The sequence below is a fragment of the Melanaphis sacchari genome, unplaced genomic scaffold, assembly GCF_002803265.2.
Source record: "Melanaphis sacchari strain LSU unplaced genomic scaffold, SCAv2.0 Contig28_pilon_pilon, whole genome shotgun sequence".
In the NCBI taxonomy this organism is placed as follows: domain Eukaryota; kingdom Metazoa; phylum Arthropoda; class Insecta; order Hemiptera; family Aphididae; genus Melanaphis; species Melanaphis sacchari.
In genome coordinates, this window is record NW_020271162.1 from 1,357,209 (window position 1) to 1,501,387 (window position 144,179).

At 24.5% G+C, this 144,179-nt stretch overlaps 6 protein-coding genes across 14 annotated transcripts; 5 read left to right on the forward strand and 1 right to left on the reverse strand.

The window, feature by feature from the left end:
• Positions 1–33,763: 33,763 nt before the first annotated feature.
• On the forward strand, positions 33,764–38,785 carry LOC112595624 (transforming growth factor beta regulator 1). Its single transcript, XM_025340900.1, has 7 exons — positions 33,764–34,033; positions 35,144–35,255; positions 36,913–36,981; positions 37,476–37,582; positions 37,751–37,896; positions 37,982–38,213; positions 38,608–38,785. The coding sequence occupies exons 1-7, from the start codon at positions 33,917–33,919 to the stop codon at positions 38,704–38,706; spliced, it is 882 nt and encodes a 293-aa protein (XP_025196685.1). The 5' UTR covers positions 33,764–33,916; the 3' UTR covers positions 38,707–38,785.
• A 4,057-nt stretch (positions 38,786–42,842) lies between these two features.
• On the forward strand, positions 42,843–46,379 carry LOC112595672 (interaptin-like). The gene is made up of 10 exons (XM_025340961.1): positions 42,843–42,930; positions 44,105–44,255; positions 44,339–44,477; positions 44,570–44,744; positions 45,041–45,146; positions 45,237–45,324; positions 45,399–45,581; positions 45,652–45,876; positions 45,934–46,082; positions 46,237–46,379. Exons 1-10 carry the CDS (start codon positions 42,867–42,869, stop codon positions 46,352–46,354), a joined length of 1,398 nt encoding a protein of 465 aa, XP_025196746.1. The 5' UTR covers positions 42,843–42,866; the 3' UTR covers positions 46,355–46,379.
• Positions 46,380–49,845: 3,466 nt separating this feature from the next.
• Positions 49,846–52,272, forward strand: LOC112595677 (3'-5' ssDNA/RNA exonuclease TatD). The gene is made up of 7 exons (XM_025340974.1): positions 49,846–49,935; positions 50,203–50,360; positions 50,528–50,626; positions 50,999–51,159; positions 51,351–51,534; positions 51,705–51,867; positions 51,937–52,272. The coding sequence occupies exons 2-7, from the start codon at positions 50,210–50,212 to the stop codon at positions 52,094–52,096; spliced, it is 918 nt and encodes a 305-aa protein (XP_025196759.1). The 5' UTR covers positions 49,846–49,935; positions 50,203–50,209; the 3' UTR covers positions 52,097–52,272.
• Positions 52,273–54,731: 2,459 nt separating this feature from the next.
• Positions 54,732–60,709, reverse strand: LOC112595675 (histone acetyltransferase type B catalytic subunit). Its single transcript, XM_025340970.1, has 10 exons — positions 60,577–60,709; positions 59,047–59,124; positions 58,897–58,972; positions 58,715–58,835; positions 57,791–57,926; positions 57,563–57,722; positions 57,136–57,350; positions 56,907–57,058; positions 55,069–55,185; positions 54,732–54,989 (listed from the first exon to the last, which is right to left on the reverse strand). Exons 2-10 carry the CDS (start codon positions 59,093–59,095, stop codon positions 54,825–54,827), a joined length of 1,191 nt encoding a protein of 396 aa, XP_025196755.1. The 5' UTR covers positions 59,096–59,124; positions 60,577–60,709; the 3' UTR covers positions 54,732–54,824.
• Positions 60,710–60,878: 169 nt separating this feature from the next.
• LOC112595676 (RISC-loading complex subunit tarbp2-like) lies at positions 60,879–65,978 on the forward strand. Of its 3 annotated transcripts, none has more exons than XM_025340972.1 (3): positions 60,879–61,753; positions 61,827–61,987; positions 64,857–65,978. In XM_025340972.1, exon 3 carries the CDS (start codon positions 64,872–64,874, stop codon positions 65,877–65,879), a length of 1,008 nt encoding a protein of 335 aa, XP_025196757.1. In that variant the 5' UTR covers positions 60,879–61,753; positions 61,827–61,987; positions 64,857–64,871; the 3' UTR covers positions 65,880–65,978. The 3 variants fall into 3 exon arrangements, with proteins under 3 accessions (XP_025196757.1, XP_025196758.1, XP_025196756.1); XM_025340973.1 differs by having other exon boundaries at positions 60,879–60,981; XM_025340971.1 differs by having other exon boundaries at positions 60,879–61,987.
• On the forward strand, positions 65,446–75,610 carry LOC112595673 (E3 ubiquitin-protein ligase FANCL). Of its 7 annotated transcripts, none has more exons than XM_025340965.1 (12): positions 65,446–65,535; positions 69,144–69,259; positions 69,346–69,471; positions 70,660–70,716; positions 71,267–71,542; positions 72,239–72,386; positions 72,871–73,025; positions 73,516–73,752; positions 73,824–73,892; positions 74,046–74,181; positions 75,252–75,350; positions 75,419–75,610. In XM_025340965.1, the coding sequence occupies exons 2-10, from the start codon at positions 69,173–69,175 to the stop codon at positions 74,088–74,090; spliced, it is 1,200 nt and encodes a 399-aa protein (XP_025196750.1). In that variant the 5' UTR covers positions 65,446–65,535; positions 69,144–69,172; the 3' UTR covers positions 74,091–74,181; positions 75,252–75,350; positions 75,419–75,610. The 7 variants fall into 7 exon arrangements, with proteins under 7 accessions (XP_025196750.1, XP_025196753.1, XP_025196748.1 ...); XM_025340963.1 differs by lacking the exon at positions 65,446–65,535 and adding an exon at positions 68,801–69,012; XM_025340964.1 differs by lacking the exon at positions 65,446–65,535 and adding an exon at positions 68,801–68,989.
• The last annotated feature ends 68,569 nt before the right edge of the window (positions 75,611–144,179 follow it).

The following is a 144,179-nucleotide window of genomic DNA, read 5'->3' on the forward strand; positions in this document are numbered from 1 at the left end:
ACGCGTAAAGTTTTTAAAAATTAAATCAAATCAAAACACGTTTGTATTGCGCATCGTGGGCGGACAACCCTAAGAACTTCGGTGCCGGTCGTTATAAACAATTTGCCGGTAATACTGTCGTAACTGGGGAAAATAAAACACACGAATACCGAAACCACCCTCTTTCGGCGTGATAAATCGTTACAATGAAATAACGATTTCGTTTTTAATTTCGTGACGCGCAGATTTCCATGAATGGACATGTTCATCGCCGTTGCCACCTCCCTAACGGCACACTGCTCAGGCCGTCGGTGGATGTACCTACGTACATAGTTATTATTTAGCGCGGAATACCATTGTCAGGGATGCGTTTTCAACAATGAAATGAATGATAATGATTATTATTATAAAAATAATAATAAGCAGCGTGTTTATAGTAATGATATAATATTGCATTATGTCGTTATGTGGGTCGCAGTGAGGGAGTGTATGTATGTATGTATGATAATTATATTATTTACATGTAAATGGGAAGCGTGAACTTATGACGACGACGACGACCAGACAGCGAAACGACGATGGAGAGCAGAGACCGGTATTTAAAAATTCTTTATTCCCGTGCACCGTCATTGTGTGCGGTATGCCACTGAGTATCCACAACGAACACGCACACACTATCACACTACACGCATACATGGGTGCGCACGCGTTAATATAAAATATAATATTGTTATATTGTATAGACGTCGTTCATCATCACGAGCGGTCCCATGTAAAAACCACTGCAAGCAGGGGGGGGGGGGGCGCGTTTTTTTTATGATTTAAAACTGCGCGATGACAAAACAAAACAAAAAAACGTCTTGCGCACATCGGAGGGTTGCGCGCGCCCTCGTCGAGTGAGCTGATGACGTCACGGTACGATTTGTGGTAACGATAATTATTAATGTAATGTCATTCAATTAATTATTATTACTATATTTGCAAATGTGGTTATTGTCGTGTAAAATTTGAAATATTGTAATTATTCGAATACTTGAAATCGTATGTATACTTACTAGATGTTTAATATATTAGTTCGGTATCACTTTAAGTATTTATGCATGCCGTTAAATGCTGGTTTCTCAATAGAAATTTGTAGATTGTACAGAAATTCTAATTTAACCAAATATATTTCAAAAAATAAAAGAATTCTCTTTGCAATTTAATTTTTAAATTATTGAAAAATAGTTATTTTCTTCATCTTACTTACTTTTTCAAACAACTAAAAAAAAATATATATATATATATGTAATAAGTACCCGTACATGTATCTTAAAACTGAGTAAAAATGACTTAGTTTTATCATTTAAGTTTTTAATTTTTGTGAGAATAATTAATCAAAAATAGTAAATTGTTACTAAAGTTTAGAAAAACGTATCATAGTAAAATTATAACAGACTTGGTGACTTACCGAATTTCAAAATCAAACATACTTTAAATATTGCACTTAAATCTCTATTAAGATAGTTAAATTTATATTTAAACAATACAATGTTTACTATCGTATAGGCTATATATTATTCTCACCAATATTAAAAGCTTAACAACTACTCTAACTTTGTAAAATTTAACTAAAATAAACTAAATTAAAATAATTGTTTTTAATTCTTATAAAATAAGTTTTCTTTTAAAGATTACTGTTGAAAAAAAAACACTTTTAAAAATAAACTAATAATTTATCTCGAAGATACTGAGATTTGAGGTATAAGTATTTTAGTATAATATTTACTCGTATTAGACAATTTAAATTACAATTTCTGAATATTTCAATGAGGCGCGGCGATCGGTTTCACGTGTGATTTAAACTTTATTAAATTATTTATTTATTAATACTACAAGCATATGCACTTGGATTGTATGTAGTTGTATGCTATTATACACATGATTGTTCGAGCTTTGGTTACGGTAGTTGTGGTCATTACAAGAATAATACGCATAGTACTACGGAAATAAAGACAATATTGAAATGTAAATACTTTACAAAACATTATTAATATTTTGTAGGTAATGGCCAACGGGGGTTATGAATATTTAAAAATATGTTCTAAATTTGTTATTGTCTATCTCAAACGCATGTTTGAAGGCCAAAATTACGGTGAAAACACACACAATAAAATTTGCATTGGCCGTGTCCGCTGATGGCGAGTGTTGACGAATCACAGTTTTATTTCGTTTTTGTTCTTCTGATGAGTAGTGTCATAACATTGACATTGTGTGTAATGTGTATTTCCAAGTGTCATTTATAGCGTGACGACCATTTATTTTTCCACTAGTTTTTATGAGACAAAAAAACTGAGTAGGTATGAGAATCACAACCAACCCGTACGATTTATCTGTTCCATTGGAAGTATACATAATACTTATTATTATATACAATATACATAGGACTCTAATGAAACGAATGAGTTTTAGTTCAATAAAATTATTGTTTCATTTATAGTAATACAAGTTCGTTTTATTTTGAATATTTTCATGTATAAGATACTTACTCATAATTTCAAATTATTATTGATATGTTTGACTTAAATAAATACTGATCAGTATACCTACTTAAATCAGCTAAAGCAATTACTAAACTACAACAAAATAGTATTCTATAGTATGTGGGGTGTCGTATATTTCTTATATTATTATTATATTGATACTTTTGGCTTCTATTAACACAACCAATATGTGACATTCATTTGAAAATGATTAAATTAAAAGTACGTAATAAAAAATACATATTGTGTGAAAAGTTAATTTATTCTTGATTATTTTCATATTTGTGTTGTTGAATTATTTTTTTTTATTATTTTTTTATTTTTTTGTTAACACATATTATAATACAATATTTCCAATTTTTTCTCTTCCTTTGGCGTGATGTTGTAAATGTGTAATAAGTCTTCATATGTGTACTTATGAAAATGAAAAAGTAAAATCGATTTTATTTAATATGAAAATACAACGTAAAACTGAATTTCTTAACTATACGACTTCATGAAATATTAAAATTTAAACGAAAAGTCAATTAGCTAGAAATATTTTAAGTTAAGGCATGTGAATGCTGTCTGAAAAACTTTTGAACTTCTACATTGCATTATATTTACTCTAAATAGGTACTTAAATTTATAACTAATTAACTACTCACTAATTTAATTATATTTAATACATATCGAGTTTACGAAATAGTGAGTGCTTACTATTAAGATAGATCCAATAACTTTCATGTTCACATATTTATAGGCAGGCTACTAACTAGCCTAGGCTACGTATTATTAAGCATTATTTTTTTATTCGTCAAATACATTGTACACTGATTAATGTATAATAATATAATACATAAAATTAAATTACTGAATTATTTTTCCTTATTCCTTGTTTATTTAAAAAAATTTTAACTTAATAACTTTTTAAATAATAAAATAAAATTGTTTAGATTTTATTTTGATTGACTTTTTTATATTCCTACAGTGTATAATATATAGTATCGTATAAACTAACACAAAAGCTATTAGAACAAAGGAATAACTTAATTATAAACTGGTAAACTTCTTGTAGTGTTTTAAAAAAAATATGCGTTCGTGAAATTCACATTCATATTTTGTAAAAATTACTCACTTATATCAAATAGAACGTAAACTTGAACAATTCATAATTTTAAGAAACTTGAAATATTTTTACGTCGTTTAAATGCGGTTACTTTTTTAAAATATATTTGTTAAGGACTCATATATCATAATCATGTTATTGTATCGATATTTTTTCTGTACGATGGTGTGGATAGATTAATTATATTATATATATTATATATAAAACATGATTACAATCTATACATTTGTTTGCACAATAATTAATTTTTATATTTTATTAAATAGTTGAAAAATATAGGGTGGGAAGCTAATCAATAGCACTACCCGAATATAGTATTTAAGATCTTCTTTTTTTTTACTTTGACGGACTTTTAACTCTATGCTTTAACTTGGTAAATGATTTTGATTTCAATACATTTGCCATTTGGTAACTTACTGCCCTTACAATTATTATATTTCAAATATAATTAAGAATTTTTTTATTTTACGATAATTAGGATAATCAAACTGTATATTTTATTATCTGGTAAATTAATAGATGTAGTATTATTTTTAAATCACTCTGCATACTATTTAATAATTGCATATATAAAAAACAAATCCTTTTAAAAATTATTTATACATCCTAAGTGTTTTATTTATAATTTTATAAAATAATAATTTAAACGTACAACAAAATGTACGCGTTAATATTTTTAAGAACGTAAATTACTTCAATTTTCAAATAAATTTTCATGCAAACAATGACTTCTTGTCATTATTTTTTATTTTATACGCAAATCATTGTCGTTTATCAAATTATTATCGTGAAATCTCAACTGTATCAGTGTATTATTGTAGTAAATAATGCCATTAATTTATTTTTATGTTTTAATAAAAATACCTATCTAGTTATGGTTAGATAATATTATTTGTTTTACTTTCTTCATATCTTAATATTCAATTCAAAATTTTACTTACAAATACTATTATACTTAGTGTAAAGTTGTTTAGTGAAAAAAACATATGATAATATATATATTTAATGTGCTTATTACAAAGCATTTTTTTTAGCTTCAGTCTTGAGTACTTAAAAAATAAAAAAGGCTACCTATCAAATATTCAAGTATCTATGGGTTTATAAAGAGGTCAATAAAACATGGTACATGGACGTATTATTTGTATACATAATAATTAAATAGTAATACTTATACAAAATACGCTATGATAATTTCTGTATTCATGTAAGTACATAATAATAATATAATCGTAGATTATAAATGTAAATTCCAACATTTTGACACGTAACCTGCCGATAAATAACCATCAAAATTGATGTCTGATACTAATGCACTGCACAATAGTTCTTTGTGTTTACCTATTTATTCTTTTTATCGTCAGGAATATCAAATTATTATCATCGACAATAATAATAATAACAAAAAAAAATTTTTATCAATGGTAATAAATTAATCATGTAGGTACAAATATCATATTTCACTCTCAATTTGCTATGCGAATATACGAAGTAAAAATAAAACGTATAGTTGTATACTTCTATAATACTATATAAATGAGAAAAATTTGGATTACATCATAAAATATTACATACTAACAACTAACAAGTTATATTATTATTATGCACAATGTACATTATACTTACATATGTGATAGTGTCGTAGCGAGATGCATCTCGCTCTCATTCCCGCATACCTATAATAATAATAAAAACGTGAAAATCATTACGATTAAGTGTCGAGTGTACCTCGTCTTTGAGTAAGTCGGCATAATAGATATGTTAAATTTGAATTCAATAATAAATCATTGTATGCAATGAAAAACGATTCTACGAGAAATGGAGACGGTCTGTCAGTCCATATTTCTAAAGATATCTTATGATATATTCATGTTGCTATTAGTTGTCCATTCTTCTATTAGTAATACTTACGATAGACTGAACTGATTTTTACTAAAAAAAAAATCGCATATCTTATATATTAATTATTAGAATATTACTAGATGTTATAAATTTGTTAATCATTAGGAATACACTGGTATAATGGTGTTGATAGATTCATAGTATAAATAGCTTAAAATTAAACTAAATATTTTTAAAATTGTAATAAAATATACAGAGATAAAAAGGTTCACAAGACTTCGCATAATATTTATTGAATTGCATCAAAATAAATTAAATCTATTTTTTTGTTTAAATATCCAATTTGGTCATAATTAGAACTTAAAATTACCATAAACACATTTTTTAATAGAAAATAAACTTATGGAGAATCTTGTAAAAATTATCAAAAGTGTATAAATTGTAAATAAATCAAAAAACCATAAAATCTAAATTTTTATATAACTATAAATTTATTTTTGTTTTTATGAAAAATGTAAACAATCTGAAAAATATATACATTACAAAAGCATAATTGACGAATGGGAGTAATAGTGACCAACAGGTTTAATAAAAAAATCCATTCTGTGATGGAGCTTCACGGTGGGAAATTGTTCTTAATAACAATAATCGGCTGCATACGAATTGCGTCCCGTGGCAACAATTCCTTCCGAATTGCGTCCCAAGTTTTTTTGGGGGTAATACTAATTGCGTCCCGGTTATTTTTTGTGGTCATACTAGTTGCGTCCCGATTTTTTTTAAGTGAGTGCTACGTTGTTTTATATAAATATCAGTTTGTAACCTCTTCAGAGTATTTATAAATTGAAAAATATTTGGATGGGCATTATAAAACATCGCGTTGAGTTTCGAATGAAAAGCTTCACAACTATTAGTATTAGAAATACTAAAATAATTTATAATAATCAATAATTTTGCCTTTTAGATATCACAGGTACTGGGGACGCAACTCAACCGTGCTCGAGAAAAACCCGGGACGCAATTAGTATTATACCTTTTTATATCTTTTTATACGGGACGCAATTCGTACGCACCGCAATAATCGGAGTTGGTAAATTGCGTCCCGCAAAAAAGGTCATAGTTATATACTGTGTAAATTGCGGCCCGGAATATTCCGATTTCCGGTCGGCTGGTTATATTATCTTTAATATTAATTGATAAGGATATCACTTGATGCTCACTTATATAATATTACTAGCCGCCAGTGTGCATTTAATCGAAATATTTTGCACGAGTTTTTACATTGGTCTACAGTATTTACAGTATTTTTTTTTAATTTTATAACAATCCTTAATGTAATTTACATAACAATGACAAATTATTAAGTAGGCAAATATATTAAAATATAACGGGGCCGCAATTTACGTATGTATAAAATATACCCAGGCCGCAATTTACATAAAAAATTTTAAACGAGACGCAATTTACAGCGACCCACAATAATAACTCAGGTCTCTCAACACAATTTCTGTTTTAAACGTTTTCTTTATCATTTGGTATGTCGAATACGGATAAGTTTGAGACAAGAAGATTGCAGTGGTTATAGATAGACTAGAGTGGAAGCGTTTATGTATAATTTTGACTTTGTTTAACTGTTGAAGAGGAAAGATCATTATAGAGTATATTTATTAAGACATAAAGTAAAGCTTTTGTTATTTTTTGGAGGCATTTAGATTGGAGAGTTTGGATTTTATTTATATTCAATGGCTTAACTGTACGCCAGATTTGTATAGGAATCAAAGACTACAGTGGGCAAAACATAAATTGCGAAGCCAAAATCAACTAATACCCGTAATTATGGATGATAGTTCAGTAAGTAATAACTAATAAGCCACTTGGGAGACTCTATTTAAGGTGGGAAGTTGTAATTTAAAAAGACATAGAAACTCTGAATGGAGGACAAGACTGGAAAACACGAGCAGCTGAAAGTTGAAGGATCGAATGTGTGACGGAATGATTTAAATGGCTGATAAACTCTAAGAAGAAGAAGAAGAAGAAGAAAAGAGTTTAGTCGATTATGTATGCACCTGCAGAGCGTGTTTAAACAACCTTTACGAGTACGGAACGAATATAAACCGCTGAAGTACAATGGCTGTACTTGCCAACTACCTACAGTAACGCAATTGACCGGCGTATTATTACGGTGCGACGGACGCACACACAATTATGTGTGAATAGTAGTTACATTAATGTGTATAAACAATCATAAATAATACTCACCTATACATAGATACACCGTTGTACACGCGCATAATACTGTTGTACACACATCATAATAATATTATCATATTGTTTAACATAATATAAGAACGTCGAAGTCCCATTATCGACGAACAAAACGTTATAATGCAAAGTGTCGGCCGTTTGTCGAAACCGGGAAAATAAATATAATAAAAACGCCGGCGACAAAAAGCCTTCTTCTTCGCATCGTACCCCTCGACGGACCCACCCATCAACGATATAATATTGTATACAAACGGCGGCCGTGCACGTGCCGGTCGTGCGTCGCCGCTTGTGTTTTCTTCCTCTCCACATTATACAGCTCTCTCGCGCACGGCCTTTCCTTAGCATCGCTCTCGCCCATCCATCCGCGCATATTAATATTGTACGCGACGCACACCGCGCAAAAACGGTGTTTAAAAAATGAAAATAAAAAAAAAAAAAATAAAAGGGAAAAATGCTAATTGCATTAATGCGCCACCCCCTCGGCGGCGGCGACGACGAGAAAAATCCCAAATCTCAAATTAAAACCTCCTAGCGCAAACGGGCGCCTAATGCGCCGTAGTTCCGTTTCACATAATGACCTAGCTAGTTCGCGGCGGGACGTGCGTGCGCGGCAGCGACTCCTCCGCCGCCGCCGCCGCCGGTTCCAAACGTTTGGCTCTTCCGAACTTCCGGTGGCGGCGCTTTCATGCACACGAGCGATTTTCACTGAATCTTTCTCGCGCACACGTCCCCGGACTCTAAATAGGTCGTGTCGTCCGCGGCGCATGTTTAATGTACATATTGTATATATATCATATAATATTATACTGAAAAACGCTGCTGTGTACATTATTGATATTGATATCCGCCTGCGCGCGAACGATGCGATGGTATAATAATGTTTGACCGTATAATATAATAATAATAATTATACGATACATTATTACTGTTAAAGGCGTCCGGTTCCTATGAATAATGGGCGTTTTTTTTTTTTGAGAAAGAAAAAATGTATTAAGCCGTTTAAACTTCATAAAGCAGCTGTTGTAGCCGTATCGATTGAAATTTTTTACATAAAATTATAAAAACGTCGTATTATTTTCTATCAATAGCGCCTAGTTTAATCGATCTGTAATAAATGGGTTATAACCAATATTAGGCAAAGACGAGTTAATAAGTTAAAGTTAAGATAATTTTGACTTTTTAACATAATTAGTTTTTATTAAATACAATTTATTATTACTGGTTACTTTCAAATAAATCCCTGTTACATTGATTGGTTATAAGTTATAAATTATAACCAATTAAATAACAAATATTATAAAACTGTTGATACGAAAATAAAAATATAATTTTTACACGTATTTCTCGTTCTTGGTATTAGTCAGGATTGTTTAATGAAAATTATTTATTCTTTATGTCATACAACAATTTATGGGATAATATTTTTTATTTCTGTTATTTTAAACTATCTATATTCTATAGGCAATTCGCATATTTAAAACAAAATTAGTTGACTATTAACTTTCAACTATTTAAATGTTAAATAGTTTTAAATAAATTGAATAAGTCAATTGATCTAATATAATTTTGCCTTAGTTAATTGTAAGTTTAATTCTTTTCAAAATGTTTAATATTTTTTTCTTCGTGATAATTGTATGAAGATTGTAAGTATTGACATTTATTTTTAATATACATATACATTATACTTACATGTTTTTAAATTTTGCACGATGAATAAATCGTTCACGTAAATTTTAAAATGTTATTTATAACGTTATATGAAATTATGAATTTTCCAGTTTCAAGTAAAACTATTGAAAGTATAACAAATAACTCGAGAAACTCTGTGTACGAGTTTCATAACAATGATCAAACAAAGCATTATACTACTTATATTACAATTATTATACAGACTATAATTAAAATGATGCATACAGCAAATGAAAATTATCTTTTCAATTCGCATATATTTATTATTATTATTTAAGTTGCTTATGAGGTACACAGTGTAGGTAGTAAACATAAGATGTATAACTTTGTAATTATGCGATAGCCCAAATTGTTAACTTATGTTAGACGAACTAACATTTAAAATAATATCATTCAATCAAAAATTTACATTTTACAATATTACTGATTATTTTATAATGAAGTAGAAACAACAATTTTAATGGAATATATATCAACAATTTAATAGTATAATATTTAAAATGCACACAAGCATGCTTTCTTTTGAATAGTACGTTTTTATAGTTTCAATTCATACATCACTAAATAGTTATCCCAAAAAATAAAATATTTAATGTGTATTATAATAATATATACATTTCCATGAATTTCGAGTATTATTATTTGATTTATTAATTATTATATTGACTTTATATTTTATTCTCAATGAATATTATTTTCTGAACTATATAATGTGTTTCAGTAATTTTATTTTATCAATTCATTCAATAATTTGATTATTTTTTAAACAGCACGATTACAATATTATTGTTTAAAATATATTTAAGAACCAATGTTCTTTTTATTCCTATTTTAATTGAAACGTTTAAAAGTAATTTCACGATGACTAAACTATTTAAGTTATATTAATCATGTTTATTATAATATTTCTACGTATGTTAAGTGTTAACATTTAAAAGTTACAACAAAAATTAATTCATAAAAGAAAAACTCTAATAGATATCATATAATAATCTTGTATTATTTTAATTTATACCGTAAAAAGCTATTATCTGCAAGTGTATTAAATTTTTGATAATTTTATTGACTATAGTCGAATATTTGGTACAATTATAAACATTTTAACATTTAGTTTTTTTTATAAATATTAGCTTAATATTAATTTATATGACGATAAATGTATACGGTAAGTATAACACATAAGAATTGTTTAGATAAAATTATTATGCATCTCACTAAAATAACCTATCTATTGTATAATATATATTCTATAACTAATTGATAAAGCCATAAAAGATCATAATCTATTATAAAACTAAAACCACACACACATAAATACATAACTTAAATTAGTAAAACGCCCACTTGGATTTTTTAATTTATAACTAAAAATGTAGGTAGGTTAAGCTAGGTTTTACGATGGTTATTAAAATTTACAATACTTAATATTGTCATAAAATATCTGATTATATTTGATATTTAATATACTGTCTCCGTTTATGAACAATGATATTAAATCACAACATTTAAAATAAAAACATTATGTTTTCCATTACTACTATTTTAAATATAAAATTAAGTTTTGTTAAACTATTTGCATTTAAATAAATTTTAAAATACATGTATTTACTTTAAAAATTCGAAATAGTTCTTAGTAAGGTTAGGTTTAAGTGTTTATAACATACACACACACACTTATATGTATGCAACAAATAAATAAGAGTTTTCAGCAGAGCGATTGTTCCATTATTGACACTTTTAATACTTATCATTCGAAGAAGAGTACCCTATATAGGGGGATGTTTTTTGTTGAAGTGCAGCATGTGGTTTAATCGGACGTGAAGTAATAATCAAATAAACGCTGAATGCAGTTTTTGTTTGCCATAATGATTCGAATGGAAACAAATTACGTATTTTATCATATTGTTTTGAAAGTTTCTGTGCTAAGGATGGAAGTATATTAAAACTACGTTTTGTATGGTGGATATTGTGCTTGATGAAAGGTTATTATGTGTATGTACCGCTTTTTTTTTCTGAACATTTTAATTTATTAGTTACGTAAGCTAGACACGTGCACATTCTTTACGGGGGTAGAATGTAGTGAAAGAAAAATAGACGTTGTCTTTATAACATGCAGTATTAAACAAAGACTATGGAAAAATTTATCTTCCTCTCCGTATTTACATGATAATGCATTGAACATTACTGTGATCAAATGTCAAAACACACATTGTCGTGTATTTAGTTAAATTACCAGGTAAGGTATATTATGTAACAATTATTACGTAGTTATAGTTATGAATTGTAATTAATAATTATATACACATTTAAATAACACTTGTCACTTATAACGATGCATCTTCAATGTTTTACTATTGTATTAAGCTATATTATAATATAATTTATATTTTTATGTATAGTACAATCATATATAAAAAATATGGGATCCATTAAAAATTAATTAAACGTTTATGTACCTTAACATCATCATTATTGTCATAAATCATAATCAATAACCATTATATTTTGACGTTTTTTTTTTTTTAGGCTAATTTTCTTTTCAAACAGTGGTCATTTTAATATGCAGACTTTAGAGGTTCGACTTTAATGAGATTAACCGTTAAAAAATTATTCAGTTATCTAAAATAAATTTCCAATTAAATATGCATGCACACCATAAAGTTAATACGAGTACAAAATATACAAGCTCTTTTACTTAAAGAGCTTTTAAAACCCTACACCGTTTTAGCAGTGTCGAGTTTGAAATTTTTCAATAACGTCATCCAAAATCTAAAATGTACTTAGAAAATATAAAATATTAATAGCGAAGATAATATTAGTAATAATTAAATCGTTGTTCTTAACAAACAAAATGTATAGATGTCTGTGCACGTTAAATGAATGAATATTAAGTATTATTTATATGCATATATTTTTCCTCGGCGTCCAAATACTGTTTAATTTCATATAGTTATAATAATATTAATAATAACTATATATACCATAATATTATACCGCTTATAATCATGTATATAAGTATATTTGTGTCATACAAATAGATACACTTATATACACCACAACATTAGGTAGTATATAGGTACGAACACAATGTGATCTCGTGTAATGGATAAATGTATTGTATAGGAAGTATTATTTTAAATGTCTCAATGCTCCATGTTCGGTTCTGAACAAATAATAAAATGTTTTTCTACTAAACAGTTGTAATATCTAAAGCAAACAATATCGTGAGAAAATCTTGTCCTGTCCTTCACATCATATAGGTACCTGGTGGGTGTATCAAATATTCAAATAGAAAGGATATAAATTCCAAGCGATACTAATCTAAACATATCGTTACCACTTCACACCCCTTTGATATTACAGATGTATCGTTTTATTTGTGTGTAAATCGATTTGCATAATTCATTTCTATGAAATTTTCTTTACGTTTGTATCTTTGACATTCATTCATACATTTTGAATAACATATTAATTTTCGTTTCTCTAAAGTACATTGTTTTGCATTGAGGTTGCAATAAGTATTACTCGTTTTGAAGTATTATGTAATCACTTATTATATCAGTCATCTTGATATTTATTTTAAATTAAAAGAATATTATCACATACACAAGTTAAAATATTCAATTAAAACCATATAATTCTTTAAATATTATATTATATTAACTACATGATAAACGATTTTTGACAGTTATTAATAATAATGCTTTTATAATCGTTTTAACACCCGAACAAAAAAATAATCAGTAGCCAACATTATATTATGCTTTTATTAAATATTTTTTAATGAAATATCTGGTATTAAAATTTATAATACAAAATACAATATATACAATATACATAATAGCTTTATTTAATAATACGCCGACAATATTTTGTTATTCTATATATTTCTAAAAAATATTGTTTTCATTCAAATAAAATAATTATTTTTTCAAGAGAAATTGCTGACGAATATCTTATTTATTGTTGTTTATTACCAACCGTATAGTAATAAACTATATACCAAGTATAAGTATATATTTTTATGTAATGTACATTTTTCAAGCTGATTAAAAGAAAACACTTTTTTTTGAAAGCTATAATGTGCTTAAAAATTATTATTATTTTTTTAGATAATTTAAAGTCATTATAAAACAATATTATTTAAAATTTTCATTTTAATGAAAAACAATAGACATTATTAATTTAATATACCAAATCAAAATATTTTCACGAGATTTTTTATGCATAAAAATCAAATTTCTAACGAGTAGTTAATTAGTCATAAGCAAATACCTATGTAAAATTTAAATAGATGGCCCAGGAGTATTCTTACACATGTGTAGTAGTTAAAAAAAAATTTTAATATAAGAGTCATTTACAAAACAATAATTCTAAAACCAATAGGAAATCATTTCAATTATATTAAAATCGAAATTTAATATTTTAATATGTATCTAATAATAATATAGCTTCTTGATATGCGATAAAATATTAAAAATTAAAAATTCTCATATCTAGCTTAAAAATTAAAATATCAAAAAAATTCCCAATGCTCTTTTTTTGATAATGTTCTAAATTTTAGCTTTGATAATATGCCAATTCACTCTAATATTATATATTTAACTGACAACATATAACAGATTCTACTGAATAGAAATTTGTTGTGTTGTATGTTTATAAAACTAAGACAACACATACCGGTGTGACTTCCTCTACGTGTTAAACATTAATAAATTATTTTTTAAAAATGCTGAATAATTTTCAATTTTCAAAACAATAAAATTTCTTTCTTCAATGTAAATATTGAAAAAGAATATAATTTATATTTTATAGTTAATGAAAATAATCCACAATTCATTAATATTTATTTGATTTGGAAAAAATGATAGCTATATAAAAATAATAAAACTGTATATTAAAGCTATTATTGGATAATATCATTTGGTATTATTAAATCGTTCACACAAACTTTTATGGAGGGCCGTACTAACAATATAATGCTGTTTGAATGACAACATTTTCTTTCCAATTTGAACCAACTTAGGATTATCAGTATTGAATTACTTTAAAAAAAAAAAAAAGTTTATTCAATTCCCGATACTTGAATTTATCAATAATAACACATAATTTTCAATATTATCAATTTTATATCCATATTTTAAAATTAAATTAAAATAACTAGAATCGACTTTAACAAAGTGCGTTAACTACTACATATTATTATACAGCAACTATTGCTAAGTATTATCATATTAAAGTACTAAACATATCAATAAAAAAATAATAATGTAGTTTCAATTGGATACTTACATAATTTATTAAACTCACCTTAATTGTCTATTTTATACGAGTATATAATACATGAAAATTGCCTAAACGGTGTAAAAATGGTTAAGAATCGCCCAAACTATTAATTCCTATTTTAATGCAACATCGCTGATCTCTATGAAGTTACCAATGCTTCCTCCTCCCCATATTGTTAATATTATAAGAACAATCACATTGTTTCTACTAACCTTACTTCTAATATAGGTTATACCCTTTTTTAAATTTCAATATTTTACACACTTATATAACTCTGTAAAAAAACTTAATTAATAAAAACTACCATAGGTCAAACATAGTTAATAATATTAAGTTAAATCATTTCACTACAACATTTATTAAAGGTAACAACTAACAATACCCATGATTATAGTGGCATAAATATAATATAAAATATCTCATTTAACAGTTTTTGTTAGATATTTTTGAAAAGGTCCCATCATTTATTGGAACTTGGCTTATTTTATACAACTTTTTGAAAAAGCATCGCTATTCCCTGAGGCGTGAAGTTGACATTACAATATTAGCAGAACTTTTCAAAACGTATCAAACAGTGTTTAAATATATTTTTTGTACATTGTTGGAATTTGTTGGTGTCCCCTTATTTACCTTATTCCACTATAAACTTTGTACTGCCAACTTCACACCTAGCATTACAATGTTATTAATTCTTTTCGATATTATTCAAATATATTTGTTGGAAATTAGTGAGCAATGTTAGAAATTAAAATTAACATTAATTTGAAGTTAACGGTAGATTTTGATAGATATATCAAATAAATAAATAGTACCACCGTTAGGAATTGCGTTCCCTCATTCTCTTTAATATGCATGGACGCATCTTCTCGTTTTTTAATTTTCTTTCTATCTCAGTACTAAATTGTTGTTCTTCGCAAAAACCGACACCTTATAGAATAAAAAAAATTAAATAATAATTTTTAAGAAAAATATCAACAATTTTTTCAGTTGTTTTTAAATAACCTATCGAATTTAAATTTTAAAAAAACTTTTGGAATTTTTAGTTGCAATGTTTTATATCTAATAAAAAGAATCTAATATGATAATTATGTTAATAATATTATATTATAATTTCTGTTATTTTTCTAGATAAAATAATATTATACATTATATTATGTGTATAGATAGACATAAAATACTCTTAATTTGATACACACACTATAATTTAAAAAATAGCCATTAATTCTTAACTCAACGAACTTATGTTCACTTAACTAACTCAACTTGAATCAATTATTTTCATTAACCCACCTTTGATTTTTGAATGTGTTTCTGTTCGTTCTGCTATAGGGTGAGCGATGAAGGCGAACGACGAGTTAGGTGTCAATAGGATAGAGGAGAAATTTAAAAAACGAATGGATGCATGCATACACATTCGAGACAATGAGGAAACATAATTCCCAGCGGTGGTATAAGTGTGTGCAGTTTGGACGTATTATATCCGTCCAGCGTGCAATATTGTATACATTATCATATTATATATATATACGTGTGTGTGTATGTAAAGATATACGCACACAGTCGCTTGCACGTGCACAACAGATATTATGTTAAATGACGTGTGACAATCCCCTTCGTGCACTGCACTGTGTTTCCAAGGGTATGGGTAGGCAGAAGACTAGTAGATCTCTTTTTATTATTATTACTATTATTATTATTATAATACTGCTGCTCCTCATCGGCAAAGGTTAAACGCGGATTATGGCTTGGATCGGTATATACGTTGGCGGCGACGTCTCGGATAGGACGCGGAAAAAATAAAGAATAGGGAAAAAAATACTTGACAACTGCCAACAAAGGCTTACCAAAGTGTGTGACGTTCAAAAATAATAAATGCGTAGTTTTTTTTTTTCGCACTTTCAAAAGAATTTAAATTAAGTGATATTTTATTATTTTATTTTCGGGATGAGTGACGCGACCCCCGAGAGAGACGACAACGACGATGGTGGTAAACTATACGCATCTATATCAATATCAGTATTGTCGCCCGCGCCGCGTTATAATGGTCGATACAAAATATCGTAATAAATTTATATCATTATAATATTGTGTGCATAAAACGATGCGTTTATTATTATACACCTCATTCTTTATGGTTCAATAACAAAATAATACACTAAACATATATATATATTGCAGTAGTAATTATAACAGTATGAGTAAATTTAAAAAGAAAGAGGATCTAATATTATATACCTACTCGAAAACTTAAATTTGTATAATAATCTTCGATGTTAAAATTTAAAAATTAAAAATAATTCAAATGATTCTAAGCTAGCTCTATATTTTTAACCGAAATTCGCCACTGAACATTGATAATATATATAATTAGTGAAAAAGTGTATTTTATATCAAGTAAATATTACAATAAATAGGTATACGATATACCTATTTTGTTTAAACATAACTCGAAATATTTCAGTTAGATTGCTATTGATTAAAATGAGGAATTTTGAGGAATATGTAAAGAATATTTAAATACAGTACTATAAATATTTCCAAATTTTAATTATTTCAAGCGACTTTGATGAATAAATTTTTTACTATTTCAAAAATAGACTGACTTGTAGGAATTTGTCTATTATCTTAAATTTAAAAAAAAAACTATTGTTAGAAATTAATATTATTGACATAAATACATAATAAATTATTACAGAATAACGTATATTTTAATATGCTTTACTCTCATCGAAAATTCTCATTTTAATCTAAATTCATTTGTCCGAAATATGGCGAAATTATGAATAAATTAAAACAATTGTTTAACTGATTGACTGTGCAAATTAAACACAGTAGATACATCATAATAGATATTTTATGTTCGAGTATCGAGTTTACTCTTAAAAATAATTAAATATGCGTACAAAATATTAATAAATTTATATAATTACTTAAATACCTACATGTTTCAAAATAATTTAATGTAATAATTTACAAATCCCTTAAAATTACTTCCTTTTTTTAAAACTGTAATTATAAAACCACAAAATGTATAAACTGAATTATAAATTACTTTGATATGTGTTTGTGTAGGAATTAAAAATAATATCCTACCCACTTAGAATAAATTAGTAAAAAAAATTATTTTAACTTTTCTATTTTAATAATAAATACATAGAATTGTTATTTTCATGTCCACAGAATTGGAAAATAATTATGGGAAAAATATTACCCGAATGTTGAAGTAAATTAGTAATAATGTTTTATAGACTACTTTTTAAGTGATTTTATTAAAATACTACAAAGAAGTTATTAACATAAATTTAGTTAAATAATATATTATACTAATATGTAATATAAACATTTATCATAGAAAAACAAAATATTTAATTGACAGTAGACATAATAAATGTGCAGTTATTTGCACAAAAATACGGATAATCGTATTGTAAAAACTTCAAAATTATAAGGTATTCAATAAATGATTTATACATTAAAATTCAATCAACCAAATCCATAAACATATGATATTAATTAAACACAATGTAATATATCTTCTTAAATACTTCTCACCAAAATTTGCTATTAAGTTCCAACGCATCGTTAAATTTATTGTTAAGTAAATCGAATTGACTACCTATCATCTTATTGAAATAAAAAAAAAAATAAAATAAACTAATATTAACTATAATTGTACTTGATGATATTTTGAAGTTATTTCATAAATATATAGTAGATATACTGCAGTTTGCAAAAACCATAGCTACAGATCGGTGATTCATAATTTAAAAATCACTAAAATATTTTAGCCAAGTCTAAAATATCTATTTCAGCTAATATATTATTATACCGGATACAAATATACAATATATTATATTATATATTCAGGTATGTTATTCTGATACACGTTAAAAAATATATTATAGGTATAGCCAGCCAGATAGCTGAGGCATACACATTAACATTTATTAACATTCTATTTTTATTCTACGATAATAATTTTATACCAACATTAAAGTGTTTAGTTCTATATGATTTACTTGTAGTCTTTCACACACACACACACACATTGCATAGTATTACAGCATGCTCTTAATGATATTTCAATAAAACCAAATTCAAATAAATGATTAATGTTATATCCATTGGCCTTTTAAACGTATATATTTATAAAAACTTCTGATAAAACACCACCAGAATATAATAGAAAAGGTTGTTTTGTTACGTATACTCATTGAAAATTACTAATTAATGGGAATAAAGAAATAAACTATAGGGTAAAATTACAACAAAAACATCCATTGAACATCATTATAGCCTTATGGGGATTCTATGTACAAGGAGGGTTCAACCCATTACTTAATGTTCTGTTGAAGAAAAATTATTTATGGGACTGTTATCGAGGGAAAACGGAAACGGAGTAGAATAGCGCACAATAATAGGATAGTTATATTGATAACATAAGAAAGTAGCGGAACTATATCAACAAAAAAAAAAAAAAAAAAAACAGAGCTTGATTTATTAGTGTATGGCTCTTGGTAATAGAACACACTTGATTTTTTTTTCTCTTCCTTGACCAATTGAAAGGAAGCCTTGACTCACAGTATAGAATAACAGCCTGTCTGTCCCTCGTTTGTTCATATCCTTTCAGATAGTTGTAAAGCTTATATTTTGTGCCTTTTATAACATGAATGAGTGTATCAGTTAGTCAGTTAAGAAAAGTTTTTCCCCGAAAATAAATAAAACAATCTTTATTGCGAGACATTGTGCTTTCAATAGATTGTAAAATAAAGATACAACTAGTAATGTATTTCTATAAATCTTTTAAACTTTATAAACTATAAAACCGTGTTCAAATAAAAATAATAATAATAAAAAGCAATATGAATAGCCTGGTGAAACTGAAGTTAATTTAAATCAAATTCATATTGTAAATTATGAAGTGAAATTAAATAACTGAAGCACGTATCTAGCTACTAATCACAACTTGATGTTTTTCAGTAATTAAAATATTTATCGTTATAATACGTATAATATTATATTAAATGCCCCTAAACGCGTTTATTCGTATAAAAAAAGCTCTATACTAGCTCAACCTCTATAAAAATTACAACTCCAAAATCGTCTGTGACACTTGAAAATATTTTTTCATATTGTGTGATAGCAACACCAAAAATAAACTAACAACTCTCTCCGCTCTTCTTTCAAACATTAAAATCTGTGCTATCAAATGACTAGACGTATAACATATATATTTATTTTTTAGTGATTATAATGCTTAAAATAAAAATGAAACAGTTAAAAAGTTATTATTTAAGATTATATAATTACTCAACATTTACTTATACTATGTGCTTAAATCGATAAGATATATAGTTAATTGTTAATAATAAACTGTGATACAAGAAACTTATATACTTAACTGTAGCTAGCTAAGTCTAAGTAAATTTCACAAATACCATTTAAATAATTATTTTCAAAAAGTATAAACACCTAATTTGGATTAAAAATTGTAAATTAATCTTATATTCTATAAATTATTTTTAAAAACACGACTTTATACAGTATTATGATTTAATGTTTATCTATATCCTACATTTTGAATCGATATTTATACAATTATACGTACACAAATAAGTTTTTCCTATGCCTATTAAGAATAAGTTTACACAATTTTCATTACATCATATGTAATTAGCTATTCACATCTGTTAACTAATTGTTTTCAAAAAACAGTTAAGTTTCTAAAATATTATATCACGATTATTAATATACAGATATATTGTTACGGTGCAACAACAAGAAAAAGGTAAACTAATTATTTTATCATAATATACTTCAATGCAGCAAAATATCTCGTAGGTACTTTTATTCAAATACACTTTTCTTTTGTTTTAAGTTTAATATTATGAGCATCAGTATAACAGCATTATAACGAAGGTATGAATTTCACTGCACCGCATAAAATTAAACACTATATACACTCTATGGAAATTACGTGCAAATTGTTAAAGCTGTTTTTGGGGCGTGAAATTCAATTTTAGCGAAGAGTTGCGAGTGCAATAGGTCGGCACGTTGTATAATATTAATAAACAATAATCATAATAATATTATTACTATGATTTTTACTTTTTATGTTTTATTCTCGGTTTGTGTTGAGAAATCGTACAAGTTCAAAAGGGATTCGCGGAGGAGGCAAGGTGGTTGCAATTACAACAAAAGGTCCGGAAGAAACAAAAGCCGAAGGGGTTATATTTAATTCAAATTCCGTGTTTTGAATCTGGGCCACTGAACACAGCAGCGACACCCTCCACTGGCCCTTATTTTTAAACGTCATATCCTACTGAATAAAAGTTACATTATTATTTAACAAATTGCGTCCTCGACACGGATTCCTAAAAAACAATAAATGTCCGAAACCCCTTTTTCTTTTTAGGCTCCGACAAGAACAAAGCTGCACTATGCATTTCGAATAACATTGTTCGCTTTTCTGTACTTTAAAACCTTTATTATTTTTGCCGAATAACGACCGTGTCTACGACACCCCTAAATAAGGGTACTATTTGACTTTCTATTTGCGAATTCGTGCAGCCTGCAGGCTCGGGACCGCACACTGTCCCTTTTTAAGAACAAATCCTTTTTCACGCAAAAATGATTGTAAATGGTGGATATTATAACCCATTGAATACAATATTTTAATTAAATTATAACCGAATAACCATTTCGCAATTTGTATTTCAATGGCAATAGTAATAATTAATTATACCACACAATGCTAAGAGACTATTTTTTTAGAGTGTATCCACATAAAATAAACGTACATGGAAAATTACTTTTTGTTTGTTAAGGGTAAAATTCCGTATTTTAACTGAAAAGACAACATGGTAGCTATATAATACTGTTGATTTATGTAAACATAAGTATTATTTATTTTAACTCATCATTTATTCCATTTGTACAATTCTAGTCTCTAATGAGGAACCAAATGAATCGTGTAAAGTATTGTAAAAAGTATTAAATTCACAATTGAATGAAATATTATAAAAATAATTTTAGATAATTATATTAAATTTATTCATTGGCATACTTTCTAAGTTGATCCCCGAGAAAAAAAAATAAAATTATTGGAACCTCTTTTTTTTTATCAATTGTAACCCTTAGAAAATCATATTATGTACAATAATATTTTTGATTGTTTAATAATTAACAACAGACAAAATCCAAATATACTTACATAGCAACATATATATGCACTATTTACATAAATAAATATATTATATTTTTTTATAAATATAAAATATAAGACAACGTTTTGTACTATCACATCACTTTTATAACGTAATAAAAATATAATCATGAGTAGTATTGCTTTCATATAATACTAGGCGAGTTTAGGTTTTTGGGTTTACTATACGCTATGCGGTAGGAATTACTAATTCATATTTTTGAAGGACTACTTTAGAACTCAGTAAGGTTTTAAGGGTAATCGAAATGTTATAAAAACGATATTTATTAAAAAAGTATCTGAAGGCAAAATTAAGAATTAAAATGGAAAACTCATTTAATTTATCTTCAAAAATAATAATTTAATAAATAAATTGCTCACAGACTGGGTGGGCTTGAAAGTTCGTCAACGAATCGTAAATGACCGAAAATAATTTATACATAGGTAGATGTTTTATGCTTATTTTTTTACAAAAAACAAATATAATTCACGATATACATACATATGGAATAGTAATAAGAAAAATATCAGCGATTACTTTATATGTGTACTAAACAATAATTTTGTGTGTGTACATTTTCAGCGTACCACAATACCGTCACATAGTCAGTGGCGGCGGGATATAGGATTATTTGAAGCAATTGCTTCATGTTTGAAAGCTCTTTGGCCACTGCTACTTATTAAGGGTGGTGGTAAAAATATTTAAAATATACAATATGCTTCAAAGCCTCCACAATTTCGCGCCGCCACTGCACATAGTTATTACGGTAATAATAATTAGTACCTACATAACGCCGCGAACCGGTCATCGGCGTTGACGAGTAGGAGGAGGTGAGATATATAATAATTTGCGCGTTTTTCCCCTTTGTCAAACTTTTCATTGTTGTCCATACGTCCGACGTCAATCCACGAACAATTATAATTATTATACTACTCCGCGGTTGCCCATTCAAAGCAAATAATAAGAATAACGCAACAACAATAAAAATAATAATAATAATAATAACCTAGTTGGTAAAAGAACAATTTCTCTAAATAATAAATACGTCTATTCATTGTGTCGGTGGTAGTGGTGGTGGTGGTGGTGGTGATGCACTTTCGAAAAGAAACATATTATAAACAGGTACACATGCACACACACACACACACATATATACACGTGACGGTGGTGGCGGCTGTCAAGTGCGAGTTTGGATTAAATATAAAGATAATGGATTATAAAAGAACACCTAAATCACGGCTATTGTTCGCCCCGGAGTGACGGAAGCCACAGATTATCGACTAGGTAGGTAGGAACGGGCATTGCAGTCCACGTGACCTGTAATTTACATATGTCAGAAATTATTTTTGTTTGCTTTTATAGGACTCGGGGTCCGCTAACAATACGTGAAATAATAGCAATAATAATAATAACGTGACCAACGCATCGACGTCGCTGTGTGTCATAACTACGTGCATACGTGTCTTAAACGAAAAAAAAATCATTATATTTAATATATATATAAATATATACGCATAAGTTTAATATACCGCACGTATATGTACGTATGTATAATATGTATGTGGAAAAGCAAAGTTCTGTAATAACCAAACGTCTAATATGCGCCAATCGACGAGCCCACAGGCTGTAGACATAAAAACCAAAAACGAATGCCATATTCGACGACAAACGACTTTCACGTTGTAATATCGTAAAATATAATATATATATTTATATGCAAAAATTTTAGTCGGATCACAATCCGAGACTCAACGTAAGAGAATAAGCTCTGAATTACCCGCTAATCATATATATTTTATATTATAATAGAAAGGTAAGGAGGAAACTACTAACTAGTTAAGCATTTTTATAATTAATAAGTTGAAAAACTATTTTTTTTTTTTTTCATTTTAAACTTGACTGGTTAGTTAATTTTCTGATTTTGTTAAGAATTTTACTAGTTTAATTGACTATTAAAATAACTTAACTTGTTTTAGTTGATTCAAGAATAATCCATATTAATTTGAAATTTCTAATTTTATTCGTTGAATACGATATGGTTTTAAATAAAAATTATCTAATACTATGATATCATTGTTCATTAATACCTAATAGTTATGTAATAGGTACTATAATTTTTTTTATGACACTTGAGAAAAGGGACCTGGACGTTTTTACGTGGCCACTTTGGCGTATGGCTTTTTTTGCCTAAGACTATTTTGACATAGGTGATATAAAATGCTTGTATACTAAAACATCAGACTGATATGCCTATATTGTCATTAAGTATAATATTTAATAATCAGTTTTAATCGATAATGCGCGTGATTTTATAAAACAAAAATATTTTAGAGATGTCTATACAAAAATGATTGTTCACATCACATTCATAAATCTATTAAAACACCTGAGATGAAAATTATAATTACTATTCAATAATATTTGAATAATGAAATTATTTTAATTTTTTATTAATTGATGTCTCCCTAGTCTACATTATCTTTATTTTATATTTATAATTTCAAATATTTTTAAATATACGCTAGAACTTAACACCAAAATAGCTATACACTAAAATGGTTTACGCCAAAGTGGCCACGCCAAGATTTCCTAAACTGTTGAGAAAATAATGTAAAACATAAGTAGTTACAAGATAGGTACCATTTATGTGATCCAATAAGCCCTAATTAAAAAATGAATTAAATTTTTTTAAATCATAGATTAAATTGATATAATATATTGTTAATGAATACAATTCGATATAAATTATACTATTGTAGAAGTACACTAGTGCCTTATACAAGATATACTTATACTTAATAAATAATAACATATTAAAGGGGATAGAAAAAAAGGAAATATAAATCTAAAATCTAGCACGAAAAAAAAATTGATACATTTTGGTTTTTGAGTTCTTCAGAACATTGAATTTGTATATTTACATCGAATTTATTACAAAATGTAATTTAGTTATCAAGAATTCAAATTTTAGTGCATGTATTTAATCATATCAATCATATCACTAATAAATACAGTAATATATTTTGTCATAAATTTTTTTAAACTCTATAATCGACGTAAAAACATAGATAATATGCGACATACTGCTTTGATTGAACTATATTAGATTATATATTCACTTTTATAAATACAAAAAAAAAATATTAAACGTAAACAAATTTTAAGTGGCCTAGATGGCTCAATACCACAAGCTCTAAGTTCAAGATTTAAATTAATGAAATAAAAAAGTGTACTTACTTATAATGATGATTTTTTTTTTTTGTATTCATTTCTTGTTTCATATTTTAAAACAATTTTTTAAATATTATTTAATAAACATTTATCTAATAACTTGTTTTATATGATATAATTTTGTAGTTATTTTATTTTTCACTCATATTATCTATTGTAATCTTAAAAAAAAATTACTAATTTATAACGATCTTAACATAACCTAACATAACGATAAGACTTTATCTTATCTATTACGATTACACAACATTTAAGATATCCACTAACCAAAATAAAGAAAAAAGGGTTGTCCTTATCAAACTGTAGGAATTAAGGTTATAACGGAGCTTCTAAAATTTCTGAAATATATAACAAAGTAAAAAAAAAAAGAAATAATATGCATTTAATAAAATTCAATTTATGTTTATTGTGCTGCTAATAATTTAAATTTAGTCGTAAACAATTCAGCTAAACAAGTAATAGAAATGATCTATTTTTTGATATAGAACAAACAGTATATGGTTTTTTTTTTTTTTTGACAGAGTATTAACCATTGAAATATATTTTTTAATTTTATTTTATTAACAGAAAAAAAGGCCTGAATATATGTAGAAAAACTTAATCCAACAGATGGGCTAGACATTTTATACGATTTCGTTTGTATATTATCAACACAAAGTTTTTGGAACTATTAATAAAATATCCAAAGCATTTGAATTAAAAGACATAGATCTAGACCAAGGTATCAAAAAATAAACTTTGATGAATTAATTTATCCGTTAGCACAAATAATTAGAATACCAAGAATAATAATTAACTCAATCTATTTCAAGTATTTTATTTTTGTAAATTTTGGTTTAATTTTTCCCTAACGTTTACCGCTGTTAAACGACTTAATAATTATTATTATTGTACTTTTCTATGAATATGTTTATGTTTCTTGACACATTTTAATACTTATATGTGACCTTACATATTACAATCAAACGTTTATTTTTTAGAGTTTAAAAAGGTAAAGAGTTATCTATTATTAGTTTTATAAAAATTGTGGCCCCATGAGGTTTTATACCACGGGGCACGGGCCCTTTTAGTCCTAGTTACGCTACTGACAAGAGATACTGATAAAACTAAACACCCGTCATTACGATCAGTGATAACGTATGACAATATGCACCTATACAATACGTCGATGTATGTATAGCATCAATAATACTATAATGTCTCTTGTATTCTATTTCATATTATAAAAACAACAATAACAATATACATTTGATCGGATGGGGAGCTGATGGCGGCGGCGGTGTACACTGGTGATAAACAAAACGAGACTTTAAAAAAAATATATACAATAATATAATAATAACAATCTTTGCGATCGGCGGCAGCGGCGACGGAATGTGCGCGCGTGAGCTTCTGCGTTTGACAACGCGGCAGATAGCGAGCGGCAGCGATTCGTCGTCCCGCTCGGCATCACTCTCTCCGTCTCGTTCACTATATCTCTCTCTCTCTCTCTCTCTCTCTCAGACACACACACACACACACATTGGAGGTCCATCCCCCTTACCACCCTCACCACCGACTTCATCGTCCCTTTAGCCATTATCATACTTAAATATATATATATATATATAGGAAGACAGGAAGTGTATATATAAGTATATAATATATATATATACACATATTATATATATATATATCATATACACCTACTCGGACTGCTATTGAAAATGAACCGTTATTGTTCGGGCTCTAAAAGATTCTCATCTTAGTAATTAAACTCGTATTCAACGTCCATTGTTCGCGTTGTATCGGTTTACTCGGGGCGGCGAACATACGGCCATCCCCCTCGCCGTCTGTATCTCTTTTTCGCCCACACCCCCACCAACGCTCGTTCATCCCCGAACAATGTCGGCAGCGACGTCTCTCCGCTTCCCACTCACCCGCAACCGACACGACGCCGCGATACCACCCGATGGTCCCGACTACCGTTATTACACTATTACACTGCTGCACATATTTTAAACACTATATTATATAATATAATATTATATTATAATATGCACGATGTATAATGTGAGCACAAACACACTAATATAATAAACTGTATACTTAAACCCAATTAGTAATTTTTAAATACGTCCACTATATTAATACATTATAAACTCGATGGTTTTGTCTATACCACTTTCACTATACTTTATTAATATAGTATATGTCACTTAATAAGTGTTTCAGGAGGTACCCATTACATAGCCACTACTCTGGTTCGTATATATAGTTACAGCCGTGTAAATTGTGTACACATTTGTGTATGTACTACTGCACATGTCGATACTATTATACCTCTGCTTCCTGTTTCTTATCAATGTACCTTTTATTTTTAAAAAGCATACACAATGCATGTGGCATGTGGTACACATGCGAGTAGGCGTTGACAGATTGACGCATTCGATTTTTCTATTTTTTTCTTTTTTTTTATTATGAGAGTGATATCATATGAGATTTCTATGTATTATCAGTTTATTAGTTAAATACACATTTATTTAATACTGTTAAGGAATCTATTCAAATTTAATAATAAACTTTAACTACGTAACCTAAACCAACATTTTAATTGATTTTTTAGCTTTTTTAGTACTTATCTAATACAGTGTTTCTCGACCGAGGTTAGGGGATACGCAAAAAAAAAAATATAATGACCGAAAAAATTTAATTTGGTGTATTTAAAATTTAAATTGGTTTGTTATTTAAGAAATATTTAATAATTCAATAACCATTGACACAAAAATGACTTTTTCATAATACATATATAATAAGTAGGTACATAATATATTATAACATTATATTCTTACTTCCCTCTACTACAACTCTATATAGTTATTATAGTTACTTAGGAAATTTAGATTATTCCCTATACCTTATGTACCTACGCTTACTTCTATTATTTTTTTTTTTTTTCATGAACCCTTCAAAATTAAAAAGGACACTCTTATACCTATAAATACATGGATTAGAAGCGTATAATATTAATATGCGAGTCCAGTTACATAATACTTCGTCGAGCATGACTATCCAGTCGGACCTGATAAGTTTTTGTGTGTAGAAATAATATCTAAATAGCTACTCAAAGTAAGTGGATGGTTTATATGTGTTGATGTTTAATTATAAACTATGAAACAATAGTAATGACTAATAAGAGTTTCTGCCTTCTGGTAATAAAATGTTGCTGCATTGTTCAAAAACGCATTAATCACACACACAAAGTAAAATATTTGAGGAAATTATATATTATTTTACATTAATTTTGCTACTTTTGTGTTAATGAAAAATGTGTTTATACTTTTGGTTTTCAGGTACTTGTTGCATCGTTGTTGGGTTTCCAAATACTTCTCTAAAGCTTTTGTATTTGTTTGTGTTTCACATTCCATAGTAGTATAGTAATAGTATAATATGTTTTATGGTCAACTAGTTGCCGCATAGTTTGCTGGTTGAACGGTCATCTTCGATTATATGCGTATAGGTGTGTGTAGGTATACAATAAAAAACAGTAAATGATTTATACATTTAAAAGAATTAAATATTTGAAAATTTGTTTAAAATATTTTTTGGGACTTTGCAGGGGATATGTCCTATATCCCTGGACTCCCGTGAAACCACTACCTCGCTATGAGAATATTATTGTCCTCTAGTCTGCACATCATTAGCTATCACTTACTGTACATACGAGTATTGTCTGCAATCTATCTACTAGTGTATAGTATAATACTGTACATAGTAGCCTAGGTACTACATATAAGTAATATACCAAAAATTATTCAATAAAGAATGAATAAAATATCAACAGAATTAAACGATAATTGTATATTAACATCAGAGAAACCGTGTTAATCGAACATTTGTTTATTGTTAACAGTATACAAAACAAAATACGTATAAATAACATCTCAATGTAATATACTTGGAATTTTCTTGAGTATAAACTATAATTATTTATTATGTGTAGCCCTAACCAGTAATTGTTTAGTGATTATATTAAATTATTAAATATGATGACTTGTAATAATTATTATTCCAGGCACGTCAACTTTGTACAATATTCGTACCTACTTGCCTATATGAAATGTACAATTAAATACAAGCAAGAGATAATTTACGAGTTTAACTATAATACTATATACAATACAATAGCTAAACGATATTCATATTATTCTTATGTACCACGGGTAATGAAAAATTAAATAATAATAAGCAGTATTTACCAGTTACTAAGACTGGGCGTTAACAATTTAAAATCAATCATTATGAAATATTATACTGATATGTTATATACATAATATGCTTATATATTTATTTATAAGCTAAAAAAGAGGAAAAGTAGGTAATCGCTCTCCTTGTACAATAGGTATGTCGAGTATTAGATTTTTTTTGATTTTTTAATAATAATAATAATAATACAATCAGTTGAATTAATGCAAAATACTTTGCATTTGAAAATTTCATGGTGTGGATAAAACATATTAATATAGGCACGTTAAAAAAAGTTTCAAGTTCTTACGAATAATATTTTTGAGTTACCAAAAAGTTATAAAAATCGTTATTCTTCGTTTAATTTTCTAATTCCATCCAAATTTAAATTTCAAAGGGCTTATGCCTTATTTATTTTTAAATATTTTTATTTTAATATATATGAATTAAACTCACGGAGAAATGGGGAACTTTGTACTAAATTTTCAAGCCTTAGGCATAACAATTGAATATTTTATAAATTTTTAATTACTAAATAGTTTGTTCGTCTTCGTGATTTTGACAATTTTCAATTTTGACTAGATTTAAAAGGTAACACACTGTTACTTCAAAAATTAATTAGTTGTTTCATTTAATATCTCGTTGATGAAATATTTTAGATATATTTATTTCATAAAATTCAATTAATTATAAATACTTATAATATTAAATGCATTAAATGTTAATTAAATTAATAAATGAAATCAGTTTTAAGTAAAAAATTTTAGAATATTTCTTGTTTTAGGTACTTGCTAATCCATTATTTTTAATATTGCCACTTCAGAAATGTATAGGAAAACTTAATGCCCATGATCCCTAGCATAAAATAACATTATGTCCTTACTAATACAGTGTTGATGTTCAATTTTTATCTTGCCTATTGGCTCAATCAAAATAGAAAATGCGTTAATATAGAATTGAAAATACCCATTGCCTATAGGTAAGTACATATTAAATGTATCCATCCTAAAAAAGATAAAACACGCTACCTATGGTTCTTCTCCTTAATCAAAAATAAAACAATCCATAAAATTATATGAATAATACTATTGTTATGCAAAATTAACATTTGTTTTAATCAAACATGAAAAGTTGCTTAACGTAATTGTTAACAAATAATATTTTGAACTCGAAAACTGAAGGTAATAATATGCTTGTCAACAATTAGAATATAATTCACTAGCGCTATCTACTAGCAAAAGTAGGACCATAAAATTGATTGACGCCGCACTATACCCGCACGAGTTGTCACTGCTTTAGACGTTTTAGTAGACATAACAGTTTTAGTAAGTACATAACAGCAAATTTAGTAAATTTATCCTCAGCAGATCACGTTTAGCTCGGTTTGTTTAAAAATTAGAATGAATCGACCTATTATGAAACTTGATAATAAGAACATTACCCATGTTCGTATATTGGTTTTTAACGATTAATCAGTTTTGAAGTGAGTTATGAGCATTTTTAATTTACGCTTCATTATATACGCATAATTTTCAAACAAATTGAACAATCCTAAAAACCAACATACGAACACAGATCGTATAATATGTCCTTACCTTCGTGTTTCATTATAGGTCGGTTCACTCCAGTTTTTAAACTAACAGAGCTAAACGTAATCCGTTGAGTGTAAATTTGTCATGTTATGGTACTTGTAAAACGAAGACAACACATGCGTGTATGGTGTCCTCTTGTGATAGGTACTACAATTTTTTTTAAGATTTACGATGTTAGAGAAAAGACTGAATAATTTATTAATTGCAAACAACAAAATAAAAATAAAAAGATATAATTAATCAAAAATATATAGGTAGGTACTTAAAGTATGTTTTTGAAAATGTCTTAAATGAATAATAGATAACTTAAATAATGACTTAATACTTTTTAAATTTTACCAGTATTTAATATTCTTACAAAAAATGATAGGTACCTATATACAATGAAGTTTTCAACATTTTAATTATATTTAAACTATTTACACCACAAACCTATTCATACCGTTCTACTGTACGTTAATGTATACTTAATATCAGCTATCTAGTACCTAAGTAGTAATATTATGTGAAATAATATTATAATATAATACCTAGGTATGTATTGTAGTTTATTTTAATCAAAAATTAATTCAACCTATATTCCTAAAAGCAATAAAAATGTATTAAAAATATCTATAAAAGAATAGACTGACTATCTTCACTCAAAATTGTTTATTATAAGCAATGTTTTATCATTTAATTCCAATTGAACACATCCATTACAGACTAAAGTGAATTACTCAATAACGAATACACTTGACACCAACTATATAACAGAGCAACTGCCAACTTCTTTATTTTAACATTTTTTTATGTATTTATATTATTACTAAAACTAAATTTTTAAAAATAAATAAATGTTGACAGTTGAAAAATAATCTCTTTTTTATACATATATCATGTAATAGTTACAAACTATTCTCTTTCATGGTGTAAAAATATGAATCAATCTACAAAATAATTGTGTTACTGATTAAATTTTTTTAAAAAAATATGTGTAATTGATAACATCAATTTGCTTATTTTTATCTTAAACTGTGCGCCCCAACCATGGTTTTTTAATTTTTAATATTCAATCAAAACTGGCAAGTGCATGACTAATTATGCTGCAGGATGGTTCTGGAAAAATAAGTTTCTTACAAAATAATATAAAAATAATTTTTAAAATATTTTCATTAGTTCTTTAAAATACAAAATATAAATATGCAGGGTATCTATAAAAATAATTTGTTATTTACATTATTAAACAATATACTTTTTTTAAATACAATAAATAACATAGTAAATAGCTTGGAATCTACCAATATTAACCTTTATCAGACAGAAATGTAGATATGAAAATCAAATTAATGATTTAGTGCTTAGATAATATCAATGAAATAATGGTTGAGAATGTTTGAAGATTTTAACTAAATTTAAATAAATTGTAAAATAAAATTGATACTGACAAATTGATTAAGATTACTTTAAATTTATTGACTATTAAAACTGACTTGTGCACAACATTTAGTATGTCTAATTTAGTAAAATTAACCAGTTAGATGTCATCTAATTCCTAATATTCCATGCCAAATATGTTTATGTAAGTTAGAAACAATCGGTCAGAGACTATATTATAATCATTTTATAATGCAAAACTCAACAACAGTTGTGGTTTCCGCGCCCAGAACACGATATATACATAAAAACATAAAAATCACATCTTAAATCTGTTCTTTTCTTCTACATTTTGTAAGCGATAGACAAAACTGTTCCTTTAAATTTAAGCTATGGCAACTGTAAACAAAAAAAATTTTGAGTACAATTTTTTATGATTATCTCAACACATAACAAATTATGTTAATAATCAAATTATAGTTACCTAGGTACTTAAAATGTATGACAGTGTAATTCTGTTTGATAAATAGACTAAATATACAATTTTAATTTTGGCAATAGCTACCTACATAAAAGACCAAAATGTCATTCTTATTCAGCCTCTCTCAATAGAATAGAGTATACTACAACGTTTACCAAACATATGGTATACAACTATACCTACTATCATTGTTTCTAAAATTAAATATAAATTTCTAATATGTTTAAAACAAATGTCTGCCATCCATATGGTATTGACTGATAATCATATGTCAACTGATGTAGTCAAAATTATAATCGTCCGCAAACTTAAACATAAACAAAAAACATTCATTGAAACGCTTGATACAATTTAAACTGAAGTTATAAACTTGAACATAGTTGTAAGTTTAATAATTATTATGTGAAGTCAAAAATATGATAATCGTAAATTATGAAAAATAAATAAATAACATACAAAATAATTTATTACAATTTATAGATACCTATAGAATATTGTGGCATTTGTTGATAACTAATAAGTATCATGAGTCATGACAAATCATCATTCTAAGTATCACTTTTGATTTGTGGTGATGATTAATAAACTGTTTTCATTTTTCAAATCAGTGATCAACTATGAATGGACAAAAATTAATAAAATTGTCTTTCAGAGTTACAGACAAATAGAAACACAATGTAGACAAAAACATAATATATTATGCACGCAGACTAGAATCACGACTACATAATATACTAGACAACTACAAATAGAGTACTCAATAGTCAATACTATAATAATAATAATAATAATAAATTATAAAAATGAATATTAGAATAATATTATGTTTTTGAATGATAATCTATTATTTACACACTATTATCTATGACCATAGTATCAACCACTTTGGTATCAATAAAATATTGTTTACATATATTATCTATTGTAATTCCTATAATCTATTATCACGACTTAAGAGTTATGATATTTGTTTTTATTCTAACTTTCTAGTTTCTAATGTTTACGTATTAATATTATGAGATTTGTTGTTCTTAATTATCCAATTTAAACAATTTTAACTTACAAACTTAATATTGTTATATCGATTATTGAATACTGTGAATATCTATTTGAAATTTACAAATTAACTTTATATTTTAATAATGCGTCCTGTAGTAGATAGCCGAAATGTTTGGATTAATAATTATGTTAATAATCCTAATATTCGATACGATTTTAAACGTAGAAAATTGAAGAGGGTTATTAAAGATTTGATATATGTAAGTACAATAAATCTTATTATTAACTTATTATTTGTCATCATACAGCAGAAACAACCACAGATCATTTATTTCCTATATTAAACATATATTTTTACAGTTAGATATTTTAGACTTATTATATCCTTTATCAGGTCATTTTACTAAATCAAATATATTAAAGTATTTTTTTTCAAAGTATTGTGGTCTTATCAACCAATAATATACAAAATCATATTATGTACCATATACATAAAATACTAATCTCATTTACAAGACTTGACTATTCAAATATTCAATAATCATTTAATAATTTTTTCCATCAAGTGTTGTAAATATTGATTTTTAATAAAATTTATTATTGTATACAAAATAAAATAATTTTTGTTTTATATTTATGTTGCACCATTGCAGTTGAAAATTTCAATATATAATTGCTATTGAATATATTCCAAAATAATTAACGGTGAATTAAAACCTTAATTAGTTCTAAATTAGTTATATTGAGCTTGAATTAAATGGAATATTGGAATATGTAAATAACAAATTAACTAGAATGTTTTCAAATAATTTATTTCCTACTTTACTTGGGAAAAATATGGAAATACTTTGTTTTAAATTTCTGAAAAATTTGTACTGAATCAAATAAACACAAATATTCAAAGGTTGGATAACATAATATATTTTATTATAATAAATTTATTCTCTTGAAGCTTAAAAATGTAAAAATGTAAGCGATTTAATATAAGAATAGAACTTTATATAATTTATAGATGTATTTACATGTTATATTATTATATTCTATAATACAACCTTAGATATAGTGTAGTACGTGTTTAAAATTAAAAAATAAACATAAAAAAAAAATTAATTAAATTACTATAAAAAAATTGAAAATAGATAATTTTATAAATTAAAAATAAATATTTTCTAGTGTTATCCACTAAAAGTATTGTATACAATATTAAGGTACTATAATACTCATATAAAGTATCATTTCATCCTTCGCTTGTAATGTACTACCATACTAGTATAGGTAAATAAGATAAATTCTCATGAGTATTTATTGAAATAGTATACTTTTTGTACAACTTTTTATTTAATTATATTTACTTTACAAATTAATTTAAGGAAAATGCTGCCATTTGTGATGAAATATCGCAAAATCAAGAAAAATTATTAATTTTGCGAGAAGAATGCAAGTTTTTAACTAAAAAGTTAAAAATATTTGAACCACAATTAGGTAATTAAATATTAATTTTATTATCATTGTATAGATATATTAGTTATGTATGATTAAAATTATAGAATTTAGTCGTAGACTCGGTTGTAGATTTACACTTAGGCACAACAATTTTATGAATCAATATTTAATTAAATTTATTTGGATCCTTTTTAAAAATGTTTGGTATAGCTGTATTTGTATTGTGACTAGAGACAACTAACTCTTGATTCAAAGTCTGTCTGATTAAATTTATAATTTAAAGACTTAAATTACTTATATTAACTCTAATTATTGTTTGTTAAATTAAATTAAAACATTTGAAAAAAATAAGGATATTACTTATTAGTGTTTGCTCTGTTGTCAATAATGTAATTGCTATGGTAAAATAATAAGGTATGATGGAAATTTAATGATAGATATGCATACTCATTACTTTGTTAACTATCGGTATCCAGTTTATATTTTTTTTAATTGGTTGTATCATGATAAATATATGTTACCGTAAATGCCCGATCACTAGGTAAACCTAGGTTTTATTAGTTAATGTTAGGTAGTTAGGTTTTACTGTTTGTACTCAGTAAATGCTAAAATTCTTAATTTTATTCGGGCTTTTACTAAACACGTTGTGTACATCCTAGGATATACAAATTGAGTTAGTAAAAGCTGATCAATACATGACACATAACATTTAAGCTACGTAAAAATTATAATTATATATTATTAAAACAAATTACTGACAGTTATTTAAATTCATTTTTATTTTGAATAAAGAATTTAAATAACTGTCAGTAGTTTGTTTTAATAATATATAATTATAATTTTACCTTTACGCAGTTTAAATGTTATGTGTCGCGTATTGATCAACTTTTACTAAGTAAATTTGTATATCCTAGGATGTACACAACGTGTTTAATAAAAGCCTGAATAAAATTAAGAATTTCAGCATTTACTGAGTACAAACAGTAAAACTTAACATTAACTAATAAAACCTAGATTTACCTAGTGATCGGGCATTTACGGTAATATACGGTAATATATAATGTACTATGAGGTTAACTGAATTAAATGATGTGTTCAAAACCTGACAAACTTCAATTTGTTATCATCATACCTTATTTTCTTGTAGTAAAAGCTATTAATTATAAGTATAAAATATAAAAATTAACCATTATAAATCATAACATAGATTTCTATACAAGAAGTCATTGTTGTCATGTAATCTGATGGTTCATTCAAATGATATCTATTAGAATTTATGTTCACATCTGTTGAACCAAACTTTTAGACTAGACATTAACGTGTTAATAAATTATAGTTAACAATTTTAATACATTTATTTTCATTTTTAATCTTACTATTAACTTTTAAATTTTTAATAAGTTTAACAAATACAATTTTATGCATGTTTAACAATATATTTTTATTAATAAAATTTGTATATATTACATGAAATTAAGTTAATTTTGTATGTTATAATTTAAGCTAACTCATTTAACTAATTAACTTGAAATTTATCTGTACTATTTACTAAGTAAAATCATGTGCTATTACATAAAAACGTGTATTTAATTTTTATTGTCTTTAATTTTAAATCTAACAGTTAACAAGTTATATAAATTATCAAGTAACTATCTTATTATTTTAAAAGTCATATAACAATGATATTTATTTTCAGATGTTCCAACCAATGTAAAAACACCTCAAGCAAAAAAGGCAACTCCAAGAAAAAAACCAACTACTAATGGTATGTACTTTTTTATTATTTTTAATATTTAAGAAAATACAAATGTCTATAAAATTAAAAATTAAAGTAAATTGTGTACTATTTACTTTATTCAGGAATGGTTAGCTTATATCATAGGAATGCACATGAGTAGAGCTGATTAGGCTTTAGTCCCACCTGAGCTTTTTTTATACATGAGTAGGTGCTTGGTACAATGGTACCTAAGAAAGTAGTAAGGTGTTATTTCGGCGAAAATTGATAGTGAAATACATCACAATCATAGATATTTACACTATTAAAGATAATATACTGGTTATCCATAGACATAATTTTTTCTTGTGTGGCCATGATGGAAGGATGGGAGGGTGGATGGTCTGATTAAATTTAGCCATACCTGACTCAAGTTTGCGCATACCTATGGTTTATATTTATAAATTATTTGATTATAATTAATTAGCCTTGTATCAATCCAAAAATTAAAATTTTCTCCAAAGATTACACATTTTTATTTACAGGTGTAACACCTAAGCCAAGACGTCCTGCTGTTAAACATAAGAAAAATATTATTGAAGTCCAAGAACCAATAACTAGTGGAAATGTTACCATTTACAGCTTTGGAGAAGTGAGTTTAATAATAATTTTTATGGGATAAATGTATCTTAACTTTCCAGTCATAACTATATTTTCAAACACTAAAATATATTTTTATTATTTTGATATTAAATGTTTTTCATAATTATATATGTTTGTATTTAATATTTATCAAAAAAAATTGTACTAATTATTTCAGATTGTTTATGATACACCATTTTATTACACAGACTGTGCAATTTATCCAGCTGGATATTATGCATCAAGAACTTATGCTCATTTCAGAAATATATTCGCCAAATGTGTTTATCATTGCAAAGTTATAAAGGCTGGTTCATCTCCAAGGTTCATAAAAAATTTTCATATCCTTATGGATAATGGATATGGATTATGAAATTAAATTATGGATATATTTATTTTTTTAATTTAGATTTGAGATCATGGATCATGAAAAACATTTCAAAGTCACTGGCTTAAGCACTGATGAATGCCATAGTCATCTTATTTCATTAATTAATAAATTGCTAGGTGCTGAAGATTTAATACCTGCAAATAGAAATGGTGATAGATTTTTTGGATTGACCCTACCTCCGGTTCGTATGAAACTACAAGAATCACCAGCATCTAAATTTTGCACTGGATACATTCCATTAGAATTGCAGGTATTATTTTACACACATTTTATTTTTAAGAAAGAAAATCATATGTTTTGTTATCTTTCAGTAATTCACTGTATGATAATCATTTAATTTATTTTGCACACACATTTATTTTTAAATAACTACAGTATAAACTCAATAATATAATATACATGATTAAAGAATAAAATTATCTCTAGTGCTTAATAAACTTGTTATTTCATAAAAAAACATTTGTACCTAGTACAAAAATATTCAACTAAAGTTATGATATGTTAAAAGCAATGCTTTGCTCTGAAAGAAAACTAATAATTTATGGTGTCCTTATTTTATTATTATAAAAATATATTGATTTTAATCAACCATACAGTTTAAATTATTTAACTTTTATGTATAAAACTACATTAATATTTTTTAGTCAGACAATCATGAATCTGAATTAAAGGCTGAAAGTGATCCTGCTGTGAGTTTCGAGGGTCTACATAATACATTGAACAGATTTCGATCTAGACATTAAGGAGTGTTATTAATTATTATAATACTAGTTTTTTACTTAAGTGTATATTAATGTGATAAGCAATTAATGTAATTTTATGAAACAAGTGTATACTATTTTATTAATTTTATTATTAAACATAAAAAAAAATTAATTCCAAATGAATTTATATTATATTCAGTATTTCCAAAAATATATTTTAACTATCAATCATTTAATACTAATAAATAATAATTGTAGTAGGATCAATGCTATTAACACTGTCTTATGGTGGTATTGTCAGAAAATTTGATAACAATAATAAAATAAATGCAATGTTTTTGAAAAAAATGAAATTAATACCGTAATATTACAAGTAAAATAAATAAATTTAGTATGAATATTAAAAAAACATATAATATAAGCTGATTCGTTTGTCTCTAATTAATATTATTTTTTGTAAATAACAATATAATTATATTTAGCTCAAATTTTAACGCATTAATTACAATGACTTGAGTTAGGACTTTGATGACTTGCATTGCATTTTTTTTCTTTAAGAAAACTTTATATTTGCACGTGTTATCTTCGTCTTACATACATACAACATATCAAATTTTCGTTCAACAGAATCCATTTTATGTTGTTAACATTAGAGTAAATTTACCTATTATTAAACTTAAATGTAACAATTTTATCTAGGCAACAACATAAGCTTTTATTGATATTTTAATTTTAAACTCAGTTATAGCTATATAAAATATTAAAACTTTTAAATGTTCATAACTAGAGCGCGGATTTATAGGCATTAATTTATAATAAATTTATAAGCTCCTCCAAGTACATTTTTACATTTTTTTTAATGCATTATTGTGTATTTTTAGATCCTTAAAATCCTAGATCTAACAATAACCCACTCTATACCTATTTTATTACAGCTGATTTGTAAACTATTACTCATTTGTCCAGCTTTTTCTCATTAATATTTCAGATATTATATTCATAACTATAAAGTTAATAGAACTAAATTGTGGATAAATTAAAATATTATTGAAACATCACAAAAATGTAACATCTTTGCGGGCCAAACAAAATTGGTTCACAGACTAAAGGTTGCCGACTCCTGGTCTAAACAATTATATAAAGCCTAAGCAATGTTAATAGCTATGATAAAATTTACCTATTATCTCATGTCAATTATACCAACTATCCTTAAAATCGGATATAACTTGAGAAAACAAATTTTTATTGGTAGTAGGGATAGTAGAATATATATTAGAATTCAACTTTTTTTGTGTATGTATAAATTTTATTAACCTGTTATACAATTTTAAAATGTATAAAAGTTTAATTATATTGTTTATGAAAACAATAATATGTATAGGTTAGATTAGTGTGTACTGTATAATACACATAATCATAGGCGTCTCCAAGGGGAGCAAGACCCCTAGAATTTTAAATTTGTTACCTAATTATAATAATTTAATGTAACAATGACAAAAAATAATAATGTTCTATAAATAAAATGTATAAAAAATCTTCATTTATTTTTTTAATTAATTTTACCCCTCTCTCCCTAGAAAAATGTCTGGGAACGCTCATGTACATTTTTATAATAAAAACTATTAAAAGCATGAATATGAAATGTAAATTTAACAATTGGTTCTGATTTCTGTTCGTTTAAAGACAAAATGTTTTGAAATTTGTAGTATATAATTAATTTAATTTAACACCAGAGATTACCTATAGGCTATATTGTAATTGCATCATTGTATGTACCTTTTATAATATTATCTATATCTGTGTACTTGGTGTGTATTATTATGTATATTAAATTGTGTTTATTGTTTTTGTGTAATAATTATTATTAAATTATGCTTAATAAAATATTTGCATAGTTGTGTAAGACAAATGGGTTATTTTTTTTTTATCATATTTACATGTATTTATTACAATAATGTGCAAGCATACCATTAAAAATTTTAAAAAATTGACTTGTTTAAATTTTAATACTCCTTTTAAAAATCTTAAATGGTACTAATCAGTTATTCAACACTTCTTAAAATTACTGAACACCACCGTTACTGTAGTTTATAATTTGTATTAAGTGCATAATATTGTATATTAATATGTAATTACTTAAAGCAATTCATCTTTTATTGAAACTACCATAATTTTTCTTAAGGAGGAATTACATTTTTTTTAATTTCAAAACTATGTATACTAATATAACAATTTTTTTGATAATTTACGATTTTGTAAGCCCAAATTTACTTTGATTACAAAGCCTGTAAAAATGTACTAAAAATTATGCTTGATATTTATGCAGTAACAAATCCCGTATCAATTTATTTGCAAAATAAATTAATTAACTATTCACAAGCTTGAAATATAATTGAAACTTTACATAAGAAAATTGAAAAAAAAAAGAAATGAAAATAACATAAACTTTTATACAATATATAAATTCTCTGTCAACAAAAATTAATTTGTTTTTTAATGAAGAAAACCTAATAGGTATTCAAGAAGATTTCACTATTAAGCTTATACCGAAGAAAAAATTAAGACCAAGAGATCGTTGTAATTGAGTTAAAATAGTTAACTTGCCAGTAATGCAATTTTATACTAAATGTATCTAAAAGTTATTTTCATGATAATGAATTAAAATTTTTTTTAAATATACATTTCAATAAAGATGAGGATATTGAAGTTAAACCGACCCAACAAATTTAATGTAACAAATGCACTAAATGTCCAAACTGTGTATTAGTTTTGCTCCAAGAACTGTCATACCAATTTAATTAATTTTGAAATTTGTTCACATTATATAAATCTGTGTTGCTATTACCATCAACACCGACTACTGAGAGAATATTTTTGAAGCTGAAAATAATTAAAACTTAACTTTGGTCTTTAATACACCAAAAACATCTTAATCAATTGATGCTAAATGTTTATTGATTGAAACAGATAAAATAATTGATAACATTTAAAATGAATCTAGTGCACTAAAACATTATTAAGAAAATCAATCACACAATTTATATCACATTAAAAAATATTAATTTGTATATAGTTTAAGGTATTATATCTATTATTTAGATAATACTGTAGTATTATAAATAATTACTCTATGCAACAAACTTTATTGTTTATGTATTTTAATAAAGTACCTTTATAGAATTATAATATTTTGCACTACTTGTAAACACTTTTATCGTTTTAATAAAGACATTTTTGGGAGCTCTTTAAGTACCAGTTCAACAATATAGTTACAATATTATAAGAAAGAGTTAGCCAAATACCTAATGCTAAATGCTCCTATATATGATACCACTTGAGTGTAACAGCTACAAAACTGTCTTTCTCTAAAAATGTTGTCATCTTAGTTGTTAAACTTACCATTACTTTTTCATGATGTTAATGATATGATTTACCAAATTATATGCTATCTTCTTCTAACAATTTAGCGAATTTTCGCTAAGGTAACAAAAGCAAACGATTAGCTGATTATTTACCGACGCGGCATAGGAAGTTTGTTGAGTTAGTTTATCGCTAAAACAATTTTTAATAAACTCTTTGCTCTCGATACCTCTATAAAACCGCACTCAATACTGGTCCGACCAATTTGGTCACAAACTCACGTTCGTTCAGATTAATAGAAAATATTTTAAATCGCATAATATTATATTTTATACCCGGACCATGACAATATTGTCATCCGACTATCCGAACCATGACAAATGACAATATTGTCATGGACCGGACCTCTATCACAGGTTATAAGACCATTATTTATTGTTAAGTCTATGATAGTATGATACAAGGAAAATTATAGCAATAACATTTCCATTTACTGTTGCACTGACCTGCACTGGTTGGCCAATAAGCCAATCTGTATAAATTGGTGCAATATTTATGCACCGACAGTTAACCGGTGTAGTATGGTGGAAAATGCAAATGATAATATTGTTAGATAGTAGCTGTGATGATAATAATCGTCAGGATAGATAAGTATGATTATATGAAATGTTTTTAACTATCACGATTTTGTAACTGACGTTTGACAACCGTTTAATTTTTCTGCCGTTTTTAATTTACAGAAAACGTTTAAAATAATTTGATTGTTTAATACAATGTATCATAAATATAAATTATAAATTATAAAATACATTAATAAATATTAAAAACAAAAATTTAATATGGCAAATAAAATTCAAGGATTGGATTTCAGGAATAAAAATATTATTTTACATATAAACTCAGGTAAGAACATTATGTTTTGGACATTTAATCTCTGAAGAATTTTGGGTACCATAGAATAATTACTACCTACTTTGGATTAGCGATTTTTTTCAAATAATCTGGTGTATGGTAATTAATAATAATTGCATTTGTAATTTTACCAATTATCAAGTATGTATAATAAAACATGTATTTATCTCAAAAACTATTAGAGTTAATTAATTGTTGTTATATATAATTAATTATCCACAAAAAAATGTATGTTTAAAAAGACTAGTATGGAAACTAATATATTGTGAATAAAATGCACAATGAAAATTGACAACTAAAAATAATTTTATGGATCTTGATTAAATTGAAATATATTAAGCTTAAGTACAATTAAATTTAATTATTAACTATAAAGCTTTATCAAGGATTTTTGTGTAAAAAGTTTTATATCTGCCTGGTAATATTAAAAATATTTTTATCAAAATCATCATGTAAAAAAAAAAAAATGTTATCGAACAAAAATAATGAAATGTTTTCTTTTAAAATCTTTATCAAAATTTACAATGCAAGTTAATTGAACTACTGTTTGTCAAATCTCTGGTATGTTTTGGTTATACTTTCTACACAAAATTTTATATGTAATTGTTTTTACATTTTAATTATAATTTTTGGTTCTCAGACTTTTAACATAAAAAAATAAATAAATAAAAGAAATAGAAAATTCTATGTAAAATGCTACATTAAATGAAAAAATATAAATAAATAGTTTTTTAGTTAGCTGCTAACTAATTTATATACTTAATAAGTTTAAATAAATAATTTGATTAATTTTCAAAAAATTTCAATTAAGTATTTTGATATGTTATTTTAAGACAATTTTGTAATCTACAATATATTATAATATAAAGAGGTCTGCCTAACAAAACTTAACATATTACCAAAATGACATCAATTGAAGTTGTTACATCATGCATAAATACCTATTATTTATGTTTCCTAGAAATATGTTTTCATTAATTGATAGAAAAATAGTTAAAATAGAGTTTTTCATTTTTAATAAAAATTTGGTTTATCCATAATGATTATAATTATTACATTTAATATTCTTAACATACCTATATTAAAATTAGTAATGTAAATATAAATTATTTGTGTCTATTATCAAATATGTAATAATAGTATGTATATAATTATACTTTTTTAGCCTATGGATTTGGTTTAGTTAAAGGATCTATTATAATTTACGCAACATTGATGGACCAAAAATATCAAACAGCTATATTTCCAGTCAATCAAAATGAACTGAAATTTGCCTCAGATATTATATGGTGTATAAATAATGATACATTAAAAAAGTAAAAATTAAAAATTATATTTCTTTCTTCAAAACACTTATTTTCTTGTAATGGTTTATTTATATTGATTTATACTGTCTAAGGTTAAAAATGTCTAATGCATCTATACGAATTGAATGTTTTCGTATTCCAAATGACAAATCAAGTTTAAATGAAAAGCTTGGTTATCTTTTATTAAAAGTAAAAGGTGCTCAAACTATTAATCCAACATCCAATGATCGTGTAAGTAAACTGATATTAAGTTTCAATACATAAGCATATGCCACTTAATAATTAATTGTTGGTTAAATTCTAATTAACTTTTAAAACTTTAGATAGAAAATAACTCATACAAATTAATAGGATCAAAAAACTGTAGTTATAATCTAAATTTATCATTACGAATTGAAGATTTAAATGATAAAGCTATTGAAAAATCACCAGTAAAAACCAAAAACTCAAATTTGGTAATTAATAAGAATACAATTGTCGAAAATTGTTCGGAAAAAAGTAAAGTATTATTATAATACTTTTATAATTATGTAACTATTTACTAGATATTTCATAAACATATCATGTATAAATTAAATGACCAATAGTTGGTGTTATTTATTTTTAATGGCATAATAAAATAATTATGAAATTAAAAGCAACATTTTATCAATATTATTGCTACTATAGCCATTTAGTCTTGAAACATAATAACCAGTTTAAAAACTATCTAAATGTACAATATATATATATGAAGAATAAATATAATATCTAACCTTATGATTATCATGTACATAACAATATTTTTATTTCAGTAAAAGATGACAAACATTTTAAAGAAAACATTGAAATTGATTTATCAAAACCCAATGTAAATATGGTCGAACAAATTGATGTTTCATTAGAAAAATATGAACAGCAGTAAGTTCTAATAAAATTAATCAAGATTTTATTGTTAAAGAATATACATTTAATTATAATTTATTTAATACAAATTATATTTTTCTTTAGAGATGGATGCACTTATGATATTCAGCAAAAATTAATTGAAGAATTGGAAGATTGGAAAGACAAACAAATGATATTATTTAATGAAAAAGTTATTATTTTATTTTATATTAGGTAACCATAACCATGTTTAAATTATAATTTATTATTATATTATTTATATAGATGAAAACAAAGGAAGAACAACTATTAAAAGAATTTAACAATAAATGGTCTAGTGATAGAAAACGCATTGAAGATGAACTTACTTATGTTATGTCCAAATGTAAAACATTAGCTAAGGATTTAGACAAAATGTCTGATATGTTAAAAGAAAGAGATGCAATTGTAACAGCTAAAGAACTAGAAGTATGATAATTAATGTTATATTTTTGATTATTTTTTTTTCTGTCAATATAAAATATATTATGGTTTTTAGTTAGCTTGTCAAAAAGATAGTATGGACAAAAAGTATATTGGATTAATGCAAAATGCACATTCTTCTAATTCGCAAACAATTAATGAGCTAAATAATAAAATTTTTGAAATGGAAAAAAAATTAAATGAATCTAAAAAAATGAATATTTTACTAAGGAAAGAAAACGAAGAACTGAAGTATAAAAACAATTGTGGTTTTCATGTACAAGAATTAGAGAAAAAAATTGTATGTAATTTAAATTTAAACATATATATATAATTAATAAATAAATATCATGTTTAGTCAAATTTAGAGAGTAAACTTGAAGAAGCTAATAATTCTTGTATGCTCTTCAAAGAGCGGTGGATAGCATCTGTAAGAAAAATTAACCAAATGTACACCAAATTTCATGAAACTAAAACTGATGATCATTTGTTTAGCAATAGACAAAAGTAAATAATTATATTTTTTTTTATTTAATACTTAAAAATAAAATAAATTTGATATTTTCAAGATCAAATATATTTACATTTAGCATTAGATGCTTGGCTAATTTTAAAGTTGTCACATTTATAAAAAATAAACTTAATCTTGTATAATTTTCAGTATTCAAAATATATTAAGTAATCAACTGATAGATCGTCAACACGATGAAGAAAAACTAAGAACACTCTTAAACGATATAAGTAAATTACGGCAAGATATGGCCAACACTAATTATTAATTTAACTGATGTAAAATTTGAAATGTACAACAAATAATTATATTATAATTATAGATTTGTAAGAAACTTTAAAAATTATTGTTTAGAATAATCTGAATTTTAATAAAACTTGTTATGTTCTTATATTTCTAATTTATGCTAAGCATACTGTAGAGTATTTTATGTATAGTAATATTTCAAATTATCACCTATTATCGATAAATTTTCGATAATTTCTTTTAACTCAGTGTTTATCAATAAGTTAGATAAGATAAAATCCAAATGTAAAACATTTTAAATATTGTTAAAAATATTTTTGTTATTATTATGTTAATTTAATTTTCTTGTATCAAAAATCAAATTTTTAAAACTAAATTCTTATTATTTTTTTTTTATCAATGATAACATTATTTTAAACGTACATGGTATAAATTGATATTGATCTAACATAAATGTTTGACAATGACAAAATACTTTATTATTTTAATTTAACTTATTTATATGTTTTTTTATATACTATTAAATCGTAATAAAAAAATATACGATATATGATATTCAAAATAGTTAAAAATATTTTTTTTATTTGCCTATGAATACATTAAGTAATTTTAATTTTTTTTTTAATGTTTTGTATGGATGTTGTCAAATACATTTTTAATCATTCTAAAAGAATGTTAATTTTATTTTTAGTTTTCGTTGAATTGTGTTGAATGAATAATACTGAGTGGATTGACAAAAAATACATAAAAAATTAATTACAAAAATAATAAAAAAAAAAAATCCACTGTAATTCTTTTAACGGTGACATATTTTCATTAAATAATAAGGTTCTCTGGTAGTTTTTTAAAACTAAAAAGGATCTTTCCCCGTTAGTGTTTGAACAAGGCATAGATACAACTAAATTTAAAGCTATTTCCAGATTAGGAAATTAATCGATTAACTTTGATTTTGTTAATTTTTCTTGTAAGCTAAGCACAAATAATATTTCATCTGAAAATTGTTTTATTTTAGTTTTAAATTGAATATCATTTTCGAGGTCATGTTCTAAATCTTAACTATAGTTTATAAATACAAAATAGCAGGGAATTGACTAATTGATTTGATTTTTCGCGTAAAATGCCATTGTCAAATGTCAATCCCCACATTCACTCCATATTTATAAAAATAAAAGCTGTTTTGAAAAATTGAGCACGTTTGTTTGTCAATTTATACACTTTTTGACTTGACGTCTTGTCTAGCTACGGTTTACAATACTCGAGAAACGAAATACTCAACGATAGTATAATAAAAACAACCGCTTGCTTGTGTATCAATAAATTATTTGAAACTATTAATATAAAATGAAATAATCTGATGGTTGTAAATTGTTATACAATCATACAGTACTAAACAACAAAAATGTTTATGTGTCAGTGTGTGTACTGCTATAAAGTGTAAACATATTATTGTGTACAAATTAAAACAAAAATAATACGATAATAGAAACAAAAATAGAAATGCGTCGGTCCAAGTGCTATAATGATAATAATATTATGTACTTGTATATTATACTATTACTATTATTATTTATTAGGTATATTTTTTTAAACACGTTTTTTAATGATTAAATAATAATTCTTTCTAAAAATTAGATAGGTATAACTGTATAAGTTTATATACAGATATACTCCTCAATAGTCAGTAGATCTAATTTAAAGTCTTGGTATTTTTTTTTTATATTCTACAAAAAATTGTTCTGAATGATTTACTTGTACAGCATTTTTAATAATGCTCATTGTGATATTCAATAAAAGTTAAAATTATTTAAACATTTCGGTTTATTCATAGAAATTACAATAGATTTAATAAATAGAACCGCAATAATAAGAAAACCATTTTAAAAAAATCATTAAAGATACATATATTATATTAATTACTAGCAGTATTAAGTATTTTATATATAAAATATGTACTATAAATATGTGAATATGTTTTCCAATATAATACTTTAATATTTACTGCAGTACCTATCTAACACTACGCAAAGAAAAGATTTAGATATAATCTGTTACTTGTGACTAAGTACACTATTCGACTATTCTGTAGAATAAAATATTAAAATTCTCAATTATTCAGATATTATTTAATAGTAGTATAAATAAGATTAGTGTAGACAAAATTTAGATAAGTTAAGATGATAAGATTTGAACAATGAAAATTCATATTTCTCACAAATTTAGTTTTGAAGCCTGAAGGTCTTATCCTTATTTTAACTTGAAGAATTTTAAAATATCCACTGGGAGGTAGAACCTTATTTGAAGGATCGTATTTAAGTATTTTTATTTTTTACTATAGTGTATATAGGTACTATGTTAAATAAAAAATTAAACGTATATTTTGTCATAAATCATAATGTATTGATTCAACAATTCAACATAAATATGTAGGCTTAGAAATAATTAAATAAATATGATTATATATAATATAATTAATATGGGTATTTCAATCACATTTATAAATTACATGGATTTGATTATACAAATAAATATTTAAACTACCAGAGAACCAAAGAGTAGATCTAGATATAACAAAAAATAAGTATCTGATTCTGTAAGTACCTATCTGAACAACAAATGTATAGTAGTAGTTATAATTATATTTTTAACTTAAATGCAAATTTCTAGTATTACTTACCCACATGATCATACCTATATATTTCGTCATGTTAAATCATCTCGTGGTTTAAATGAATAAATTGCAAGGTAGGTATTGTATAAACTATAAGGTATACTATTTATTATATGTTTATAAATTAGTAAGTAGAATGTTTTTATAGGAGATATCCATGTCAAACAAAATACGGTTAAAATATGGCAAGTACCTACGCCGTTAATTTTATATACCTAGAAAGGTACTATAATCAGCTTAAATTGGAATTGCTAAAAAATTATAAACTAGGTATATGTATAAATTATAAATAGGTATTTGATATGTACTAAAAAATTTTGAGTGCCAATGATAGTGATGTAAATACCTATACAATTATTATTATTTTTTTCATACAATTTGTATTGATATTAATAAACTTTAAATATGCAGTTATTTAAATATTTTCTTATCTATTATTATTTTTATAAAAAAATTGTTTTCATTTTTCATACACTTTAATATTAGCATAAAACACATATCTAATGAAATGTTAGTTTTAAGAAATCATGGAGAATGCGAGCAGCATTTATTATTTTAAAAATCGTAACCTACCTATTTGGAAATGACTATGGGCTAGTTTATTTTTAAGGTGCATTTTAATCCTGCAAAACTTAGTAAATTGGGAAAACTGAAAGAAATCAAAATTCACCTTTTCCTCAAAATTTTTTATCCATTTCATTTGGAAGAAAATCGATATTGGATAAAATGGTATTTGGTAAAAAATTATTGGATAAACTGTATATTAGGAGATATAATTTCTGGATAAAGTAGTGCAGTCCCTCCAAAAATATCACTGCCCGTCCCGTAAAAAATAACGTGATAATATTGACAAGTGACGACTGACGATCCGCGGCTGGTTCGGTCGTTATCGTATGGAATTTTAATGCTGTTGTTTTCGATTACAAATGTCATAGGTATTTATTATATGTCAGTTCTTTATCACCAACTTTAGACAATTAGACGTTTAGACATTAGATAAGTGCTAAGTAGACCACCGCGATCGATGTACAGACGTACAGTGTCCATAATAGCTTATCGTTGACACAGTTAAAAATTAAAACTCAGAGCGTTACATTTATATATTTATATACACATACAGTCTCAACCTATTAAGCAATAATAATAAGAAAAATAATTATCCTTAAGTCTTGTTTACGTGTAATTCTGTACGCTTTTTTTAGAAGTATCATGGCTTTTCAACCTAACAGCACAGTCAAAGTTCTTGATCCAATCCGAGAGAACTATGACAATTATTTGCTCATCGATGTTGGATCGAACATGGTGAATAAAAAATTCAGCAGGGACTTGGAATCTGTGTTACAACGAGCAAAAGATTCGGGTATGGTTATGTACCTATGTTGGTTCGTTTTATCTGTTATTATATGTTTCTTCAGACATTTTTAGATTACCTGACGTTTGAGACATCATATTGTAATGATTTCCTATGACACTGCTTACTGTCAACAATTATGAATGTACTGTTACATAGTATTTATCATTTTACAGGTGTTCAAAAAATAATTGTTCCTTGTACCTCTCTAAGAACAAGTAAAGAAGCGTTACGGTTAGCAAGAATATATCCAGGAGCGTTATATTCAACTGCAGGTAAATGACATATTTATATAAATAATTTTAGTTTGTGCAATGTATATCTATTAAAATTAGTTTAGATAAACACGACTACTATAAACGTAATCGTAGATATCCAAGTTTTGTTTTTAATCATTTTTAAATAAAACTGTACTTGTACATAAAATTATAAAATATTTGATGTTAATTTTATAAATTATAGATGAGACATTAGGTAATTTAGTTTAAAATATGTGTCTAAAATAATGTTATATTAATTAACCTATTTATTAATTACTTCTATTAACTATTGTCTAATAAGCACTTTTTTTTTATTATTATTATCAAACATATTATTGTTATTTGCCTATAATACGTAAGTAATGCTTATTTTATTATATTTAATAGGTATCCATCCACACGAAGCAAAATCTTGGGAAGATAATTATTATGATGAACTGAGAGATATTGCTAAAAATCCAGAATGTGTAGCTATTGGTATATGTGGGTTGGATTATAATAAAGATTTTTCATCACCTGATATACAAAGAAAAGTTTTTGAATTACAGGTATTATTAAAACATAAAAGTATGAAATTGGTTACATTTCTTTTAAATTTTTAAATTAATGTTTATTGTATGATTATTATTTGCAAACACCAGGCAACAGGTTAGAATAAAATGTTGTATATTTTGCATGTTAGTTTAATTTTAACGTGTATATCAACGTTAATATTTATTTTTTATTTTTTTTTTTGTAGATTTCCTTGGCTAAAGAAATGAAAAAGCCCATTATGTTGCATCAAAAAGGAGCACATGAAGATTTTTTAAAGATTATAAAAACACATTTGCCTTTAATGCTTCCAGCAATTTTACATTCATTTACTGGTTCTTTTGAAGAAGCTACTGACTACATAAACTTAGGAATGTACATTGGAATAACAGGTAACATTTGCTGTTAAATTAATGTTAGCTGTTGCACAATGAAAGATAGTATTATGTTAATTATAATGGTCAATATTTAAATATAAATATATAATGAATGTAGAAGTTTTTAATTTTTTTTTGTTTAAGTACACATTTGTTAATTTTACTAAATTTTTTTTTTTTTGCAGGAGGCTTGTGTAAAGACAGTTCTGGTAGTGGAATAAAAAAACTTTTAAGCGCAGGAACATTAACATTAGATAGAATACTAGTGCAATCAGATTCTCCATTTATGTATCCAAATGCTAGAGCAGCAAATCTTACTGATGCATTAAAATCTAGTCTCACTCAAAGGTATATTTTCAAACAAAATATATATTTTGAAGAAATAATTATTAATTATTATGTATTATATTTTTACAGATCTTTGGGATTTTTACAGCGTTATTGTACATTTCATAGAAATGAACCATGTTCATTACCTGTTTTGGTGGAATTGTTAGCTGGTTTTATTGCTAAAAAACCAGATGAAGTGGCTTTAGCAACATCAATTAATGCACTTAAAATATTTGGAATGTCATAATTTTAACACTTCAAAAAGATGTATGAGTTTGTGTTGGTTTTATTTTTTTATTGAATTTATGATTTATAATTTATTATTGTTATTGTTCATCAAATTAAGGTTTTTAACTAAAAATAACTATTAGTCAACGTAAAAAAAATGAAAATATATTGTGCCATTTAACAACTTTTGTTATAACTGCTATATTGATATAACTAAATAAATCATTTTACTTTATTTTTGTAACAGTTGTTTTGTTTTCATTATTATTGATTTTTTTTTTTCAACTAAATTCTGCCAGACAAAAATGAAAGGTACTGGGTTTTGATAAAACCCATTCAGTTTAATGCATCTTCCATGAAATACAATGTTAAGTAGACGGAATACATTAAGATAATTACTGTACCGGCATAAGTTTCACAATTCAGTTTACTTCTGCTAATCTATAAATTTTTTTGTGAAATAAGAGTTTATACAATGTAGTATTTATAAGTGAATTAATTATGGAGAATTGAAATTATCTCAATAGCTTATTGTGATAATTAAATTGACTAAATCAAAATTCTGTAAAAGTATGATAAGTATTTAAAAACAATTGGTGGAAGAGAGGTATCCCTCCTCATAAGGTAGTACTTGTGGGAGTGCTAAACCTTCCTTAATAGTAGGTTTTAGTCTCAATTTTGTTTCCTTAGGTTAAAATTAGACACTACAAAAAAATAAAACATAATTTTATAGTTAAAAATTATAATATCATTTGTTCATTATTGATGAATGATGAGATAAATCTTTATCCTCTTGATAAAAAAAAAAAAATTAAAAATCATAGACAAAATAGGATAAAAATAAAATTGAAATCCTATTATACATGTATGAATATCTGTAATAATATAATATTTAGGTAGTATAAATGACAAAAAAATTATAAAAACAAAATGTTATCTAAAAAACAAGTATTTCATGTATATAAGCTGCTTAAAATTATAAACAAATTAGGAAAATAAGTAGAGACATTTGTTATAATATCAGTAATCTTAGTCCTCGCACACTGAAATTTTGTTTCAAGCTAAGGTTTTATTAGTGTTGAATACTTGAATGTTGATCTAAAATTTATAGAATAAATACTATAATTTTTGTCAATAATATGAACCTTAAACTGCAGCTATTTCTTACACTTTAGATAAAGGCGCTATATTTTTAAAAAACAGTCATAAACTTATTAGTAGAAACAGATTTGCGTTTGACTTAAAATTAATGTTCTTAATATCATTTATACCTGTGACGTAGGTAAACTAAAGATAGAATGACATTTTTAATTTGTATCCGATAAACAATCCAAATGTTTTTTTCATACATGGATATTTTTTGCATATTAATTATAATTTATACATAAAAGTTTTGTTTTGTCCATTTTAAAAGAATTAAAATAATTTTAAATATGAATACTAATAATTGTATAAAATAAAAATTATTTGGAATTAGGGCGCTGAGAAAAAATTTGAACGTCTGGTCACACTAGTAATAACATAACATTCAATGGTTATTTGGTAAATGTAAATAATTTTGTAAAAATAATGTAAAAAAAATAGACAAAACGAGCATTGCTTTGTTGTACATTAGGTACCTTTCAAGTGGTTGACTATTATGGGTGCAAAGAATTTAAATTCAATCATAATGTACAAAAAAAACGAGTTTGAGTGGTAATGGTTAGCTAATATTATGACCAAGTATATTTCTTAAGTTTTTTGATAAACGATTGAGATCATTTATTTTACTTATAATATTACAATTGGTAGACATAATTTTTACCAAAATATTGCATTTAATGTATGATTAGTATTTATTTCTTATAATATATTATATTTATAACATATTTTATTAACTAATATAACAATCAATTTAATACTTTTCTGCAAATACCTTAGATCAATGTGAATAGATTTCTAGTATTTAATAATAAAAAAAATATATATCATTGCGTATAGTTGAATTTATAAGAATGTAATAAAAGTAAGTTTTAAATTTCCATAAAAAATAATTTTAAATAAGAAAATAATTATCATCATTATTTACCATTTAAGAGGACGTAGCACCCACATGTGTTATCTCACTTGTCTCCGTCTAACACACATACAACATAATAGTTTTTCATTCACCAGTTTCAATAGCATGCTTTTACTTTTAATAGGGTGAATTGACCTATTATTACATTTTTATGTGAGAACAATATCTGTGTTCTCTTGTTGGTTTTTTAGGATATTTTGATTTTTAAGTGAATTATGAGCATTTTCAAATATTTATACTTTTCATACATCATTGTAATAATCTATACATTCATTAGAGTAAAGCGCTCAAAAGTCTAAAATCAGCAAATAATATAAAACTTAAATATTAATATATATATATTTTAATGAAGTTAATTTTATTAACTACTATAAAATCAATTGTTTTAACATCAAGTTTTATAATACAAAATAAAAACTTAGATTACACATAAAATAATTCACAAATTATTTAGAACTTAATAGTTTGTTAATTTATTTATGTAATATTAAAATTGATTATATTTAAAGTACTAAATGATTTTATTAAAATATTCAATTATTACAAAAACTTAATTAAATCAATCAAGTAATGAAAAAAAGGAACATGTATAAAAATTATTCTTAAGTTGGAATTAAAATTAATATAGAAAAATTGAAACAAAAATGTTTAACATACAAAAAATAAAAAACTGGATATTTATGACAATTTATACAGCAAGGCTAACTTCTAATCGCTTGATAACTTTATCATACGAAGGTTCTAATTCATCATACTCAACATCCAAATCTTCCAATTTTACAACTGAGTCAGCTTTTTGGATTTTTTCAGCTTCTTCGGCTGGCATTGCCATCATAAGTTTGGTAGGTTTTTTCTAAAAACAATAAAAATATTAAATATAAGATTCAACTGTTCGAAAAACAACTTTTTATCCTATACTAATATTTATATACTTGAAATGGCCAATTCAATCTTGCTTTTACAAATTTCTTATATTTTTCATATTCATCTTCATTCTGCCGATTGGTAATTTTTAGTAATATAATTTCTATTACACGACGAACTTGTTTCTAAAAATAATTTTAATTACAATTAATTTAATATACACATGAATTAAAATTAAATGAAATTAACACAACATTCATAGTTAAAATAAATAAATAAAGAATTAAATATATTTGCATATTCTATAAAATATATCAGGTTTCAGAAACAAGTCATTGTTTTGAGGATTTGAAAATTAAGTTATTGAAATATCAAATAGGCTAAATTTTTTTATCAATAACCATTTATTATTTAAAAAAAAAAAAAAAAAAAAAAATAAAAGATTTTAAAAATATTTTTTTACAAAATTGCAAGTAATGAAATTTTTTTTACACAAATAAACATTTTTTACTTTTTTTAAGTATGATAAAATACATTTTTAATTTCATATTTTTTTATGCATTTCAATATGTAAAAATCAAATTTTAAAGAGTAATTTACAAGTAGCTCTTTTATAGATCTTTTAAGTAATAAAAAATTAAGCAAAATGTCATTCACTCACTATTATTTTACTTAATAAAAATTTGTTTTGCTACATTTGATTTTGATTTTTACTATTAATAAAATCGTGTTTTTAGGACTAAATGGAGTAAATGTAGTTAAATGACGCGATATTTACTAAGGAAATTGAATATTGTATGTATTTTTTTTTCTTTTATTTTTGTGTTTATAATTAATTATAACTATTAACAGTTCTATAGAAAAAATGCAAGCAATATATTTCCAATTATTTTAATGAGTCTTGACTCAATTGCTTTATTGGCTTTAATAAACTTACTTAAAACTTTAAATACAAGAGAATATCCAATTAAAAATTTTTATAACTACAAAAATTTAAATTAAATAATTTTTTATATTTCCTCCGCCTAACTTAATTAATTTACCCTAATAATTAAATAGAGGAAATTAATTATTATTTTTTTAAATTTAATGTGTTTAATGTGAACATTTAAAGATAATACCGTGTGTAAATTTGTATTTTATACATAATAAAAACGAAAAAAACAAAACTGAACTTATATTTATAAATGACTTACAATTAGTTGTAAGGTACTGTCAAGTGAAAATTAAAACAGAATATAAAGTATTATCAGATGAAATATTTTTCACAAAATTTAAAATGTTTAATACCAATTTTGTTTTTAGTTGCATTATATTATAAACAGTGAACTGATCAATTAATAGTAATAATATAAGACATAGCAAATAATATAAACATATAAAAGTTTATAAATTAAAACAATTATATATAAATATTATATAAATAGCTAATGAATAATATTTTTATCTCACTATTTAAACTTCTTATCTTAATTTTAATCATGTTTAAATAGCTAAAACTGTACATTTGTAAATATCAATAGATGTAGATAGCCAATGCATCTTATTTTATTATAAAAAAAATTTATAAATACTCTACTTTATTCTATATGTAAATAATTGTTATTTAGACTAAGTCTTTAGTACTTATTTATTATATATCTAAGGCAGTGGTTTTCAACTGATGTACCATGAGCAGCGATAAATCTATTAATGGAATTAATTTTGTATATATATATATATGTATTATACATAAAAATATATGTTTCACGTATTATATGAATTAGAGTGCTGCAAAAATTTTGTAGAAGTGTGTTACATTGTTAAAAAGGTTGAAAACCACTAATCTAAGGCATAAGTACAGTATAAATAAATTCTACATAACTATATATTATATTGTAGATTAAATAAATTAATAATAATATACCTGGTTGATTTTGTAAAGACTTTTAAACTCTTCAACCATTTCTTGATAATGTAGTTTTTTTAATTTTACTTCATCAAATGTTTTTAGATTATGAAAATTAGTAACATCTACGAAATCTCGAACAAGTTGAAATTCATCGTTTGGACTTTCAACTAATAAGAGTAAGCAAGTAATTAAATACTTATACATATAATATATTTTGATAATTTATAAAAATATAATTTAATACCTGTAATATCAATAACATCTGATTTAGTGGCATAATGTTTGTAAACAGAATTCAAGAGCTTAGCACACAATCCTTTCCTTTGAAATGGTGGTAGAATTAACATTTGACTAATTCTTGGGCGAATTTTATCTGGGTAAGCATAATATTCATAGATGGTTGAATATCCTACTGGAGTATAACACGAATCACCATTTTCATTTTTAAAAATTTCATACCTAAAAATTAATTTGGATCACTATAATTTTAATATAATATTTTATTCAGATTTAAAACTGATTCAACACATCTGACTAACATTGATTTCATTGTTTATATTTAAAAACATTTATGAATTATAATTATTGTTCTACTAATTTTATAATTCAGTATATAACAACATTTATATTCAAATAAAAATCTATGTATTTGTAAAAAAATTATATCTCACATGATAAATATTTTCCATTTAGTATCATCAAAATCAATGGTATTTGATGAATCTATGTACCATAAAACAAATGTCTGTAGTTGATTAAAATAATCTTTAAACTCAGTGTTTTCATCTTCAATTACATAAACTTCAAATTTCTTGTTTTCTTCATTATGACCTACAACAATGGGTAGACATATAGATATAAATTTTAATCTAAATTTGAATATATTAAGTTCATCTTACTTAAAATAAATTGATCAAGTTGAGTTCCGTAAGGCTTAAACAATGGTTCATCTTCTAAACACTTTTCAAATACATCAATGTTTGTAAAGAAATTTGGAGTAATATAATCCTTAAGTTTCTCCATTATATTGTCAGGCTATACAATTAATACATAAAAATAAATAAATTTAAAAATAATTTATTGCTAAATTAAAATTAAGAATATTTGTAAATGGAATATTAACATATTAAGACTAGCATTGATATGTTGATGTTTCAAAAGTTAGCATTTATTTAATTATTTGAGTTTAAAAACTAAATTATGTCATCCAACTAATACAAAGATCCAAAATATATTTATTAAATTCAAAGATAATTTTAATTAGAAAATCTTAAATAGAAGAAACTAGCTTCAATACCGCACCAATTTGATGTTGTGTTTATCTTGTTATTTTTTTATCATGAAAAAAATATTCATAGTGCTGTTAATAAAATAATTTACACTTTAATGCTGGGCATGCTCTAAATTTAAATGGATTATAACTATAATATTCATAGTATGATAATAGTTTTCAATTTATTAATTTTTTTAATTTTATTGCTACTGTAATTTGTATTATAAGTAGAGCGCAGATTTCTATGCAATCATATTTTTTTTTTTTTTTTGTATATTTTTACAAAATTTGAAATGTATTACATATTAAATTGAACTTTTTTTATTAAATATTTAAGTAATTAATTAATATAAGTTATTTAATTTGTAAATTTTAAGTATGCAAACAATTTTCTTGCATATTTCCAAGATTTTTACAACATATTATATGGCATATTTTGATACTTTCTACATTTTAGTGTATACAAATCAGAAGTGCTATAATTATAAGCAGTACATAAAGATCAAAATAGACAACAAGAACTAGTTGAATAACAGAACATAATACTTACATTCATCCCAAATTTCTCTGAATCCACTTTCGAAGAATAATTAATGTTAATATAGAGCTTAAGAGTACAAGCAGTGTAATACATTTTTACAACAAGGTCTTTGTAACCAAATATTTTTTCCCTAAAATAAAATTAATAAAATTGAATTATTTTTATTTGTATTAAATTATTTAAATACTCACATATTTCCAAATATTTGATAAGTCATATCTGGATAAAATGCTGCTTTTGGATCATTAATGTCACTAGGTTTACGTACTAAAAGATAAAAATAAATATTAGGTATACAACAAAATGTTAACATTAATTTTTTTTATTTGTTTTATAATTACCTAGTTTAAATTCTAATGCACTATTACTGCTTACAATGTACTGTTCCATAGTGACTATCAAATTAGAAGTCAATAAATCTGAAATAAATATAATAAAATATACAAGATTAAATTCCACATACTATATTAAAATTAACAATACATACATAATAGTCATAATTTATCCGTCAAAAAAAAGGGACACTTTCTAAAAGTTTTTAACAATTACCTACATCTATTGGATAAAATTATAAAATATTTACCATTTAATTAATTATTTTCTCTATAAAATATAAGATATAAATAGTAAAATAACATTCTCTTTGAATAAAATTTATTAATTATACATAATATGTTATTATAGTAAAATTATAATAATTTATAATTGAAAAATGATAATGTTCACTATCTCAATGGTGTACATTTTATAGCTGAAATTATGGATATGTATAATAAAAATATATTTGCATAAGATTTAAAATATTGAATTTTTAGTTTAGTAAAAGTGGGACTATATGAAAAAGGAATAATCTAACGTTGTTTGAACACAGAGGTATTTTATAGGAATAGGTATTTTTAATAACATCAGATGTAACTATCATAAAGAAATTATTAAAAGAATTTAAATTATTGTTGGTCACAACATATATTACTGATTGTGGCCTGATATGGCGTGGTGGTTGGTCTCGGCTACTAATGTGTTCTGAGGTCAAGTATTGGCCGACATCGCTAGCACTCGAATGGGTAACCACCCGAGTTCTTAGTTACAAATCCATGGCGCACATACATACACCCACATGTTACAACCCTACTAACCAAACCTTACACAAAATACCTACTTTTCCTATGTACAGCTAATGGCCTTAGTTGCCGGGCTTAAATAAGATCAATAAAAAAAAAAATATATATTACTGATTAAACCTATCTATGAGAGTATACCACCTAAAGTTACCAAACTTTTTTGCTATAATTAAGGTGGGCTTCTATAAACAAAATATAGGATGATGCGCTATCAATATTTTCTAATAAAATGGCTATTAAATTTGCCATTGTTAATTATGACACCATTTGCTGATTAAATTATGTTCAAAACATTAAAGACTATTATAACTACATACTACTAAAATGATGAAATGACTAAATAAAAAGCAATAAAGAAGATAGTTAACTTGTAGTAATTTGATGATGATTATAATATTATAGTATTTTATTTTATAATGAAAAATGTATAAATATAAAAATATCAGCACACTACCAGTGGCAGTAAATTGTGTCTGGCAGCATTTTACCCAAATTACCATCAAGACATAGTGTGCAGACCTAAGAGCGATTACTTGGGATTGATTTTTTATCCCTCTCTTCTAGAAAATTCACCTATTTGAAAATTGTAAAGATAATTTAATTTTAATAAATCATTCTGTATTCAGAATGCAAGCAGGCAATGGCTTGTTACACACAAATTTTGTATATTCCAAACATAAGAAAAACATAGCTACAATATATGTTTTGCCCAAAATCGACGTACATAGGTTGATAGTTTTAAGTACTTACCTATGTGAAAAAGGTGAAAAATCTGTTGAAATCAGACTAATAATACAGACCAATAACTATAACCAGTGGTGTGAATACGGCAGTCGGCAGGTGCTGTTTGACGAATTTTAAGTCGGGTTAGAAAATATCACTTTAGAGACGCCAACGATGACAACGAAAAGTAAATGATAACTAAAAATTTGGCGGTCTGCAGACAATAGCCGATAATCGTTTCCAAACGTCACAGGTCTTATCTCCCAACGGGGCTACATCTTTTTCATCTCACACCCGGTTGTTCTACAATGTGATAAGATTAAATCATGAATTCAGAATTATGATGTACTCGATGAAGGTAAATAGGTGGAGGACGGAGGTTACGCTTGTTGTCTCATTCTCATAATCCACAGACGCCGTGAAGCCGTGAAGGTAGAAGATAAAGGTTTTAAACTATTAATCCATAAGGGTCTACTTTATTGTTTTTTGGATATCATTGTATTCTTCGTTCTATCTGGTCGTCGATCGTTTGATATGACAGCAACAGTATTTAACATAAATTTACGTACTATACTCGTCCAGCGAGAGAACGCGCTGCGTACCGACTAAAATCGATCTAGTTTCGTGCATCTCCGGAGCTACCCTATACTTATTACTTAATGCTCACACCTAGACCGCCCAATGGTGAATGGGCGACAACCACTTCAGCCTCCAATATTCCAATGTTCGACAGCACGCCTAGACGATAACGAGTTGTTTATCATACCAATAACCGAGCGTTGACATTGGATCGATTGACCGCTTATGGTACACCCTGTGAGGGGGAAACGGGATCTCGGTAATCGCTCGGTCGTCACTTGTCACTCTTGTCAGTTGTCAGTCTGCAATTTGCGTACGCGGATTCTGCGGATTCTCTCGTTGGACAGAGCATATTCGTACATATTATCATGTTTATGGACAGCAAACATTCTTAAATCTGTTTATATAGTTTTTATGGAATGAAATGAACAAATCTTAATTTTATCTATGACATATTAATGTTATATTAGTATTTAACCATTAATCATGATCCAGACGACTAGACCAACTCAGGTTAAGTTAGTTAGTCTGCGATCTTATAGTCATAGCATAGAGTAAAACGTTACTGTACTAGTCATAGTGTAATAGTGTATTAGTGACAAGTGTGTCTTAAATCTTAAGTCAAGTATGAAGAACTCGCCACATGATAATTGATTATCATTTGTAAGCAATGGTATTATTTACATTGTCATTTATAGATGCCATTGAACAAAAGTCGATATTCTAAGCCATCGTGAACTGATAATAATCATCTCCTTTTTCCAAATTTGTTTATCTTCTCATAAAGTATTAATTGTATAGACGGCATGTCAACTTACTGAAGACGCGAAATTTACGTCTGTACAAGAGTTTACATCAGGTAAATATTCTAGAGTACCTACTTAATATGTATATTATACACAATAATTTATTTACAGCGTGATATTTGATTTTAAATTATTATTTCATTTAAGATTAAATTTAAGTGGTATTAATATCGATCAATATTTTTGTTTGAATTCTTAAATAAATAAAAGTATAATATCTATAAAAGCTATGTATAACTCGTAAAATTTAGTTAAATTTAGGACATATATAGATAAAATGTAAAAACAAGCAGCATTATACTAAACAAATAAATTAAAATTGTCTAGCTGGTTGGTTTTAATCAGAACTCGTGAGTTCATACATTTTCCTATCAATCTTATTAAATTGTATTTAAGGTTAAATGATATATAAATTCATTTAAAGGTACCATGGTTAAAAATGTGAAGTTTAATTTTGCATATTTAGCATATTTTTAATCAAAATTTAATTAAAAATGCAATAATTTAATACTGTTAATTGTTACAGCTATAAAATTATTAAAAATAAAACACAATAGTCATTATTTCATTTAGTTAATCAGTATGTTACGCCCAAATTAGGCTATTAGTGGAAAAAAATGTTTTATAAAATAGTCATATCTTCTTGATACTTTTACTATGGTTTATTTTCGACTAATTCAGTCTTATTCAATCTATTTATTTTAAGTGCATAGTTTTAGATTTTTAGTTAATATAAATACATATTTATAAATTTTTTAATTCATATTTCTATGCATATTGAGGAATTTCTTAGGACATGACCGTATGAGCCCTGATTATAATTTAAACCTGATATAAACAAGAAAATGTATAATTGATTCAAAATTATTATATCAGTCCTGCATTAAAGCATAAGCAAAATTACCACAAATTTACAGATTTACCTTATCTGAGATGTTTTTTTTCTTATAAATAAATAAATTTTAATAATTTATGTATAACCATATGAAAATAATTCAATGAAACATCAGTATAAGGCCCAGTGGTTTAAGTGGAAAAAATGTTGAGGGGATTAGTCACCAAAAATTGAGGAGTGTCCCCGAGTTCTTCTTCCTAAGTCTAACCAATTTCTTTTAAGAAGCCTACTAGGTATAAACCTAATGTTAATAGTATGTAAAATCAAATTTTCTCCTAAGAAAAATGATTTTAAACATAAAATACCTTGCTAAGTAGAAAATAAATTGCAATTCATTGCCTGAAATTAAAAAAAAATGTATTTACATTTTAGTTTTAAACATTTCAATAAAAAATAATTCATAGTAAATATCACTATTCATATTCTTTTAGTTTAATAATTTATTTAAATTTTAATTATTATATCACATATCATAAATTATATTAATATTAAAAAATCATACAAGAATATATTTATTTAAATTATAAAGGTCCTCAATGACTCAATAAAATATTATAACTTATTGACTTTTAAATACATTTAAATTCAGTGATTAATTAATGTGTTTGTTTGCGTAAGCCATTTAATAAATTATTAAAAATTAACATACAACTTAAATTTACAATAAATTTTTTTTAAGCATTCCACCAAACTTAGGAGACTTAAATTAAAAGAGACGCATAATTTTACCGTAAATAAAAAGGGGTATTCCATCCCCCATCACCCCTCCACTTTAATCACTAAGTATGACAACTACAGTTTTAGGTACAAATATAAACTAATCTATTACTATCTTAAATTCTTGTACTTCACAGTTTTTGTTTTTAATGATTTGCGTGATGTAAAAAAAAAAATAATTTAATAAGAAAAGAAAATATCTTAGACAATGTATATTGTAAATTTTTTGTTCACTTTTTTGTCTACTGTAAATTTGTAGTAAGTCACAGTTCTTTATGCTGTTGGTTACTCTGCTTATAGCTCAATTCAGGACGTGTACTGTTTAATAATTTTCTATCAAATTTATTTTTATTTATATCTAATGTACCTTTATTTTATTACTTATTTATTCAAATATAATAATTTTATAATTATTATATTTTATTGACCTAAAAATATAAAAAAATTGTATAATACATTTAGGTTCAAATAAAAATTTAATATAAAAAAAAAATTATTTACAATGTGCTAAAATAAATTATGGAGACATCAAATTGCTTGTAGTTTATCGATACTTTAAGTTTTTATTCAGGTTTTATGTTTGAATCATTACAAAATGCATAGTAGAAAAATATTTGAGGTCTATTTATCAAAAATGTCTAGTCTACGGTTATTTATTTTAAAATCTTGAGAAAACAATGTTAATTTTGTGGAAAACTGATTTTGCATAATTATTTTTTATATATTTTAATTTTTCACTAAATATCATCTATACACCAAAACATTTATCACTCTGTTCAAAATCTTTAATTACTATATTAATTAATAATTGAAAATATATCCTAAAATTAGATATAAAAATAATTTGTAACATTTAAAATTCAAGCCATAATTAAATGTTATTAATATCTATAAAAATGTAAAATGTACGATATTTGTTCAATTATATACATTAAAAAAAATATATGTTATTAGTTATTTGGTATATGAGTTAAAGCATTGATTATAAATACTTGAGTATTGGTAAAGGTCAAAAATATACTGTTATAATTATGTTGTTTAAATATTATTAATTTCTTTCTATAGCTAAAATAATATATCAATATTTTAAATTTGTATAATTATTTGTATGGTGTATGCCAGAATTGTCAAGAAGTTCTCCAGTAATGATTATGAGAAAAAATATTTAACTTATTTTACCAGCAAAAATATACATACCTACTCTTCTCTTTATATAAAAATATCACAGTGAAAATAATATACATATTTTTAATTTTAAAATGTGATACATTATTATTTATTAGGTAACTAATTAATTAATTATTTTTTAGAAAATAAATAAAGCTATGGAATTAAATGTACAAGACCAGTCAGCTCATATATGTTCAATTTATAAAACTCCAGTTACCACTGTGGAAGAATATGCAGCAAAATATCGCCTTATTCCTCAATATGATCTCATACATAATGGTGTTTTATATAATAAAGCCAACTTTAAGTATAGTTTGACTCTGGGTAAATATGTTAGTGTTGGCTTAGGGCTTTCCAAAAAAGAAGCCAAGCAATCAGCAGCCCTAAATCTTCTCAAACTAATGATTGATGATAACCCCGAGTTAATAAATACAGATTTAATAAAACAATGCAATTTAGATAAGTGCATGGTCTCTCCAATTCATAACAATGTTAAAGTGAATTCAGTTGGAAAATTGGTCGAAATTTGTTCAAAATATAAATTGGAATTACCTGAATTCAATTTAATTAAAGAAGAAGGACCAGACCATGCTAAATTATTTACTTTCAGTTGTCGTGTAGCTAAACTGATTGAAATATCATCACACATAACCAAAAAACAGGCTAAACATTTGGCTGCTGTTCAGATGATGAAAAAATTAATGTCTATTGACAAGTCATTGATTTTGGAAGAGGAACGAAATGAATCAGAATCCATGAAAATCCTGGAACAAGTTGAAATCATCAAACTAGAGCAGACAAAAACATCTGCATTTATGGGTAAAAATTTAACTAATTATCATTTATTTTTCAAAAATTCTGAATTGATAAACTCAGATATATTAAATAAGGTTGTTAGTGAGTATAACAAAAATAATGAATTAGATTTACTTGAACCTTTTAAAATCTTATGCGAAATTGTCACTGAATGTAAAATGCACTTGATTTCAAAAACCATAAGTGTAGAATTACTTGATAAAAGATATAATCATGTACATATTCTTGCTATTGATAATAATGTAGACCCTTCTGTTTACGGTTTGGGTGAGGCTGACAACATTGAAAATGCTCAGCAAATTGCTGCGAAAGAGCTACTCATTGGTATTTGTATATTATTAAAATAAACATATTTAGTTTATTTTTATCCTGTTATTATTAAATAGATTAAGCACAATTAAAGCTCTAATTTTAAACTCTCATGCCCATGCCTAAATTAATTTATTTAAGAGGTAAATATTAAGTATAAATTACAATGTAAGTACATAAGTACATTATACATGATTATTGAAAACTAAAATATAATATTTAATTGACATTATACTGTGGTCAGAGTTGTGCAAAATTTTATTTAGATAATTATTCAAATAAATATGTATTTAAATAAAAAATTATTCAGATAATTTTTAATTATGGTTATTGGAATAAAATATTATTTGACTAAATTTCAAAGATAGTTATTGGAATAATTTAAGGTTTTTATTTATTTATTTACATTTTTATTATTATTATTAAAATATGATTTACAATCGTGTAAATTAAAATACAATGCTAGTTATTGTTTTTAATGTGTTTTTTTTAAATTATCAACCATTTGTATTCAAATAATTTTTTATTTGAATAATTGTAAAAAAAACCATTCAAATATAATGTTATCTATTCAATCATCTAGATAAAATTTCATTCGGATAACGGTCTGCTCTGGCTGTGGCTTATTTTAATTTTTGTGAAAACAAATTAAATACCATTAATTTACTTGTTTCTATATAATTTTATAAAAAACTTTTTAACTCTTTAATTTTTTATAATATGTGATTTAATTTTTTTTATCAAATGTATTTGTTACATGATGTTTTATATTTATAAATGTATGTATATAATTAACTTTTAATTATTTGTTATTATTCTTTTATTCTTCTTTTTTGTGCTTATTAAAAATATAAATTGTCAAGTATTCAACATTTTATTTTATAACAAGTTAAATAGTTTTGTGATAACTTTTAAATTCCATATGAGAAAAATCAAAGTATATTTAAGACTATAGCACAGGAGTCACTAATTAATATTTTTGAAGAGCCACATTATAAATTAGAAAATTTTTTGCGAGCTATCAAAATTTTAAGTACATATTTTTAATATATAATGGGTATTATTTTAAATTTGGATGTAATGAGAACATACGTTATTATTCTTTGTCTACGGGCCGGATAAAATTTGTTCGGGGGCCGCCATTTGGTGACCACTGCTATAGCATATACATATTTTTTTAAATTACATTTAGTGATTAAATTAATGTGGTTACCCATTATGGCTTTGCCCATAACATTTGTATGGGTATATAATATACAATAATCATTATGACAAACAATTGTATTATACAATTTCTTTATAAACTATATTTGATGTATTTTCATTTGGTGTCAAAATTACTTAACTCGTGGGCATACTGATTTTGAAGCATGCCACATAAAATTGTCCATGCGATAAACAGCGTAAATATGAGAGCTAGAGGCTTATGGCTTACAACCAGTGGCGCAACTAGGGGGGTATAAAAGGATCTTTAACATCTCCTAGTTCAAATTTAGTACCCCTTATTTTTTATACCTTGCTTTTATTGTTTTAGTGAAATACTAAAATATTAACAGTTTTAGCATCCCACATTTTAGAGGTCAGTTGCGCCTATGCTTACAAGCGCTTACTCATCGATGTATATAAGTATACAATTTATATGTAAAATTTTATTTTTTGCTGATTTTAACCCCTTAAAAATCATAATTTTGAAAAATCCTCTCTAAGTGCACTGTGAAATTTTAAAATTTTAAATCAATAGCTATAATAGGTTTGCCTCTGCGTTGGTTATGAATCAATCACTCAGGACAATCTCGTTTATACATATGAATATTTATGATATTACTTATAAGGAATTCCTGTACACTATATCCAAAAAATGATTTCAGGAGGGAATATGTGCCTTCTATACCTCTCTCTGACGCTTGAGTTCTATTATTGATTTTAAGTTGATCAAATAAAGTCCTTTATATCCAGGGCCTATATGTGTTAAACTGTCCAACATTATTAATTTCTATATTATAATAGTAGTGCAGTGAGCTGTAATATCTTATATATATATATAATTATAAGTTCATGTATACTTAGTAAGTAATAAGTATATTTTTAAATAATAACATTAAAGGGACCGTAAGTTTGTACAGATATTTTCAACTTAATAGATATGGATAATATAATTATAATATATATATGTTTCACATCATTCCCTATAGATGTAATTTAATGTGAATAGGAATTGTTTTTTCGTCAAAGCATGATTTCAAGTGCGATGATATTCAAAATTACCATAAAGGAATGTCCGAAAAGTTTAAAAGGACTGGTCTCCAAACTAGGGTTACTGGATTATATTTTCCCGAACCTGGGAAATTTTGATTGAAAATATATATAAATGATATTAACTTTTATCATAATGAATTATGTTTGCAAGCAATATCATACAAAATCCTATTTGATATTCTTATTATTTATAATTAATTATGGCTTACAACGTTTACATGCGTTTTCAATCAAATTTTATGGTGATCAGTAAAAAAATCAAACAAATGTAATAATAATTCATTGATCAGTCTTCGGAACTTTCAGAGTCCAAGGTTTCTCCTGTAAATGTTACTAAATATTTGACTGATCCGAGAACTTTTATGTCATTTTTCTCATGACACCATCGCATGAAATAGCACAAAACATAATCTACTAGAACAATTTACCACGAAGTTAGCCCAAAAAGACAGACAACTTTTTTGTTAGTATTGCGGTCGACTTTGTTATTCGATACGAAAATGAAAAATATAGATGTCGAAAAGAGAAAATACAATATGAGAAACCTTTCACGAACCAAGCCGATCGCGGCGCGTACGAAAAAGAAAAAGTGGAAATTATACTCTAATCTCTATATAATGTATTTATACGGTTGAGAGTCGAAACTCTAGAGCGAGCCAGCTGCCAGCCTAATGCCTATGGACCTGTGGGCCAAGGCCCAAGAGTACGCTCGAGTGCCCGGCAAAGTCGCCGTATCGCCCATACTCGTCGCGTGAGTGCGTGACATTTAGTATCGTGATGAGGGAAGTAACGACATCAGTTTACGAGTACAATGAACATTGATAAAAATCATATCTGTTCGTAATAATTGTTAACACAATCACAACAATGATATGAATCGAATGGCAACAGAGTAACGTATTACGCCAATACGCGGTACCGTAGGATAATATGCATCGGATAACTACACCAATATAATTTTACTTACTGCTTTTAACAAATGCGAATTACACAAACTTAATTTAGTAACTCAATTTTATTTATTTATTTTTATTACTGTAATACAGATGTACACCAGTAGTCAGTACAATTCAAAATGATTGATCCAGATATGTTGGAGAATTTTTCGTTATTGATTCCAAGTAAAGATTTTAAATCTTGGAAAGGACATATATTGTTAGATGTAAGTTAATTTATATACATCCTATGATTTTAATTTTCTACAAATGTTGAATATTTTAATTAAAAAACTACAATCATTTATTGCAGATGCATAGTATTTACATAGAGATATATTGCCCTGATATACCATTGCTTGACAATTTAAAAATTCAAATCCCAGAATTGGAAGCTTTCAATTTTTATCAATTTGATTTGAATGAAAAAGTAGAAATAGTGAGTTACAATAATATTGTAGTTTATTTGTAAAATACTTATGACTTACAAAATACAGTAGAAATCACTTTAATGATGAGTGGTTAAAATGAGATTCTGCTTAGAAAAAACTGAACACTAGGTCCTATGCATGATTTCATATGATTACACATTAAAATATGTTTAGTTTAAGTTAAATACTAAGCTACTATCGAGTATTTCTTATTATGAGCAAATTGTTATTTTTTATTGTATTGATGTAGACACAATAACTATTTATATTATATACATATTTATAAACACCTTTCTATGAGTTTTAATGTTTTCAAGTTTATGATTAAAAGTATGATCATTTTAGGTACAATCTTTTAGTACTAACAAAAATCAAATTTGTTTTATTATTTTATCATTTTCTATTTATAACTTGTACTTATTTTGAATATATATAAAAAGTTATTAGTCACAATTTGAAAAATCCATTTGTTTTTAAAACTATTTGAAACCGATTTCTACTGTTTATTATGTTTAGTTCTTAAAATTATATATAATTGTTTACTTATAAGTTACAATTAGGAAATGGATTTTTATGTAATAAAAATACAGAAATATGTACATAAATATGGAGGTATAATTTATAAAATATGTGGGAAAATATTTAAATAAAAAAGTAAATACATTAAATATAATTATTAAATTATCGAATGTTAAATGTTGCCTATTAGGTCTTAAAATACTTTTCAAATGGCTAAATGATTATTCCACATTAACCAATTTAATTGAAGTATATTTGAAGCGCATAATATCTGAAGGCAATAATTCCAAATTTTTAGAAGGGTGTATGCAATTAATTATATTATTGATTGTTTTAAAATCAATAAAGTTTGGAATTTTTTCTGAAATAGCATGCATTTTTTTCAACAATATACTGATAAATAACTGTTTTTATCCAATACAACATGGATTGAAAACGTATGAATGATAAAATATATTATTTAAAAATATTTACAAATTAGTAAAATATTGTAAAAATATATATAATTATACCAAAATATGTGAAAATATATCAAATAAAAGTATCATCATTTTAATTAGAATGATTTAAATTGTAAACATTTCTTATCGAATCTTAAATATCTTATTTTGATAAAAATATGCATTTACATATAAATCCGTTTACTAATTGTATTATAACATGGTTTTTGTTTCTAGATTAAACAGAAAACTCATTCATTGTCTGATTTTTTAAAGGAATTAATTTCAGTTTTGGTAATACAATTTTATTTATTAATTTATTATTTATTATGTTTACTCTATTCACGTAAAGAAGAAAAGTAATAATATTTTGACGGTGGCTCTAGGAAACACGTATTTGTCACCTTTACCCTGTTAACCAATCAACCTACCAAAAAACTACTAATATAAAACTGTACGATTGAGCATTTTTTTTTTTCATAATTCATTCGTTAATTTTATAATTTTTTATTTACAATATATATTTGACATTTTGCCTGGATATTTTTGGTTACCCTATTCTTCAAAATAAATGTTGATCTTTTATTTGCTATACTACTTATATTATTATATTTTAATAATTATTAAATTCTACCTATAAATTATAATCAATTTGAAATATTCAAAGTTTGCCAAAAACTGAACTATAATTTATCTCTTTGCAACCAGTTTTTAAATTTTATAATCCCATAAGCCAGTTAATTATTTAATAAAAATAAATCCTTATAGGCTATATCTTTAAAAAGAATATAGACTTATTGTAAATGACTTAAAAGACTTGATATTTATTATTTTTGTTATTTAGGTAAAAGTTTGGAAAGAAGATACTTCTAAAAACCTGCAGAACTTGAGCTATGTTGATGAAAAATTCTATTCTTTGATTCAAGAAGTTAATTTATATGGTCAATATGTGCATAAAATTGATGAAAATCTAAAACACATTACATTTAACGTATTAGATATGTGTAAGCACAATCATTTTATAAAAATTTTTATACCTGATGAATATCCCATGGTTAAAAAACAACCATTATGTTTTGAAACTATAATTCCATCAGTTAGTTCTAACTTATTTTTAAAGGTAAATATTTAATTTATAATAAATACATCTGTGGAACTTTGGAGATTTATTTTCTGTGATTTTCTAGTCTTAAATAAAACCCCGTCAAATAGTATTTAATTGTTATAATTTACAATACTTACTAATTCATAGTGATGAATCCAAAAATTGTGCACTTAAGATAAAATACAGAACAAATCATATACTTTTACTTGGTTAAACTATACAATTTTCAATACTTTAAGTATATCTAAAACTGCACATTTTATAATAACTTAAAACTGTTTATTATTTTTAATATATCATCTATTATTTACATATTCATTTAAATAAAAAATTATCATATCACAATAATAACATAAGAATAAACTATATTTGAATATGCACCATTATAATAAGAATTTCATCTTCTTTGTAAACAAAAGTCATTTATTTTAAATGGTATGATGAAAGAATATCACAATTTATAACAAAATATAGTGATTCTATAAAACTTTTTGGTTAACTTGGTAATAAATTTTGACATTTATCATATTTATTATTGACCTGTCGATTAAAAATAGTGTGTGACTTTTGTTTATCAACCATTTTGGATTCTAAATTATTAGTGTGTGATTTTTGGATGCAACCATTTTAAATTATCTCCCAATTTCTGTTTGTAAATGATTATTGATTATTCATAATATGTTAAATACAAAAAATTATATATTTTTTTAGATGAACACTATTATAAACTTATTTGAAACATTTAAGAAAGTTGTTTATGAATTAAATAATTTTTGGAATGTTCACAATGAAATTATAACAACCTGTAATACTATAGGATCTTATACTTTTAAAGATGTTAATTATAGAATACCTATTGGTAAGTGAAAATAATAATAATAATTTTTTTTTTTAAGTATTAGGTTATGATATGATTGATTATTATGAAGCAAGATTATAATATTTTACCAAAATGCATATTTTTTGTTAAGTTTAAAATATAACTAAGTAAGGTAAAAATATATTGTTTTTATTTTACATATTTTGGAGATTTTGAAGATCACTGCATATATTAATATTTCAAACTTGTTTAGATTTTAATATTGAGTTTATTTGTAAAATTTTCTAGTCAGTTAATTTATTTTAGGTTATATTTTTTTTTTATCTTTTAATTGTTTGTCAACAAATATATTTGATTTTATTTCATGCATAATTTTAATATTTTTTGCATTATGTCAACAAATTTTTAAGAGCATATTTTTTATATTTTTAAGCATATAAATCATAGACAAAATTAGTCTAATGTCGGTTAAACAGTTATATATTTATGTAATATTATGTCTTTAATCTAAATTTTGTTTTAGATAGTCATGTATGTGTTGAAGTTGAAGTTGACCCATTAAATCCTTTGAACTGTCCTAAATTTAATCTTCATGGTTCTCCAGCTTTTATTGAGAAATTTCAAGAAAGATTAAATGAAATCAATCCAGTTAGTACATTATTTTTTGAAGTTAATCAGGTTATTTATTTAAATCAAATTAATTTGGTTTTAATTGTTATTAACATAGATATGTTTTTGAGAAAAATATCATTTTTTCTGATCTTAATCGATTTTGAATAATGCTAACTATTAAATTCTGTTACTATAGCTGAATATCCACCATTGAAGTGGCGATTTAAGAATTAATTTAAAACCTGAGAAGACATGGTTTATTGCTTAAACACAAAAACATATCTATAATTCCTCAATTTTTCTTACAAAGGAAAAATATCTAGCATGATACTACTACTATTTATTTTTATTTGGTTTTACTTGGTAATAATTCTAATATTATTATTATTATTACTTTAATTAACTTAAATATTATAATGTTTTCTACTTAGTTCATATCTAATAAAATAAGCTAATATAATAATATGAATTTTAATTTATAATTGTCATTTTTATATATACATAACCTTATATCTTTCAATAAATCTAATGAATATACATTTGTTATTAATGCTAGAGTTTAGTTTGGAGTACTGAAAACAGTTTCAAAGAAAATATTCTAAATGTATTTCAAATTGCTTCTCTTCAATTACAATATGAAGAAGATAACTCGGAACATTATAATGTAACTGAAAATGATTTGAATTGTTGTTGTATATGTTATGATCAATTAGATACAACTATAAAAAAACAAACTAAATCATGTAATAATGATAAATGTGACGCATTGTATCATATGTCATGTATTTGTGAGGTATTGTTTAATATTATTTATTTAATTTTATTAAGTAAAAACAATGTGCATAATATTATTATTATTTTTAGTGGTTACTGAATTCTGGTAGTACACCAATGTTTGAACATTTGCAAGGAAAATGTCCTCAGTGTGAAGAAGTAAGTAAAAACAACTTAAAATTGAATTTTTATAACTAATAATTAAATTTGATCATAATTATGCTTATGATTCTTTTCTAATGTAAGAATAATTTGATTAATTTTGTAAATAATAAAAATAAAAGATTGATGTTGTTGAAATTTGTTTTTTAGGATATGCTGGTAGCTCTGGAAAATTTTGATTTAATTAAAACTTGAATATATACTATATTATATTTGGAAATATTTCGGTAAAAATATTAAAAATAGTTTAAACACTTACATCATCAATCAAAAATCATGTCACTCGGTAACAGCAAAAACAAAGTTCATTTATTTAAGAATGTATTAAATGCATGTAATATTCTAATATTAATATATATTTTCTTAATTTTGTTGTGATAATTATATTTATTAGTTAAATATTAGAAAAAAAAAAAATACAAAATTGTTCTTATCTTTTATTATGTTTAAGAATTGTATACTTTTACATTGAGATATAATTGTCAAAGGCGTGTGAATAAAAATTTTATTATTTGATTGTAGATTTTTTAATATTTGAACTTTTGCTTGTAAATTATACATTTCATTAAAACTAATTTAAAAAAATGTTCATACGTCATAGATATTTAAGAAATTTTAATAAATATAATGCAGAATTGAATAAAAATAAATATGTATTGTTTGTTATATGCTCTACAGTCAAAACAATCGTAAATAATAGTTTTTATTCAACAATTAATTATATTTTAGGCTTTACAAATTAACTATTCTTTTAACTTATTAAATTCAATTAATATAGTTAGTTTAAAGTTTATTTAAAGTAAAATGTTTTTAATTTTTAATTTATTGAAGTTCAAATTAAATATAATAAAAAAGTAATCTTGCTTATTTAAAGTTGGTTGTATTTTTTTTTTTTTTTTATCAATTATTTACATTCCATACTAATTCCTAAATAGTATTTGTCAATAAAAAATATTGTATAAATGTGTATCTTAGTTGATATGTATTTTTACAATTTAAAAATAGTACTTTTTGCAATTTAAAATAATTTTTATTTGTATCCATTTACTACATTTACATTTTGCTTTGATACTCTATTTTATTAAACTTATATTTTATGTTAGTTTAATTAGTTTTATTATTATTATTATGTTAGATTTAAAGTATGGATTTTGTATATTTTTTTTTTGATCTCATTATTTTATAGACACATTTATAATGAAAACTGAGGTATAAAAATATTGTAGCCATTGAAAGAAAAGTAGAAAACAAATTATGAAATTTAAAAAATTATAATAATATTATTTTTCTTTTATATTATTAAAATATAAATTAGAGCTATGTATAATCATTTTTATAAATTTAATGTAATTTCAGATTATGCTAAGGAGTTTTTAAGGATATGTACAAATTTCAATTGTGATATGGTGTTATAAGTCTTTAAGATAGTCTAGTCAAGATATTTTGAAAATTATGGTAAATAAAAAGTTTTATCTATCTAAGTTTAGTGTGATATAATTTATTTTATTTAATGTATATTTTAGTAACAGTTGGAAAAGTTCAATTATTCTAAAATGGCTTTGACTGAGAAATTGAAAAACTTTTGAAATCATTAAGTATGGCACAAATATCAGCAAAATTAAAAAAAAAAAATAGTTCTACCTTCCCAGATACTGTATAGAAAATGCATTTTTGTTTAATTTTAATTTAATTTGTAAACACTGATTGATATTAAAACAACAACAATAATAATAATACTTTTTTTATTTTTTATTTTTTATTGTTTATTTTTAGATCTATTATTTAAGTTCAATTAAAAATTATTCAAGTTAAAATAAATTTCATTAAGTAAAACAAAACAAGTATAATATTATATTGTATTATAGCAAACATTTTTAATGTATAAAATAATTACATTTTATCTGTATATTATTTACAAAATTTTCATTAAACGCTTACTTCATATAATTTTAATTAAAAATTCTTCAATCTGTTAACTTTATTATCTGTAATATTATATTATATTCAAAAAAAAACCATAATTTAATTTTATACTAAATTATTCTATTAATATATTGTTTTATTAAATATATATATATATATAAGATATAATTATTATTAATTTTATACTAATTAATTCTATTAAATATGTTGTTTAAAAGGCTTTTATAATATATAACTCCAATACTTGAAAGATATGTTAAATTGATTGTTTAAAGAATATTTAGTACAATAATTTAAAAAAAATGAACTCATAAGTTTTGAAAACAAATATTTTGTTATATTATATATTTTAAAGTTTTCTTAATAATATTAAATTTGTGAGTGGGAAAGCATAGAAATCAAATTCAATGAATATATATATATATATATTTATATTACAGTTAAATTAGTTTATTTAACACCTAAATAAGATGTGTAGCTAATGTAAACAATTTATACTTTATACATTCCCATTAATTATATCATAAATATGTTAAATTATACAATTTATTTTTATTTTACTGTCTAACATAATAATAAACTAGATAGGACTGATGTATTTTTTGTAAGTGACAGAAATGTTTATGTACATTTATCATATTATAAGATTATCAATAGTGTAGGTACACATATATGTTTATCGTCTTATTATTAAGATTGTCAATAAAGTAATTAAGGTTTTATGATGATTTATAGTTCCATATTCATGTATGTTAACTATTTGTTCATCTATCTCCATTCTATTATTATAATTACAGTGATTTTAAAATGACTATGCTTTTGATCTCAGTAATATATGTCCAGAAAATTTGTTAGCAGTAGGAAGTGTTCTAAATGAAAGTATTACATTAAGATTTGTAGCTATTTCTCGATCATTGGGGGATTGGTCAGAGTTTTTAAGTGTAATTATACCAAAAAATGTAGTACAAAGAAGTGTGTTTGCAGAAAAAATTAAGTATTATATAACTCTAAATGCCTTGCAAACACAAATAAATAATTTAAATTAATTCAATTTAAAATAAATTAAACATTATAATGCATTTTAAATTTAAATATATACTATACTTGAACAGAAATCAAATTAATATGCTGTAGAAAACTACATAGTTTTATCAAATAACTAGTTAAAGATTAATAAATTGTTTTTTTTTATACAATATTTAATACTTTAAATGACTTGTAGGTAATTTATTAATTAAGTACTTAAATATTTTATTAAATAACAGAATTTAACACCTTAACTGTAACATATAAATAAATACTTAATAAAAATAATACATAGGTGCAAAAAAAAAATTGACAAAGATGAGAAAGTAATTCAATTACATTATGTTCCATTATATATTCTACTAACTTAAGTTATAAGTTGCTATTATGTTAATTTTTAATAAATTACAGAACTAATGTATTTTTAAATTTCAAATTGGATCATCAAGTATTTGAGTTTATAATATTTTTAAACCTGGATACTTAAGAATTATTATAATTTTTAAATTTCAACCAGTTACTTGTTTACAGAAAAAATAAAATAAAATTTGATACTTATAATATTATTACCACAAGCAACTAATCTCATTAAAAACTTGATTAAGTATTATATTAATTTTTGCAAAATTTCAATGATTCAAAACAGCTATACTTATTTTTGATTCTAATAATTTTTATGCATAATATTATACATTTGGCCTATGAATAAAAGAGTGCTTAAACACATTAATTAATAAAAACATTAGGTAGGTATTTAGCTATAATTAATTTTCAAATAATTTATTATATATAACACTGTAGTAGGTATAGTACATAGTACCTACATTGATATGATATGTCATGGTAAACCTACATAATATAATTCTAATTGTTTTTTTTATTTGGTGTTTTATGATAATGATGGTGGTATGGAGGGATTGCATTTTTTTTAAAACTACATACAGGGATATATAATTTTTTAATTATAAAACTTAATATGTTAATAATTATTAATTACATTTATAAATCATAAGAATAGTAAGAATACCTACTATGATATTTAAATAACAAAAAATGATACTTATACTTTAGAAAATAATATATAAAAAAATTATTATAAAATTATTATAAAAAAATAAAAAAATTGTGATTAATAAATTACTTAGTATGGTTCATCAATATTCATAATAAATATCAATATCAGGTGCCAAATACTTATGTATCAATTATTCGGTAAATACTCCTTAGCAATTCATACACGCATGTACCTAAGACATACTTATAAATTGTAAAGAAAAGAAAATTTCTTGATATAATTTTTTTTAAATTTATTTGTATATTTTTATTATGTAGGTATCTATGATTTGTTAGGTATTTAGAAAAAAAAGTAATAATATAAATATAGGAGTAGGTACTTACAATTCAATAATTTTTTCTGTTTATAGTCTAAATTCAAACTTCTTTTTCTTTTTTATTAATCAATATAATTTAAATTACAATAATATGATTATCTATCTTTTTTAAACTGAGCTTGCGTTAGAGATTAAGAGTGTAATAATATAGGATACTAAAAAATCTAAAAATAATAAAAATTTACATTTCTATGAATAATGTACAGTATTATTAGTTATTTAAAGAATAAAAGAATATAAATAGTTAATAGAGAAATTAAAATTAAAAAAGAAAATAATAGATTGAATTTTTTGCACAACACCGATTAAACATTCCGTTAACGTTATTTACTAAAACATGTTTGTGCGCATACGCTCCGAATATCGGTTCGGTTATTTTTAATCATTAAACGGGTACGGTAAATTAATTTGTCGTATCAAGTGATCGATCAAATAAATATGGATTATTGAAAGCTTATAAGTTATAAATATTCTTATAATATCTTTGATAAAATAATGACCACATCTTATTAAATTTAATTGATAACACTTAAAGAAAGGAAATTGTGTTTTTTCGTTTGAATATAAAAAATAATGTACTACCTATAATATTTTATTTTATTAAATTCATAAATTAAAATAAAATATTATGTATGAACTCATTAAATAAAAAAAGAACGTCTAAGAACTCTAAGATTTAATACTGAGCCTTTTACGAGAAGTCTTATGTCATAATTCGTATAATAATTCTGGACAATGGTCCATCGTTCAAAAAAATATTTTTCAGGGGTCAAATAAACAATTTACTCTTTAAGTAATAAAAGAACACGTTGAATATTTTTGATAATTTGAGCAAAAGAAGACCGTGCTAATTTGAAAAATGTAATTCATAATCATATTCATAAGCGCAGACACGTAGTTAGGGGGGGGGGGATTAAGCGATATTTTTTATTAAGTTAAATAGATTTTACTTGAAGCTTATTAAAATTATTGAGACCGTTTATTCATAACTAGTTTTTCACTACTATTTTATCTGATGTACCTAAACTCAACCTTAGTCGTTCAACGTCTTTTTTTTCAAACCTAAAAAGTTGTTTGCATTCTTCAGAATTTAATTTTTTAAAGTCAAAGTTACCAAACAATGTTGATTGAACACGAAAATTGTTTTTAAATGATAGTAAATTATTAATCAAAATGTATTTAACATCTTCGGTGGTAATCTCTTCCAGATAAACCAATTCTAACAACTCATTCATATTGAATAAAAATATAAATGTACAAACAAAAACAATAAATAAAAATGTGAACAACACGTAATAAAACAATTGCAATATTGATATGATAAGTATTTCTTTAAATATCATATCGGCTATCGACATACTGTGTAGGTACGAAACTTAAGATAATGCAAAAACTAAAGTTTTAATTACTACACTATTTCTCATTTAACGAAACGTTATTTTTACCGTAAAGTTTAGCGTGTGTTTGCAAAAAATAAAATATTCTCACATTATATTCATCATCTTTGATTCAACATATTACTTACGTGCTGTTATATATTTGTATCATGCTATTGCTATACTTCTGTGCTTAAAAGTAATTTAAGTTTAAAAATATTTATAATAATTTAATTATTAAAACAATAAAGGTACTTTTTTTTAAATGATATATATAATAAATTGTAATATTATAAAAATCAAGAGAATATTTTAAAAGATCAATGAATAAAAGACGAGTAGACGACTCTATAATAGACGACAATCATATTAAAGAACCTTTTTTTTATTTTAATTATTCGATTATTTTATCGATGTTGATATTTTTTGCCGTGGTATATCTCAATATATGAAAGCATCAGCCATTAAATTGCCTAGACGTTCATTTGCCGTAGTGATACAAAGCTTGTACAAAACATGTATATATATATGGGCCTATAGTACCTGCATTATAATTAATTGAGAGTATTGACTATTGAGACCATTTAAGTTGAGCAAAAACGATAAAAAAATATAAATAACACTATAATATTATTCATGCATTTTAAGTTATATTACATTTTCTAAAAATTAATACAATATGTTCGGAATTTTAGATTCTTTTGCTAATAATTTCAGCTAATCATAATATTTATTTTGGACATTTTTACTTATTTTCAAACATATTTTTTTGTATAATATATTAATATGCAATATTATTATGTACTATTATTTATTATTACATATATTTTACATTATTATATTCATTTAATTCATTACTTGTACTGTGGCGCGATTCGTCTGGGCCAAGACCTAGTTGGTCTAGGCCGTAGTTCCGCCTATGTTTGTATGTATGTGAGTAAATACTGATTTTTCATGAAGTATAACAAAGAAATTAATACATTTACTAACTAAAAATTATTAAGTTGGCAGAATGTTCTAAAAACCTATAATGTTATTACTGGTATTATTTCTTATATTTAATCTATGTTTATGGTAACTGGTAATAAAGTTCGAGGAAAAAAAGTCAGATTTTAAAGAATTATTCAATTTACAAATTAAAATTTATACTTAGTTTTTTTTTACAATATTATATATTACATAGATTATTGATTAGGTATTATTTTATGTACACTAAAATGTACACATATAATAAATTGATTTGTGTAATATTGAAAAAAAATTGAAAGTGAAATGTAAAAAGTCAAAATACGAAGTTTGAAAATAAAAATATTATGGAAATTCACAAGGTAAGGTTACTAAAACTATTATTTATTAATCACAAAAATAAGTTTTTAATTTTTTGAATAATTTGTGTTTTGGAACTTTTTGTATGACTTGAAAATGTCTCGGACTTTTTATGGTGACATTAAAAAGTGAATATAGACTGGTATTATACCAGAATTGAGATTTTATGGCTCAGTAATAACTTATTTTAAAATTAGTTTTTTAATTTACGAGTACCTATTTATTTATTAAGTAGGTACTAAGGTACCTATACCTATTTTGTATTTAAATTATATGTATGACAAAATGGTAATTTAGTAATTACCTGCTATTAATGATAATTTACAATTTTTGAAACTATTTTAACAATATTTTAAAATTCTATCTAAAATAACTATAGGCAAGGCCTATTGTTTCGCCCAAAAATAACCGTACCCGTTTCGCCTAGATGCCCGTTTCTCCCAAATTTTGTAATTGTAGGATTCCTGTTTCACCCAGATTAGTTTATATCAGTTTAAAATTAAGATAGCAATGGTTCAGTCAAGTATTGTTGTACATTATATTTAAGTATCATTTAGCGTTACCCAGAGAACACCTCGAAGAGACTCACACAGTCATACGTATTCGTCGTAAGCAGTATACTCGCTGTATTATATGCCCATAGACTAGGAGTAAATGTACTATCCTTAGAAATATAATTGTTTATTAAATAATTACAGTATTTAATAACTTTATCGTCAGTTGAGCATTCTGACATCAAATCTCGTTTACTTTTTAAAAAAACGGCCATATTGTTTATACAATTTGTGTGTTTAAATTTATATGTGAAATTTATAGTGTGTAAATTAAATAAATTTGTGACAAAATTAAAATCTTTGATTGCATGTAAATTTTTTTTAAAATGATTTATTTAATGTACTTGTTAATACTAAAAATTTTTTTATTGTGAAATGAATTTAAAGTTTAAAAAAAAATTTTGGAAAGTCGTATCGCCTCCTCGTGGTGTTTTCTGGGTAACGCTAAATGATACTCAAGTATAATGTGCAACAATACTTGACTGAACCATGGCTAACTTAATTTTAAATTGGTATAAACTATATCACGTGTCTGTAAGAGAAATCTTAAACTACATTTTAAGTATAGTCTGGGCGAAACGGGTCACGCTAATAGGCAATTGTTAAATACACGGTAATTGGTAGATTTATACGTTAATAATAGGGAACAAATCTAGTTTAGCGCCTAGATACGTGAATTTTTTAATTTTTTTTTCTGAAAACTATGAATTTTAACGAGTATAGAACGACGGTGTAAATATAAATTGGTGCAAATCATTAGTTTTTAAGTTAAAGTCTTGTGAGAATCACGAATTTTGCTGTTTTGCGGATGCGCAGCACAACATTCTATTTTACCGTGCTTATAACTTAGAATCAGTGTCAGACCTAGGTTATTTGATGCCCGGAGGTCAGGGCTAATAAAAATTCAGCGCTCTAGCCCCTTACTTATATGGAGCTATGCGAATGTCAATGTTTTTTTTTTTTTTTTTTATTCTATAATCAATGGTTTTACCAATGCAATGTTTAAATAAAAAACAAATAGTATATTTTTATTTAAACCATTGTCGTGAACGTTAATTAACAAAATCCCGTAATGTTTAAATAAAATCGACTTCTTGATAAGAACAAATGAACGATACAAAACATATTATCGTATATTCGTACATCGGACTTATTTAACATTAAAATAATACACATTGGATTGGATTTTATCGGAAAACAAATAAACTGATAAGACTGACTTAACAGCACTATACCTAAAAGATGTTAACACCGGACAAAAATAGTTTTAAGATAAACATTATAATATCATGTTATACCAAATTATAGTAGTAATATTATTTTTTTTTCTTAAGGAAGTTTTAAAATATGTTTTATGCTCATGTTTTTTTAATTTTTCATAAGCTTTAAAGTGCCTTTTTACCAATAACCCCTCCTAGAACTAGGATATCCAATTACTCCCCACTCTTTGATCTGACATTACATAGAATACGTAATTTATTTCCTGACTTATCAATATTGGAAATCCCTGCAAATGTGATATATTCTTTACGCTAAAAATAACTTTATACTTAATTTATCGAACAGCCTACGTAGGTAACATTAATGTACTTATTGTAAATACATAATAAATTTTAGATTGTTGAATCGTTCATTGCACTATTTTTGTATTTCAATAAATAACTTATAAACTTTTATAAAATTTAAAAAAATATAACAGATTTATCTAACTTATATATAAAAAAAGTTGAAAAGAATTTAACTTTAAATTTCATTTATATTTTTCTAGATTAACTTAAATTAATGAATAAAAAAAAATTATTTACTTACTCAGACTTTTATTCAGATATTAGAATAAATATTGTATAAGCTACAGTAAATTTAATTAAATACATTGGTACTTCTATAAGGGTTTAGAATTCTCGGATTTTATGTAGTGTAATGATTACAAATCGACTTGATATTTATTTTATCTGAGAGAAGGAATGAGATGATGTATGTGAGAAAGAATGAGTGAAAATTGGAATGTTCGATTCGACACTCGCTATGGTGAGTGCCGAATGGTGACTTGTTTTTTAATGAAATTTTTAGAATGTGTCATTCATTAATAATATTTTTATATAGGTAATCTATATAAAAAATATCTATCTATCTGTTAATTTTTGAATATGTTGTTCAGTGTGATAGAATCCCAATAATTTTGCAATATCCTCTTAAATTTTTGGTATAGAATGAAATAATTAGTTAATATTTTAGTACTTTTTAAATTATTGGAAGAGGAAATAAGGGATTGTTTACGTAACTGCGTACTAATTTTGTTCCAAAGATAACTACGATAAAAAGTCTAATTTTAATTTTGGCACAGGATTTTGAACCTATGTTGCTTATATCTAAGTTGTAGTTTAGATTTTTTACGTTATGTATACAAAGATTATAAAGATAAGTACATATTATTTTAGTTGCAGTATGACTAATACTTACCATTTTAAAATGTGTCTATCATATCAATATTATATTATTACCAGTTAAAATAGCATAGAAATTATCTAAGTACATAAAAATATCAAAATTTTTTAATAGCCAAAAGAAGGAAATTCTCCAGTTTATCAAAAATAATAATATAATAATTGTATAAAAAAATGCTGTGTGTACAATTTTCACAATTTCATGTCATTATTTTGTACTATTGAGCTCGAATTGCATAACAACAATGGTTGAGCCACTATTGATCCGTATTTATTTATAGTTTAAGTCGTATATAATCAAAGTGGTTCTTGACATTTCCATGTCATTATACCTTAAAAAAATTGTGCATATTTTATTGCATAATACTTTAAAATGTTGTAATTACTATAGAATTTTATGTCTTTCAAAGTCAAATAACAACAATTTTAATTTAAATATACATATACATATATTTTTAAATACTTATTATTAATTGTATAAGTATATTATATTAAATTTTGATTGGAGTGATAATTATAATAATTTATTTTACAATGATAAGTGTATTTTTAGTGTTTTAAATCATTTTCGGGGTAATAAGAATGCTTCAATTTCAACTTTATAATAATTTCTATGATATTTTATTTTTAATTGTCAATAATTGTATGTTATTAATAGAAATATAAAAATAACTTAAGCATTAATTCACAAAAAAATATTATAAGCATTAGAAATTAGAATTTCATTAAAATCGTGAAAATTAGCAAATTATTTTGTAGTATATACTTAAAATTAATGAATTACAGATTATAATCATGAAAATAAAGATTTCATGTAAATTATAAAAAAATAAATACCTTTTCAGAAAATGCTTATTATTTACAACTATTTTACGTTTTTACATAATATTATTTAAATTAGGTAAAGGTACATTGAGTTATAAAATATTTAGTCTCATCAGGAAAGAAAATTAATAGAAGTGTTTGTATGGTTATTTTTTTTCTATCCATTTTTTGAACTTTTAATATGGTCAAGCAACGATTAACTGCAAAGGTAATCTAAAATGCTATTTTTATAAATTAAGCACTATTATGTGTAGCCGTGTAGGTATTATAACTTGAAATTTACCAACATAGTATCGTTATGTATCTATATATATATGGAATTATTCGAGAATACAGTTAGTGTCTAGACTAGAGAGACAAGAAAATAAGTAGCCACTATACAACCATATCAAAGTCGCCTCAAAACCTTTGTAGAGTAAATTATAAAATAAATAATTCCATGTTAGTATTAATTACCTATTGAACGTTTGATTTGAATATTTATCTTAGTGTTTATATGTACCAATAATATGGCTATAGTGCTTTCTATAAACAGACTATACTCTATACATATATATTATCATATAAAATATACAGGTATACGTAGTATATACATATAGTGAAATTTATAATCGTGCCCAATACCCAAGAGCATCGTAAATTTATACAGCAATAGGTATATAGGTATGATGAGTAATGACAGTAAGGCACTATAGTCGTTAGTCGTTACCTGTTGTTACTCATTACTACGATTATATTATTTGAAAGTGTTAAACAACATTTTTTCTACACGTCATGATTTTATTAACTTTTGTGGTATAATAAATTTCTTGGATATTAAATTATTTCTCAAAGCACGTTATTATCGTTATATTAATCAGTCAATATATTAATTAAAATAAATACCATCATTTTTGACCGTGACACATATAATAGGTAGTACGTATATATTATATATTATATAAACGATTATACTATAGCTTCTATTTACACGGAGTATATATAATTTAAAGTATATTTTTCAATGAAATTTTAGCATGCACGAATCTACACATAAATACAATTTTTGATTTTCTATTGGTGGTGGGGTAGGTCTTAATGAATGTATGTTGAACAAATCAGTGGGGATGTGAGAGTTAAGCCCCCTTACACCTTTTTGTAGTTTATCTTAAACAATTTTCATGCACTTTACAAGATTTTTATGTCATATTTTATTAATACCTTGTAATTATTACTCAGGCTTGTTATCCATTGCATCCATCATATACAACAAAATACATTACAACACCAAATAGAAACGATAAGGCTTGTACTTGTTAAAACTAAAAAAAAAATTACTATTAATTTAATATTACTAATGGAATGTATTACAAAATTACACAAATTATGAATACATATTATTATACCAAGAGAGGTATAATAAGTTAACTTACTATAATATTTTATTTATATTCTCATTTGATCCATGTACAACAGATACAATTTTTATTCAGCTACCTAAATTGATCTATTATTAATTTTAATCTACATAATCTCTGTCTTAAGTTAGATTTTTACGATATTAAAATTTTTCTGCGGTATAATAATCGATTTTAAATTGTTATGTCTTACATAAGTATACGTCCATTTTATTAGTTAAATCTGTCTACAGCCTATTTATAATTTGAACTAAAATTGAAATATCATAAATAAGCTTACGATAATGTTTTTATCTTTAAGCTTAATAATAAGTAAATTTACTTGAATACTAATTATAACAAGACAAGATTGCAAGTTCTATTGAATGCAAATTTGTTATGTTGCGCATGATTCAAAGTCGTGAAAACAAATGTTCTGGCGTTTTAAGTTTCGCTTTACAATTTTTGTGTAGGTACCTACCATAATATTAAAGTAGACGGATTAAAGATCATAAATATCAATTTATGCTTCGATCTAATCTATTTTAAATAAAAAGTATAATTAATTTATGGTCTAACTATAGATACACCCCTCGGTCATCGTGTGTATGTTTTTAGTGTATTCTCGTATATTACAGTAGACTAGTTTAGGTATACTTGTAAGCTTTTATTCAAAATAATGGGTTGTAAAATTCATTTGTAAACTACCGACAGACGGCATTTCAATGATGCTAATCAAAATAAATACATGTAAATGATCACCCACTATTTCAACGATCGACCGCAAGTTAAGCAAACGCAATAACGACCCACAATATAATACATCGATCAATACCAATGAAACGCCGGACCAAAAGTTTTTCTTTCTACTGCGTTTTTGTTTTCCAAATCACTATATAAATATATAGGTACTTATATGAATATAAATTTGTGTACCACGATTTATCTATGCAAGGTAAATATTTTATCATAGGCAAAAATATTTCAAGAAATATCGCAAAGAATTTTTAAATTATAATTTTTTTGTTTTTTAAACATTTAAGAACATAATAATATATTACATTTTTATGTGATTTTCGATTTTTGTTCTAAAAATAAAAATAGAAATACATACTATTTCAATGACAATATATTTCAGGATTTACGATAAATTATCATGTTGTATTATATATTATACATTTATTGGTCAGCGCATCAAACATATTTAATTATGTAACGATTTGAATTTCTAAAACTAAAATGAAGTAGGTAAATAACCGTTATGGTAGGTAGTGTGTATATATATTATGTATAAACCATTTACCGATTGAAATGTTATCTTTCGTTGATTTTAATAAAATAGATACCGTTTAAACCGGTCGGTATAGTTTGGTACCGATATCGACATCTGGCGATACCTAGCTAATACTTAAATAAAATGGTTTTTTTGATAACGAACCCAGCCGTTCATTTAGTTAAATGTTTATTATTTAAATAAATATAAAAGATCATGATAGAACAAGAAATTTAATAAAACAAGAAATAAGAATATTGAAATTGTAATGAATTTGAAAAAAAAAAAAGTTAATACGTATGTCTTTGAATTATGGGAATATGAGGTTAGGTACAGTTTACCAGGACACCAGTTATCCATAATTTATAATTTATTAGTACAGTAGAAACTTGTTTAACCGTCAGTGTCGGGACCGTGACAATGACGGTTAACAGACATTTTTCAATAAACGTTAATGTGATTCGTAGACAAAAATAATATGTAATAAATAATAAATACTAATAATATATCCTATGTAATTTTTTTGAGACACAAGCTTTTTGAGCGGACGCATATCGTATTCCACGAAGTAAGACCTGCGTTTTATTTGCCTCCTTTTGCACTTCAAACCAATCAATGAATATTGATAATATTGCTTCTGCTTCTGAGTGGCTAGTTGGCGTTTCTATGACCGTTTTTCGACGGTGACCGATGACGGATAACAGAGAGTGACGGTTAAACGAGTTTCTACTGTATATTATACATTTATACCTATATTTACGCATATGCTTAGTTATGTTTGATTAGTTTTTTTTTTTCAATGTTAGAAAGTGGTCTTGATATAACCACAAATTTTTTAACATAGCGTCATAAAATATTAGTAAAACCAAGAAAAATTTTAACTTCATCCATGTAATAAAGTGATTTATATCTTGAAACAGCTGATATTCTATTAGTATCAGGGGAGGAGGGTACTTTCATCCTCCGTAATTCTACCAAGTAATTTGATTTTATTTACTACAAATTTATATGTTAGTCTAGTAAAGTATAGTCGAGTGGAAACGATGAATTAGCTTCGACATTTTTTTTTAAGCTATTATTATGAATACTGTTGGTCTTTATATTACTTGTGTTTAAATTGAAAATAGTGTCTAAGGACGTTGCTTGACTAATAAGTTCTTGTACTGAACTTAACATTACTGTGGTTAGTAAAATTTCTATTTGTTGTTAGAAATACCTTCTAATACAGTGAACTTCGGTCATATTTTTGTAATTGAAATGGTGTTTTCTCAATAGTATCCTTGTCAAATATTATATATTCTACGATTGATTAATCTTTGTGAATAATGTGTTAACTTTGAAATTTAATAAAATTAGTAAATTAAATTTTACATTTCAATCATTCAGATATTTTTTTTTTACAATTGGCCCATGTATTTAACTAACATTCAAAAACTTTATACTAATTTCTAGCTGGATCTCGAAGTCTAGAGACAGGATTAACTTAAGTTTAGAATCTGTCCAATGTGCATGACTTGAAACGCATTCTACCTCAATAATCCAATCTGAATCATTCTTATGATTTTTACCATAATAAAATTATATTATATTAGCTGTATCATTGGTTAAGACAATTTTTATTCGAGTGTTTTCCTTTTTAATTAAATTTCATAAAATTTATTTTTGTGTAGCAAAAATTTGATATAATAAATCAATTGAAATTTAATTTTTATCTACAACAGTTGATTTAACACTTTCAGCTCTTCGACTTCTTGTTGTAATTCGGCTATCTTTTTTAAATTTTAATTCTGTTTACCTCTTGTAAATTATCAGGAATAACTCTTTCATTATCAACTTATAAAAAATCAACTAGTTTTTCTTTATTATCTTTATCGGGAAGTCGAAATCTTAATTTTTTTTAAGATAGTCAATTTTTAAAGATTTTAGTTTATTAACATCAACTGAATCTACTACACTACTTATTCATAATGAAATCGCTTAAGATCAACGGAACTACTTTTTAAACTAACAACAAACGATTTTCTTAATGTTTTATCTTGACTGGAATATGCACGTCAATAACAGTTTTCACTCATTAACCATTAACCGTTAACGTTACTTTAAATTCCACCTACCTACTTACTCAAAACGTATGAGTTAATTGTATATAAAAACTTATGCTACCTACGTGGTTTTCAAATATTGTATTTTGTAAAATTAAAATTAGTTGAAGAACAATTTAAGTTTTACCACAGCACTATGTAATACACAAAGTATAGTTGAGTAAATTCAAATAGTACTGAATATCCGGAATAATTAACAATTAACACTGTAAATTTATATCTTAAGCATTTTATTAAATTAATGGAATTATTCGATTGACTTATGCGTTTAAACGTTTTTGCTTATTTATTTACAATTAACAAATACAAATCTTTCAACTTTATATGTTCTAAATATTCCAGTTTATTGTTCTATGATTAATCGCAATAAAACTAAATAATATTCCATAACGTTAGCTTTTTGTATGAAAAATTATGTAAATATTTTTGGAGGACTGGGGAAATAATAAATAAACATTTTTTTTTTTTTTGCAAAAATTTTACAATAATATGTCCAAATTTTCAGTGGAAAATGCGTTTTTCTGTTTTACCAGTTACTTCGACTTCCAATATTGAATATATTATGTATTTAAATTATTTCTAATCAAAAAATTCAAAAACAAATATAAATTTATTTTATAATTACATTTTACATTTCTTATTTTACATAATTATGAATATAAAACTTAAGTTATCAGATTTATGATTTTATCCTTAAAACTATTAGAAATAACTAGACATCATATATGAGACTTTTTTACATTTAATAAAAATAATATTTAGTTGTGATTTTAAATGACAAAATTAAAAATCAAAATTAAAATGTCGCTAAATTATCCCTAAGATTTTAATTTTTTTATTGATCAACATCCCCGTAGATAACTCCATTGAAATTAATTTAAGGATTTTCAGAAAAAAAAAAAACGTTCTTTAAAGATTTTTAGGTACTTCATATTTTGCACTAAAAGCAAGAGGTAAAAATTTTAAAACTTAATATATTTTGAAAAATATTTTAATAAAAAAGTATAAAACATTGGTATTTAATTCTTAAAATACAAAATTACACCATTTATGCGTGGAAATACAGTTTAAGTTCAATTAACTAATTCATATATACTTCAGGGCAATTATATTGATAATTAACAAATGTATAAACTATATTTTATAAAATCGATTACTCAGTATTTACTATTCATGTATAGATGAATTTATAGAGATCTAAATTCTAGTTTTGGATGTGAAACTATTCAAAATATATCAATTACGTGCGAAAATAGAAGATCTTTGAAATGTATCTCATTGGTTTTAGTCACAGATGTCGATGTGCATAAACTTTTTTGTTGAACATCTGGGGCATTATTTCGAATTATTGAGTTTGTAAAGCAAAATAAAATTCACAAACTAAAAGTTAAATAGTAAAAATGTATTATTATTAATTTATTCTCATTAAAATTATTTATATCGAATAATTATTTAGCAAGTTATTTAAGTCATTTTTATAAAATGTATATTAGTTTTTAGTTAAGTGAAAATAATCAATTTAATGTACAATATTAATATTATATTGACTTAAAATATTGAGTAGGTAGTATGATATTCCATGTAGAAATAATGAATATTGAATATCAATTATCGCTATATTTAATTTGGCCCAATAGAGACGTTCAGATGTAATTAGATGAGGGGGTTAGAGAAACTTAATCATGTGGGAAATACAATGGTGCACATGTAGGGGTATAGTAATGTATATTAAATGGTCAGTGGATAACTGGGCTATTTGTAAATTTACAAGTGGATTGCAATGGAGCGCTACACACTATTTATCCGTGTTTTATTATAGCGTCTCAGATGAGTGCAATATATATTTCTTTTAGTTGTTGACAGAAACTTAAAACTCGTCGGTATACAACATATTTTATATACCTAGTTGTGTGGCGAATTCATTATCACTATTTAAATGTATTTACTTAGAAATTTGTTCTATAAATGTATTTCAAAACTAAAACAATTAATATCTATAATTTTAATATAAATCTTACACTAATCTACCTTATTTAAAAATATATAAAATAATTAGTGTTAGAATTATTTTTTCTTATGAATTTTATTTTGTAAGAATTTAGTATAGGTACATAAAAAAGTATGAAATACTATGTAATACACTTATTGGACATTTTGGTACCTCTAAAAATTTTGATTTCGACGAAATGTGTCTAAATAAATATTGATAATAAGCTAAGTAAATTGTGTTTCAATTTGTTTTGTTTTTTTTTTTTTTTATATTTCACTGGTATGTAAATTGCATTCAGGTTATATTAATTTATATTGCTAGCAATGCTAGGTAAAATGTTCTTTCAGTTAAAAATATTACTAAATTTTTGGAAAATTGTATGGCCAACCTCCTCTTGGTATCTTTTAGGTAATGCTAATAAACCAAATTAATAATATAGAGACGGAACTTATCTGGTAGTGAAATACAATTGGAACGTGGGACGCAATCACTTATTTTTAACTAAATGAGACGTATTTTTTTAAGCACTAAAAATGTATAGCAACTATAGCAACTGTCATTTATTTATCGCAATACTACGTTATTTTTTTTTTTTTTTTTTGATACTTACAAAATTATATTTATTATGATTTGAAATATTAGTGCTGAGATTTTAGATTATTTGAGTTTTTGAAAGATTTCGTAATCAAAGTTAAGTTCTTATTTGATAATACATTTAAAAATGTAATATTCAATTTACTTCATGGCAAATTAATACTTTTATGGCGTTGACTATATTTTAAGCTTCCTAAAACCACAATGATGTTTTTAGGACGTTAATCGCTCGTCCTGGATTATCGAGTCAAGCGTTTGACACTTTTACAAATCTTTAACGATTACACACAGACCTTTAGTCTGCGGGGTTTTTAATCATTTCTATTTGCCATTTGTGTAGTGATTAAACTTGAGGCGGAGTGTTTTTAGTTTTTTTTTTTTTAGTTTAGTAATTGGTTTGACCAATTTCTGAAGATTTACTATTGGAGATACAATATTATTCATATTGTATGTATGAAAACATTTATATTGAACAAGTTAACATTAATAATGATTAAATTATATTGATTAATAAGTTAAATTAGGCATATTATATTGACATATTGTATTAGAAAAGGCCGGATATTAAAGAGTTAAAAATTGAATTAAGTTAAAAAAAAAAAAAAAAAAACAAAATATTAACTAAAAATTTAATATGCAATATGTTTTATGATAATATACAGAATTATAAATTAATTAACTGCATATCTAGTTATGTTAAGTTAGTTATTTCCTAATATGAACAAATTTAAAATTTCGTTTTAAACAAATTATTGTTATCACAAAAACAAAGTTGTAACCCATATTTATTATTTACGCACTACATTTTATACTTTTGAAGTATAGAACTTTTATGGATTAAAAAAAATGTATATACAAGTAATACAAAGTTAAGTATATAAATCATAATCTTAAAAAACATATTGATTAAAAATATCTTAACAAAAATACAATAAAATAATTCAGTTCGATGTTTAAAGATACAGTTGTTGCTGCATGATCTCTTTAAAAAGTAACTTACTTTTAGTCAATAATTTTTGTTATTTGTACAAAATTTACATTTGTTTCATATATATATTTTTATCAAAATTACTTATTGTATTTTAGAGTAGACCGTAAATATTTAGATGAAAAAAACACAACTGATTATAATTAAGTTAAGAAATTAGTTTATAAATTATAAATATAGAAAAATAACATTTTACTTTAAATTTAACTTACATATTTCTGTATTTACTAACTTTACGAGTTAAACAAATTAGTTAGCTTTCTTAGGCTTGATGTTTAAAGTAAATTAAACAATAAATAATTTTTCAAAATTTAAATTTTATAATATTTTAGCAAATAAAATATGTTTATGATATTCTGTTATTTTTACCTATAACATATAAAAGGTTATGTTGATATAAAAATCACGTTTAAACATATAACTATAAGCGAATAAAATGTTTTTTTATTTAAGAAAAAAAGGATGTTCAGCCAAGGGCGCCCATAGAAAAATTCTCAGGGGGGGGGGACAAAATTTTAATTATGTCCATGAGATAGAAAATGGTATACAATTTGACATTATACTATTATATTTTATATATCAAATTGGAAAATTATGAAATAATAATTATTTAACCAATTAACCATAAAAATTATTTATTTAATTTTCATTTGATTAATAACATAAATTTAATAAAATATTAATTTATAAATAAAAATTTTTTAACACCAAATATTTATCTATTACTTGTTTTATGTATTCATTCGTTTCATCATCAATTTTTTCCCTATGTACGCTTATAATGCGTGATTCTATCAAGTCTATCTTCACTCATTATAAATCTTATGTAAACAATTTTTCCATATTTTCCAGGGGGGGACATGTCCCTCTCTTGCTCCCCTATATGGGCGCCCTTGTGCTCGGTAACATGATTATTAGGAATTGCTACCTACTACATTTATAGATGAAATTGGGTTAAATTAAAATTATATAATGATAAATTTATAAAAAGTTTAAGTCTAACTGCATGAAATATTTTAAATAATATATTGTTTTTAACTTATAAAATCATATTTTATCTAATATATATCTAAATTTTATGTTATACGAATTTAATTTTTATTAATTTTTATCTTTAGTTAATTTTGAAAGCTAAATATTGAATATTATTCAATGTGCATAGAAGTATAAAACTAATATTTTTAGGTATGAACATTACGTTATATATTAATTTAATATTTGATATTTATTCAGTTATTTTAAGAAAAATATTCAGCTTTGATATATATTATATGAAGTATAAAATGAAAGGTTAAAATTTAAAAGAAAAGTTGTGGATATAACTGAAATCCTAGTGTGGTGTTGGCATCGGTCACTTATGTGTTCTGAGGTCAAGCATCGGCCGTTGTTGCTAACTGTCGGATGAGTGACCACCCGAGTTCTTAGTGGTGACGAATCTATGGCGCACACACATACACACACGTGTTCCAACGGTACTAACCAAAACCTCTTACTAACAAATCTTTTACAAAAAACCTACTGTTCCTATTCACAACTAATGGTTTTAATTCCGGGCTTAAATAAGATTAATAAAAAATAAATAAATAACATTATTATACTGATAAACAATAAAAGTAAGATTTTTTTATTACTCAGTATTATGTAAATAATAGTATTTATGGCCAATGATACCTAAATATCTTTATTATCATGTACTATTTATAATAAATATTATGTATAAATATGAAAAATATATTTGATGATTTTAATTATATTTATAAAATAAATATATTTTAGGTACATTAAATAAATCACTGTTTAATTTAAATTTGATAACTTTATACTTATATTTAAATGTAAATATAAATTAAATTGTATAATGATGTCCACGTTCTCTAGAAACGCGTCGGGGCTTAAAAATAAATAAATTTCAAGTTACTGTAAACATCGTACAAATAATAAATGATTTTAATATCTTAAAGTCACCGAATAAAACAAATTTATTATAATATACATTTAAATACATTTAAATTGATAATTGAATATATCATTAAAAAATATTTAACGTAAATAGATTAAGTCAAGAAAAAATTGAGATTATATTTATTAAAAAGGATTTAAGTACATTATTTATAAGCTTTGAAGAGATAAAAAAAATATTAAATCAAATCCGTGTATTAAAGTACTTGGTAAAGTTAATTATACAATTTATTGTACTCAATTTGATGAATACAATATATTATTACGTTACTTGAAAAAAAAAAAAAAATGGCTTAATAGTACTTATATATTATTTGATTCATTCATTGTATATTAAGGAAGTCTGTAAAATTAGTGAGAGCAAAGAAAGAAAATTTTTTACTATACTGTCATCATACCCATCACTTGTCCATGATACTAAAATCCTCCCTCTAACTCACATGAAAAGAGTAAAGAGTGTTAGAATTTAAAAAATGAATAAATCACCAATTGTTCATTTGATTAAAATAATTGTTGAATTAAAGTACAGAGTAAAAATGTACTATTTAAATAACGAAATAAAGAAATTTTTAAGCTCTGCCTAATCCAAAAATATTCAATAATTTACACAAATTAACAAAAAACAATAATATATAAGAATTAGTAAAAAATTTAGATATATTATAATTATATGATAGTATGAGTGATTTGTATCAATTAATGATCGAACTATAAGTTTTTGTTCATATGATATTAAGATGTCTGAATCCATATTCTGAGACCGTATTTGTTGGCCAATAATACTTCAAAATCAGATTTCTCAACTTTAAATCAAATCTATTTAATACAGAATTACAATTAACATATATTGAAATATAATACGTAGATATTGTCTAAATATTTTTAAAATCACATTAAATTTCAAAAATAATATATTTTCAGTAAACCATGAACAAATAATATTTCAATTGAGTCAATAAATAAAAAAAAATATACATAATAATTATTTATAGACTTGAGTCGACTAGAATTTATATAATTCTAAGAATTAAGGGGATTCCATACAAACAATTTTTAAGGAGTTCAATACAAGCATTTTTCTAAGTACATGCATGTGGGTTTTGTAAATGTGTATGTCGTAAGTGATCATTAGTGTATGTGAATGTAGTGAAAAAATATATAGCGAAGCGCTCTCACATACTTGCACGTTATCAGTCATCACCGCGGCATCTCGTGCGTGAACAATATATATTATGCTCATTCATATGTATTTTTTGTCAATTTTACCGATAAATCTAATGATGTTATAAGACTTTTGAAAACTGATTTGAATTTTTTAATATGTTTACTTTAGATCGATCAGATTACATTTTAAATATTTGAACCAAATTTATAGAAGTTAGAGAACGAAGTTTGATAAAGTAGCCTTGATCTATCTCTATTAGACATAATAAACAATTTATACCACTTTTTAAAAATATAATCACATAACGACTAGGTCTATCGTTATGATTGACAAAAATTGGTATATTTTAGTTGAAATAACTGACAATTTGCAATGTTCTTAGTCATATTTAAAAATAGTCTATTTTTAAGGAATTCAATGAAGATAATATTTGTGTATGAACTACGTGGTTGTATATTATTTTTCATTTTTATGCATAGTAAATGGTCATTACTCATTATTCATTACCAACAGTAGCGTGGTGATCGACGTTTGTCTAATGCGATAGCTCTAGAAATGTATTTTGAATTTAAAAATTAAGATTTGTGTGCATGAATGCATAATTAATTAGGTATAATTGTTTTTTTTTATTTTTATTGTTGATGATCTATGTCCTATATAGTAACAATTCTAAATTAAAATACAGTTTTAAATTATTTATTATGTTGTAGAGGATAGTGGGTGGGTCAATGTTTAAATATTTTGTTTAGGGTTTGTAATATGCTTGTCACATTACAGATTACTATTGTATGGTATTGTACATTTCCTTACACACATTAACATATCCATAACATTTTTAAGAAAGAGTGAGAGGGGAACAGGTGCACGTATAAAAAACTTGTATAAAAAAAATTAATTTTAGTTTATCATAAATGTTTCTTTTCTCATAAAAATTTATTTTTTGAAAAATAATTGTAGTTGCTTCAATTTTTGTCGAATTTCTCAGTTTTATTCTCAATACACAATTTGGTATCTCTTTTCTTTTCTAGTCTTTTTCTATGAACCATTTATCATACACAATCGTATAAATTGGTTAAATAAATGAAAATGACTGTTACGTTTTGTGTTATACTATTTCATATGATATTTTTAAAACTACAATAGAGTGTTGCTTATTCGGACATTCAGTTAATCTGGACCGGCACGAAAAACCAAAAAAAAAAATAAAATACATCAATAATTTTCAAATCTATTTAAATTTTAATTGTAAGTGCATATTTATTTTTTGTTTTTACAATTCTTAAAATTAAATGTGTAATTTATTTTTATAAACAGTTCATAGATTAAAATTGTTTTATTTATCTAAAACTTGTTTAAAAAGTTTTGAAGTTGATTTTGTTTAAAATAGATTTTTAATGATTGGACAAAGTCCGGTTCTATTAAGTCCAGATTAATGAGACTGTTGTATTTGAAATTTTGACTCATCTACGCAAAAAAGTACATAAATAAAAAAATCTTAAAAAAGAATATTTATATGTAAGATTAGGCACAGATTAATTAAAAGTATTTATTAAAACATTGGTTTAATGTTAAAGATTAGATAAATATGTTAATAAGTTTATTTTGTATCATTATACATTTATACCTTTAGTATATCAGTATGTAATTAAATTTTTCAAGCTTTTTTTCATAATTTTTTTGGTTATATAGTCATACTAGGGTAATGTTGCTATTATTAATTAGATAACTGCGTGATAAACGTGTTTTTTATCTGATAAGTATGAATCAATATTTGATCAAATTAAAAATAATTTTTAAACAATATTATTTAATTTTAATTTTAGTTTCACACAAAAAAACTAGTTTATTTCTTTTGTGTGTTTTTGCGACATACAAAACTAATATATGTTTATTATTAAATACTGATGAAATGAAACGTTTAGCTATAGCATACAAAATATAACTTAAGTGAGGTTCCGGATTTTTTACTCGAAATATAAGTTTTATGTTTTCAAAATTAAAACAGTTTTAATCGTACAAGGAAAAGTATACTTTATTGAGAATTAAATTTTCTGATTTATATACATAGTATTTATACGTGATTATGAATAATTAAAAAAAATGATAAAATTACTTAATACAATTTAATGTGACAAGAATTTGTGTTACTTAATTATTCATGTATACTTTTTAAACAGATTTAAAATATTATGGATAAAAAACTGTTTAAATAACATTTAATAAAATATTTCATCTACGTATCATAAAACCGGTACAAATATTAAAATAAATATACTTATGTAAATAAAACGAAAAATATGATATAGTGTACTTGAAAGATGATGGTCTCCCGTGAAATTGACAAATGACCAAAGGAGTATAAAAAATAGGCACTTTATACCTATACAAGGTTATTACATTATTTTTATAAAAACTATCAACTATTAAGAAATATTTTAAATTTTGAGAGGAGGGATGGATGTACTGATTTTTTATTTACAATAATGTATACTTTTTTATTTCATATCTCTATCCAATATAAGTAGTTATGAAATAATGCTTTAATATTTAACATTAAGGATGGTTTCTGATAGGAAATTGGATCTGGTTTGAACTTTAAACAGGTAAAAATTTCCAGTAATTTTAAAAATAATCGAGAAAAAAAACGAGAAATTAAGGAAAATTGGAAATTTTTGTAAAAATCAATATTTGACCAAATTCATTTTTTTTTAAATTCAAAAACGAAAATTTTAGACACTTGATTTATTGATTTACTTAATTTTTATCAGTTTTTTTTATAAATATTTGAAAAAAAAATGTTTACTGTGTCAAAATATTGGAAAATGTAATAGAAAGGTTTTTTTAAGTTGTTAATTTTTCAATTAAAAAATATTAAAAATTTATTATTACAATATTTTTTAAAAGCGTTTAAAAATCAATTTCGACAAAATTCTAAACACCTATTTTTTCTGAAAATGTTAATGTATAAAAATTAAAAATTAAATTTAAAATAAAGTCATTCCTTTCATTTTCTTTTAGGCAATGGGCTGTTTAAATTTATTCATAGATACCAGAAATGTGTATATTTTATATATTATATGAGATGTAATACGTATAGAGTATTACTATTTATGGATGAAAATGAATTGATGTAGGCTTCTTATGTATAATTTTGTAATTGATGCATTTTACTGCAACTTTACAGTAAGTTATTGCTTTTAAAGAATTATTGGTGTTGATAGCGTTTTATGAATAATTTTGTGATTTGACATTTAACTGCTAGTTGTTGATATATTTATAGATAACGATTAACGACTAACCAGCGTAATTGTTTATTTAGTGATTCTTATTAGTAATCGTGTTATGCTATCCTATTTCTATATATTTTTAAATATTATCAACTAATATATTTTAATATTTATATGATAAAACCTATGATTGAGTAATTGAGTAGTAAAATTAATGTGATAAAATAATTGATTTAAAACGTATAAACCTTAGCAAAGAAAAATAAAATTCTGCTTGAAAATCATAATACTCATATATGATGTTTAAACGTTCTATAATTCTTATATTACGGTGGTAGGTATTATACGAATAAATATAAAACTTGTTTTTAAAATACTTTATAATCTAAACGAATACGAGGTAAAAAATTAATATAATATATAGGTAATTTATATATTATAAACATTTAAATAATTAAATATAATTTAGTATAATATAATAATATAAATATTATGGATGGGTATAATCATTCAATTATTTTTTTTTTTTGTTTTACATAAATTTAATTATTTGTATACTTTTTATTAAAGTTTATTTTATCGGTTATCGTTATATGAATATTAACCTATGTAATTTATTTGAACGATTTCTGATAGGCTACCTATATAGAAATTATATTTTTGTTGGTTATAATATTTTATATAAGTTAGTAAATTATACTGATGATTAAAGAGTCGTATTTTAAAATCTTTCATTTTTGCGGGTGGAGGCTTACATTAAATGATTATATTGTATGAAATTACTATACTTAAATTTAGATATATTAAGGCTGTATTAAATCTTCCACAGAACTTAATTGTTCAATTCCCACTGCAGTTTGATTTGGCCACAAATCAAGATACCTAAACTGAAACCAAAATTTATCAAGTGACATATTATATTTTATCATTGTTTATCTTTTTTCAAGTACAATTTAGTAATTTGGTGTGTTTATAATTAGTAATAATTAAACAAAGTTATTGTATCGAAATAATATTAATTCTTAATAACACGATAAAAAATAAAATAGGTGATACACGGTATTGTAATAATATGCAATAGCTAAATACAGATATTAGGTAGTGAGTGCAGGAGAGCACTGCACAAGATTAGACTAATTATTTAATACTGTTAAACTGTAGAAATATTCTAATCAGGATAAATATTATTTTGAAATTTAAGATTTGCGAATAACGATCATTGTATAACATATTTTGCACATTCCATACGTGAATTATACATATAGGTCATTAAATTTGCGATTAATATTTTTAATAATATTAAAATAATATTATGATATTTGGGTACTCAATTACCCAACTGTAAGTTGTTACGCCTGTAACATGTAGGTAGGTATACTTAAGTATTTTATATTTTCGTTAACCTGTTTAATAATAGATTCGTTGGATATTATTGATATATAAGGTATAAATATAACGTATATAAAATTATACGTTTTGAATATAACAATCTAACATTAAAGTACTTTAAGCTCGTAAGAATAGGTATTACATTCTACAATATGTGTTCGTTAAGATTAAAAACATATGTTCTACTGAACAAATAAAGTATAATTATATTATGCATTATATGTATATGTAATTATTATATTCTTAACATTTATTAATGGTTATTTAACTAATTAAAATTATTAATCTTTCAAAAAATTCAGACTTACAATACTAAAACAATTATGAATATAGTTTGAAATATGTTTATGAAGTTTAAATGCTGAGGGTATAAAAATTATTTTTTCAAACGAATTTCAAGTTTAGTAAATCAATTTTTGTACTAAAGTAAGTATTTACTGGCAAATTATGTTTGATTAATCATGAATTATTATCATTTTTTTGACTAGGTACCGAGGATTTTATTATATCTCGCTTACCATAAATATAATACTTAATTATTGCAATAAGCTCGTATGTTTAAAGGTATTATTAAAAGATACATAAATTAATATGATTATAAACATCACTTGTTTACTTAATAATAGATTTAAAATATCATAAATGAATCATAAACAGTTCAGCGTAGGTATTAAAAAAAACATCTAAAACTTAATTACGACATGAAACAAGTACTATTTAAACGTTTTGTATGCAAGAAGACTTAAAAAATTAGTATTTACTTAATAATATAAATTAAATTTAGTGATTATATTTTTGTTTAATACTTACCATTTATCATAATACTTTTCAAAAATCATGTTTACCAATTATTTTTTAATTCTGAAAATCTGGATCAGAAATATTGCATAGCACATTGCGATGTGCATTGAAAAAATAAGGTAGTACCTTTGCGTACATCACAATGTGTATCAGGCTTCAAAGATAAATGAGTATGGACATTCAAATGTGCACTGGGAAAAATAGGTAGATATTATGTTATAAATATAAAACTTTTCATTAGATTGTAATTTTTAATTTAATTCTCAATAAAAATTAAAAAAATACAAATCGGAATTTTCTTAGTTCCTAGCAAAAAAAAAAAAAAAAAAAATATAAAAACTAGATTATAAATTATAAAACTAGGGATTACTCAATGAGCATCATACATCTAATTAATATTAACTAATACTGTAATTTATAGGGATTTAATACATAATATAAATGTAAATTATTATTGTAGTGAATAGGCGTAATTAATATTACAATGATGCTTGTTTTTTTTTTTATTTGTGTGTATCATTAACTTTTGGAGAAGTAGAAATACTTAAATCTTAAATTTCAAGGTGATTTTTTATAATAAATTTTATATAAAATTAAAAAGTAAAACAATTTTTTTAATATCAATTTATATGAAGTATACTTGGTAATAAAGGCTGTCTATAAACCGTTACCCCTACAAATCATTTTTCGTATATGATGATAAATCTTAGAATTTAAATTTAACACATCCATCAAATTGACCTGCTCGACACCTTCGGAAAAGTAGAGAGGTACCCATTCTTCTACCTTTTATATTCTGAAAAGAGCTAAGAATGTATTGATTTTACTATGATGGGGTTTTTTTGAGTGTATGTATACATCATATCGAAAAAATCCCTTAATTTTGCACTTTGAGAGTGGTTTATAATGCGAATTGGATCTAGTGTATACATTACTCAGGTCAAAATTGGAGAAAATGGGAATTTTTATGAAAAACCAGTATTTGAGCAAATCAATTATTTTTTTTTTGATTTAACACAAAAAAAGAATAATTGAATTTTCTAATCTATAAAACTGAAACATTGTATGTGTGAGTAAATACTTTTAAAATATTATCTATGCTCAATCTATCATATAAATATTCTTTTTTATTTATTTATTAACATTTACAAGCCAAAATTACGAATTTCTCAACAGTTAAATTTCAATAAATAATTTCAAAGAACATTATGTACAATTGAAATAACATAACTACACAGAATCTAATCAACCTACTATCGTTTTATTTACACAGAAAATATGTTAAAATAAACGCATTTCAAATATTCAATTTAACATCATACAATTGTAAACACATACAACTTAAATTGATTGGCTGAAACATTCTACAAATAACAACATATAAACTTAGAATATCATGATACAACATCAAAGTAATAACTAAAATAATAAAACCAACTACTGACTACTGAGAATATCGATTAGACGACAGTAAACGTGGGCATGAAGAAATAATGTTTTTACATTATTAAACTCATAAAGATTGTTAAATTGTTTATAAATTAATTAAATTATAAATTAATATATTATATAATGTAAGACTATGTAAATTACAATAGAATAGGATTGAAACCTTATCTTATACTCGTATATGGTATATATTAGCTCCTAAAATATCCAAATTTTCGTACTATACAAATAATGCCGAATCGGCCAAATCAAAAAAAAAAAAAAAAATCAATGCTCTAAAAACCACTGCCAATGCTTATGGATTTCTTTAACCAAAAACGCTTAATATAAACTAATTAGGAATATGTATAAATATATTATTTTATAGCTGTAAATAAAATTAAGTTGTTGTTAATTAATTATTATATTAATCTACTCAAAAAAAAAAAATTGATTTAATTTACTCTAATATATTATTATTTATTAACATATTGTATTATATAATTTAAACTTTTATTTTATTTATACAAATAAAGCAATGATTTTAAATTACGCAGTAGTGCTGTAATATTTTAAATAAATTTCGTATTAAACACTTACTTTTCGTACTACACACAATTTTATGGACTGATGTATATCATATAGATTTTGTTCAATAAAAGTTATAAATAGTATGGCAGCATAATATCTCTAGTTTTGGTATACAGTTATTCAAACCAATAACTATATTATTATTAATGAATAATGATGGTTATTTAATTTCAATTTACAATATTCAGTAATTTTTCAATGGTTTAATTACATATCATTTTGAGTTTTAATATTTTGAATTAGATGTTATAAATTTATTAAAAACGAACAATTTCAAAATAAATGAAATTTATAATTATTAATATAATATTTATATTATCTAAATTGCTTAAAAAAAAGGTAGGAAAGTGAGTATTGCACTGTTGTTTATTAGGTCTCGACTGTCTCGAGTTACTATTATGAATGTGTTAAAATTGACTTCAATAATACATTATTGTATAAAAAAGAGCAATTCTAAACAAAAATGATCTGTTAGCCTAAACTTCTTAATATATTACATGATATGTTTTTTTGATAGAACACTATTAAGGTGATTAATTTTATTTTTAAGTTTTAATATTACAGAAGGTTGATATGATTTTTTCTATAAATATTGCATTTATTTTATCATTAATATTTAATAATATAATATATATATATACCATATTGTATCAGTCTATATAACTTTATATTCAATAATATATTTTTGTAAATACCTACCATAATATAGTAAAAATAAATTCATATTATAATTAGATAATATCTTTAAATAAATCGAAAATGTCATTGTGTCATTCATATTGATGAAATAAACATAAAGAGTTTTAAGTTTCTGCGAATAATATTTTTAAATTAAAACAAAATAAGTAATTTTGCTAATCCGAAAAAAAACATGTCTTTGTAAAATTAATATAATTATCGTTCTGTTCAGAATCTAAAATAAGTTGTTTGCACATTTTGTCAAATGTGTTCGACATATTTGCTAATTGCATTACTAAACTGTATAGGTCAAATAAGATTATTTTATATTTTAAATCACATTAATATGATGATAAGCTTTTAATTCAATTTTAATTGAAGTAACGTCAAATGTGATAATTTCATGAACCGTTTTTTTTGTTTAAAAATATTTTTCACAACTACTTTTATTATAATATGCCTATATCAATAATTAATTGTAAGTATAAAATTATAAATACCTAACATTCTTTTATTGCACGACGATGAAAATAATAAATTGAAACTGATTTTAAAAGTTCAAAATGAGGTTATTTTTTCTGTTGATATTCGTAAACTTTTTTATAAAAGGTATAATTGTTTTTTTGTTTTATTTTTATTTTATATAAAAAAATATTTATGTATTTAATATCAAAATTATTTTAAATAAACTTTTTTTAGACACTAATAGAAGTTTTATAAAAAAATTATAAATATTTCTTTGACACACCTCGTATGCGTCGTTGTAGAATAAATTTAGATATTTTATAAAATATTTAATTAAAATAATATTGACTAACATAACAAATTGCTAGCAATAAGTAATGTAAAAATAAAAAGTATTTGATGTTATACACAGTTATTCTAAGAAAATATACAAAAAATATTTGAAAATACTTAAGTGCTTAATAAGACTTACCGCCCTTACTGGGATCAAGTCTTTGTTGCCCCTACAGTATATTTATGAAGGTTCTTCATTATCTGTAATAGGCATTATGACTGGGATAGCTCTTTGGTACCTGTAAAACAAACATTTTGGTTAGATTTTATTTGTCCTGCCTGTCAGCTGTTTTTTGTCTTTTTTTGCTCGTTACTTAATGTTTTTTAAATAACGATATTTTGCTTAATTTATTTAAAACAATTTTGTCCGTAGTGCATAACATTTATGAAATTAAATAAGTAAATTAGATATTAAATTTTATTAGATGATCTACCTAGCTTTGAAAATAGTTTCATTATATTTAATGATATTTATTTTTTTAAAGTTGCACGTACTACTAAAAAGCGTGCGCGTGTTCTTTAAGGTTTACCATCCCTGCTTTAAGGCCAACTTATTTCATGATATGCTACTGTCTAAACTATTTTAATAAACGTGTGTATTCATGTATAATTTTTAGCGTACCTATGTCCAAAAAAATTAAATAAAAGTAATATAGAATATTTATTATTTATGGTAGCAAATAGTTAAGCCCCAAAGTACCAACTTGATTTTATTTTTTACCAGAAACCACCCACATATTTAAAAATCGATAAATTTTATCGACTACTTACCATATTTACAGACACATTAAATATAAAAACACATTAGTATAAAATCAATACACCCATCTAAAATTATGTTAAAGTACTAATAATAAAAAATAATCATTTTTTAAGCTTTTAAATTAATATTAGTGTTTAGTATTTATAAGATTATTTTTAGAATAAACATAATCAAAATAAATAAATAAATAAATAATAATTGAACGGTTTATACTTATTTTACGAGTATACTATTATATTATATCTTATATCTATAGCAAAAATGCTTTTTTTTTTAATGATCTATTTTTTATTTAGATAGATGTTGTTATTTTAAAAAATATTTTAAAGTTGTATTTATTACCATTTATTACCTTACCTAAATATATTTTCCTTGGCTGTATATTATTTGCACATTGTCTGTTTACCTTACCTGCACCAAATTATCATACATCAAATGCGCATCATCATTCTGAATAATAGTAAGGTATAAATAATAATTTTCGGTTGAAAATGAAATGATTTTTATAAATAAAATTTAATAAATAGATACAAATAATTAAAAATAAATTGGATTAATTCAATTTAATTGTAGTCATAATTATATAAATGTACACATTGAAATGGACACTTGTGTTGGCGCATTACAGTCATAGTTAAAATAAAATATATATTTAGTTTAAGTAAAAATGAATTGAAATTAAATTGTATAAATAAAAATAAATAAATATTCAAATAAATCGAGCTCTTAAATAATATTATAAATCAATACTTGGCATATCGGAATGTCTCATTAGTTTTACAAAATGAAACTTGTTTATTTCACCGGTATACTTAAGCCAATGTTTTTTTTAATGTAGTATACTAGTTTAGTTTTTGACATTTAGAAGCCCGTTGTAATTGATGGATATTAAAAAGTTAACTTCTTTTTAACCGAGTTAGTTTCATATTAGTTTTAAAATGTTAGAATACACCCAACATATTGTTTATTTTTTAACTTATAACTGAATGTTAACTTGTCTTAATTAATTAAACTTTTTCATTAAATTATCTATCTTTAAGCATAAACGATTATTCGGCTGTTAGAAATTACTTTAATTTTTCCAAACTCAGTCATTTTTAATAAACCGATAGTAAATTAACAATTCCAATATTTTCATATGAATTATGAATATTCATTATGCACATATTATCTACAGTTTAAAAAAAATCTGCCTTGAAAAATCTAGCGTAAATTCGTTCTAAATTTTCAATATACAATAGATTAATAGTGTTGTTTCATATTTTATAATAGCGTTTTAGATGTTAATTTCATTTTATTTTTATTTATTTTCTGAGAATGGTAATAACAAAATATTTATTTTTTTTTTCGAAATTCCAATAAGAATGTCTAATAATTTAGTACACTTGAATTTCTGTGAGTACGTCATTTGATATTATACACTATTTGGTAATATAATCTAACGCATAATATTATATTCTGCGTTGTCAATGGCAGTAGCATACATTAAATTTTGTTTTTGAACGTAGAAAAAATACCTGTGATATTGGTTTTTAAATTATATATTTTTATTTTTTTTACTTGACTATAATGTACGTTTCATGTTAAAAATATGTTTTAAAAGATTCATAAAGATCTGTATATTACAGTAGACCTATATACTTGCATACCTATATAATTAACAAGATTAGTTTTAGGATTTTTCAATCGGTATTAAGGAAGCCATAAAAAATTTTATACTAGTAAACTCTGAAAAAACAAGAGAATTTACAACTCATAATATTATACTGATATATTTTATTAATTTGTAAAAAAGAGAAATAACAAAATCAAAAATATATAGTAAATTGTACTAAGACAATGCATAGGTCGAAAGTGTGTAGGTGCTAGTGTTTTACAAACACATTAGATACCTTGTCTATTTTATTACTTATTTACTTTAATTCATTAATTTATTTTATCTATTTATATTTATGCTTATTTAAAATTTCTTAAATATTCCTAATGAAAAAGAATAATTTTCACGCATTTATAATTAATAATAAATTAAATTACATTTCTTTATAAGGAATTTAAGTTATTAAATTATTGATTCAAGAGTTGTTTTAAGAGTGTTTTAATAATTGATAAATAATTTAATTATATATATATATATATATATATATATATATACAATTAATAAAATTATAATTTAATTTTAGTAATTAAAAAGAATTTTAAATAAATAAATATTAAATTATAGTAAAAATTTAAAAAAAAAGATATAATATATATAAATTTTTTTACCTGTGAGTTATAATTATAGTTGATATTACTCCTAATAAAAAAAAAAATATTGATTAAATCGAATATATACTTAAATTTAATTTTTATAATATCATAAACATACAGACTTAGATGAGCTTATAAATATCCTTTACGTAAACATAATGTTAACTTAGGAAAGCTTACCACTGACTGATGTGATATTTATTTGAAAAATGCGTACGATTATAATAATAGAGAAAACTTAATCGATAAAATAAATAAATAAATATCAATAAATAACTAGATGGAAATAAATTCAAGATAGCAAACACAACATTATAACATCGATAGAAACTATAGGACTCCGGCCAGAAGATACACTATCCTACATTATCCTTTCGCAGTATCACTAAAGAAAATATTACGAGAAATTGACGTTTCCTAAAAAATTGCCTTAAAAAAAAAAACTCTTAGCATATTATAAAGATGGAATCACTCTCTTAGGGGAATAATATAGATATTTAGTTAGGTAGATGATTGAAGAAAACCCTAAATTATAAGATCTGAAGGAAAAAATCCTTTAAGGGAGGTCAGGGTTAAAATGAAAAAGGTCTATATATGTTCACTGTGCGAAGAAAAACAATAAAACACTAGAACGGAAAATTTGATGATGGAAAGTTACAAAGAACAGAAACATATGGCAGACATTTTTATATTGGAATGGTCTGAATCTAAAATTTTTAAGCTAAAAATTATTTGATAATAAAATGTAGGCATACCATTTATAAAATATATACGAATAAATAAATAAGAAGAAATTGGAATAACATTTATCAAATGCCTAATACTACAAGATATTGCTCAATATTTTTACACAAGAATTGAATTTTTAGGTATTTTGTTTTTCAATAGAGGGGATAACAATGTACTAAATAAATAATCTAAGTCAACTGACGACATGTGTAAAATAATTATGAAAAATGCGGGTTCAGCCCTATTTTAAATAATTTGTTAATTTTTTTTATAAAATTCACTTTTTGGTAATTAAAAAAATAAATATTTTTTATCCACTCTTCTCGTTTAGTTTTCCTGTTTTTTCTGTGCTCTTCCTCTTTTTTTTTTCAAAAAAAAAAAAAAAAAAAACTACAATTGAAGTGGCAGAATTGGTTTTAAATTTTAATAGATATAGTTTCACAAATACTCATAATAATGTCACAAATCACAAGAATAGTTAAAGATCTCAAACTATTTAATAGAGAAAATCTCAAATAATTATCATGCATAAAAACTTACTATAGAATAGGATAAGATTTATTAATTATTATTTATAGAGCTATATTAGTAATGTTATTGCTAGAAACAAAAGTTACAGACATTTCTTTGTATTTAAAGTTTATGAGCAGTGGCAACTCGTATAGTTTTAAAAATAGGTATAGTGCACAAAATAATAATTAACAAGTATTGACAATAGTATAACACGTTTTTACTGTTTTAAATGAAATAAATATTATTATATAATATTATATCTTATTTATATGTAAATCGTTTAAAATAACTTAATTATAATTAAAATTAAAATTTTTAATTAACTAGTTTGTATGTTAAGTCGAGGTTTCTCTCTTTAGATTCAGTAATAAACGTAGATAACGTTTATTTATCAATTTATAAATATTAGGTTCCAAAAACAATTAAAATATTATTTTGATAAAATAGTATGTGGTGTGCTTCTACTTGCACACCAACGCACGAGCCGCCACTATATGATATAGTTTTAAAAGATCTATGATCAATGATCTGGCAAATAAATTTTAGCGTGTTCAAAGAATTTTAATTTAAAATTGTTGTTATTAACTTTTAAATCAATATCAACATTTGTCACATTTTTAAAATTCAGAAAGAAAAACTATGACTTATGATTTATGAGATATCTTGTGGAAAATTTTGAAGACTTAAGTAGTTATTAAAATTCAAAAATTAACGAATTTGTACTATAAAACATTTTTTATATTTTTATAGATGTATATTCTATACACAATATGATTTTTAAAATTTAAACTGATTAGGTAATTATCAATGTTAGTTGATATAAACTTTTACTATATTATTCATATTTTTTCGAACAATAGACATATATTATGAGTATAGATTCTTAGAGATAAGTATTAAAATTATGAAATAAGTTTTTTTCACGTTACAAAAAACAATTCTTTTCACAGACGTATTAAATATTGAACTATATTATAACTTATTTTCTGTTTGAGATTTAGTAAAATAAGTTTGAATAGTTTTATATTAATAGAGTTTTTATAAAAAAAAAAAAAATAAATGGAAGCTTCGAAAACACTTTTTGAAACAGTGCTCTAAAAGTTTCATATGAATCCATTCTATCAATTTAAAATTGGATGCAGTCGTTAGTTTTTTACTTAGTAGCATGTTTAAACTTATAAAATTTGTCGTAAATTTCTAAAAAGTTATAAAAATAACGATTTTTTTAATGAATTGGCAATAAAACCATACTGACAAATGTTTCTATGAATAATTGTCAATAATATTTTACAAAGCATCAATGCTTTTCAAACTCAAATATTTTCAAAACTAAAAATTAATTTATAGTTCTTCGTATTATTACAAAAATATGTTATTTCATTTCTTTATTAATACACATTTATTATTATTAATTTTCTTTAAAAAAAAAAAAAAACATTTAATAAGAAAAAAAGTAGAGTGAACAGTATAAAGCCAATGAATAGGTATTGACTGCAGGGCATAGGTACTTAAACCTATAATTCAAAATTCTTATTACCCGTTCAATTTTTAAAGTTTCTTTTATCTTGGTATAAACTAGTATATATATATATTATATATTTTAACTTTCAATAAAAAATTCATTATATCTTAATCAAAAACATACCATAGTCGATGTATTACATATCTTTTTTTTCCAGTTATATTTTATTGAATTCTGCATTATCACATTTATATGCATTTTTTCTATGGTTGACAGACATCCAATCTGATGCAAATAACCATTTTTATAGTTATATATTATATATTATTAAAACATCGTAATTTTATTGATACCTTTATACATATACTGTCAGTATAGTAATGCGTAGGTAGCGCTTATTATTTAGAAAAGGTCGTTTACAGGTTTATTTTATATTTTAAAATGGTAAACGAATAACTATAATATAATATATACACATCGATGTTTTTTAATTAGTATACACTAATATAATAATATTACACGCTAAAATAAACATTTCAAATACCATTTCCATAGAATAAAAATACGGTTAAGATAGTTTTATTAAATTATCAAAAAGATTTGATAATTACTACTTAATTACTTGATATTATTTAGTATTCGACTATGCATCCAATAAAATAAGAAAATTTATTCTTAATTATAAAAAAAAAATCATCAATGATATTTTTCAACTCTATTAATTTGTTTAAAAACGTTATAAAAGTATAAGCCATGATGTAGCTTTTATGAAAGTGGATGTGTTGGGTACAATTATATTAAATTTAAAAGCAACCATATAGGTGATACTTTAGAACTTATATGTATGAAAGATGATCATGAGATCAATTTACAATTCTAAGAACTTACTGACGCTTTTATGTTTTTTTTCTTGTTTAAAGCGCTTGTATTATATGATATACACCTAATAAAATTTTCAGTGAACTAATATTTCTACATTTCACATAATTACTTTTATGTTGTGAAAATTAAAGGAATTATGTAGTTACTCTAATGTCTTTAATAAAGGTATTAATAAATAATAATCTATATACTATCTGCGTATTATTTACTAAGAAAAAAAAACGTAGGTAACATATCGTGAGACCAAAAAATAGTTAACCACTATATTATATATGAGTCTAAAATAATTTAAAAATTATGGACACCTATACCTAAATGTAATTCTATACGTTAAGTTAATTTAATACTTAAATGTGGTTTCAATTTATTTTTGTGACTTACAATATAATATACGATTATAATTTAGAGGTATTAAGTACATAATATATTAATATATATATATAATAAATATATTATATTAGGTATTTATATACGCATATTATTAATAGGTTGCTGTTGTATAGGTACCTTCTTTATCTGTATCTATATTTGAAAATTCTTGATTGAATGTTTTACTTCAATCTTAACTATTTATATAACTTAACTCGTATTTAAAATATCATTGGCGTTTGACTAACATTTTAATACCAAACGTTAAGATCATTATATTAACATAGTTTTATTTAAACTTTTTGGAATGACACTTTAAACTCTCGTGTTTTATTTCACGATTAGTTTAGTTAAGAAATAGTCAATATAGTTTGGATCTTAAAAATATAGTTGACAAAGTTTCTGATACTTTTCTCTAAAGTTCTTTAAAAGTTAAACAAATTTGAAAATCGACAAATAAATTATTTTATTTTATAACTATTAACTATATTGTATTAGGTATGTTTAAGATCAATAAAACGAAAAAAACAATTTTAAGAACATTTACTCCAACGTATATCCAAAGTTTTTAGACTAAAATTGAAACGTTATTATAGATTGCATTACGGATCGCTATAAATGATTACATGATTATATGTGTATAATGTATATTGCAATGTATACAATATTTGTATTTACACATAATTACGGTCGTACACATCAAACGCTATGCCATAATATTTGGTATTCAATTAATAATTTGAAAAATTTTTAATCGTTAAAATATTTTTAGTGAATATGAATATAGAATATATATTGTCATAATTTTTTATTATTTGTTTAAGATTATTTACCCATATATTATAATCTACAGTCTTTGTTAAGTTATCTCCTATGAATTAGATGTTTAATTATTAAATTATTAACAAATTGGTGTTCTGAGATCTTTTTTTATAATTCGAGTAGGAAGTAAGTAAATATTTTTTTATTGACATTTTAAATTTTAATTTGAACGTAATTAAATATTTATACAATCTAGTATGCTTCTAGTTATTTATTGCAATTAAAAATATTATTCACAAATACTTGAAATTTTTATCGTATATTAATATAATAAGTATATTATTTTATTTTATTTTATTTTATACATACAACGATAATATTTTTCGATGCAATTTTTTCGGCAAAAAATTAATTCAACCTACCTATTGTATATATCAATAATAAAAAATTACTTTTATATCAATTTAAACACATCAGTAAATATACTTAGTAATGTAGGTTGACAGATCTTCTTTGCTCAGAATCGTTTTTAAGCAATAATTTATTATTTAATTTAAATTAAATACATACATTACAGTTATTTACTCCATACTGACAATATACACTCGAAATCTAAACTGAACAGAAGAGCGGTTGTCTAATTTCTTCCCCTTTTTTAGAATAACATTATCAAATTGTAAATGCATGCGTTATAACATAATATATTTTATACGATATAACTACAATTATGATACAAAAATCACTGAAGTGATTAGCATTTGATCTATGCGTCAATTTGTATACTTAGTGACATTTTTGAAATTTAAAAATTTACCACATGACTGAAACACATAGGTGGACCCAGGGGGCTTGTACGGTACCTATGCGGCTGAACATGCTAAATAAATAAATAATAATATACATATTATGACATTCAATTATTATGAACCCTAATCGCCAAAACGAAAACCGAGCGAAAATGAAACCCATTTATCAGTTGAAAACATGCACTGCAGCTAGAGTAGTAAATTAGCTTTTCAGTAGACATAATGTAAAATTGTTTATGTTATCTTATAATATCACGACATTGTAGTTTTTTCATGAATAATAAATTATAATATTATTTGCAAAAAATGATTAGGTACCTACCTAAACAAATATTTAGTTACCATTAAAAATAAACAGAACACAGATAACAGATGTAGCTCCTTTTTATTATATGTATGTACTCGTATATTAATATAATATTCACGGAATAACTGTTCGATTTGTATACAATTGTATTGATATAATAATATATTAATCACGTTATAAACTTATAAGTTATAAGCTATAATATTGTAAAATTAGTTCATAATATTTTTTAGATAATTATTTATGTTTGTAACTACTTTATTTGTTAGGTTTCAGATTTAATAAATTCGTTGTAACTATTTTAGTTACGTAAGAGAATTATTATGACTGTGAAGTACTCAGTACCTACATCAGTAATTTAACTAACGATTTTGTATAGGTATTTTTGGGAGAAAAAAATGATAATAAACCATAGTATACAAATATTATATAGGTTGATGATAATGTATCGCTTATCTCTATAGTCCGATAAATAAAACGAAACCACATCTCAAGAATTTTAATAATATATAGCAAAAATGATATTCATATAAGTTTAAATTTTGAAACAATCGACGTCGTGTATAAATATTGTAAAATTTCTCTATAGAGGTATCTCCTAAAATCGGATGGATCTCAATTTCTGATAAGACGGACGGTGTTACACTAAGTATAGTTGTATGCAAATCATAAAATCATAAAATTTAACGCTTATTGATTTTCTGTTAGTACCTATATAATACGTAGTGAACAGTATGTGTATTACATTTTATTTTGTTGCCGTCATCAGATAACAAACCGTATTAATAACTTGAAAGAATTTTAATCAATGAAGTTATCTACATATTCACAAATATGAATTTTGTTGTGAAAATACCTGCGAATGGCGACGATTAAGAACAGATAATAATAACAATATTATAATAAATTAGCATAACATTACAAACGTGAATGTCCCGGGCAACTTAAAATAATATATTGGCACGTGCAGTCGTGTAGATGTTATTAAACTATACGAGTTTATAAATAGTGGAACAAATAATTGTTGTCGTTTGATGAAGTCAAGTTAATAATTTTGAAACAATAATTAAACACCAATATAAAAAAAGCAAACAAAATAATACAAAGTTTTTAAAGATGTTCATAAAAGCACACAAATTCATTTATTTTTTCTTACCTACTCCATATCAATATATTTTAAGTACGATATATCTTATATTTATAGAATTAGGTTGTATAAAAAATGTGATTCATAAAATAATATTGCCTTTTATAGTTTAATAAAAAATAATACATATTAGTATTTACAAACAAAAGATAATATAATTTAAAATTATTTAATTTTTAGCATAAAAACTTCTTATGAAGAAGTGGTTTATGCTTACTAGTTACTATTTAGTAAACGATTTTTGTCCTTATAAACAAAATATTTGTTCTACACTTCTACTATGTTAATGATTTATTTCAAAATTTTAATATGTATAATACGTAATTGTTTTTCAACATAAAAAAACTGTATCGTTTTAAACAGAATTAAAAACTATTAACTATTAGCTAATAATATAACGATTTAATTTCGATTATGCTTTTAAACCAATAAAATATATAAAACAAAAAACGTCGACTATACGATTAATTTTTAACATAAATATATTTGATTTATAAGTTTCGTTTTAAACTCAAACACAATTATATTAATATAATGATAATGATATTTGTATTTAAACTTTTAGCGAAAACTTAGTTTGATATGCATATTATTATTTTGTTTTCAAATAATATTAAAAATATATTACAACCGAAAATTCTTAAAATATTTTAGTATGTTAATTGATAAAAATAATATAAGGATAGTTAGCTTGTTCATAAATTGTTCACATTTTTTCTATTTCTTTATTATTAATTACTATTTTATGAAATAATTGTATCGTTAAATAAAATGATCAATCTACGGCTTATATTATATATATATATATATATTTCAAGTAGTTTGAAATCCAATTAGTTAAACATTTTTAGGTACATTAATACATTGTTTGACCTACATAATGTAATTTTTATTCTATTTAATTTAAAATATTTTTACCTTCGTTATTCTACATTCAAAATATGCATGTTATAACGATTACATTTTTTTGTACATGTGTGATTTATAGTTTAACAATAACAAAAATTACACGTGTTTTCCGTTATATTACTATTAATACTTGCTATTACTCTTTATTAGTATTAATTTATAATTTATAAAAATTTACATTCGAAAATAGTCGGTCATAAGTCATATTTAACATGTTTTTATGAGCAGAACAATAAATGTATTGGTTTTAAAATGATGTGAATGATGTGTATTTTATAATTATATATTATATACTTTATATAGTAGAAAAAATGCTTTAATCTTCAACTTCAAAGGGAGTTTTTGATCGTAATTTTGATTTAAATTTTTAGTTTTCATGTTAAAGCACGAAGGGTCAAAAATAAAAAATGATTTTAAAAACTTTTTTAACTACATTAAATTATCATTTTCTATATGATGATAATGTAATATTTATTTTATTATCTTATATACAATATTACAGCCATAAAACAAGAATATTGGAGATGAAGAGCGATTGATAGTAATTAGTAATTACTATAGTTATTAATTATTAAATAGGTATTAAGACAACAAATGTTTGTATTTTTTATTATTTTTAAACAGTTATAGGTACTCATAGATTTGCGTCATTTTTTTTACTTGATATAATCAAACTTATAATAAGAATATTGTATAGTATTTTAATTATAAGTATCATTAAATATCAATCAGATACTTACACATTTTAACAGATATTATAGGGACAAAAAGGGTGATACCTTTTATAAATAAATACTGTATATTTACGATTGAAAATTCAGCCCCTTCTATTCTGAATTAATATTTTACGCTTATGATAAATTTGTTAAATTTTATGTTAACCGTTAGGCTTAGTAAAACTCGTACAGTTATTGAAATTATTCAACCAATATTATTATTATTAATTCAATTTTCGATCATGAGAAGTGCTTGCCATCTGGATCAGCTCAGAATAACTTTTCAAATGAAAGTTAAGCATTTACTATAAATAGTATACAATGTATCGTTATTTGTTTGGATTAGAAGATGAACTACGCAAATCGTGACCTTCACGATTTATTGATATTTTATACTGCTACGTTATATATTATAGTAGGGAACTTAAAATTGTATTAACAACTTAATAAATTGAACTTTTATTGAATAGTTGAAACATTATCCAGATAATTCCTATACGAAACAGTTTAAAAGTATGCACGTTACTAAACCCAATAGTACTCGAAATTAACTATGAGTTTTTGCTACGAAGCTAATTAAATACACTAATTTATAAAAAATAATACACTGTGTTGTGTTGTTGTTAAAGGAGTGGCTTTAAAATATTTTTGACATCCATTGTCAACTGAGAATCCAGTTATTATTTTAATTTACATTAAATAATACTACAAATTGAACATCATCACTATTCAAATAAACTCATACACATTAATTGATTTAATTGAATCATATTAATATAATTGGACAATGAATTAATTAATTAATTGTTATTAAAAATCAAATCAACATAAACTTTAGTTCCCAGAGGTGGAGTTGATACAAATTATAATAACAGGAGAGAAAATTACAACTGATTTTTATTACAGTTTAATTCACAGTTTTATTAGGTTTTCAATTTATTTGTGATCATTATAAAAAAACATAGATCGAAAATTAATATATTATTTATTTTAAATAAAAAAAATATTTTGCCTCGTTGCGCCACTTGAGATCATAATAAATTTTGTAACAAATATATGAATAACATATATATTATATTAAATTTAATATAGTACCCCCCAGAGTATAGTAATATGATGTTAAACAAACTACCCACGGTTATTCGTTGTCTCTTATGTCTCTGAAAGGGTCAATCAATGAATAGCAAATATCAAACATAAATTCCAGTTTGATTGTGGATCATGCATTTTAATTAAGTAATACAAATACTCAAAAATTAAATTATTTATTTATTTTTAATTTGACAAATAGATGGTTTAATTTTAATTTTTAATTTAATTCGACTAATAAATATGTAAACTAACAAATATGCACTTGCAAATATTCACGTCTAAAATATTAAGTTGAGAATAGTCTGCGAAAAAAAAAAAATTAAATTAATGTTGAAAGTTGGGTACGTATTATTTTTCATTCGTTTATATAAATATGATAAAAGTTATTTGAAAAGCAAACAAATTAAATTAGTCACGGGAAAATTAATTTAATTGTTAAGTTTTGGAGAAATAGCTTTTTATTAATTTGTTCAGTAAAATATGTTAAAATGTTCACCAAAGGCTGTTAATAAATGTGATATTGTTTTGAATAATTGTTTTTTAAGCTCACTTATGCTGCAATTCGTTATAAAATGAAATGAATCATAATAATGAAAATTAAATTAAAAAATACATGATTTTATATTTTATACTAATACAGAGAAACAGAAAAAAAAAATATATCGATAACAATAACAATTTCAGCTATGATTTCCATTTATTAGGTACTTAATATTTTATAACAAACATTATTTAATTGTTTTGAAACAGGTTCTTTAGTAGGTAACTAAAAACTCTTTTATTAAAATTATATGGTAATCTAATGCATTAAAAAAAAAATAATAAATATTATTTTTAATTTACCACATTTGATACATAGTATTAAAATAAATAATCAATGGAAATGTCAAGGTCTGTTTTTAGATTATTATTCCTAAACATACAAAATTTTTCTTATAAATTATCAATTATATACAAGTACAATGACTGATTGTGTATGCGCAATTATAACGCATTCATACCATATACTTGGTGATCGAGCTGAATTCAGATACATATTATAGAATAATATAGATATTAATCAAATAAACTATATAACTATATGGAGCTTAAAAAAAATAAATCATAAACACGTTTAAATAATTCCATTGACGAAAACAAATAATTTCAGCGATAATATTTTAAATTCCCAATGATATTTTATCAAAATTGTAAAATGTATACTATTCAAACGATAGATTTTATGACATTTCTATTGTCGTTGTCACACTTATGGGTTGATTTATACAATTATGCATTCGTTTATAGCGGAAAAACTATTCTGATCGTGTTCTACCTAATCTAATTGGGGTCGAACAGATGGTCAAACGAGTTATGGCTGGAAAAAAAACTACTTAATTTTGTTATATTATCAAATTTTTCTAATAATTTAACGATGTTTAAGTACTATTAATTTATAGTTGATCAACGAATCACCGATTGTTTTTACATAACAAAAATCAAAAACAAAAGTAAATTCATGAGTTTCGACGTTTATTTGTAGTATTGACAAATTAATTATATATTTAGATTTAAAACAATGGTTTGATTGTTTAAAATAATAAATAAATACTAAGCTCGGTAGCTATAATAGCTAATATAGATAATATATTACGTCATTGTTAAAATTACTGAAAAATAATGTAAAATTTAAATTAATAAAGGGGCGTGACAACGAAATAACCCTCCCCCCATGGATCTGAACATAACTGGAAATTTTAATATTATATTTTATATTTATAATTTTGAATCACGACACAGTTTTATTTTTGGTAACCTAGTTGTCTATCGTTCGACTTCTAATTTATTATAAGTAGGTAATAACTAATAACTATATTAAACAGGGCTATAAAATGCAAAATACATTAAAATTGTAAATAACTTGTTCGATATTGTTGGATTGCTCATTGTTAATGTCAAACTTTCCTTTTATTGAAAGAGTTTTTTTTATATTTGTACTGTCAACTTTACTTTAACAGCACAACTTTATGTTAACTATTTTCTAACCGAATAAAAAATATCGAGCTCATTTGTTAGGTATATTGCTAAAGCACTCCTAAATTTGGTTGAATATTTTTTATTTTTGCCAGTTGAAGATTTTTAAGTTTGTACTGTTTACTTTATACGAGTCCACTATACATATATTTGCCATCGCTGTCTGGACAAAATCTCTGTTAATATACATTATTAAATTGTATTTTACAGATAAAGCGAAATATAGCAGTTGCTGTGCACCCGAAAACTTTCGTACCGATTTGGTTTATTCGACGTAGGTACATATTTACAATTTCTTACGTTGTGGGAAACACAGTAAAATTGTATATATATAATCAAAAGTTACAGCAGGTAACTGCGATTGACGGATGAACCGGAATGTACATTGGAATCGACAAAGCAAACAACCAAAGAGCGATGTTCGCGTTTTCGTGTTTATTTAGTATTCATAATTTCCGACGAACTTTTTTCTACCACACCACTGCAAGGTCTAACGTTAAAATAATATATAGTACTATTTAATATTATCCGATTATCTCATTAGTTTTACCGTGGAACGCTGCACCGATTCTATCGCATATTTCAATTTATATTGTTATGTACGCATATGCGCTAGCGAGCAAAGACAGCCAATCATCGTTGTTGTCGCCGACTTAATGAACTCACATTCCGATTTGATGAGATGCAGTTATGCGGATTTGTATTTATTATTATAATAATAAACGTATTACACGGCGTGGTTTATGACCCGCTATAATCATTATCATTATATTGGAGCAAGAGAACTATTAGAAATACCACGGACTCAATTCGGTATATACACAATAGAATCGTCAAGTCAATCACGCATCATATAACAATTGGATAGAAAAATCAGTGTGCAGGACTGCGGGGAATATACTAACCTACAAATACAAATACGAATTATAAACTGACCGGGTGATAAAATAAATTGGTAATATAAATTTGTGCCATGTAAATATAGGTATCGCGCTCTGACATTTGTCGCTCTGCAGGTACAATAGTTGAGTAGGTATTAATAATTATTATCACGCTATGGCAGTAAACGATTTAACTCTAACCCATCAATTAAAATAAGCAAAATATATTTATTTAAATTTACAGTTCAAAGAGTTGATTTATTTTATGAAAAAAAAATGCAATAAGTGTTACACATAGTATGAATGAATTTCCTATATTATTAGTATATACTCTTTTGGATAATTTGTACTTGCAATTTATTTTCACGTGACCGAACTCTAGAAGTCTGTACCGATTATTCGAGATATGGTATGGTACTATGAACCATTGGGGTGAGCGTTTATCTATGTTTAAAGAAAGTGATTATAAATAACATATAAATCATTCCTCTAAAAAAAACCATACTGATAAAATGCAACTATCCTCAAATTATGTACAAATTGCGTAAAGATTAAAGAATTTTTTTAATATACTTATAAGTGTAGGTATGTTTGTTAATTGCGAAGAAAATTTCTTGAGAAAACGGTTTTGTATAAAAGAAATAATTTATTATATATTATAATTTAAAATATATAAAAACTATACATAGAATATTACTATTACCTCTAAAGTTAAAACAATATTAAGTAATATTAAAAATATAGTAGTCACATTTTTACGTTAAGTATATGCATATAGGTAGAAGGTAGATACTTAATTCATTTTTTTTTTTTTTTTTTAAGGAGAATGGTATCATTGCATTAATTATTATTAAGTTTCTTGCATCCTGTAATTAGTAATAAAATACACGATCTACAGATAGACATGAACAGTTTTTTTATGAGAGACAATTTAAATTTCTAGAGAGAAAGGCTAAGCATCCTGATTTTCCAATGGATATAATATGCAGCTAAGTTCAAATATTGTGAGTAAATTATTTTTTCTCTTATAGTTTTATCAAGTTTTTCAGTCGTATTAGGTCCTTTATTTGATTCGTACCTAGTATAAGTTTATTTTATTTTGTTGTTTTAGTTTTTTGGGTTATATTTATATTATTTGAAATTTTCGTTCATATTGCTTTATTAATATTAAACATAATTTCTCAGTTTGACAAACATACAAAAATAATGTTTGAGTCGTAAGCTCTTATTTCCTGTAAACTTCGTAATTTAATTCTGATTCTTAAAAAGTTTTAATTAAGTTTCGTTTTTAATTTTTTAATATTATGTTCCAAAGAAACAATTATTTAAAACCTTAACTTTTGGTAATTATTACATTTATTAGCCAAAAATTTGAAAAAAAAAAATAAAATTGTGTTATTAATTATAAATTATAATAGGTAACACAATGATTTAGTGTAATAAAATGATTTTCAAAAGATTCTTAAAAATGTTCAGTGTTTTTAGTAGACTTTTATTCTTTGTATTATTTTATTGTTTGTTTTGAGCTATAACATTCTTCTAATTATTTTCATTACTTAAACGTTTCAAAATCATTTGTAAATTGCAGTAATGGGCATTATAACATCTTTTGTGTTGGTATTTATTTTACTCGAGGGAAGATGGGTTGAAGTTAAAAATGAAATGCTGATCAGACAGGTATTTAGTAGTGAGGTGGATGTTCAACCCTCACGGTTTTATGTTATTTGATTGATTTTTGCCCTCTCTCACCATTCAAATAAAATCACAGTTGAGCGTCGCAAATACGCTCACTGCAAGACACTTAATCGGTCTATATATAGCTGTATAATGTTTGTCGTCGGTATATTGCAGGTGTTTTGGAATATAACGCTCGCTATTCCACAGTGAATACCAACGTTGTTCTGAGGAACAAGAAAAACCAGCTGTTAGCTGCAGGTACCCTTTTTATTAAAGTAGTACTATTACTTCGACGACAGTAAATGTGGTCGAAAATCTCGTTTATCTTATGCATTTAGCATACTGTGTTCGTCTGCTTTTCGTGTACTGTATCTATATGTAACTACCTAGAACGGGATTTCGCTTTTTTTGTTCTTAATTTTTTTATACGATTCGTGCAATTACTGTCTTGGCTATTCAATCTGTGATTCTTCTTGTCAAATATATTGTTTCCGTCCATTATTCTCATTGCATGTTATCAGCACTAAAGGATTTATTTAACGACAGCGTCAAAATGTTGTAGTCATTGATTGTGTTTTTTCTATAACCACGTTAGTTGAGATACAGTTTGATGAGGTAGGTACCTAAATTGATTTTCACGTCACGTAATCCCTACAAACGATGCTTTTAAAACAAATTATATATCAATTTAAACCCTTAAAATAAACTGGCACTATTTTTTTTTTTTTAGCAAGAGTATCAATATTTCTTAGAGGAACGTATAATGTTTTTTGTCTGTACGTTACACCATAAGATATAACAAATATGATACATTTATACATATTTAACAGTTTACGGAATACGTTTATACGGGCGTGACCCGTTTCGCCCAAATTTTATAATTGTAAAATTCCCGTTTCGCCTAGACTAGTTTATACCAATTTAAAATTAAGTTGGCAATGGTTCATTAAATTATTAATTTTTGTACATTATACTTGAGTGTCATTTAGCGTTACCCAGAGAACACCACAAGAAGGCGATACGACTCTTTATTCTCTAAAATTTTTTTTTAAACTTTAAATTTACTTAACGTTAAAATTTTTTTTATCGTTAACAAGTACATTAAACAAATTATTAAAAAAAATATTCACATGCAATCAAAGGTTTTAATTTTGTCACAAATATATTTAATACTTATACACTATAAATTTCACAAATAAATTTAACCATACTAATAGTATAAACAATATGGCCGTTTTTTAAAAAAAGTAAACGAGATTTGATGTCAGAATGCTCAACTGACGATAAAGTTATTAAATACTGTGATTATATTTCTGAGGATAGTACATTTACTCCTAGTCTATGGGCATGTAATACAGCGAGTATACTGCTTACGACGAATACGTATGACTGTGTGAGTCTCTTCGAGGTGTTCTCTGGGTAACGCTAAATGATACTTAAATATAATGTACAACAATATTTGACTGAATCATTGCCATCTTAATTTTAAACTGATATAAACTAATCTGGGTGAAACAGGAATCCTACAATTACAAAATTTGGGCGAAACGGGCATCTGGGCAAAACAGATCCCGCCCGTTTATATGGTGTACTTTCTAAATTAATTTAACAGTATTCAATATAAACATGGCCCATGGGTTCAAATCGAATCCATACATGTAATTCATTGAACACGTTAAATGGTGACTCGCGGTCTTTACTCTCAGAAAATGTATGCACGCATTTAATTGAAACATATCAGCGTACCTCATAGTAATTTTAACGATTCGTGAAGTTACACTGTAAAAATTTTTATTATCATGCATAGTAATTAATATATTATTTCCTGCAAACATTACAAATTGTTTGTACCTATATAACACCAATAATTTAAATTAAATAATAAAAGGGGGAACGTGAATCACTTTGCTGTACAATAAGTGTCGAGTGTACCTTGGCATTGAAAAGTAATAGTCACTGTAATATGTGTTAAATTTGAATTTAATAATAAATCATAGCATACAAAAAACAATTCTGAGCGGAAACTGTCTATCAACTTATAGACTATATTTTATTATATATTTATATTGCTGCCTATTAAAGTAACAATTTATTTCATTATATATTAGTAAGATGGTAGAATTAAGTGCAGTGTTTTCAATATGAGTGAATTCATTTTTAATAAAAATGTCATTATGCATATAAAATATAATAATAAACGTTAAAAGTTTCAAGTAGGTATCCACAAATAGTTTTTTTAAATTATAACAAAATAACTAAAACCGTTTTAATACCTAATTTCATCCAAATTTGAACTTCAATTAAAGTTATAATTAAAAATTGTGACCATGTATCTTTAATAATTTTAAATAGCTGTACTTACTAACAACTTATGAGGAATCTTGTTTAAATTTTCAAACATTTTATTGAAAAAAAAAAAAACTAAAAATTTTGAAGGACTATAAATAACTTAAAAAGAGTTAAAATATTTTAGTAAATTACACTATGCGTGTGTGTTTTGTGTAGAAAAAGGTAATATAAGCGTTTGGTGAAAATTTCAAATATTTCAAGTTATTTGTTTTTGAATCCTAAAAATAGTTATTTTACGGTTGAATATTCTCCAGTATCGTAAAAATGTCAGTTTTGTTAAATATTTTGTAGCTCATAAAAAATGTATAAGATTTTCAGTATTGTTTTTATAATAAGGTAAGAAAGTTACAAAAAAATTTTCATTTAGTTTTCTAATCTTAGAAAGAAAAAATTTTTGTATAAATATTTTAACTGCAGATTTTACAGTACAAAAATATTTAAAAAATTGTCCTGATTATAACTTTTAACGCTTACAAAAAATACTGTGACTATATATTTTCGATATTTTTTAATCGGTCAATAAATAACTTAACACACATATTATTTTACTTCAATAAATATATTTATTTTCTAATCAAAATCAAATAATTATACAAATAATAAGTATTTTAAAGTTTTAATTCTACTATAATTTATATTTTTACTAACTAGTTTGATTTTAAATGTATAATTTGATTAATAACTTATTCTCAAATCAAAAAATTATTATCGTAGACAAAATGTAGATCAAATTATAATTCCAGTTCAGTTTATGATATAATTAATATAACGTAGCAATTACCATTACTTCGATTTATTTATTTTTAATAAATAGTAAATATGAAATCAAAACTATTATTCCATATCAATATTAATTCAGGATACCATTAGTAACAAAAAAAAAAATAATAATATTATAAAAATAATCAGAGTAAGACATTATAGTTTACAAAGAAGTACTTAAAGATAAATAATGCAACGCAGTCCCTCCTTAAAAAGGAGAAAAAGGCAACAAAATACTTGAAACAAATACTTTGAATTAAAATCAATAAATACTTTGAAATTTGTTACACTGATATAAATGCTTTAAATTTTATATACATTAGTAAATCAATAAAAGAAATTAAACAAATAAAAGTTAAATATGAATATGAAACAATATTTTTGATTTAAAATAAAATGCTAAAATACATTTATACGAGTACATCATAGCTGACTACTAAATGACTACTAGTAAATTATAAGCTAAGAACTAGAATTTGTATGCATTTGCATATTTGTATTGGTACATTTGTAATGTATTCTAAAATGCATAAAATATAATTCATGAAAGTGTGATTAAAGATAAGATTTTTTTAAAACATACTTGAGCATATAGTTTAATATTTTATATATTTTTTAGTTTTTAGTTTTTATTTTTTACATATTTTACAATTTAAAGGTAATATGCTGATAATATTTTGTAACTTAAATCAAAACTACTTTACGTATACAGCTTCAAGAAAATAAAATTGTTATTAAAGATAGTAGAAGCAAAAAAAGATAAATTCAAAGTATACCTAATCAATTATTATTATCTTCATCATATTTTTTTTTCTGTATTATAAAATTATTTTTATTGAAAATAATAAATGAATAAATAAATATTTCTGTAAGAAGTTTCGTATTAATTTAAAACCAAAATATTGCAAACATATTTTACTGTATATTAGGCTATTTTTGTACTTCATAAACATATGTTTTAAGAATATTATTGTGATTTTTTAATCCATTCTTAAAATGTATAAGTAATGAATTCAATAAAAATCTACCTAAACTTGAAGTATTATTATATTCCTTTACAATTTATAATATTTTCAAAACTATATTATTATAACTTACATTATATTTATATTGTAGTATTTTTTATTTCTTACTTCAAATAGTTGACAGCGTTTAAATTGTTATTTATAAAACTTTTAATTTCAATTAAATTCTAATTAAAATAACTATAGATACCTCCACAAATATTTTTTTCTAAAACGTTTGGCACATTAATGACATTGGAATGTATCAAATATATTCTGGTATTAGATTTAATTTAATTTTAATCTAATTTATCTAAATATTTATGACTAAGAATTTTTAAAATATCATTACGGTTTATAGGTTTAGATTTTGAATTATACGTTTAACTGCGTATAATACAACTATAATGATGTACAATTTTAATTGAAAATATTTTTCAAAAACTGACTAGGTATTATTTTTATGTAAATATAAATTTAAAAAAAATTTCTCAGTATAAATGTAGACACGTCAGTACCAATCTCCAATGGTAAATAATGCTTTGCTTACTGTGGTTTTCAGAATGGTAAATACATTTTTATTGATAAAAAATGATGAAAAACTCAAAAAATATATAATTTTATACAATTAGCAATTTTGCTAAATCATTATCCTTTCTATGTATTATACGACACCGTATATACCGTATAGTGGCGTAATATTAAACTAACATAATTAATATGATAAGCTTCTGTTTCAAAAACGTGATGAAACGTTGTTTTGATGTATATTGATGATCTACTAACACCACCAGATAAACCTTTACTAAAATCAAAACAAACAAATATCATAATAAAGGTCAAATGTACTATACATTAATGCAAAACTTTGACAACAATGAAAGTATTTGATTATCTGTCATCCTAAACAAAGAAATTATTTGTCTCTCTGTCAGTCTATATAATTAAATGTTAACCTTTAAAAAATTCAGTATTCTATAAAAAAATTTTGTTAAAATATATTTAAAAAATACCATCATAAAAAGTAAGTTATTGTACCTTCAACATTTAAAAAAAAAAAATTGAAATATAATCAGTTACAAACGATAAAGTAAGCATTATTTTTTAAAAATCTGATGTTTTAGTTTACCTATTTCCTACTTTAAACAATAAACATTGTATATTACTTTTATTTTATTTTTTTACATGTACTCTACAAATTGTGTATGAATACGTTTATTAAAACAATTTAGACAGTAGCGTATCATGGAATAAGTTGGCCTTAAAGCAGGGATGGTAAACCTAAAATAACATGCGCACGCTTTTTAGTATAGTACGTGCAATTTAAAAATAAATATCATTAAATATAATATAAAACAATTTTCAAAGTTTAATATTTTAATAAAATTTAATATCTAATCTATTTATTTAATTTTATAAATGTTATGCTCTACTGACAAAATAGTTTTACATAAATTAAGCAAAATATCTTTATTTAAAAAATAAAAAGTAACAAGCAAAAAAAAGACAAAAAACAGCTAACAGGCAAGACAAATAAAATCTAACTAAAATTTTAGTTTTGCAGGTACCTACCAAAGAGCTATCTCAGTCATAGACCCTATCGCGGATGATGAAGAACCTTTTAAAAATAATAATTAATTTAAAATATTCAATAAATTCTTAACACAATAAAGTTAAAAATTAAAAAAAAAACGATAATAATAATATTATATGTTTTATTATCATAAAAATATTAAAAACAATAAAATTATGTATATTATACACTATCATGTACTTAAAATTTAACTTTCATTTGAGCAAAATCTTAAACAGATTTTTTTTTTTAATTAAATGATAAAAGTCAAACCTAAATATACTGTAAGGGCAACGGGGACTTGATCCCGGTAAGGCTTGTTAAGCACTTGGGTTTTCTTTAAGTATCTAAGTATAACATCAAATACTTTTTACTGTTACATTATTTATTGCTAGCAATTCGTTACGTTAGTCAATATTATTTTAATTAAATATTTTATAAAATATCTAAATGTATTCTACAAAGACGCGTACGAGGCGTGTCAAAGAAATATTTATAATTTTTTTTAAAACTTCTATTAGTGTCCGAAAAAAGTTTATTTAAAATAATTTTGATATTAAATACATAAATATTTTTTTTATAAAATAAAAATAAAGCAAAAAAACAATTATACCTTTTATAAAAAAGTTTACGAATATCAACAGAAAAAATAACCTCATTTTGAACTTTTAAAATCAGTTTCAATTTATTGTTTTCATCGTCGTGCAATAAAAGAATGTTAGGTATTTATAATTTTATACTTACAATTAATTATTGATATAGGCATATTATAATAAAAGTAGTTGTGAAAAATATTTTTAAACAAAAAAAACGGTTCATGAAATTATCACATTTGACGTTACTTCAATTAAAATTGAATTAAAAGCTTATCATCATATTAATGTGATTTAAAATATAAAATAATCTTATTTGACCTATACAGTTTAGTAATGCAATTAGCAAATATGTCGAACACATTTGACAAAATGTGCAAACAACTTATTTTAGATTCTGAACAGAACGATAATTATATTAATTTTACAAAGACATGTTTTTTTTCGGATTAGCAAAATTACTTATTTTGTTTTAATTTAAAAATATTATTCGCAGAAACTTAAAACTCTTTATGTTTATTTCATCAATATGAATGACACAATGACATTTTCGATTTATTTAAAGATATTATCTAATTATAATATGAATTTATTTTTACTATATTATGGTAGGTATTTACAAAAATATATTATTGAATATAAAGTTATATAGACTGATACAATATGGTATATATATATGTATATTATATTATTAAATGCAATATTTATAGAAAAAATCATATCAACCTTCTGTAATATTAAAACTTAAAAATAAAATTAATCACCTTAATAGAACTGTATCAGAAAACGTATCATTAAATATATTTATTAATATCGGCTAACAGACCGCCTTCGTTCAGAATTGTTTTTCGTATATAATGATTTATCATTGAATTCAAATTTAACACATCTATAAAAGTGATTCGTCACCTAATATAAAGTAAATCGGTGCCCATTTGACTTCCTTTTTAAATTTTATTCCATTAAAATACATTTGTGCAAATTTCGTTCATGTTTCTCAAATACAGAATTACTTTTACATTTTTCATTTCTATATATGTTTCAAAGAGTTTCAATACCAAGATAGAATCCTTTATGAAAAAAAAATGAATTCGTTCTTTAATGACACAGTAACTATGACAACGAAAGTTATGACGCTGATACATAACGGTCATAATGGAAGGTATTCTTTTCATTCGTAGTATAAAGCAACCTAAAATATGAAGTATATATCCAATGGCTAAAATATATATTAATAATTTAACTGTTTTTCAATTTTACAGAGGAAATTCCAAAGCAAATATTTCATACGTACCTAGTCTCTAATATTAAAATGAAATGAATACTGATCTCTCTTAAGTTTTAACGTAACTCGTTATTAAAAATAAAAGTTTCGAACTTCTATATACATCGTCATAATTCATAATTACGTAGCGTACCTATCTGTATGGTACTTATAATGATATAATTGCATGTTTTCTGCAGACATGAGCATTTCCCAAGTATTCTAGTTTATTAACTATTACAATAAATTTTTATGAAAAATAATGTAAAACGAAACATTAGAATTAAAAATTTTTGAGTACATTAATTTCTGTTTTATATTTTAATATGAATATTGAATAACTATAATATTTGACAACGACTGGTTTTCTAATATTATGGTATTTCACTTTTTGATTATATTCCAATTATATTTTAAATATTATTTGGTATATTGTCAACTCAGAATTTTTTACGAATAATGAAAATCTTGATACAATGAACGAAACAGTCGTTTCCTTAAAAAATATCGTGATGTATAATATCAATATCAATGTAATGAACTTTGGATATAACAATTTTTTTTTTTTTGATCCCTTAAACTATGTTACATTTGCTACGAATTGATAATAAAAAGAATAATACAAATGTTAGATCATTAAATATGGCCTTGGTTTACTGGCTTATAGAATTACTTGATACTTAGCAATAAACTATTAATAATTAAGAATTTAATTTAAAGCATATTATAACAGTTTTTCGCAATTTTAGGAGTTTTTTCTGTGTTAAAGTAATCATAGTATGAACATTGTAACTATTCATAAGTTTTAATGAAACTTGTATTACAGGATACAACTTGACCATGAAATAGCACTTTCAACCATCTTGCATTATTTCATTTTACCTAATTGCAAAAGTAGAATCTAGGATGAATCTTCTTTACCGCTTTGTCACCTGGAAATATTTATATATGATATTAATATTAATTATTATTCTCTGGAAATTATTAGATGTAGAACGTTTGATTGGTTTATTCTGGACGTATTTTTACTATAGAACTTTATCCTCCGGTTTTTAAATCATTATTTTTATTAATTTCTTTAATAATATTTAAGTACATAATAAGGAAATAATGTGATGAATTTTAAAAATTAATTTAATGTTAATTCATTATTTCATTGATTAAAAAAAAAAAAAAAAAATGAAATAATAAATGTAACAGTAACAGTAAATTAATTCTAAAGAAAAGAAAATGCAATCAAACTGTATAGAATTTAATTTATAACAATGATAAAAATATTTTATATTATTTTAAAATTTGAGTGAGTAGATGTAAAATTAAAATTATTTATAATTTGAATTGTATTATATAGTAATTTTCATAAGATAAACAAATAAAAAAATCTTATTGATCATGATTCATGACTTTATATTATTTTTTTTAAGAAATGAATAAAATTAAGGATTTATAAATCGTAGATAAAATGGCCTACAGGCTATAACCAATATACGCTGAGAGCTAAACCTACTATGAATATATTACCCTACGGCTACGGGACTCAAATAATGTCTTATCTTAATATTTGACGAGGATAAAACGACCGTTTATTGGCTGTACGTGATTGAGACCATCTTACCTTTTAATATATATAAAAAAAAAAAAAATGCAACACGATTGCTCTCAATGATATAACATGTGTGCTATAAAAATAAACATAATAACAGGGTATTTAATATAAAGTATGTAGATTATATATTTAATTTTGAAATAGTGTATTGATTGTACTAATTTCAAAATAAAAAACAATTTTTAACTTATCCAACGATTTATTTTTGTTGTTAGTCTTAAAACTGTCCTGTAAAATTATTGAAAAGACCAACGTTTATATTTCACAGGGCGCAATCGTTTTGCGTTTTTTCATATAAAAAAGTAAAACGATTATTACAATTGCATTGCTGCGCGATTATCTGCACAAAAATGACAGTAATCTGTTTGCATAATTGCCATGTTGCTAATTTGGCTTCCGCAAAAAATATTTGTTATAGGTAACATTATATTGATACACTGCTGTATTATTCTCCGGAAATCTGTATGACAATAATATCGGTTGAACTCCATCCGATGAGCATTACTATAGTTATCGAATGGGTAACCACCCGCGGGTTCCTGCTGTTCTTAGCCGCAAACCAATGTCATCCTAGATACAAGATCACTTGTTCTAAAAACCTACCGTAACAAAAGAATCCAACAAGTTATAGCAATAATAGTTTCAGAAGCTTAATAAAAAAATGAATGGTGATAATAATAATAATTATAATAATATATTGTAAAAAATCTGCAGTAGTCAAAAGTTTGCACACTGCGACTATCGAATTACTATTGTCTCTTCGTATAATTTTTTGTGCTACTTTTAGCTCTATATAAAGACGAACGAAAACTATAGAACAGCTATATCGGTACCTATAGCGTCTACATAATATAGTCATACGAATTAAGTTCTCCGATATTAAGCTATATCATGACTTATGACGCGTACTACACTGTGTACAACATTATACCGGCGCGTTTCATCTGTAGCCAGGCGCCCGTCGTCGTAGATATCTGACCGGTCTTGAAAAATCAAACGGACGTCGTAAGTTTATTTTACTTTTATGCGTAGCACGTAGGCGCGTCATAGGCAGATACCGGAATGCAGCTGTGTTTACGTATTGTATCAATTAAACGAAATGTTATTTCATAGTTTAACGTCATTCGTCGCCTGTGCCACGATATAATAGCACATTATTTTGGGTACCTATTACACGCGGCCTAGATAGTCGTGACTATAATCGTGTTTCATCGTTCGCAAACGGCGGGCGGCGTGCACGTCATCGCAGCCCATAGTCTATAAACGCACGATAGATGATAGCAATGTGTACCAGGTGTCCAACTACAATGTGTTATTTAATACTTTTAAAATAATAATATTATTATCGTCAATATCGGTCTACCACGCCTAAACATTTGCCGTCTACGAGACGCGTCACGCCGCTTATCGAATCGGTATCGTTGCAGGTATGAATTATGATATGATAGTGTATAACATACACTGCAGTGTGCACAATGCACAACAATAGGTATACGCGGGTCATCTAATATTTTAATCTATATTATATAATAGACGGCACAGACAAGGTACGGTCAGAATAAGATATTTTTGACGGCGTTCTGCGGTTTTCGTGTAAATGTCGGCAATATCTCATATTATTGGTACGCGCGTTGTATAATACTGTACGTATTTTATACGTGCGTTGTACGCAGGCCTGCGATGAAGCGTACGTGTCATAAAATTGACGCACGTCACACGCATGCCTTTTATCCGTTGCGGTAGTATGTATATCTATACACGCGTGTTGATAACGTTTTTGAAAAACTGTCCTGTAAACCGGATTTAATGGCCTACTCGAGAAAAGAAAAAAAAAAAAAGGACGTGATTAAATGCTACTTTAAGGCAGCTATCAACTAAACTCTCATATTCGACTACACTGCCGTGTAATACGTATACTATAACAAGCAAAAAATCAATTATTATTACAGTCTTCCTGCGTGGTTAACAAAATACGCAAACCTACGCAATGTTTATTATTTCGTGTAAGTTCGCTGGGAAAATTCTTCGAATAAGTTTGAATAAATATAAAAATTGATTTTCTAGCTAAGTTTTACTAAAGTATTTTCTATAAATACGACTGATGGTTAAAACATTGCTAATATTTGCGTATTTGCCTATCATCATGTGTAAGTGTAAAAATGCATTATAAATACATTAGAACATTAATTTCCATTTTCATGTAGGAAATATCTGTGTTAGATTTTTTTTAGTAAATTGACGTTTCAGCTTTCATCTTTAGAGCAGCAAGTTCACACTATGAAAGATTGTCGACGTCTTCAAATAAAACTAGCACGGACTTAATCTTTACCTTAATTTAATTCAATTAAAAATATAATTTGAATGAGTGAAATTTTATCACGATTATTTTTTTAATACCTTTTAATTAGGCATTAATATTATAATATGTAAATATTTATTTTAGGGGCTTGGTGTAAGAAAAGTAAATATTACGTTTGGATGAATTTGAGACTTTTTGATCATTGTAATTTATATTTGATTATGTTACTCGTATTAACAGTTAAAACAGCCAATGTCTCCAATATGATATGACAAAATTAATAAATGCATTAGCTATTTCGATAAAAAAAACCTCTAGGAATTTATCGGTATATATTTATTACGGGCTTATCTCAATATTAACCTCATATTATCTACAGCTGCAAAATTAATTACTTCAAAATCAATCAGTCAAATTTATAAATATGTTAGTTACTAACATTGTGTACAGTTGAATATTGAATATTTATTATGTTTTGATAAAATAATTACATTTTTAAAAAATTAAAAAAAGTGTTTATTTTATATTTTAATTTTTGACCAATGTCGGGTATTCTTAATATTTATTACCCTTTAAGAAGGCCAATGTGAAAATTAAATTAATTCATTTTCTGGTTATACAGACGTTTTATTATATCTATAATGAAAAACAAATTTAATCGTCGAATTTTAAAACTTTAACGTTAAACCCATTATTATTATGATTTTTTGAAAAATTGACCTCGTTTAAAATTCAATTTCCCAACAATGTTTTTTGTTGACATGTATTAAGCCACAAGTTCAACAAAGTATATTAATTATAACGCGTATTACCTATTACACATTTGGATATTTTAAAGGTCATACCAAGGGTTTTTTGATGAATTTAAATCCACCTTTTATAATAACATACACTATAGGTATAGTTATAAACAATACATGTAGCCACGTATTGTTTTCTTAAAGTATTTACATTTTTACCGGTAAATCAAATACCTACTTAAATTTTTATTTTTTAGTAATAACTTTTTGAATTATGAATTAAAATTTTAACCTAATTTAAAGTAATATTACTGTTAATGTGTTGTTTATACATAATATGAAAATGACAAAATGTTATTTCATAGAGTTATTATAAAGTTTATACATAAGACTTTGTTATTTAATTGCTTTGTTATTTTTTAATAAATTTTCAAGGCTAAAAATACATGTATTAAAATACAAAGTATATTTTATAAATAACTATTACTAAAATTCGATAAAGTTTAACGTTTTCCTGTTATTGTCGACAAATAAGTAATTATATTACGTATCTTATGTACATACGTAAATGTCCGACATACCGATAAAAATTGCTCGCTCAATTGACAAACAATCAGCATCAAATATCAATACATCACACATTAAAGGTACCTACCGGATTTTATGGACCCGTTGAAATATTAATTTGCTTTGATATAAACAACATATACGCGTTCATGATCATTGAACACTTAACAGTCATTGTATTGGACATAGTATAGTACATTCAATTTAAATATGTCATTTTTGATAAAACTAGTAAATTTTAATAGAAATGTCAATAGATAGAAAATAGAAAGTATTGTCTCGAACTGACAATGATACCATCATGAGAAATGATCGTTAACCCGAAATCTCATTTTTGTTTCCAACTCGTTTAGACTATATGTATATTTATTTTATAATGAACTTCTATATTAATGTGTATATACGATTATACAAAGCACTAAATTGCGAACAAATAAATACAGTACACTTATTCACATAAAGTTTTCAAAATTACCAATATATGTATACTTTAACCACGTACTTAAAATTATTATAATATTAAAATTTCAAGCATAATGCACAAGTATCGCATATTTACATACTATGTTCTTTTCAAGTATTTTGTTTTTCATACTTAAATGTGTATTTTCTTTTTTCTAATAAAAGTAAAATTAATTATAAAAAGTATAAACCTATTTGTATTTATCTTAAGTGCAAAAACAACACCTAAAAATCTAATTTATATTCAAATGAAAAAGAAGTTAATACATTTTATTAATTTAATTAAATCATATTACTATAATTTAACTTCTAACTAGATATCGATTGTTACAAGTTATAACCTATTATATGAGTAGATATAATAAACAATTTTGATTTATAATAATATAAATGTGTAACTTTAGACTTGACACAAATTCTTATGATATTGCTGAAATAAATAATTAAGCCACTGAATATCCCATATATAAATTTATACGAGTTCGGTGTATAACAAAATACAAATTATTTTTAGGGAATGGAAATAATATGTATGGAAATGAATTATCGGAATTGCTTTTATTTAGGTTTATCTTAAGATGACATTCATACTATTTCCCTACAATTTAAATACTTGTTCTCCCACATAAATAATGAAATTGCGTATAGGTGACGTACCTACAACCTACCTACACTAATGTAAATTATTTCTTTCACTCATTCTTTGTACGATTTTTCTATGCTAAAAGATAGTTTTTATAATTCACGATGACACAATGTTATATACTTATATAATACGGATTGTATTAGATTCACGTAATACTTACATCGTGATGACAAAAAAAAAAAAGATTGATCATTATTTAAATGCTATTTATAGTATATAATGTATATGTATTTGTGGTTTTTGAATATTTTTTTGAAGATTTTCATTCATAATAATTATTTAATTATACATTTATATTAAATTTACCAATTATATGAAGTTACTTGATAAAAAAAAGAAGCCATTTGAACACGTTTAATAATAATTTTCTTTGTCAACTGTGACAAGCAGTTTAATCCTTGGCTATCTATAATCAGTTTTGTTTTACGATATTAAAACAAGTGATTTTGATGATATTTCAAGTTTTTTTTTCCTTTTTAACCGTTATGTAACAGCGATAATAGGTAAGTGAATCTTGGACCCTGTGATAAAAATGCGAATATTTTTCATCCTTAGAAAACGCGTTCACTAAAAAACTACCATATAGTGGTACGATATTTTTAGTTTATCGTTACAGCATGAAGGCGATGATAGAATCGAAAAAATCATTTATTTTTCAATAGACTTGGTTTTATTTAATGGCACACAACAACTTTTAAATGTTCTACATTTAATTCATTTATATAAAATTGTATTTGTTCTTATTATCAGTTAAGAATACCTGATCACATAATAGTCATTAATTTATAACCAATGTTTTTGATCAATCATTTTAAAGTTCAAAGTTTTAACGTTGTTTATTTTAAATGAGTTAATATATTGTTTAGAAAATGGCATTTTACAATTATAAACATTACAAATAATTATGAAATATATTATTATTTTAAACTTTAAATTTACAATTTATTGTATTATATTATACATCGTTTTTTTATGTAATATAATATTCTAAAAAAAAAAAAAAAGTATTCATCTTTTATTAGATTTATTCAATTATATATGTAGATAGATATCATTAAAAATTAAGGTTCAAAACATAATACCTATCAATGATAAATAATATTGATTAGTGCTTATACGTATTATATTAATTTAAAGTAAAGAATATAATAAAACATTATATTTAAGTCAAAAATATTTTTCAGATTAACATTATTTATATATTTTTATAGTAATTTTAAACTTATATTGTATTACAGTCGTATTTTATTGTTACAAGAAGAGGTTAAAGGATAGGTTAGATTTTAAATAAACATAAACTTCATTAATTTTATGTTATAGTGGAGACTGTAGGCAACTTTAATCTTTAAGTGATGAAATACAACAATTTTAATATTCCATCTTTATTTTTCTGTTATATAGGTAGCTTCAACACGTAATGAAAATCGTTTATCAGAAATTATTTGGACAATTAATGATATCAAAAAGTTAAATGGTATAATATTCTTTTCAAAAGATAAAACTATGATTTATATAATTTAGATTTTTTTTTTAAAAAGCATGTGGTAATAATTGATTTACTATTTTAGATTTTGAGGAATGTATTGGTTTTTCAATGTTGTGTTTTTTAGCTTTTTTTTTTTGTTAAATATTTATTCGAATTATTTTTTTTTTATAATTAGTAAAATACTTTGATGATGTTTAACTTTGTCATTGGTTTTTGATAGTGATAACAAATTGTATCTGATTCACTTTGGGGGGATTAAAAGGTTCCATTAAAGATTAAATTTGACGAAATTGGATTAAAGATTAAATAGTATAATCAACATTTATAACTAAAAAAAGATTAACTTCTAGTATTTTTTGATTAAACTTGACTCAGAGTATCGTTTTTTGAGTATAATTATATTATAAATTAACTCATCCTGTTAAAATAAACTACCAGCTCTTAAAAAAATATATAATCCATACTCTTAAGCAAAATTAAAATTTGTATTTATTACGATATAAATTTAAAAATATAAGTACCAAACTAGAAATAGTAGAAACTATCCATTTGATTATTTTAGTCAAGTAGTACATATATTTATATACCTATATATTTTTTTATTGTTCTCTATAACTTTAATTTCATTGATTACAATTTTTTACTATTTTTAATATTTTTTCCCACTATCACATTAAAGGTGTGTTTTTAGTGTTTTACATTTGTTAAATTATTTTGAATATATTTGAGATATTCTATCAGTATATGATTTACTGGTAGAAACTGTAGGATTACTTGAGACTCGGGTACTTATTTAATTATTTTTTTGACCTATGGTTAATAAATATTTTACATCATAAATTTTATATGATTACAATTTATTTATACTTTATACATGAACATTGAACAAAATTATAAGTATATCATAAGTGATATTAAATATTTTTAAAAACACGTATTTTATTTAAATGTAGATACCAATAGAATTTTAATTTTAATTGTGTTACAATATCGCTATTAAAAGCCAGAAGAGACGAGTATCTTTCTAGAAATTTTATTTCACATAAATCCTGTTTTCAAATGTTTATCTCAGCAAAAAACTTTTTGATATGTAATACAAATTGTATTTAAGTTAAATATGACCTTTTTATAAATTGGGAAATTCAGGATATGGCCAATGAATATAAATGGAACTTTAAGAAGATATTTTTCAGATTGTTTTTCTTTTAGTATGATTTACAGCACACATAATATTATATTATATACATAATAATGTATATATATATTATAAATTAAATAAAAATGTATTAAACAACTTAGAATAATTTAATCCTTATTGGCATAATGCTTTATTAAATTATAAAGTTAAAAATAAAAATCATAATGTATTTATATCATAACACACAATATATATATATCGTATAAGATATTAGGTCCCCAAATTAACGAGTCTATACATTTTTATACAACTTAAGTATTTTGAAAGAAAATGTTTTTCTGATAATATTATTAAATTGTAAATAGTGGTTGTCTTTTAAGAAAACTAAGGAAATCAGCTAGACTAAGAATATTTATATCCTAAAAATATATAGTGTTTTTAGCGCTTTAAATTATACCAGAAAAATTCAACTTTATGCATATAGTGGGATGAGCATGCTTAAAAAATCACATATATAAAGCTTAATTTTACATGATATAATTATGTTGTCGGCTAATCGAATACCTATTAATCATAATATAGCTATTAGGCATTAACAATAACTATTATATAATCAATTATTTTATACATGTAATAAATAATCCATAATTTGTATTAAATACATTTGATAAAAGTAAAGTAACAATTAATAAAGAAAAAAAAACGAGATTTAAACTAACAAAATTTTGAATTATATTGACCAATGACTGATTATAATTGGAGCGTTCCGGCATACCTTTTGAATAGTTTGTTAAAGGGAACACTTTTTAACCATCATTAGAAGTAGGAGGATTGAGTTTTCTACGTCCCCCCACTTTAATCCCTAGGTCATTGTATACTACAGTATAGATTATATTATATAATTAACTAGTTCATAAAATACTCAACATTGATAGATACAACGTATGTACCTATGAAATGAATAATATAAATTTATGTATGTACAATAATAGGAAGAGTGAGGTATTAATAACCGATGTTCATTTTGACTATAAAACGGTAATATTACTGGACTATAATAAAATATATTAATATAACATTAAAGAGGTCGTAACAATTTCATATCATGAAAATGTATCTTCTTACTCTTCGGTTATTAATCTGCGTTCAAATCTTAACACCTATACAATGTTATACTAAATCGTAAAATTGTCATTTAATCTATCAATCGGCAGTGGCATATTTTCAATTTTTTTGTGGGGGGGAGGTCTTAATATTAAATATAAGTTTATAACATTATAATAAAATACATACGAGTTATGATTTAATAATGATATTATTTATATTATATTATATTTCACTATTATTATGAAAATAAATGTAAATTAATAGTTAAACCCAAGTTATTTTTAAAAATATTGTAATACAAACATTAAAAACACATAATATAAATTAATATTATTTTTTTCTGGGGGGTTGTGACCCGGGACCCTCCCCCCCCTCCCCTTAAATACGCCACTGTCAATCGGTGTATATTTTTTTAACATCGAACGCTCTTAAAAAATGCTCTTAAATTCATTCAAAAATATTGATAAATACCTATTTGTCTTATAAACCATACACCTTATATATATATATATGTACATATTTTCAAAATGAAAAATTCAGACATTCCAGACATTTTATTTTCTATTCAGTTCTGCTTTTCATTATATAGAGTTAAAAGTGAATTATTGCGAAAATTATAAATTTAATATTTGAATACAACGATAAATCATGGTAATTAAAATAAACAACATAAATAAATCTCAGTCTACTTTAGTCCATACTCTCTCTCTCTCTTTCTCTCTCTATACATTTATATATATATGCATAAGTTCTATATTAATTAATAATTTAAACTACTTTAAAACACTAATAGTGGGTATTAGATAATTAGTTCGATAACATTAATTGAACAAAATATCTCATCTATAAATTATAGCTTATAACTTATGAGGAATGCCAACCCAATATTGTATTAAAATAATAAAACATTTAATTTTAAAATTATGAACATAATATTTGAAAATGTGACTGAAATTTTGATTTTTATAATTTTAGATCATATGATAGCTATTATAGTTAATGATATTAATACAACATTGAAATAAACTGAATCGTTGAAATTGTATGTTTCTATGTACAATTAAATAAACCTTAAAGAAAAGTTAGTGATGGGTTCATCACAATTCAATAGCAATTTTACAATAATTTTTTTTAGGCTTTCCGATGTTTTTATTCTGATCAAAATATTGATCACGTGCTTAAAAATAAATAATCAAACTTAAAAAACCACATTATTGTTACAGAGATGAATACTCGCATAGTTTCATTTTTGGAATCTAAAATACCTACCAATGTAAATACTTATAAGCTATTATGTAGTATAGACATATATATTATATACTTTTGGTTTAATCATTTTTATTGACTTATCTTTCAATCACGTTGATTATTTCTGTCTGATTATTGCAACTATTGTAGCCATGAAAAAATATACATATTCATTGAATGATTATAATTTATAAATCTTATTTGATTTCGTGGTATTTACATAGTATTAAAATGAATTGTATACAAAACATAATGATTCGTTTATTATCGACCAGATAAATAGAGAATTCATCGAAGTATAATATTGTTTACGTAGATATAATAAATAAACTATACATACGAGTATGTATATATTATACAGGTTGGTATACAGTTTCCTAACAGTAATTAAGGGACCTTTGAGAATACATCCTCGTTTAATTTTCTCTAAGAGTCCCTCGACTATAATATAATAATATAATTCCACTCTCCTCTTTCAGATTAAAAGTAGCTATCCTATTCAAATTTCAAATGTCAATACATCGAAACGCCCGCCGGTTGTGTTCTGTGATCATAAATATAGAATATAAATATTATCATGTAAAATCATCGACAAAAAGGATAAATACTTTAAAGTAAGTTAGTCAGGACTCGGTGCGTGTTACCGTCTTATCGGGTTAGTGACAAATTTGTCGAATTATGTTCATTCACGTCCTCCCGTGTCCTTTCCATCCATTCTAAGCGAAATATTATAAACTCTCGAGGTTTGAATAACACTAAAATAAAATACATCTGCATATTAATACTATTATATATTTATGTATACAGGTATATATATAATCGTATTATGAATGTTGACATGTTCGCGTTAAGGTAGACGGGGGAGTACGGAGAAATGTATAACCTGCCTCCGGGACATAGAAATCCTTGTGCACGAAAAGTGAGTCACTGCACCCAACTGCAGCATGGAAACCGGTCGTACGTTACATAAATAATTTACAATTCATATCCACAACAGCATTCACGCGTGTATAATTTTTTTCCTTTTATTTCCAAATAGACCAGGATTAATTTTATTTAAAGAATTTTTTATTTATTTGTTTTTTTTTTTTTTTTTATCACATTTGACCAGGGTCATTGGTTCTGAGAAATACGTAATGTAATACAATGTTTTATACAGATAAGTACTACGATATTTTCTTTAAATCTACTCGCACGCATATTTATTTTCGTTGTCTTGCAACTATGTATTATTCTATGTTTAATATTATGTATCTTTATTGACCAATGAACTAATTTCGGTTATTGAGTATTTTGGTCGGCTTCGGTGGCAATATAAAATATAATGTAATAAGTACCTAATAACGAATACGATTAAATAAAATTGTTCTTAATATTCAATATTATGTACTATGGTAGTCGTAGGTATTATTGTGGACAAGAAATTAAGATAATTTGAGCTTTGTTGATTTAGTCTGTATTCGTGTATGTATTCACATTGTTCATGACGTAACTAACGTAATAATGTTTTCCTTATAAAATTCTATAATTTTTAGAATTTTAAAATATTTTATTCTATTATTATTATGTTTATAATGAAATAAAAATTAATTCTATTTCTAGATAATTAAATTAGGTACATTCGGATATTGAAATCATTATTGTAATATCATTAAATAAGTATTCAAAATTGTCCTACTTAATCCAAAATAATTTTTCATTGAATGGAATTTTAGTGAAACTTCTATATTTATTATTTTTACATAAAAAATATTCTATGGCTAGTTCAGTAATTTTTGAAAAATTATATTAATTTTTTTTTTTTTATTATTATTTACTTTTATTATTAAATCATTAAGTATTTACTATGAAAAAGTTCTTAAATAACAATATGTTTGGAAAACGAACCGAGTATTATAACATATTATATCAAATAATAAATAGTCGTATATTATGAATCGACTGATGTATATATATATGCTTATAATGACATAGTGTTATCTTCAAAATTAATTACTTATATATTTCTATTTTAAAACTAGAAATTTAATATCAGACGACCGATAAAAATATAGTTAATGACAATAAACTATTTAGCTAATGTATAAAATGTCAAAAGAGCATTGTGAATTGTGATTATAATTGTACTTTAGCATTAATATGATAAATTGATGAGTAATGACGAGTATTATAAACAGATTAATTCAAAATACATTTCCGGTAATTAGTATATTTTATCTTTGAAGCAAACAACGTTCTTTTAAAGTAAAAAATAAACATTAAACAGTAAGAAATACTTGGACTTTATTGGTATATCGACGTGTTATAGAATATTTTTGTGTCCGTTACAAAACATAATATTATCATTTATCATAATATTATATTCAACCCAATAAAGATATAGATACAAAACACGTAATACGAACTGCTTCGTGACACTAGGTATTCAAAACTTGAACGAACGTTTAAGATTATTAACTACTAAGATACGGAAAGGTGTTGCAAACCATAACTCATAACACCAATGTCTGCGGGATTTGGTCAAGTCTGCAGGTTCATAGGGAACTTTTTAATTCCTAAATAATTGTCAGATCTTGACAGGATTTTTACACCAACTCCAGTAACTACCCTTCTCCGTTCCATCTATACACACACACACACACACCTATGCAAGCCTAATTCGTTTGTGAGAAGCTGCACCACGAAGACGTTCATTAACGACCACGGTTATTAAGGTCTTATGTTATTGCCCGTGTATTAGGACGACAGTGCGCTTAACGCTCGTGTTATATATTTATAAGTTCACGCTCTCTTATATTTATTTATCTATTACGTGCGACGATGGTTGTTTTACTTGTATATTTTATATATGTATAAGGCAGCGAGGACAATGGGGCAGTTTCCCTTAGCCCCCTCCACTCATCACCTCAAACACCTACGCGGTCCGCCGAACGATTGT

Coding starts and splice junctions, on each gene's coding strand:
- LOC112595624 (XM_025340900.1), top strand. CDS start 33,917: ATGCGTCCTGTAGTAGATAGCCGAAATGTTTGGATTAATAATTATGTT. Junction 37,583..37,750: donor CCATTTACAGCTTTGGAGAA/GTGAGTTTAATA, acceptor TAATTATTTCAG/ATTGTTTATGATACACCATT. Junction 37,897..37,981: donor AAGGCTGGTTCATCTCCAAG/GTTCATAAAAAA, acceptor TTTTTAATTTAG/ATTTGAGATCATGGATCATG.
- LOC112595672 (XM_025340961.1), top strand. CDS start 42,867: ATGGCAAATAAAATTCAAGGATTGGATTTCAGGAATAAAAATATTATT. Junction 45,147..45,236: donor TTAGAAAAATATGAACAGCA/GTAAGTTCTAAT, acceptor ATTTTTCTTTAG/AGATGGATGCACTTATGATA. Junction 45,582..45,651: donor TAACAGCTAAAGAACTAGAA/GTATGATAATTA, acceptor TATGGTTTTTAG/TTAGCTTGTCAAAAAGATAG.
- LOC112595677 (XM_025340974.1), top strand. CDS start 50,210: ATGGCTTTTCAACCTAACAGCACAGTCAAAGTTCTTGATCCAATCCGA. Junction 50,361..50,527: donor ACAACGAGCAAAAGATTCGG/GTATGGTTATGT, acceptor ATCATTTTACAG/GTGTTCAAAAAATAATTGTT. Junction 50,627..50,998: donor AGCGTTATATTCAACTGCAG/GTAAATGACATA, acceptor TATATTTAATAG/GTATCCATCCACACGAAGCA.
- LOC112595675 (XM_025340970.1), bottom strand. CDS start 59,095: ATGGAACAGTACATTGTAAGCAGTAATAGTGCATTAGAATTTAAACTA. Junction 58,973..59,046: donor TGCATTAGAATTTAAACTAG/GTAATTATAAAA, acceptor TTTATCTTTTAG/TACGTAAACCTAGTGACATT. Junction 57,351..57,562: donor AAATGGAAAATATTTATCAT/GTGAGATATAAT, acceptor ATTAATTTTTAG/GTATGAAATTTTTAAAAATG.
- LOC112595676 (XM_025340971.1), top strand. CDS start 64,872: ATGGAATTAAATGTACAAGACCAGTCAGCTCATATATGTTCAATTTAT.
- LOC112595673 (XM_025340965.1), top strand. CDS start 69,173: ATGATTGATCCAGATATGTTGGAGAATTTTTCGTTATTGATTCCAAGT. Junction 69,260..69,345: donor AAGGACATATATTGTTAGAT/GTAAGTTAATTT, acceptor CATTTATTGCAG/ATGCATAGTATTTACATAGA. Junction 69,472..70,659: donor TGAATGAAAAAGTAGAAATA/GTGAGTTACAAT, acceptor TTTTGTTTCTAG/ATTAAACAGAAAACTCATTC.